General features: G+C 40.9%; 2 protein-coding genes across 14 annotated transcripts; one reads left to right on the top strand and one right to left on the bottom strand.

Moving 5' to 3' along the window:
• Positions 1-346: 346 nt before the first annotated feature.
• On the top strand, positions 347-90884 carry CYLD (CYLD lysine 63 deubiquitinase). Of its 12 annotated transcripts, XR_010834592.1 has the most exons (22): positions 347-500; positions 19891-20058; positions 40422-40608; positions 41695-41865; positions 48089-48174; positions 68300-68952; positions 69929-70231; positions 71079-71184; positions 72248-72346; positions 73021-73137; positions 74730-75109; positions 76692-76857; positions 77649-77790; positions 78393-78515; positions 79760-79851; positions 80909-80975; positions 82270-82402; positions 83013-83121; positions 83827-83945; positions 84592-84808; positions 85108-85187; positions 86520-86761. XR_010834592.1 is itself a non-coding variant. In XM_067004453.1 (21 exons), exons 6-21 carry the CDS (start codon positions 68446-68448, stop codon positions 86702-86704), a joined length of 2865 nt encoding a protein of 954 aa, XP_066860554.1. In that variant the 5' UTR covers positions 347-500; positions 19891-20058; positions 40422-40608; positions 41698-41865; positions 48089-48174; positions 68300-68445; the 3' UTR covers positions 86705-90884. The 12 variants fall into 12 exon arrangements, 11 of the variants coding, with proteins under 11 accessions (XP_066860554.1, XP_047931323.1, XP_066860553.1 ...); XM_067004453.1 differs by lacking the exon at positions 85108-85187 and having other exon boundaries at positions 41698-41865; positions 86520-90884; XM_048075366.2 differs by lacking the exon at positions 85108-85187 and having other exon boundaries at positions 69929-70096; positions 86520-90884.
• SNX20 (sorting nexin 20) lies at positions 51018-59023 on the bottom strand. 2 transcript variants are annotated; one of them, XM_048075374.2, is made up of 4 exons: positions 58609-59023; positions 56353-56531; positions 54592-54743; positions 51018-51998 (listed from the first exon to the last, which is right to left on the bottom strand). In XM_048075374.2, exons 2-4 carry the CDS (start codon positions 56516-56518, stop codon positions 51354-51356), a joined length of 963 nt encoding a protein of 320 aa, XP_047931331.1. In that variant the 5' UTR covers positions 56519-56531; positions 58609-59023; the 3' UTR covers positions 51018-51353. The 2 variants fall into 2 exon arrangements, with proteins under 2 accessions (XP_047931331.1, XP_013042304.1); XM_013186850.3 differs by having other exon boundaries at positions 51018-52022; positions 58609-59016.
• Positions 90885-121896: the final 31012 nt, after the last annotated feature.

Raw genomic sequence — 121896 nt, 5'->3', positions numbered from 1 at the left:
CTTGCTCCACACATCTCACAGGGTAGCACACAACATGACCCCAGGAGTCTGTTAAGTGCATCAGCTTTTATACCCCACACTAAGTGGAAATCCTCAGTGCACTGATAATTCAGGCGGATTTTCCTCACTCTGGAAGGGCCTGAGTGCCTTTCCAGAGGGAGGACATTCCAGAGGCATGCGGTCAGCCACTGTGCTGGCAGCAGGGATATCAGGAAGGCTTTTGATCCTTGCTCCAAATCGTGCTGACCTAAACCTACCCCAAGCTGAGGCACCGCCGTGGAACCTTCCGGAAGGCTCTATGGGGGCAGCCCTAGCGGGTTCCAGAAGGTTCCGTGTGGCCCTCAGGGCCCATTTCAGTGCAAATAAAAGTAATGGCTGCTGCCATCACAGCCTCTGGGATCATCCAGGGGAGCACCACCTCTGGCTCATCCCCACCATCACTGATGAGATGATAGCTGTGGAGAAACTACCATGGTTTGATGCCTCCCTCACCATGACAGGTATGGTTGCTGTCAGAATGATGATTTTTTGGCATTTTGGCCGAGTTTTGCTGCAGGGAAGGCATGGTGACAGGATGAGGAGTGCCATGTGGCTCTGGGGTTTGGCTCTGTGCAGTGGTGTTTTCCTGACGGGGATGAGGGCACACTGAGCCTCCTTTCCATAATTAAATGAACCAAAAAACAAAAAACTCCTGTGAGGTGAAAGAACAATTTGCCTCATCACTTTAAAACCATGTTTTACCCCTTTAAAACCACCTGGGCTGAAACTGACTATTTTAGGCAACCACCAAGGGCCCTGCCTTTAGTCACCCTTACTAGATGCAGCTTAGGTTAATTAATCAGGTAATTATGAGGCCTGACTCCAACAGCAACAGCCAGAGAGGCACCCTCCCACCAGCAGCCTAGAACAGCCCCAAGCCTGGTGGCTGTGGTGGCTGAGGGAGGCCCTCCCGGCTCCTCCCATCTTTCCAGGTACGCAATCCACTCACAAGCCCCAGCTGCAGCGGCAGAGGGTTAAATTCCAGGCCATCTTGCCTCTCCTATTTACAAATGTGCCCCAGCAGCAGGGAAAGGGCAGTAGGCAGTGATGTTGAAAAGAACAGCTGTATGCCATCAGACTAAAGATAGAAACATAAAGCATGCAGACTAATTAAGTTCCCAAGTGGCAGCGTACAAAGCGTACAGACCAAACAGAACAGTGCCTTCTGCTTGTTTTGATCAACTCTGTTTCTATCACTTTGATGAAAAGAACCAGTTGATTTGTCGTTCCCCGTAGCTGCCAGGGGATCCCTCGTACCTTTCTCTCATTGACGTCCTCTCTGTCAATACCACCCTTGTGGCAAATGCTGCAGCATGTTCAAGGCCAGCACGAACATGGAGCCATTTAAAGAGTGTGACATGACTACAACTTCTGTTGTCTGCAAGTTGGGCCAATCGGCAACCCTAAATGTCAAGTTAAAAAGCATGAAAAATGTTCAAAACTTCTGAATTTACTTTCCTGCATTATTGGCTGGCCAACTATATTAGACATTTTCACCCTAAATAGGGTGGTGTTAGCATGCTCTGACCAGCTCACCCTGCTAGCATGGGCCTTAGATTTTTATTTTTCCTTCACTGATGTCTTTCAGTCATTTCCTTTTTCCTTCAGGGGGGCCAGTTGACTCTGGTTAGGTCAGTGAGCTTGCTTCCTACCTGGTTTGTAGCTCTGATAATTTTGGAGGCAGACTGGATATGAATCCCTTTCTTCAGAGTTCTGAGTAGAAAATTACCGAAAGGATAAAAATAAAGAAAAAAATAACTGAAAATCATATTCCCCAAGGAAAATGAATTAATGATGTTTCAAAGTCTCTTAGGCTCTGAAAGGAGGCACAAGGGGTGCTTTGTGGCAGTAATTCCACAAACTGCTCTAGGACGTCCACTCAAGAGAGAAAGGTTTGGCTCAATCATAGTTCTGCAGCAGGTTTTAAGTTGTAAAGCTGAAGGGCTGTGACAGGTTTGAATTCTTCGCTTGTAATGATGCTCAGAGATTGAAAGATGAAAATGCTCAGTGTGAAGAGATGCTCTCTTTCCTTTAAGTGTAGCAGTCAGCTCTCTAAGTTTGCATTTCCAAACTGCTTCAATTAGAAGCATAGGGCTGATTTCTGATTTTCTTTCATTCCAGTACAGCTTCCAGTGAACTCTGGAATTTAAATTTAACTCTGTTTTAATTCCAGATTTAATCTCCCACCTGAAACCTTGAGTTTTCTGAAGGTAGTATCATTTATAGCTACTTCATGCCTCATCACCAGTAATTAACTTGATCATCTGATGATGAGATACACACTTTCTTTTTAATTGTGATTTCTTTCTAAAATGTTCCTGCTTCAATCACTTAACAGTCCCATTTTTCATTCTTTGGGATCTAAGTGCTCAGTCTGCACTTGTTTAACACTGCAATCCACAGTTATGGACTCTTTGAGGGAATTATGAATCAACAAAACTTCATCTTCATGCACAAGAGACCTGATGTCCCGTAAGATGTCAGGCCTCACTGTAGCATACAGAACATACTGTCAAGATGGCTGCTGTGCTGTTGATAAATAAAATAAAATGACAGCTATTCTTTACAGTAAGAGCTTAAATTGCTCATGTATTTTATCATGATTGCCATGAGTTTCATATCTCTAGTGATAGGGTGTTAGACCCAGTTAAGTCCTTAATCATTTTGTATGATATAGTATTAGTTCAATTAGCAGTAAGACTGTCAGCTGTAATTTGCTGATTGATTTGTAGATTGATTTTTTTCCCCTTCTTTTTTGCCACTTGCTGAAGGCATTTACACATCTAGTTCCTACTTCTGAGCTCTTCAGGTAAGGAGTCTTGTCTGTAGACATTGTTTTTAGATTGAGTGGTGTGATAGTTCAGCGTGATAGCACTTTCGTCTCTAATGATACGAGAACTCATTTTCTCCCTTAACTGCAACTATACCTGCAACTGGGGCAAGACAAATGTCAGTCTGATGTTACAGGGGTGCTACATACTACAGCTGTAGTGCCAAACAAAAAATGCAACATACTCCTTGTTTTCTGGAAAGTTCCAAAGATGTTGGAAAGATTTGATGGAAGTGGTTGGGTCACTGCTTTGTAATGCTTGTTTATCTGCCACTGAGGAGGGAACAGACCACTGTCCTTAACCAGGATTTCCAACTATATGAGATCAGCTAATTAAGCTAGTAATGAACGGGTTTATTTATGAAACTTCCAGAGATTGTGGTGCCTCACAAAGTCCCAAATCTGCACTAAGTAAATATTACCAAAATAGGCAATGCCAGCAGGTACTTTGGTGTAGAGTTCCAGTTTTGACAGGAGCCAGTGCTGCATGCCTTTAAAGGATGGAATAAAAACTTCAGCATTGAGAAGTTGCTTCCCAAAGCTCCTCAGCACTGTCAGAGCTTGTCTTAAGGCCTGCAGCAAATGGGTGATCCTGTCCTTTCCAAAACTCCCAGTCCATCATCCTGGGTGTCAGTCTGATGATGGCTCTTGCTATTTAATTCTGATTATTCTTGTTACCCTTATTGACTGTACCGTCTTTAGTCTTCTGCTTTTGTTCATGGCTGTATTGTGTTCTGGAAAGTCCTGGAGCTGGCTGACACCATGCCTGGAAGTGAGGCCCATTCAGACAGGGCAAGTCCCCTAGCCTGGACGCGTTGACACTGGAACAGCAGTGTACTGCTGTGGCAGCCGAAGGCATAGCTTGTGTTGGGATGTAGGCACCTTAAGTGGGTGTAACTGCTGCTGGAGAAACTAATCTGCTCCCTTTACCTTTCCATCTCTACTCTGCTGCTACACAGTTTTACAAAACTAGAAAGGGCTTCCTGCATCCGAGTTGGTACTGACAACTATTTCTTTAAGAATAGGGTAATGCCTAATGGGAATATTTATGGTGATTTGTGACTTGACCAGGGTTTATTTGGGGTTTAAGAAAAAAGGAGGATAAATATGGCTTTATAGATGGTGTGCTTTTGTGCTTTTCACTGTTTGGCCTGGAGACCAAAGGAAGCATGCAGCGCTTCACCTGGTTAGTCCTTGTGCCTCTATACAATTTTCCTCAAAAACATCTGATAGGCAGCCTGGAAAAGGTGCTGTAGTATGGTACTTGGGTGCTAGTGGGGCAGGGGGTGCTGCTGAACCACTATCAGTAACACACAGCAGAGCACTAAATTGTTGTGATATTTCTATTACTACCACATAAGTGATAAATAATGTTGTGACCATTTTTTGTGTTAAACGTTTTATATCTTGGCATTCTTAGCCAGCTAATAAATAATAGTGAGACCAGAAGGATTCATACATGTCTTAGAGATCATCAGACAGTCCTCTGAGGTACTGAGTCAGTGCTTTGACAAGGAGGGAATCTCACTGGGATAATGTTGAAAGCAGAGAGTAGAATAACAATGAGTGTCAGGAGCATTGAGTCTACAGAGGAGTTCAATGCAGAGGGCAACAGTGACAGAGACTGAACTCCAAAAGGCAGAAATAAAAAGGTTAAGTCACACACACAACTTCATACTGTCAGAAGGTGCTGCATAAATCTGCCAAATCTGTCAAAAAAAAATAAAAATAATAAAAAAAATTGTACTAACAATGGTATTTTTAGGCAATATAATTCTCCCCAAAATCACATTAATTCATGAGGTTTTTTTTTTTTTCTTTTTCCTGACACTCAAAATATCTGCTGGAACACCTCTTCTGTTATTCAGTAAGTGCCTGTCAGACAAGGGGAAAGGACTGACGGTCTGAGGCTTCCGTTTCCAAACCTGAAGTATTTCAAGAGCCACCTCTGAAAACTGTGCTCTTTGATCAGAGGCATCCATTTTATTTGATTGGGTATAGTAGTCCAGCAAGTAATTAAGTAAGTAGGTAATATTTCCTATTCAGTTGTTAAAAAGTCTAGACTACACTACAAAAAGATGCATTTTTAAACACATTGTCTCACTCTTTTTTTTTTAAACCAATATATATTGGTTTTGATTGTGTAGGTAGAAAGAACAAATAAACCATATGCTGAACCATCTTTTAACCTTGGTACCTACAAACTTGCTTGTTCTGCTTCTGGGCAGTGGTAGCAAAGCTAGAAACTGTAGCATAAAATGGATTCAGATGTTTGTGTTTTTGTTTTTGTTTTTTTTAACCACTTGAGAGACATAAACTACCTTTTAGATTTCTCCAGCGTTATGAGGTCTTTAGACAGTCTACAGGTTTGGATTATTGCAAGAAACTGGAAGGGGTCATTTGGATTGACCTGTGTGAGTAATTTGCTCTTTAATCTTGGTTCGTTTTTAGCTTGGTTTCTGAACCTTTCAAAGTAAGCTGCAAGCCATACCCATTAGTGGAGAAGGGCCTTCTCAAAAGCTAGGCCTAATAAAAGGTTTGTTTGGTGCAGGCTTAACTGGATAATGGTTGTTTGCTCTTTAAAGAATATAGGCTAACATGGATTTTCTCTTGTCTCCTGCAAACTCTGAGTCAGATGAGATAGTATGTTGTTAGCTAAGCAACTTTGGTTTCATACGCATGCAATCACATCTGTGAGTTTTTGAAGAGCCATCTTCAAAACCCCACTCTTTTGCTTATTTCAGAGGTGGACATCAACGTAGTTTCTGCCAAACTTAATTTTCTATGTCAGTCAGAACTTCACAGGTTAAAATAAAATAAAAGCAAGGTAGAGGAGGTTTAGCCATTAAACCTCCTGTACCAATGCCTCCTTGTCTGACAGAATTACAATCACCTGTCCTCCACTGGGTAATGAGGGCAGACCAACATGCATATACCTGCCACCTGGGTAACAGAGAAACCTGGGCATGCTCCTATGGTAGTGGAGGGCAGTTACAGGATGGGACACACAAACCACTGTCCAGATGCCCAAGAAATTCAAACAGCATCTTTACTTTGACTTTAACAGAAGCTGGATCAGGTCTCCCATGAATTGTAATGAGTAGTTACATTAATCCACTTCTATGTAGCTGTGAAAATCCTGCAGCCCCCTCTCTGGGATGACGATGCAAGGCTAAATCACCATGGATATTCGATTGCATTCTGGCTCATGTAGCCATAAGAGCATTACCAGGCAGCATTTTATCTCAGGCAAGTGCTCTCTACAGCACTCACAACAAATCTCAACTTATTGGAACTCCAGTGATTAAATGTTTTACAGACCCCTGCAACATCAGAAAACTCTGAAATAGGCATGGCTGCTTTCAATATGATCTCATAGGGATCTGATTACCATTTTGGCTCTCCTCTTGCAGTCATTCAAGTGGACCTTCAAGGAAATATAACCCTTTCACTTTCAGACTTCCTTGGTATGCAAAATACTTGCTCAAGGATAAAAATCTTGAGCGCAGAACCTGAAATGCTGGAGCCAAATGGTCAAACTGGTCATATCCGTGCTGGTCTTTAACCGTGATACAGCAAGAAAAGAGGTGAAGTAGCTATGCATCTTGTTTTGGAAAATTTCCGACCCTAAACTGAAAATAAAAGGTCTCTCTACAGCAGAAGGTTGGGGCTAAGCACATTCCTGCTGAATCTATTATGGTAAATGTTTGACATGAGTTCTTGTGTTGGCACCAATTATTGATAAAGTTCTGTTTGAAAGGAGTAGCTGACACTACAGTATGTGCCAAGTCCACTCACATCAAGTTGCTTAAAATGTAGTTCCTGCAGATTAACAGCGTGACCAAAGTTTATTCCCCTCCTTTCGGAGCAGGCACATTACAAACGCACATCAAAGAAAATGAGCTCTATTCTGACTTACAGTCTAAGCATGTTCCTGACAAACCACATCTGATGAAGAGTCTTAAAGAAATGGCACAAGCAACACTGCCGGCAGTGAAACAACAAAAGGGCTGGCCCCTTCCACCAGCAAACGGAGGCTGGTTAATCAAAGGATTTTATACCAGGGAGAGGAACTGTGCACTTTACATTGAAGCAGTGCAGCCGAATAATACATATGCAATGACCTAGCTAGGCAGCATTCTAACAAGTCACATTTAATTACCTATCTTTTCCTCTCGTGATATTCTTCTCAGTTCCACTGCAGTCTGGGAAATCAATAACAAATGTTCATTTTGAATGCCTCTATTCTCTAGCCTTGGACTAATTATGCACATTCCTACTGTCCTTATAAGGACAGGGCAGTTCTTCACTTCAAGCAATGAAACAAAGCTTGCAAAGAAAACTGCCCTGAATAGCATTCAAAACAACAGGAACACAACTAACGAAGCAAGTCAATCCGTTCCTATCGTGGTGCACAGCACCTTCAGGTAAGGATGACTGGCTGCCCCATGGGCTGCCAGCACTTTTTGTGGCTGTTAAGGTGCTGAGCACCACTGCTCTTTATTTCATGGCCAGAGCGAGCTGCCGAGTCGATACTCACATGGGAACCAGGAAAGCTTTGTCGTAGTGCTGGCTATTTGCTATCACGGCTGGCCCAAATAACTTCACTTGCTGCATGGTTTCCTCATCTACAGCACAGGAATAAGCAAGCGTTTCTAAATCCCTCTCGGTGACCTGTGAGTGAAAAACACAACACGTGCACTGTGATTATCAGTGTTGGTGTGGGGGGGTCATCACACCTGAGTGTGTAAAAGTCACAGGTGCAAAACAAATATGCTCTTACATAAAGTGTGCGTGTTCCTCCAAGCCACCATAGTTTGGGCACTGGGGCCTGTGTTTATTGGGCTGGAACAAGATGTAGCTTGTTTGTTTTTCTTACAGGGAACAAAACATTTATACAAGTTCAGTGAAAAAGGCAAAGATTTTCACATATGCAGGGGGAAAGTAGTAGTTTTTCTTTAAGGGAAAAAGAGCAAACTACAAGTTCCCCAGGTCTTGGCAAATCATGAGGCGTTTTTCATTTTGTAACATCAAAGTCAGCTCCTCTTCTTTGATGTCTTCGCATGCTGTTTAAGGTAAAGCATGAATGAAGAAATGTCAATCTGCAAGGTGTCCATGTAGTTTATGCTGAACACTGAAGAGGACTTGTAGATAAAAGGCAAACACAAGGTTTGATAATGAATGTCCAACAAGGAGGTGTGCATATCTAAAAGGAAACACTCAGCTGGAGAACAGCTCTGCAAACCTCAAAACTCTGCTTAGCCCAAGTTTAAGAGATTAAGAAAAAGTGGATTTTTTATTTTTTTTTAAAGAGTGGAACCAAGACAGGAATTCTGTAAAAATCCTTGTTGTTTTATAAGAAATGAGGGGTCTTTCAGTGGTTTTACTTAACAATCATAAATGTGCCACCCACTGCTCTTAGTTTGGTAATGTGCAATTTTCAGAAGGTACAGCGTTAACCAGGAAAAACAACTGAGGGGAAAGTACAAAAGAGCACAGTATAGTTTGGAAGTTTATAGTGGTTGCTTTGTGGTGTCTTGTGTCTCAACACTCGCAGAAGTTGCATTAAATAAAGAAAAGTGTCAATAATTTAACTCAGTTCTCCCCTAAGATCCAGAGGTATCATAACCTAGTAGTGATAACTAGGTTACCTGGTAGTAGGTAACACAGTGGTTGTCACTTGGGGAAGCTAAGCAGTTTGGGGATGAAGGGAGAGATACCTTCTGGACCCAAACCCCATATTTTTCAGTCCCAGAACGTCTCATGATATCACTAGAAACTTAGCTGTAGAAGGCTGTGTTACTGCTGTATTGTGCTGCTACTGGCACTGACTTTGTTTCTAGTTCATTGTTCCTGATGCTGGTGTAAAGGCTGGCTTGCTAAACCACGTGCACTTTGTTGGATTTACTCGCAGAGCAAGTGCACCCTGGAAAAGGAGCACCCGGGGGCTGTGACGGGAGCTGGGGCGCTGTGGCAGTCATCTTCTGTGCCAAGACAGTGCTGAAGGATTTGAGTCTGAAATGGATCAATGTCTTGATATTGCCATCTCTCCACTAGGCTGAGGCTGCAAAATAGTTCTTATTGATTAACAGGGCATAGAAACCCTGCTAGAGGTGCCTGTTGTGTTAGGTGTATCTAGCTAATGGCAAGTTCAGACATAGTCAGGCTCCCTTTGTGTGTGTTAACCTGTATGACACTGAAATGAGTCTTGCCCATTAGGATGAGAAATATTTGTGGGGAAATAGACATGACTGGATATTTGGTGTGTGATGGTTGAGGAATGGCTTTCCACAGGGATCCAGGGAAACAGGAGGGTTTTTTTTGTCTGTTTGTTTTTGACTTTCACCATCAACTTGTGGATCTCATGTACATTAAGAAATACCTTGGAAAATTCAAGGATGGGGAAGCTTCCCTGGGGATAATGTGCAGCTGCACTACACTTTGGAGAGCTCTTGGAAAAATTCCTACTAAAGACCACTGTGCACAGGTGGAGCCTCACTGAGCTCTCTACTCCTGAAGCTCCAGGACCTTGTTTTGGGGTTTGAACAAGTTGTGGGAGCAAGAACGGAAGAATCTTGTGCAGTCGTGAGCACAGGAGCAGAACTAAAATGGTTGTGTTTGGAACAGAAAGATAGAGGTTGGCTTCTTTACTCTTGCATGATGCTCTCCCAAAATTTGCTAATTAAATCTTGTGCTTTCAAGTTTACTTGAAGCCGCACAGAGGAAGAATTTTTTTTTTTTTTTAATAATCTGACTTGTTAGGAAGAACAGGCTATCCATAACAATAGGAGCAGCTGAAGTAATGTGTCTTGTGCTAAACTGGTACACAACATCTGAGATCTTCATGGACAAGGCCTCTTGTTGCCATTTAAAATTTAGGCTTAATTTGAAGTGCAATGGGATTGGGCAGTTCTAAAAAAAAGAAAACCAAAACATTTTCAAGGACTTCATTGTATTTCTGTTGCTGCGAGGGGATCCCACATACCCTCAAGCTGGCTTTACCTAGCTCTGGTTCTCGTGGCAGGGAAGCTGTTGCAGCGCAGAATTTAACACAGCCTGTAAAGCCCTGAGAATCTGAGCATACTCAGGTCATTGCTGTTGTAAAAACACTCAGCTGTACCCAGGCTGGCTGTATCCAGGATAACTTGGTAGTCTGAACACAGTCATCACACCTCTCATTGGCGTTGTAGGTATTTTCTTTGCTGCAAGCCATGATAAATTGCTGATGTACTGAATCCACTCTTCATCGTCACTGTGGCTCCAGCAGATGACTGCATCAACCTTAGTATTGCATTTACAACAGTGAATTTTTAATTTAGATTTTTTTGTGTGTTTTTTAAAAAAAATATCCAGTTAATATAACTCTGGGCTGAAACTGACAGCAGTTTTTCTCAAGTATATTTTCAGTCAAATTAAATCCTACTCTTCTACAGTCTTTAAACTTTGTGGTTGAGCTGTTACAAAGAGACATCCACATTTGCTTTATTTGTCTGGTAGATATCCAAATATTTGCTGGGAAATATAACTTTTGAGAAGAGAGATTAGCTTTCAAGCTCTGAGTCTTTTAAATGTCAGCTCTGTGAAAACTACTGACAGTCAGTAGGTGGAGAGTTAGTATTGTCTGACAAGGATATTCGTGGGGAGCAACTTCAAAATGCAACACAGAAGAAAAGAATTTCAGGACTCTCAAAAGACTTTGGAAGCAAGAAAGTTTTACCCCTCAGCACTTGTGCGGAAGGAACTGTGTTTGTTCTAGGAGGCTTAATCACCTCGTTTTGTTATGATCCTTTCTCAGTTCAGCTTTTCCAGACAGAGGGATTGAAATAGGACTGGCAGGGAAAGGGTGATCTTGGCATTTGTATCTTGAAAAGACAGAAGAACCACTAGATTAATTTGTTCAAGCTGTATTCTCTGTCTGTCTCTCTCAGGCTGTGGGACTGCAGTACTCTTCAACGGGGCACCACACTGCATCAGCTTCCAGTAGTGATGATGATGGTTTTTTGTATCATTTATGTTGTAGTTGGGCCTAAAAGCTCTATTCAGCCTCACTTGTGTGAGGACAGATCCATTACAGAATCACGGTCCTGTCGTGCTCCAGCTCTGAAGTTCAGGGCTGCCTTTCGCCCGTACCTTGTCACGGGGAGTCAGGTGTCTCTGTAATGGGGAGAAAGGGGGACTCTCAAAAGGGTCTTTCTTAAATTTTCTGATACATATGAGATGCTGAACACTAGAAAGTATGTGGCATGCAAAGCCTCAACTTTTCCACCCCCCACTGTTTTCCATCAGTTTAATCCCTTTATAGCAATTTTAATTTTTTAGCCTTAAGAGCTTTGATCTGTAGTGTCCCTCCCCCAGAGGATATCTCTGTTTTTTTTCTGTCCCTCCTCACGTTCTTTTTGTCTGCTTCACACCCTCCTGTCTTTCTGCCTCCTTCCTTGTTTAGCACAGCCTCATGCCTTGCTCCCTGCGTGCTCAAAAACTCCTGTTAGTTGAGTGCCCAAGCACTGTCCCCTTTGCCAGCTCCTTGAGAACCTGCCACAACCTCCAGTGCAGTCAGCTCCCGTGGAGCACTTTGAAGTGAGCCAGCTCCTGCTGCACGTTGCCTCCAAATGGTATGCTGCCCTGCTCGCGCTGTAAGGCTCCATGGGTCCACCTCTCCCCCCTATGGTGCTGAAAAATCTGACAGCACTTAACAAGCAATGACTGGTCCCAATAAGACGAGTCTTCAAAGCGTTACATTTACATGCAGAAAGACACAGGGACATTTATGTGTACCAGATGTTTACATAACACCCACCAAAGCAGGTGGATGTTGTAATGCAGATACGGCTTACTGCAATGCCAGAGGAGAGCGCACGTTGTTACTGGAGTAGCACTTCAGGGTCCTAACCCAGGCTGTGCTGTGACTCCTGTTTTACTGGCACTGGACAAATGTCTCATGCCAATCACTGTCATTAAGAGATCACAAGCTAAGCAGACAAGGTAAGTGCAGAGGGCAATGGATATGGGAAGAATTTCCAGGGCCCCACAGCCTGTCAGAGGCAGAGCTGGGACTCCAGCTCAAGACCTCTTAGTACTAAAGGAGCCTCTTAGTCCTTGCTGCTCTTGACCAAAAATTGGCTGGTTTATTTATTTATCCTGTGAGCAGCCTCTGGACCTCTCAATCCTCAGCCCCTTCTGGAAGCAATGGGACCACTAGGAGCCAGGCACCTTAATCTGTTAAAGGCTTTGTGTATTAGTTCTGGAGATCCTTGTCAGAGGGAAAAAAAAATAATAATCTTCAAGAGGGGCTGTTTTGGGGCAGCAGGGAAGGCACAAGGCTCTGGGTTTATATCGTATGGCTTGGTGGACCTGCAAAATTTTGACACCCTTTGCACCACTAAATGGACTGAACCCACTGAATGTCAGGGATTGTGCTACTCCATCTGGGTGCCTGTGTCTGAGCTTACTTCATTGGGATGTAAGTGAAATACAAAATGAACTCCAGAGGGAATCCAAAGATCAGCGAGCTCATTGAGAAGTGTGCTGTGCTGGGCATGGAGCTTCTGGAAGGGGAAATCCTGCCCCTAACCCCCTGCAGTTCAATGAGCTGTCCATACGCATGTGGATAAAGGAGATCCAGTGGACATCAAGGCTGGGATTTTCAAAAAGCTCTTTACAAGGTTTCACACAAAAGATTGTTGAAGAAATTGAGTTGCCATGAGATTGGCAGACAGATTATTTTAATGTCTGAAAACTGGTTAAAAGACAGGAGATAAAGGGCTGGATTTGAAGATTACATCTCTATTGCTGGAGACAGAAATCTGGCCTAGGTGCACCACAGGCCTAATCCAGCATTTCTTACATTCTTGAAGCAGCTGCAATCTTTTCCAGAATAAATTCATACAGGGGCCACGTGAATGTCTTCCATAGCGCCTAGAAGCAACTGGGAGCATTCTGCTCTCTGTGTTCACTCAGGAGTGATTTGCAAATGAGAGGTACCTACATTATGCAGGACCAGGAGGAGTCAGCTGTGGGCCATCTTTGTTAGCCTGATTTAGAAACTTCTGAAGGAAACCACAAGTTCCAGCCTTGTTGGATCTGGATGTTGCAGTCTTGATCTTGGAGCACCTGGCAGCTAACTTACTTGAGGAGAGACAGTTCATTTTCACTCGTTCTGAATTTTGGTTTAAAACTGCATTAGGCTGTGTAGCTTTTTACCCGAGTATTCATTGTATGCCTTACTGAAGAAATAATGGGCAAATGAGCTGTCGGAGACCAAAAGGGATGATTGTAATTTTCAGTTTATTATGAGGAGAAAATACATCTGGCGTGATCAAAGGCAAAAGCTTTGCCCTCCAGAGCAAAAGCAGCCCCTGTGACGAGCAGGCATATTGTGGCACACCTGGAGGTGAGCTGTGGGTCGGACGCCTGAGTCTGATTTTTTGAAAATTTCCATTTAGAGGAGGGGAGCGAAAATGAGAGCAGAACCAAGGGAGGGGCAGGAGCTGGAAGGAAATTGAGTAGTGATTAAAACAGACCAAAGGATTCCACCCCCAGCAGGAGCAGCTTTGCTGCTGGGTCTCTCATGCTGCCACAAGTTTTCAAAACCAACGACAACCTTGTCTCACCACAGAAGGAATAAAACAAACTTTAGCTCCTGCTCAGTCTCTCTCTTGGAACATGAATTTCCAGTGTCAGTCAGGCTGGTTTGTTTTGTTTTGTTTTGTTTTTTTTTGACAGAAGCAAGAAGATTTTTCCAGCATGTGATGGAAGAGAGGGGGAGTGATGTAGAATCAGCCTCCTTGTAATCTGAGGCACTGGGAACTGTATTTTTTAAGTATGTTTGCCTCCCAAAATGGGAGTCTGGGAGACGAGCAGAGCAGGAACACATGGTTCTGTGATACTCAGGCAGCTGGAACTGTAAGTAAAATGTATTACTTTAAGGAATTGTGAGTCCAAAGTTTGATATCACATGGTATCATGAATAAAGAGGAGAATCCTTCAAAGAACCCAATAGAAGAAGGGGCCATCTGGAGCTGTGACTAGAGGTCTCTGAAATTATAGGAGACAATTAAATAAACAAATTTAAGGTAAATTACGGAAAGTGTATGCTATCATGGAATGTCAGTGAAACAAAGACAAGGATCAGACAGCCTTATTTGTGAGAATCAGAGGTCTTCATGCTCTTGATGTGTTTAACAGTTCTCTGGTAAATTCAAGCAGAGGAGGTGCTCTGTCATCCTGTATGACAAAACCAGGATGATACTACATTTCCTGTGAAAAGAAGATGCATGTGAATGTCATTTAAGTTCCTTCAGGTTCAGCAGAGAAAAAGTTGCAAGAGAGGAGAAGCATGATGGAATTAGAAAATACCTGCTCAGAGCAATGGACTTTGACGAGAATTGTCTTTTGCAGAGGTTTCATTGCTCGGGGTGTGTACAAACCAGGCACCAGCGGTGTGCTCTGGGCTGTGACAGGGTACAAGTGCAGAAGGTGGACAGCTTTCTGTGGGCCTTGGGTCTCACCAAAAATGTGCTGCCTGGGAACTTGGGGTTAGCAGGATGGAGAGCAGTGCTGCAGGGACTCCATGCTGTATCGGCACATACCTAACTCCGATTTACCCTGCTCTGTTGCTCTGTGGAGGGTCGTTGGCTCAGGGTGGAAAGAGCCCTGGAGCAATCTGAGAAGATTAAAGAGGCTTAAGTAGACCTTGACTTGAAAACAATAGCTAAGCCTGACCACCCACTCCAGGTATTTCTGCAACGAGGAGGAGTGCTGAGAACTAAAAATCTGACAATGATAACAACTGGATTATTGCATAGTGGATACACCACATCCCACAAAGTTGATACTTATGTCTCATCAGTACTAACAGCGGTTCTGGCTCCCTGCACCATTTCTGATTTCCAGTGTCTGAAAGCAGGCTGACAAGAACCAAGCAGGTCAGTACTGGTGCTTTTAACCCTCTGATTGCTTCTCCTTTTATTCTGCAAATGTCATATCAAAGAAAAGGAAACAGATCCAACTCTAGGCTTGGAGACTGGGGGAGGCATTCAGTGAAGGTGTTATAATTTAAGTTCCAGGTTAAGCCACAGAATAAACCTAAAGTGAGGCCAGAGTGTTCAGAAAAAGCTTTAAAAAGTTTCTTTTTTTTTTTTCTTTAGATGTGTTGTAACTTGGTATTAGAGATGCTCCTAATTCTTCATGTACAGTGGATGCAGACTTCCAAATCATTCAGCTCTATTCATGCTGAATTATTGCCACATGGAGTGGAAGACAGTGAATAGCTCTCTTACCTTACTCTCCCCTTTTTAAGGTTTCCCATCCTCCTCCCATTGATGTAGGGAACATAACACTAAAGTTTCATCAGATCTAATGAAGTCTTGCCCTTTACAGATCCAAATTCCATTCTTTTTTTCCCCCCTTCTCTCTGAAGCAGTCCTTGGTAAAACAACTAAGCTGTATTAGGTTCTATTTTAAAATGGTCTGCTGCTGACAGCTTCAGCTCTACAAGCAGTTGAAAATGGCTGGCAAACCTTTATACAAACAGCATGCAAAACATCACACAAAGCCTAGGGAAGAAATGGCTTTAGATGTAGGGATTATAAAAGAGTGAATACAATTTTAAGATAAAATACAAGTGATTAAGTTAATGATGGATAATTTTACCAGTTTGAAAACTATAATTAATAGGAATTAATTGTATATTTAGGAGTTTAGCATAGCTCCACTAAAAATGCTACATCAAACATAATGATATTGGAAGCCTATATAATGAAGAAATGATCCAGATGTTCATAAAAGCTTATAAAGCATTAGAAAAAAAGGGGCTGCATGAAGAAGCTCTAATGATAAAAAGATGCCACTTGCTGTTCTGCTCTTCTTTTAAATACATCCTTTCTGAAATAATGATTATCGTTTGTACTTTCATCTTAAGTTAAATAGCATATGGCTTTGGCTGATTAAAGCCCCCTCCTGGTATTAATCAGCATCTTAGTATCATGTTTCTAATGGAGGCAGCAGTTGCCCTGCTGATATTGTAAGCTTTTTAACAACATCTAAGTCTGTGGATCACTGCTGCTGGCAAGAAATAGCTTTGAGCCTCGTATGTACGAGACTATTGCAAAGATGTCACTTACAGGTGCAGTTTATATGAACTTCTACAGCATACTGTGTTTTAAATGTTTGCTGAAACTTGAAGTTTAATAATAACCTTAAATAAATAGTTACCTGTTTTCAAAAGAAAACCAGAGAACTTTTGAGCATGCGAGTGTTTGAGAGAGAGAGGCATCCTGGAACCAGAGATGCTATGCTGCAGGGAGTTGTTTGTGTGCTTTAGAGCAGCTATCAGTCACGAAGTCCACCCGCACGGCACCAGCCCAGACTAAGCCCAGGCAGGCCAGCGGCATTGCTCACAAGCTGGCCTGGTGGCTGCGAGGTGGCTTCACGCAGCAATGGCCTCCTGCAGTGGCTGAGCTCGGTTTTGGGAGTGCTGTAGGTTTGTCACCGCATCACTGAGTGCCGAGGGAGAGCTGCAGCGGTGCCGTGGTGGCAGCTCGCACTGACGCCCACCGTGTGGCTGTTCCTTGTTAGCAGTGCGTGCTTGTACAGCGCCGGGCTGGATGGAGCCCGGTCAGACCGACTGCCTTTCGCCATCTCCTTTTCTATGCATGAAGCAATTCTGAATATCTGTTATCTTGTGCGTTGTAGTTAGAATTGAGTTTAGATTTAAGGATACTTTCCCAGAGCTGGTATTTGTGCCTTAGCACCTGGAAATATCATTGGATGTTGCTCCCATTTGCTGTTCGAGGTAGCTACCCTAAGGCTTTGTGGATGCACAAAATCCTACAGTTCTTCACTCCTTTTCTGCCTGGATTGCTGGTTTAGAAAGAGCAACTTGACAAATAAATTCCAGCAAGGCAACATGATCATAACTCTATAGTTGCCACCTTCTTCGTTAGCTCCCATCTTTCTTTTCTCACTTGTAAAAATAATCACAACTGTGTGGTTAATCTCTGCCATTTTGTAAATGGCTGTTATTAACCTAATGTTTTATCCCTCTCCTTCGATCACTGTCCACCACATCCATGTTGATTATTTAACACGGTTCACAAGAGCTTTGGATACTTTAGTTGTTGTGCTTCATTTATCTTGCACATTTTTCCTGTAATATATCCCAATGCTGCTCAGTCCCACAGATTATATTACATTTTGAATCTTTGGCACGCATGTTTCAACTTGAATTATTTCAATTCTAAAAACATGTGCAAAAATTTGACTTTCCTGCATTTTCGATTGTTACAGTAATTTTTAACTGATTTGTAATTTATGTTTCTACCACTCTCCATTTTTTTTTAGAATAAACTAATCACCAGGATCTATTTCTTTTTCTGGCTTCCTGGCTGTGTTTTCTAGAAGGGAAAATATCTTTACATCTTTAAAAATATTTGCCTTGTTGATAACCATTGACCATCTAAGCACTTTAAACTATTTCTCTTTTGAATGATAGGGCATAGGAATCATACTCCTGCTCTGAACACATAGAGTAAATTAGGCAAACCATTTCATTTCTTTTTCTTAGTCAGAATTGCTGGTATTAGGGCCAATTTACTCCTCAGAAGAGCTCCTCTTGGCAGCGTAATATCTTTTTATTTAGTTGTTTGCCATCTGTAACTTGTTTCTGCTCTATTTCTTTATTGGCTATTGATGAGGTCAAGATGGTGATTTGGCAGTTGCTGCCGACCACCTGTTTTTCGGCTCATCGGCCCACATGGTTGCCACATCACGTAGGTACTGCAGAACCTGTCTCCGTCCAGGGGTTTACTCATAATCGATTTCCTTACAAGCCACAGGGAAGTCCTTCTGCCACCGCCCTGTCTCCCTGCCAGCAGCGTGCTTGCGATCCCACAAAGCCGATGTTCCAAAATGACACTTTTCAAAGGCTGTGCAAATTTCCGCCAGCCTTTCCATAAGCAACAAAAGAATCCGCTTCCTGTTTAAAAAGAACCACTGACATTGTGTTTCAGTTAATAACCAACCACACATGCCTTTTGCAAAAAATCCTCTTTGATCAGTACAGTGCCTTCATTTTTCTTCCCCACTAATTTGCCATTACTCAGTTAAAAGAGTAGAACATGGAGTTACCACTGGCCGGGAAGTGAGTGGCAGCTCTTGCACTGTGGAGGGCATCTGCGTTTGAGAACTGGAAAATGGAGCATTTCTCACAGCTTTCTCAAAGAGAATTTTAGCAGTGGCATCACCACCACAGTTCTAGCAACTCTGCGTTTTCTAATAGTGAGAATTAGAGTCTGGAGACAGAAAACATCATTGTCTTACCTTTTGTTTTCCCTTCCCCCTCTTAATGAGAAAGTACTGTTCTCAGTGATTTTTTAGTGGCATCTACAAACTTACTCATGAAGCATTACCACACTGTGCTAAGTGCTATAAAATCATCAAGGTGCATTTCTTTCTGTGTCATGTCTTTGCTTACAGCACTGCTATTCAGCCACTGAATTTCACATAGAGCTGCTTTACGGAGGAAGCAGAGCTAAAACTCAAGCAGCATGGAAGTTCCTGCCGGATTACTTAGTAGCTTCTTTCTTTGGTGGATACATAGCAATCCATTTGTTTTGCTTGATATCAGGAATAAATTTGAGGAAGTAAATATGCCTAATATTTGAAGAAAGCATATTTGCAGAATATTTCAACTTTCCTCAGTCTTTATTTACTCTGGGGCTACGGACCACATGAACCTCTGAACATGTCAGCTGAAGCCTTCCTCCAGGAGCTCAAATGGCAGGAGAGACTGCACGTTTTCAGTAGTGCAATGGAGTGAGTTTACTTTAAGCCACGCAGTATGCATGCTACTAAGAATCTGCTCCTCAGCTTTCTTTTGGATTCCTTATAATTTCTTCAGATTCACAAATGTTCCACTAATAATATACACAATGGTCCTGCCAGTCTTCATGCAGAGTCTGCGTAGCTATAAATTGCATGACATGACAATTATTATGCAATTTGGGGGTTGTGGAAGCCGTAAACATCATAATAATCTGATTTAAATACTCAGTGCTCCAACAAATTAGGCATGATTATAGTGAGTTGAGTTCTGTCTTGAATGCAAATGCAATTTCATCCAACTCTAATAACAACTCCATAAAAGTACACAAAGAGAGTATGTGGCTCATGAAGTATTTTTGAAAATGAAAATGTTGTATATATTAACGAACACAAAATAAAACCTAGGGGGAAATATAAATATAGTTCGTGATGCTTATCTCAGGGATAATGGTTTAGATTTTTTACTTCTGGAACAGCTAGCATTTCAAAAACTAAATATTTGATTCATGCAGTTTGTTTTATTTATATTAAACATTCTCCACGTGTCCAAATTTATCCCTTTGCTGTAGACTTGCATTTCTTGCATTCTACTTGCATCCTTATCTTGTTGGATGAAGCTGCAGTGCTTCACAGGCCTTGCAGGGGCCTCTGCACAACCACCAATGCCACGTACCAGTACCAGGCAGGCGTTCGGTGTGCATACCTGTCTGTGCTTCTCTGGGCTGCTGCTTGTCACCTGGGGTACTACAGTGTGTAGGAACTCTAATTGTGGGCTAGTAACCCCAGATCTAATTCAAAAAAAGAACAAAAAGCCAGTCCATTTGCCAAAAGCTGCCATTTCTAAGACGAGAAAGCAGATGGATGGAGACAGGCAGGGAATAAAGAGAAGCAATGACAGTATTGATCTGTATGACTGTGCACTCCGCTGCATGTTGTATTTACTTGTCTCCTTCACAGTGTGTGAGGGCTATGGGGAGGGTATCTTTACACAGACTGGCTTAGCTTTGTGCTGGGACAGGCAGCTCAAAACTGAGGGTATATGAAGGACAAAATTCCCATTTGGGTTTAGGAGAGAATAGTGTCTGTAGGTAGCTAGTAGTGCTTGTCAAGAGATGAGGGAGAAGCACAGATGAAATGTTTTTAACATCCAAATTCTGCTTACTCAGCATTCTCAATTGTTATGTGTTGTGATCTTGCAGATGAATACAGAACCTGTCCTGCAGCACACTGCACTCACCACAGGGCTGTTTGGGAAATGCCAGGAAGAGCTTCGATCTGTGGCTGGCAGCTGAACCCTTGGAGCACAAGACACACAGCACACATTGTCATCCTGATCGAGGAAGGACATCACAATGAGCACTTTAAAGGTAAAAAAGAAACAGGGGAAAGCCCAGGGTACTACCTTAGAAAGAACAGAGTTGTCAACAGAAATTGGAGTAGCCCCTAAGCTAAGCATTTCTGTCCCACGTATATACACACTCTTGTCACTTTCTTCCCCTTTCACCATCTCCTTTAACATACACTAGCTATGATGGACAAAGCCTAGAGATGTGGCAATGTATTTCCTCTGACCATCTGCAGCCACAACAGCGAGAGGAGTAGTCACCAAGTGCTTCAGAGGTGATACCAATGACATGTGCTAGGTGGTCCGTCAGGGAGTGTTTCAGAACAACCCAGGCACCACTCCACTTCTGAGACATGGTGCATCACTTGTGCTGTGGCCTGTCTGAGCTAGGGAATTGTGTACCATTTTAGCTATTGCACTAAAAGACTGGTGGCAACAGAAGCTAAAGTGAGTTAAGTATCAGCCCACTGCATATCTCCTATAAGCAGAAACATTTGCAGTGAGCAGTCAGCGGTTTATTGGTTAAGATAAACAACTGAGATAACTACAAATAAGTGGCTTTGCAGCCTTTTCTTCTAGTATGTCTTTTGCAATCAGTATGAATTATTACAGTGGGTTTCAAGAGGTACATAGAAAGTTCAGCTAACAAGCAAATAGATAGAAAAGAAAAGGATAAAGGGAAAGCCAATGTTAATGGCTTTTCCTTACCAAAGACAGCTGGAGTTCATAACTGTATCACTATTAGTCTGCACAGTGTCATTGTCAGTCTGAAGACAAAAAAAATCAATGTGCATTTTCTTTGAAAACAGAAGAATGCAAGAACTAGATTAGGATAGATTAGTTCAAATATCTGGTCTGATGGCAAATAACATTGGGATCAGAGAAATGAAAATGCTGTATGAACTCTGGCCAGAAATTCCACATTTACTAGAAATCTAGTAGTGCTGTTGTTCTCCACAGAGATGATGTGAACCTCAGCACTGTCCTAACTGGTCAGTTCTTCCAGGACATGGAAAAGGTTTCAAAAGTGAAATTTTCCAGAGAGATGTACCCCCATTTTAGCCAGAACATTTTGTGCTGTGACTACAGATGCTTTCATTATTTAGAGTAAGTGTTCAAAGAGTCTTTAAGAAAGACCTTAGTTCTAAGCTAGTACTTGCTCTCAGCCAACGTCCCAGTGTGACCCCAGGAGGAACTCAGCTGGTGAAGGTGTGCTATGCTTTTGAATACGATGATCTCTATACTTTTTCTAAAGGTAGGGACCTCTTGATCAGATTTCAACATGGATAATATCATTGTTAAACCCCCCTTTGCTGACCTAGCCATTACTTGCTTCTATTGCTGCACAGAAAAGTTATAGAGTGTTGTTGTATCCCAGCTGATACGCATGATCTCTGCAGTTCCTGAAATGCAGCACTGCCAACTCTAGCAAATTAAATGCAAACCTCACAACATTTTGTTAATACTTCAGTTCTTTGACTCAAATGATTAGGTGAAAATCTTAGTTTTCATAAAAAAGTAAGCACCTCATTTTATAAAAATGGATATGGAGAAAAACTTGATTATATATACTTTTATAGGATTGGAAAGTATCAGGCACAAAATAAACTGAAATGTATTATATTTTTAGAATACTTCTGAGTTTTTAGACCTGACTGGCATGTTTTCAATTTTTGGTTTTACATAATCAAAGTGTAGGAATTTTGAAAATATTTGTACACTGTTTCATGAGGTATTGCTATTTGAATCAATTTTGCTTAATACTGGAAGCATTTGGTGGGCTAAAATTTCTAAAAGAAAAATAATTGTTTTATTATTTATTTATTGGATAGAGGATGTGATGGGAATACATCATGTTCCTTTTTCTGAAAGTTAATTAAGAAATGTCCCATTGTATGCAATGTAGAAAGTAGACTTTCAGTTCAGTATTAATGTACATACTTCTTCATGTCTTAAGATAACATATCTCCAAATATGAAAAGAAGAAAAAAAAACAACTTTCAGTATTATTCCCACATGTGATAAAAGAGCCTGTAATCTCTTGATAAGGTAGTAACTGACCGTGAAAGGGAAAGAAATGACAGGTCTAGTTCTGGGAATGCCTTAGAAGAAACCTTCCCATGACAGACTGTATGACTCTTAGCAGGTTTTTGTTGTCCTTCCCAGAGGTTTCTTAACAAGAACTTGGGACTGGCCATCACTCTCTGTTTGGATGCAACTTCGTCTTGGTTCTCAAGCTATATGTTATTCTGGTATCGAGTCTCTACAAATTTCCCCACCTCATCAACTAGCAGTGGAATCAGCACTGATCTTATTGTGTGTGCTATCACGCTTCTATTTAGGGATCAAAATTAAAAAAGAAAGAAAAACTTCTAAAACAACTACTGCCACCTAGTGTCGTAGCAAACTCAGAAAACCCCAGACAGGCAGCTCAAGCTCTTCCCACTGGAAAAATCCTTGGCGGTAAATCCAATTTCCATTGATTTCAATTGGCACTGACTTCCTCAGATGTTAATATTACAGCTTGTGTAGCAAAAGCTATATATTTTCCTTCACTATATCCAGGGAAATAGTTTTACACAGGATGCCTGAGAATCTGTGTGTGTGCGTTGACGTGATGACAGATAATTTAATTGTATTCTGCAGTTTTACACTAATGCAGATGGGGATACTACTTGGCAGACTGTGGTAGGGTGCGATAGTGGTGTCAAAAGTGAAGAAATGTGTCCACTGGCTCATCATGTGCCAGCTTCAGAAAGCTGTCTCTCAGCAAAACCTTTTAAGACGTATTTGCCATACTGAGATAAATATCACCATTCATTAACATACTTTAAGGGATTGTAATGAGTATTTTATACCTCGTTTTCTTACTGTAGAAAATCCTTAAACTAGATCTTAGCAGAAGGAATTTGTGTTGCACCGTTCTCTTCAGAATGATACAACTCCTAATGATCCTTTGTGTTGAATAAAAACTATTATGAGATGAGGCATACCAGAAGATATTAATTACACATCGTGATGCTTGTGGCAATAATTCTGATTTAAATGAATCACACCATTTATTTATGTGAGGCTTGATACACTGTGTGCTGTTAAGTATCCTTTCTACAAGACAAAAGCTCAGTCAGAACAGTGTTATCACCACTTACCTCTAATGGCTCGATGCTGAAAGCCAAGTAAGATTATCTCTGTCTGGTCTGAGGTTTTACCAGTAACGAAATCCACTGAGATTTCTGCAAATGCTTTGGACTCAATTTGTGCCTGTTCTCTGAGGTCCTCAGTGGTCTTAGAATTTAAGTAATCTTCCAAAAATTCCTGCATTAACTTGGTTCATATTATTGAATACACTTTGTAGACTGTTTAAGCAAGGTGGAAAAACACCTATGCTTGATTTTATCCGTGGGAACCATACTTTAAAGTATGTACATACTATGTTTCAGCGTTAGCTGTAGACCTGGGGCCCAGCATCCGAAAGTTTTGTCTGTATTTCCTGTTCTTGGATCAGCACACTGCTCAAATTCCTGTAGCAGGATTTAGAAAATGAAAGGAAACGGGTCACCAATAGTCAATACTGTGAAAAGAGTAGGAATTATTGAGAATCCTGACTGAATGCTTTATCTGTTCCTCAGAGGACTGGGAAGTAATAGCTGACATGGCACAGACACATTCTAGAGCAGTTCATGACCTCTTCATTTATGAAAAAGTCAAAGTAACTAAAATTGCAAAGGAACATCTTGTTGCATAGCTTAGTGATCAGCAGCAGATCTGGGAAAACTTAGAAGAGCAACCTGAGAACAGTCTATGAACTGAGAAGGGCATAAAAACTGGAAGAGCTCCTGATGCAGGAAAAATGGTGAGCAGCTGATGAATATTCCCTGAAGTTTAGCATGTGCTCAGTCTGTGCTGCATTGGCATACTAGCACTGAGAGATTAAAGGTCTATTTTCCACAAACCCTTAATTCCCACTGCTTTGAAAAAGTGAGGTGCATTTTCTCTTACACAGAGTATTAGTCCATGCTCCACATAATGTCCTGTTATTTTGGCGGTGTTGCTCATGAGGATGTGATAATCTGACCCTATGTATTAATCTTATACAGGCTAATATAGACAATTCTTTTGCAGTTGGAAGAGACACATGCAGCTGAGGTTAATGCTGAATTTATTGCCTCATCATCTTTCCAAGCCTACCAGTAAGGAGGGAGCAATGAAGACATATTTGTTCTGTTTTTCTTAACTAAAAATAACTCTTAATTTCTTTCTTTTCCTTTTTTTTTTTTTTTTTCATCCTAAGGGTAGAGTTTGAGACAGTCTTGAAGCATTTCAGAATATACTGAAGAAACATTTCCTTACTCTGCCATGCAAAACACCCACAGACGTTTTAACCCCTTACAGGTGTACCTTGATGTATCTTGGACTTGTCACATACAAAAACAGGAGGCTTAACAAATGGTCTCAATGTTTTCTGTGAAATATGTTCTAAGTAACATAATTACAATATTCATCGTTCAGGTTATTCTGATCTGTGGATATTCCCCAGCATATTAGACTTGAGAATGCTACTGAGCAGTTTGGACAAAAGTCTGCAAAGTCTGTAGGGGCAGTTTCAAGTCTTTTGGCTACAGGTGTTGATTAAAAAAAAAATAATCAAAAATCGGTGTACACAGGTGGAGCTAATCATGATATCTGCAAGGTATTTCCTGGCAGTCTGAAAAACAAAAACGTAATCACAGCATATTTTTACCATATTTTTGCATCAGAAAAGAAACTGAAAATGGATTCATCTACATTTGGGGCGTTTATTCTTCCTCAAAGTTACACAGACTGATTCTCACAGAGGCAAAATGCCCCAAATGTTTATTGATCTTGCTTTGTTGTCTTAACTTAGGCAACAATGAAGGCAAGTCTCTCTTTTAAGAACTGTATCACAAATACACCATGTTAAATTCAGAACTGTAAGGTGTCCTGAGGAAGTCTCTACATTCTTCCTAGGGTTCAGGACTATTTCCCAAAGTATGAGGGAAGATATAAAGACTTTAAGCCTTTCTTTTACTACCAACTACAATAAAAATCTTACAAACATAATCTGTGACATGTCTCAACATTAAACTTTCTAGATGGGCTAATGTTGCAGTTATTTACAGATGCTGACATTTTCAGGTGCAGTTTTTCTCCAGCTAAAGAATTTATCCAATAAATGAGTTTTCTGTGACAGCATTAGTGTTCTCTGCTCAGATGCAAACTTACAACCAAACTGAAAACTTGGTTATAACTTTTTTTAATGTCTATCTTGCTTGTTGTATGCAATGAAGTACATGAATATAATTTTTGTCTTGCATCACTATTGGTATACTACACGTGACACTTGAACAGGTGTCGTACACTCAGTCATAAGTCATAGCACATAATTAAATCTTGTATATGACACCAAAAGTCTCTGAGTGAATTTAAAGTTTCAATAAGCCTGAGCATTCAAAAATGGGTAGGCCACAGAAATCATGAGGTTTAAAATCAGGAGATCTAGAAAAGTCATATTAGATTTCCCATTACTTTCTTCTGGAGTTTATGTACTGCCTTGAAAGCAGGAGGCATATAAGTGAACAGTTTTCCTTTTTTTTTTTTTTAATTGAAAGCAGAGAGATAAGCAAGGAACTGAAGCTAAATAAAATATTATATGACTAGTAATGAACTATCTGGATACGGCAACACTAAGTCAAAGAAATTTGCTATTGTTCTGTACAGACATCTCTCTGTTTTTTGGAATTTATTTAAAAATCAGGGCCAGATTGGTTTTTTTGCAGATCCAGAACAGTATTGAATAGTAGGGAAAGATCCAGCAAATCCTTTCCATTCTTTTCTGTGGTCAGTGATACAAAGGGAGACCAAATGATATTATATGAGCGTCAAGTTTTTGCTTGCTCTGCACTGTTGTGGTGATTGGCATTCCACTGTTGAAGAGTGCCACAGTGGAGCCCTGAGGGTACCTGTTGTGTTTCAGTCTCTTTCTCTGCTTTCAGAGTACATTTCTCTTTCAAAAAGCGAAGACTTTAAAAGCCTCAAAACAGATGGGAGGTTTTTTGAAAGCAGACCTACATGTCTAGCTTCTAGTTTGGACAGCAGTGTGTTCAGTGCAGCCTGTGCCCTGGTGAACGTGTGCTTTTGGAAGAAGAAAGAATCATGCAAACACTTGGGAGATCCCTGCGTGGACAGAGATTTGGGACAGAGAAATCAATCCCATTATGATTTCTCTATAGTACTGCGTTTTGAATGAAGTCACTGCAGTAGCTTTACTGATGCTTTGGACAATTCAGCTCTGCACAAGAGCATTCTTCAAAAATGTTCTCTTTTTACTGTGTATGTCCTCATGTTTTGACCTGGCAAAAGAAATCAGACATGTTTCTACTTTTTCAGCAGGCACTCTCAGATTTCTGGCTAAAATCACACTCACACCATTCAGCTGCTGTACATCTATTTGGTTAGCAGGAGCAGAAGCCTTGAAGTTCTTAGAGCCCTGGTGTTATGGGCTCTGGGCAGACCATTAAAAATAAACAGCACCTCCTTGAAAGAACTTTTAATCTATAAAGACTAACACAAACGAAGATTACCCATTGTAATCTATGTGATTTTAAATGTGAGCTTTATAAGTACAGAAAGATGAGGGCAGAAGTCGTAAATGATGATCTCTCTCTCTTCCATGCAGTGTGGCAGCAGAAAGAACTTATGCTTCCTGTCTGCTTGGTTCAAATGAGACGCCTCAGAGCCACATTTCTCAAAAGGCCTGTGAAAGAAATGTGGATCTCCATGGCCATGGATTTTTGTACACAAAGGAACTGGGCCCTCCACAGTCTGTGACACCATTTGTAATCTTGAGTTGGACTTGCACATGGTTATTGAAACTTGGTAGGGGGTCTTCCCTCTCTGAGTAGTTTCCTGTGTTTATTCTGCTTCCCTGTGCCTTGTGTCTGCCTCCACGCTGATCTATTTTTCAAGTGGCTGTTCAGGCCTATTTGACTTGTTTTTTTTTTTTAACATCTTGTAGCAGTTGAATGATAAATTATCACACAAAGGTTTCTCCTCTTGTTATTTTATTGATTTCTATTCATTTATAGTAGAAGTTATTTGTGGCAACAGTATTCTAGATTTGTGGCAACAGTATTCTAGATTGATTCAGCAGAAAGCTATCAAATACCATCTAATGAAAAAATATAGAAAGTGTGGACCTGTCATTTCATCACTTAAAATTAATTTTAACTTTAAAGCATGAATAATCTCATGAGCTATCCATGGGAAGTACTTGAGTTAGGTGAGCTGGAAGTAGCAGTGGTTAAAATACTGTACCATTTAGCCAAAACATTAAGAGTGGCATTAAGGACGAAGGCTATAGGAGCCTTGTTCCAGAGACATTCAACTTTGTCATACATTTGTTAATTAGCAGACAACTACTGCATTACAAGCACTTTGTAGCCTGGAATGAAATCAGGGGACTTGATTCCAGTGGTCACAGGGAGAAATCCAGATCCTGTTGAAGTTGATTGGAATTTTGCCATTGATTAAGAGGGCCAGGATTTCACACATAATCTAAATACAAGTGCCTGGAAGAAGACAGGAAGCAGACATAAATTTAGTGATGGCACGAAATGTGACACAACGATATCCATAACGTCACCATCCAGCAAGATGCCTACCAGTAGTAAAACCCTAAGGCAAAATATCTTTTAAGAAGATATTGCTTTCTTAAAAGCAACTTAAGTTGATATGCCAGTTAAAAAAAAAAAAAAAAAAAGGAGTGTTATAGAAATGTGCCTTGGTCTTGCTAGTGCAGTAATATTAATTCATAACCAAGTAGTAGAGTATAGTAGAGTATAAAACTGAAGTTCTTGAGCTTAGCTGGAGAATAATGGGCTCTGCATTTCATAATCTATGCTGACAAACTATGGAAAAAGACATTTGGGCTAAATCATCATTCATACTGAAACTGTAAACTATGATTACTTACTTCTGCCTTTCTAAAATAGATGAACAGGGGAATTAATATAATTATCAAAATAGAAGAAAAATGGCTTCGTATTATCTGGGAAATCTTCTCCAAGTCACATAGACATTTGGGTGAAAATTGCTGTCTCAGAAGGCAGTTTTCCAGAGCTTAAAAGTCAACACAACGTTTCTGTCCAACAATAAACTTTATGTGAAACATGAAGATGATAAATAGGACTTCTGTACTTTTGCTAAGCGCAGACGTTTTCTAATATCTCATAATTGTTGAGTTAAGAAATGGAGGAATAATAATACTATTTGTATTTGGAGTCTGATTCTAAAGGTTTAACAACAATTTAACAGGCTTGTACTGACCTTTCCTTCTCTCAGTTCAGAAAAAAAACACCCTGCTTTTTAAAAATTAAAATATTAATTGACCTTGTGGGCTAGCAAGTGCTGTTCTAGTGGCTCACCTGAATCTCATCAAATGTTTCTTTTGTTCACTCAAAGAAAGAGCTGCAAACAATTCAATCAGTGGCTCTATGTCAATGTGCAGCAGCTGAGGATCTGGCTTGAAAAGAGGTCAACATCTTTTTTTCTCCATTTTGCTGAATTCCTGTGTGAGAAGATCTGCTTCTACAGAAAGCGTTTTCCCCAGCAAAGGAAGTCTGTGAGTGCTGTTCTGTAGCAAATATTATTCTAGTTTTATGGTACAAGCCACATCACTTTGTTGTACCCCCTACATATATATCCATTTGGGACCTAGGTAAAAAACTGATCAGTGAAGGAATGTGTTTCAGATATTCTCTCTCTCCGTTTTACAAAGACAAGGTTCTTCTTGTGGAGACTTTCAGTATCAGCTTTTTTTTTTTTTTTTTTTTTCCTGATAACTTAGCATATTTTGTTCCTGAGCTGTTGTTTCACACTTCTGTGAGGTGCCAAACAATGCTGGCTCAGGGAATTGCCACGTACTTTCTGGTACATAGCTATGACAATAAATAGATTTACCAGGTCAGTTCCAACCTCTAGCGGTGCTGGAAATGTGAGAGTCCTGCTTCTCTATGGAATGCAGAAGGCTTGCTTACAGGGGCACATTTTTAAACCCACAAGTCTGAGTGGGTTTGAAATGTGTGCAGCCGTGCTCTCTTGGTCCTAATGAAAACATGCATCTGGCAGCACTGAAATTCTTGCTTTAGAATAACCCCGCACTTTGGTGGGGGAAGGAGGAGGTGCTGACTTCATGGTCCCTTTTTCTCTCTCCTAGAGTGCCAGTTTTCCTATCACTATTGTTATTTGTCATCACAAAAAAACAGTGACAGATTGTATCCCATCTCTGGTTTATTTCTTGCTTCCTTTTTAGTCAGTTTTGAATGCTTAAGTTTAAGGCACTTCATAGAGTTTAGCCATCAACCTAACTTTAATGAACTATTTCAGCTCCAGCACCCTTTCCCTTACTAACAGATTATCCAGTCATTCAGCATGGCCCTTATCACAATTTCTGCGTATTCTACAGTCACTTATTTACTGCAAAGTATGTGCAAACAGGTGAATATTCTACTTCTGTTTGCATTCTTGCAGCACACAAGTGCGTGCTTTGTCATTGTACTTGTGGTCAAAGCTGTCAGCCAAGATACAATCATTTCCCATACTAAAAGGAAATATTGTCTTGTGTGACAGCAAGAATTATGGCCCTGAGCTCAAAGATAAAACATTACAGGGGTCCTAAGACTCACAGATGTAGTTCTACCCAGAATTTGATAAAAAATATTGATGATGATAATGTTATATCAGTGAAGTTCTCTTTCCACCACCTAGAAAAATATTCAGCTTCACCTGTAGCTTATTAACTTTTTCACTTAGCTTCTGGGGTTCATTTTTCATGGTTTAAAAGATCTGTAGTATTACCTACAAACTTGAAGCATTATTCCATTATTAGTAGGGATTAATATGTAATGTTACTTCCAAAAATACTTTTTAAAGGTCTGTTTTTTCCCATGGCCACTCCTGTGTATGCTCTAATTATAGTCATGGTTAATTTTAACAAGTTGGACAATATTAGTTCTGTATTGCTATGAAGTATCTTTTCCAGCTGATTTGGGGCTTTTAATGGTAATGGTTTAGGAGGATTGTTTAAAGATCTGAAACACAATTGCATTTGTGTGAAATTATATGTTCTTAAGTTTAAAATATTAGTGCATGCTGCTGGAGACAATTGGGAATAGACAGGTTAAAGAAAATATGTAGGGTTTCTTATTTATACTTAAAATGCCAATTTTGTATGAACTAATTTCTCCTCTAGTTCTTTGCAATTTGTTCTTTATTTAACTTTCTAGTTAAAACTGAAAAAAATCTCTTTTGCATATGCCTGTAGTTTGGCGTGCCTGAAGAATGCATTCTGTCCTGGGCCAGAATTTTGGATTTTCAAACTGTAAATGCTAAGGCTGGATCTTTGTACCTCTTGTACCTTTAGATGATTCAGCCCTGCCTTAGAGGGGAATAGAGCAGATATGCAAATGGTACCTCAACTTGCCATAGAAATGTCCTCCAGAGCACTGAGATGACAAGGCTGCAGAGCACAGGATGCTGCCATCGTGCCAGAAGCACCAGGTGATAAGCTGTAGTCCAAAAGAACTTAAAGTAGGGTGTGCTCTGGCTCGAGCTCTGCCCTGTACTGAGAGCACAGGAGTCCCTGGCCTGAACACCAAGTAGGATGCCCATCATGGCCTTCTGTGTGCAATGAACATAGTATTCTTTTGCTATATGGCATTTAATATCTTTTACCAGATATACCCATTGTGCTCTGAGATTCTTATGACATTTTCATATCTTCATCCTCTTCTGCCCCTTTGCTCCATGCCCCATTTTTCATAAGAGCAAATTCCTTCCCTCCTTCTCCAGTTCCTTTTTTCCATTTCATTTTTTATATCATTTGCTGCTTATATTTTCTTTACAGTACCTGCAGCAGCTGCTTTGCACGTCCCCCGCTGTGCAAATCGCCCCTCACAGAGGCAGATCTTCCTGTCAGTGACTGACGAGAGGTGCCAGGAGCAGGTTAGGAGACTTTTAAAACCCACGAGTTGGCAAATCAGCAGGTACCTGCATGTAGTTCTGGATCCGCCCCTAGCATTAGTTCCTATCTTGTATCAAAGGGTTTTTAGGATGATATGGCCCACAGGCAGAGTTTCAGGTTAAAAAGAGCACTCTCATAGTGTTTGGCTGCATCTAGCAACTCGTTTTTCTTGTTTTAAAAGTAATGACACCAGCAGTTTGCTCTTGGGGAGTGATGTGTGGGGTGTGTTGTTTTTTTTTTTTTTTAAGCAGGGTCTGTTTTCTGTTTGCAACAGCGTAAACAAGGAGAAAATACTCCTAGAACAAAATAGTTTTTTTTTTTTTTTTTTAAATCCGAAGAAATAAAGATGCCTTTCATATTTTCTGAGGCTGAAAATGTCGAAGAGACTAAGATTGAAGGGAAAGAGGAAGGGACATGCCGTAACCATCAGTTTCTGTAAGGGAAGATCAGGGATTTTTGGTTGTGCTAGGAATGCTATGGCAGTCCTTCTCTCCTTGACATGCAGGAGAAGACAAAGGCTTTGGAGGAGGCGGGAAGCTTCATTTAGTTCCAGGACTATCTTAAAGAGGTCTTAATCAGCCCTAAGTGAAAGCATGTTGAACAAGAAGGTGTAGCTTTCATGTAAAACACCACTTGAATTAAATGCAGAATAAATAGCATGAATAAAGGGCCCAGAATTTGGTCCACTGTGATCATTTGACCTGAGTGGCTTAACGCTTTGCATGCTTCATACTTGCAAACCAGCTGTAAAATGCAGGAAATACAAGTAGCTATGGTCTGACATTTACCCATCTGTTCCCAATATTTAATAATTTGCTGTCTTCTCAGAGCGTATTATGTTTATTTATAAATTTTAAAAATGTTTTATATAATGAGCTTAAAGCTATAATGGCCTTCTTGCTCCAAATTGCTCAGAGAGCACCTTCCTTTGCCAGATACAGGGAATTCATTTTTCTTGTGGAATTGGTGTCTAAGGTGTAGATGGACAAGAAGCAATTTTAGTACACCAGACTTTTGCCTTGCTGTTCTTCATGTCTTTCTCTTCTCTAGAGTTTCTGCACAGTAAGTTTGTGTTCTGAAGGCTAAAATTCCCGTGCCTTGCTATAAGGATGATGGAGAGTGAGAAGAAAACTCCGGTTCTCACAGGTGACAATGTTTTACTAACTGGAAGAAAAAACTTCCCTACAAAAAGCTTGCTGAGAACTGTCCCCACTGTTGGAATCAGTAAAAATTTTGCTGTGGAGCTGAACAGCACCAAGCACAACCAAGTGGCACTTCCGTTAAGAACAGCTTTTAAAAAGTTTTAGGGAAGGATTTTTTTCATATGAAATTATAAGTGCTATGGATAAGAAAAAGATACTGAATCTTAAATGTCCATGTACCCAAAAAAAGTAGCAGATTACAATCTCCTGGACTTGAGGTGATAGTACCCCATTTTAGCTAACTCTGTCCATGTGCATTCTGTGAGAGGTAGGTGGTTGTAGCTGCTCACCCCAGAAGAAAAGGAAATGTTAACCTAAATATCTTTGAGGCCTCCACGCTTCATAACTTTAGTTTCTGCAGCACAGTCCAAAATCTTTTTATTCTGTAATGATTATGATTTTGAAGATGTTAAAGGCTGGAATTTAAATATTTGAAGAAAAAAATAATACTGTAGGCTGCCTCCTGCACCTGCTTATACTTGCATAGAAGTCCAGTGAAGTGAATGAAAATGTCTATTTAAATGTAATCTAGTGAAGGGAATGTAAATATGCCTATTTACGTAAAGATTGAATCTGGTCCAGGATGGGTGCTTTTTCACATAAAGATAAGACTTAGTAAAGGCAAGTAAGTTTTTAATTTAATAATACTTTGTGTAATTACTTCAATAATGTTATTGTGTAATTACTTCATGTAGTGCATGGTTTGATTCACCATACTTTCTCAGCAAACTGAGGATAGAAATGGGGGCTGCTTAGATGGCTGGTAATAGACTGTAAAAATAAAAGAATTCCTTCTGGGCTTTCTTTTGGATTCAGTTGGACTCTGTCACAGTATCACAGATCAGTATCACAGATTTCTAGGTTGGAAGAGACCTCAAGATCATCGAGTCCAACCTCCGACCTAACACTAAGTATTCCACTAAACCATATCGCTAAGCTCTACATCTAAACGTCTTTTAAAGACCTCCAGGGATGGTGACTCCACCACCTCCCTGGGCAGCCCGTTCCAATGCTTAATAACCCTTTCAGTAAAGAAGTTCTTCCTAACATCCAACCTAAACCTCCCCTGTCGCAACTTTAGCCCATTCCCCCTCGTCCTGTCACCAGGCACGTGGGAGAATAGACCAACCCCCACCTCTCTACAGCCTCCTTTAAGGTAACTGTAGAGAGCGATGAGGTCTCCCCTGAGCCTCCTCTTCTCCAGGCTGAACAAGCCCAGCTCCTTCATCTGCTCCTCGTAAGACTTGTTCTCCAGACCCCTCACCAGCTTGGTCGCCCTTCTCTGGACTCGCTCGAGCACGTCCATGTCCTTCCTGTAGCGAGGGGCCCAAAACTGAACACAGTACTCAAGGTGTGGCCTCACCAGAGCCGAGTACAGGGGGACAATCACCTCCCTAGACCTGCTGGCCACACTGCTTCTTATACAGGCCAGGATGCTGTTGGCCTTCTTGGCCACCTGAGCACACTGCTGGCTCATATTCAGCCAGCTATCAACCAATACTCCCAGGTCCTTCTCTGCCAGGCAGCTTTCCAACCACTCATCTCCCAGCCTGTAGCACTGCTTGGGGTTGTTGCGCCCCAGGTGCAGGACCCGGCACTTGGCCTTGTTGAACTTCATACAGTTGACCTCAACCCATTGCTCCAGCCTATCCAGATCCTCCTGCAGAGCCTTCCTGCCCTCGAGCAGATCGACACACGCACTTAGCTTGGTGTCATCTGCAAACTTACTGAGGGTGCACTGGACTCCCTCATCCAGATCATCGATAAAGATATTAAAGAGGACCGGCCCCAGTACCGAGCCCTGGGGGACACCACTAGTGACCAGCCTCTGTCAAGACACTGTGATTTATAAATTGGTGAGAGGTTCTGGTGGTTATAAAATATTCTCATTTTTACCAAGATTCTTAACTCTTAAGAAGTGACCAGGCTCCCACATGAGCTGAAAAATTAGTGATGTAACTAATTCTTACGTTTCTAGTGATTGAGTCAAGCTGCTAAAATTGATAGCCAAATATTTCTTTAACAAAGTAATAGTAATGGTAAGAGTAACATCAGTGCCAATCAATGTGGAAAACCAGTCTTTTCAAACAAGCCTAACTTTAGTCTTTGAGCAAATGAAGTTTGGTTAATTAACCAAGTAAAGACTATATTGAGGCTTCTGTAAATCTTGTGACTATTACATAAGAACATTATACTTCATTGGTATAGAAAACATTAAGTAATAACTGAATTGATTTGTCTTACAATAGCTCTTAAAAAGTGTTTTTCATCAAAAACCAGTATTTCCAGGAATGTTGTATATCCATCTGAAGCCTGGCATTAATCAGCATTTCTCACTGTAGCATCACTGCCATGACACTGCTGATGGTTGAATGCCAACCGGGAGCAAACCTGTCCTTCCAGGTGACTTGGACTGCAAAGTAGGATTGGCACCAGAATGGAATAGTCTGTGATATAACCAAATGCAAAGTTTTCAGTCAAGTTACAGGGATCTGTGCCTGATGATTAAGAGTGGTATTGTGAACACAAGCACTGTGGAAGGGGTTTGGATAGCACAGGGGAGAAGCAACTGAATGTGTGATGTAAGTAGTCCAGTGGGGAAATGAAAGAAGGCTGTGGGGGTTGTACAGGATGGTAGCGTGCAGTTCTAGCATTTAGGTTTCTAAAATAGTATTCAAAATTGGCAAGTTGTAGAGGCTGAACAGAAAAGGAGACCTTATATAAGTTCAGTGGATCCACAAACAGATACAACTGATATTGTCCTGAAATATCCTGTGTCCATGGTGGCAGTTGTGATGTATATCCCTGTGTCTACAATGCAGCTGTAAACCGGATAATATTTTCTCTGATCTTCATTTTGGGGAGAGAAGGGATAAGGATTCTACCTTTCAGATCTTGAATTCTTGATTTTACAATAATTGAGCCTTACTCCTCAATGCCATGCAGCACTAAGAAAAACTATCACTTTACTTCATTACTTTAGGTCTCTCAAGGACAAGTCTTCATATAAATATTTAAAAATGAGTGAAACTGAAGTGTTGAAAATGCTAAGAACAGTGCAAGTCATCCCATTTGAATTATGTTGTTAAAAAATGGTGACTTCAGAAGTTGTGGTATCTCTCAGCCATATTCTGGATATCCCCAAACTGTAGTGCACAGTGGCATGTTAAACCCCTAAGTGTGTGTCTGTGTCAAGGCACTTGGGAACAGTAACTCACAACGTCAGTTCATTCAGATGAATTTTCCTGAGGTTTCCTGTTTATGAAAGCCTAAGTTTATTACAAGAGGCCTGGCTAACAGCCCTGAAATAGAACTTATCACAAGAATGATCATTTCTATGGCATTCTTGCTACAAGTCCTCACTAGTATTTCTATTTCCATGAACTCCTTGCATCTATATCCTGAAAACAACACACTTAAATCCCTAGTATTTTATGCAAACTGAAAAGCCTATTAAGTGAAAGAAGCACCAGAATAAATGGTCAAGCATAAAGAGGTGCTTTGGCCTAGATGTTTCCCGGAAGTAATACAGCAAAATTCAAACCAACTGATTCCCCTGGAAAAACACTAATAGATGTCACTGCAGCAATTCCTCAACGTGTTTTTGTTTAATGTAGTTTCTGGAATAGCTTTTTAGAATGGAAATTACTGAAGGAAGGAGCTGTTACCTGAATGAAGGATAACAAAAATATGCTAGGCAGATAGTACAGGCATGTAGGACCTAATTTCTGCCAGACTTGAAATGTGGCCATTCAGCTGCTTTTAGATTGCCCATGTGAAGATAACAGAAACAGCTTTCTCTCCCTATAAACTTTGAACAATTTCTGAGTAAACCTGTGAAATTTTGTTTTCTTTTGACAAAGGAAATTCAGTGGTGTTCTTAAAGTGTCTAAAATATTTGGACATAGACCCGCAGTACACTTTTAATTTCATTTTCAAGTAGAAAATCCTTGCAGCTTGTGGGGAGTAGGAAATTTCCAGTTAAATTTGTTTTTGAAGAAAAGTAAAATGAAAAGAATAATTTTCTTGCTGAAAATGAGCAAAGGTCAACATAACCTCTTTTGTTCACGGTGCGACTTTGAGAAAGCCATTCCAGGTTTCCATCTGGCATTCTAGAATAACTGAGATGACTGGATCTTAAGATATTCTCCTCCTTTATTTTCTTATTTTTCCCAACTTGTTTATTTTGGATATTTCTATAACTGCCGTCCTATTTTTCTTTTTTTCCCTTTGCACTTAATTTGATAAATTTCAATCCTATGTCAGCATTTTTTATTCTTCTAAATCCCTCCTCTCTTCCCTCATGATTTTAAACTGCTCTAGATTTGTTTGACTACTTTTCTTTTCTCTTGTCTTTATCCTCTCTTTCTTTCATTTCTTCTTTCATCTATTTTTGCATAAGCTCCTTTAAAAAAAAAAAATCTATTTCAGTTTCTCATATGCTTCCACCCAGTGGAAGGTGGATAGACGAGGTAGCCAGGAGACTGCTGCTCTCTTGGTAGTTGCACAGGGAAACTGCTCACTTGGGAAAGAGCTCTGATAGATGGGAACTGGAATACCAAAATGCAGGCTGCAGTTTAGCCAGCACAGAATAAAGCAGTGATCTCAGCTAACAGATATTGAAGGTTCTGTTTTTTCTTTTTTCAGAAATGAAGCTTTTTTTAAAAAAAAAAAAAACACGTATTTCTGAATATTGCAGCCTGTATCTAACGGAGCTGTTGAAATGTGGAGGAGGGAGGTGTAAGTTGGGGGGCAAACACAAATGTGGGCATCCGAAAGCACTTAGCTGTCTATCTGAGTGCTGAGGTAGCACTGCATTTCAGTAGCCTCCTCTCTTCATTCTCTGAAGAACGCTATTCCTGTTGCAACTTCCTTTCTCAGTTTGCGGTTTCTTTCCTCTCCGATGCATCTCTGACAGTCAGTTTTGCTGTGTAGGTACGGAAATTATACATACATTCTCATCAAACAATGTCAAGGCTCTCTTGATATGCCCTGGAAAGTTTTGACAAATGAAATAGAGCTAAATATCAAGTGAAAAATTGTATCTTCCTGAGGTGGCCCTAAAAGGGAATCTGTATTTTTTTTTCCACTATCTCAAAGATGGATTAAGAACTTTTTTTTTGTTTTTGTTTTCAGCAGTTTAGACCTTTCAGTTTCAGTCTCTGGAGGCTACAGACCTCAAAGTCATCACTAACTCATGTACAGGCAGTCACCTTTGGAATCTCTGAGAAATTTTGTTCTGGAGCACGACTGGTTGGTTGAATCAGCTTGTGTTGCTGAAATTATGTTGTGAGTTTCAAGCTCTTTTGGCAGATGCTAAATGTCCTCACCAATCTTTAACTTCGAGATTTGTAAAAATGGGTCAAAAATGTGGCCTGCTGCTCTGGAAACCGTACCGTTTCATTAGTAAATGCATGAAATGGGCAGTTCACATAGGAAAACACAAGATTCGTTGTTTTGAATATAAGAAGCACTGGTTTCATTGTAGGTATTCTGCGTGAAGGAAAGCTGCAAGGATAGCATTTGTGACCTTGAAATAGTGAGCACAGAACTGTGCATCTTCCAACAAATGATTCTTCCACTGAATGTGATCATGAGTGAATTTAATTCAAACGTCAGTTCATTCTGATGGTCACTAGTGCATTCTGACTCTTTCTCAGAAGATAACAGTAATCTGTATAGAATCAAAACCAAAAGCAACTTGTGTTTGTTTTTGTTTTTGTTTTTTTTTTTTTGTGATTAACCTTGTAGCTATATTTAAGTCACCAAAAATTGTACTATTTTACAAGAGGAACACAGCCTTAAGATCATGTGTGAGTGTGACTTTGAGGTATGGACCAAATTCAAGGCTGGTGTTAACTGGTGCTTATTTGGTTCAGCCCAGTGAAGGTAATGGCAACAGAAGCTGCCCTGGGGTGTCTCTGTTTATGCATCTCCACCCTCCCCTAGGCTACATCCCTGGCTTAATCCCTCCCCTATCCAGCCTAGAAACACATCTCTTTTTCTTATTTAAGATTCTGTAGGTCCTTCATATTTAATATTAGTATAAAGGAGGAAACGGAGCCCCAGGAGAAAGATCAGAGTTTCTGTTCTGTTGAGGCATCAGAGTCATTCTTCCCTTAATGAAGAGGAACAGCAGGATGGATAAAAATCAATGACTTAAAAATAAATTGGATTTTTAATTTAGGCTTAAAAAAAATCTTTCTTGAGTAAAACCATTTAAAATTAAGTTTTAAACCTATATTAAGTCCAATTTATTCTGATGTATTTAATCATTCAATGTTTAAAGGAAAAAAAAATCAAAAAATGTGGTTTGCTGTCAGTTTTCACATTGGACCAGTGAATCACTCTTCGTTAATGGTGCAGAGAAAATAGTTCTATAGTTTCCATTTATTAATTTCATTCAGTGACTAAAGTCAACAGAGAAAATCTGGAGCTGTTTGTCTTTACTGTGTACCCTTCAGTTATTTTCCTAAAAGACAAATATAAAAATTTTTCTTTGGAATAAAATATATCCATTTTGTCATATCTGGCACTCAGAGCACTAAAAAAAGCAGGTTGCCTGCTTTTCCTCTATCACCTCTGGTTAAAAATGAGGTGTAAGATAAGACCTAGCAGTTTTAAAACCTCGAATGACATGATAGCCAGAAACAACCATTGCAAGATGCTTTAATAAGCATTTCTTTACTGATTAAAATAATTAGTTTTAAATGCCAAATATATTTGGGTAACTTTACATTTTCCCCTTGAGAACACCTACAGTAATTTGTATTTATTCTAACTACTGATACACATTTCTGCAGTTTTTTTTACATTCTGTGATTGCTTTAATAAATGCTTATCCTTGGAAAACTACATATGCAGACAGAAGATGGCTATAGTTGCTCACAAATTAACATATTTTAATAGGTACCAGCCTGAGACAGTCATCTTCTCTTTAGGAAAATAACTGAAGTATCGATGTAAAACAAAGCAAAAATAAGTCAGAGTTTTCTGCTTGCTGACTTAAAGGTTGTAATTCTTTATCAGGCTGTGCTGTTCTGAGCCTTCAGAGAACCCAAATAAAACTCAACCCACAGGTCTAGCTCAACAGGGTTTAATATGCAATTGACTAAGCATATGTGATAGCACGGGTTATCCATGTGAAAAATCACAGTTCTACTGCCTTTTGGTATGTCCACATCAGCCTGAAAAAGAAGAGCATGTTCTTTAGAGGCCTGTCATGGAGGAGGTGGCAAAGGATGTGTGCGTGATACTGTTGGGAGGAGGCTATGCAAGGAATGAGCATACTTTTTGATTTGCACAGTTGTTTGGTTTTGCTGCTTAACTTAACAAACTGAGACTGCCTGTTCTACCTCAGCAAGATACTGAACTATTTGCACTTGACCATTATCTGGGTTGGAGGAAACACATATGAGCAGCCCCCACTGATGAGATACTGGTCTGCAAATCTGCAGAAGCAAACTAGAAACAGCAACTGGCAGAGAAATTCACCCAGGTTGAACAGCTCTTCATGGCGTGAATTAAAATCCTGCCGCTTGTTAGGGACTGGTTTTTGACACACACGTGCTGCACTTGATACATTGGGTTTATTCCAGTTGCTTTCAGTGTGAGGAAATGGAAACATATCCGTGGTTTTAGGGCCTGAGGATGTGCTAACCGTCCTCAGGTCTCACTAGAATTGAGGGTCTTTGCTCTAGCAAGCAAAATTCACTTTGAAGCTGAAGAGTTTTGTTCTGGCAGATCCTGAAAAAAGTAATGTAAACTGTCATTCAGCACTGAAGGGTAAAGGCCTAATCTGGGTTTGGATTCTGATTTTAACACCCATTATCTTTTCAGCATATGTGACATGGGGGACGGGTGGGAGCAAGCAAATAGTATTTCACAAAGCACTGAAGCTCCACATTTTCACATGCGGTTTAAGGATACAGTTGTTTCAGGATTTACCCCAATACAGGTTATTTGTGGGAGTAATATTTCTACTTACTCATCATCATCCTGTTTTGTTTCTTCTGTAAAAGGTTTTTTTCCCCTCCTCCCCCACTCCCATCCCCCTGTTGTCTTTGTGCCTAGTATTTTTCCACACTTTATTTCCTAAAAGACTAGCAGGTCTGATGATGCATTGTGATTTCTTTTCTACAGGGCTTTATGAAGGAAGCTGGAGGCAGTTCTCATTAGTCTCACTGACATCTTTTATCACTTATCAGAGGAACAAGCAAACGGAGAGCAATTCCTTTGATCATGGCAAAAGTAGAAAGAGTATTAAAAACCCTATGAAGATTCACTAAGTAGAAAGTGGAAAAGACAGTCTGTGGCATGTTTCAAAGAGGTAACGTGGTTTAAAGTTGCCAGATTTGCTTGTATATATTAAAGAATTGTTAATGATGCTACATTTTACATGCATCCTAGGTTTTTTGATTTGTTTTTTTCTTTTTAAAAGAAAACAGGCAAAGGAGTTCTTAGGTAGAATAGATGGGTTAGATCAATTAGAAAGTATCTCTAAAAGGTGAGCTATGTCAGAAAGGAATTCTGTGATTCAATGAAAATTGCTGAAAATAAAAATAAGGAGGTAACAGTGGAACAATAGATTGAAGGAAAAAAAAAAGGGAAAGAAAAAACCACCCTGCTCCCATGGGAGAATGTTGAAAAATCTTAAGAATTCCTTTTCTTTTGGAGGCATTCTGTAGTGAATCGATGTGTTTGTGAAGACTGCATATAGGAACTGCAATGCTTGCAATTATCCATGTACACCTGACTGCCTAACTCTGACCTCAGAATGCCATTACTTCTTCATTCTATGGAAAATAAGATTTTTCTCAGTGGTTCTGAGTATTGATTCACCTAGCGTGTTGCCCTCATCATGTCCCTTGCATTATTACCAACAGGGCAGGGAGAAAAGAGAATACTCTCCTACCCACAGCTATTGAGCGTTCTGTAGTCTAGGTCTACTAGTGCTTATCTGTATGGCTGGAGCTCAGTTATCCACTGCTTATAAATCCCTTTGTGATCAGCTCCTATCTCAAAGTATCAGATTTGAGTTGCACATGAAGGCCCTTGTCTTACACTGTAAAAACACAGAGACCACAATTATTTAGCCATTTTCTTCCAGCACAGACTCTGTGCTATCCTGTCCCTGCAGTGTTCTTTGCTACAATTGTTGATTTTTAACTGTGTTGAATTTGATTTGGGTACGATGCAATGTAGTACACTTCTATAGCACCTTCCATGCAAGCATCCCCAGAGCACTTTCTGATCAAGCTAAAATTAGCTCTGAACTACATACAAATTCCTAAAAGATTCATTTTAATAAATGGTAAATAGAAGGTAGAAATATATGCATTCAGTTCAAAGTTAAAGCAGGCAGAGGGACACCAGAGTAACAGAGAAGGATCTAATTCAGTATTTTCCTTTATAGCAGGCTTGGAGTGTGATGCTCCAGGTAGTGCAACATACTGTTGTAACAACACTGACCAGAACGAATTGTGTGGCTGCTGCAAATGACCTGGAGGTGGCAGGTGAAGTAATACATGGCTGGGTTATCAGAACCCCGTGTGTCTACACGTTGTTCTAATGTTTGCTGCTTCTGGTAAGTAAACAAGAAAGACACACAATTCCTCATGATATCTGGCCTCAGTCACAGTCATGCACTAGGAAGACAGGAGGAAGAATAAATAAGTAGATTTGAGGGACCTGAATTGTGGATTTTTATTTTTTTTTTTTTTGCAAGAGCAAGGGGCTTGGAGATGAAGCAAACGCTGGCTGGTTTCTCAGGATTAAAAAAGAAAAAAGACTGTTGCCAGAAGTTGTCAGGAGGGACAGGCTGATTCAGGGTGATGTGTTGAGGAAGGAGGCTAAAAAAATTAGGTCCTTCCTCAGATCTAGCGATCTTAATGGAAAAAAAACCAACACCCTAACAACAGACTAGCATATAGCCTTTTTCATTGTTATAAGACTTTCTTTTAATCCTTTTCTTCTAAATTAAAAAAAAAAAAAAAAAGACTTAGGTAGCAGTTTGATCACCACCATTTCTCCTCTATGGAAGTGAACTGTAGGGCCTGACAATGCATTAAGCTTGCTAAGGAAATTAGGAGAGGATGTTGCCTTAACCGGACCTTAGAGGTCTGAACTAGTCAGGAGGGAACTGAAGGTAGTTCAGTGCTCCTACTGATGGTTGTGCATGTGTGTAAGATCTGCTGGTACCAAAGTGGATAATCAGGCTGGTGGAAGTCCCAACCCCAGGGCTTGCCCCTGCTATTTCCAGAGCAGTGAGACAAAGCCCATCAGATATGTGGCAACCTTGAATCACAGCAGCCAGGGCAGATGGCTGAAGGTCATCTACATCAGGTAGGAAGGGCTTAAATAGCAGTGGACAAAAGGAAGAGAAATTTTATAACCACATGGTTAGGAAAGACAGCGCTTGAAGTCTGGCGTTTGTAACAACAACAACAAAATCTGGAGAGAAAAGTCAGATTTGTAAGTACAACTGTGCAAGGAAACATAAATGCCTGTAACTGTTGCTAATAGATTATGCAAGTAAAACGTGTTTTCTGTGGTTCTGCAGAGATGTGTCTTCTAACACTTAACATCCTCAGCGTGTAGCTGAAAATTTACTGTAGGGTGCTGTTCAGCTGTGCTGCAAGGACAGCAAGCATTGCACGTCTGAAAACTTGATCTTAGGCTGAGATTTTTAGCTCTCTAAGGCTACATGTGCTTTTCTGAAATTAAGAATTATACCAGACTATGAAGACAAAATGTGGAGAAGGGTGTACATTCAGGCTGCAGCGTTCCGTGAATAAATCCCATCTGTGTCTAAGGAAAGACCAACAATATTAGGAAGTTAAGGGCATCTCTGGAGCCTGTGCTGCTGCAGCTGATCCCTTACAGTGTTCTGAATTGATTTTCAGATGTAGCAACACAGAGGTGAGAGATGGTTTCTCAAGTGCTTTGTTTCCAATTTGGAGGCTCTTCCATAGCTAGTAAATCCAGACAAGGTTTTGTTTCAAATATAATTGCAGTGTGTGAGGCAGAGAGAAGGTCTATTAAGCCGTGTGGTGGTGATGTGAATGCGATGCAGAATAGCAGCTATAAATACATCTAGCAGAAAGATTGAACCTCTGGACTGACGTACAAGCAATCTGCTGAGCTCTTCCATGTGCTTCCTCTGGCAGTGGTTAGCTGTATAATTGTTCTTTGTCTCGGCATTCTACTTGTTTGGGTTTTTACTGTGTTTACTGCTCCCTCATCTTCTTTATTGTTAGTGTCAATGGCATGCTTACAGGGTGGGAGAAATAGGGAGAACATGCTGAGATCAGATAAAAGGGTCTCACTTGCACTGGCTTCATTATCTGCCTCTTAACTTAGGCATTGAAGGGTCTGGGGAGGCAGCAGCAGATGAAGGCTGTTTGAGAGCGCATCGTCTTCCCAAAGGGAAATGAATTACTTCCCTATACAAGAGATTTATATGGCAAATTAGGTCAGTTATCATTAAGCTACCTCACAGCAGGCAAATCATAATTTTAAATATATTTAAAATATAATATTTAAAATACATTCTGAAGATACAGTAAAAATGAAGCTTCTTACAGTTGCTATGTGGACCAGTCAGATGAACATATTAATCAAGGAACAATTCAGTAGGGTTTGCTACTGCTTGTAAAGTCTGTATAATTTACACCGTTGTTTGTTTACTTGTAACCAAGTAGCCTCACTGCTATCTCCTCAAGATAAAAAAGAAACGTAAGTGCATAAACCAAACCCCCTTCGTTTTCCTGTCACTCTCTCTGAAATAACGTTTTACCTTAAAAAATCGTCGTGATCCTTTGTTCTCCAGAGGAGATAAAAAGAAACTTATGCCCTTCCGTTCCCAGAGTTTGCCAACATCAGCCCTAAGAATGCAGCCATCTGTTATGCAACTGAGCTCTGCTGTCCTTGCCCACCCATTTGTTTGCTTCTTCCCAGATTTCTTTTTTCTCTTCATGATTCCCCAATAACACACTTTTCTTTCTTGCTGTGCCTTCTTTGAGCCTCCTCTTTTGATCATCACAATTTAGTTGCATGGCAGACTTCATAATCTCACGGGCACCAGACCCCTCTGCCAAGGTTTATGCAGATTTAAAGCTTGGATTAATCTGGCCTGGTATTTATAAAATGTTCTGAACATGGCAAGCACTATAAAAGCACTGTATATTATTACTGACCCCATGGAAGTCCCCTGCTGCTAACTCAGCACACATTAAGCTGCCGTTCTGGAGATGAGGTGAAGGGACAGAAACAACCAAATCCACGTCTCATCTTTGGAGATTGCATCTTTTTTCTCTTTCTTCTTGCCTCTTTCTTTCTTTCTCTCTTTCTTCTTTTCCTTCCACAATTTCTGGAAGAAACTGAATGGGAATTGGGGAGACCCCCTTCAAAGTTTTCACCTCCTGAGAGTATTCTTTCAAAGATTTTGGCATAGTCTTCCTTGCTTTTCACTGCTGCTGGACTGCCCAGTTCCCTCATGCTGTTTCCTAAGCACTTTTGAAAGCTGGCCGCCTCCACAGAAGCCTTTTGGAGGAAAAAAGTCTTGATGCAGGGGGAGACTGCTTTCAAACTCTGGTCTGCAGCTTGCATGCAGTGGGGGGAGAAGCTAGGTTCCAAATCCAGGCTATCCCAGCAAAATTATGAAAATTGAAAAAATTATGAACACAACTCAGGGAACTGTGGGCCTATGTTAGCTAGGCTTACTGTGTTTTTCAGGAGCTACTTCCCCAATATTTTTGTTACTTAAAGCATAGATGAAGAGATGACAGGTGACTGCAATCCAAGTTTAGTCATCGTGTCTTCCTTCACCTTCTGCGTTATCATCAAGGGGGCAAAGCTCAAAATGAAATAATGTCTGTATTCATAGTGTTCGGGAAATATTTATGCCTTTATGGTAATAAATTAATGGTGCTTTAAAATATTTGATAGTAGTCAGATGAAAATGTGATCAGCTCTCATTTTCCCAGTGGGAGTGCAGCTATCTAAAATGGAGTCAAACTTTCCCCGGTACTGTTCAGAGGGCATTATGGGTTCATTTATTTTTACTTCCCTCCCCCCATTATTTGATAGTTCTTTTAAGAGTTGCAAGTTTTACTTAGTTCCTTTTGATCAGAAGGAAAAGGTACTGTAGGAACTGAGGCGCTGCAGTGGCTCTGCCTTTGAACTCACCAGGTCTAAAAGCCTGCAAGAACATTTTCTCTTTCAGCTTTCTAGCCAGCTCATAGGGCTGGCTGATAAAGGGGTATGTTAAATTGTCTTGAAGGACAGCTAGAAAGCTAGGTGCTACAGTCTGAACTCACAATGGAATTCTCACACACACACACACACATATATATATATATTTAGTTTAATCGTATTGAAATTTAAATGTTAGACTTCAGAATATTTTTTTTAAAATTTCAAATAGTTCAATCCTTTTTGCTTAAAACTAAACGTTTATTTTCTATTCTCTTAAGCTTGAGGAGGTCCTGAGCTCCTGCAAATGCTGCAGCTCCATCTAGTGACACTGCAGCCAGTTGTCAGGGAGGAGGCAAATCTTTCAGAGATTCTGAAAATGAAGAAAAACGTTAGGATTTAAATTTTGCATTTTCAGTAAAATTATTTAGGATTTCCTTTCAGGTGTCATGGTTTGAGTCTACTCTAACAGTGTCCAGAATGAAAAAATAATATTTAGATGACACTAGTTCAGAGAGATTAGTTGGTAGAGAGATGACGTTTCGTCCATCAGTCTATTTTTCATTATTTTTTTCCTTGCCTGAATAGTCACAGATTTACAGACGCATTACTAATAAAAGAAGGTAGTATATTTAAAGCTACATATGTATATATAACCACACAGTCCTTGTGAAAGTAGCTTTTATATAAGTTTCTTGAAACATTTGGAAAGTATTAAGCATCAAAACACCCAAATCTATTTGCTCCATTCACTCATTGATTCATCTGTCTATCCATCATGTACACGGATTGTGCACGTTTATACAGACATTAGACCTTATTCTGCTCTGAATTATATTATAACTTAATTTTAGTGTAGTTACTCTCAACTCTCACTGCTCTGACATGAAATTAGTGCCTTGTGTATCTGTATATACAGCAAATATATGCTCACAAAGTGTGATGAACATGTGTTGTAACGTGATCTTAATGCAAACAGGTTGGTTCTTTGGGATTCTCACCTCATCCAGATGGGAGATGACATTCAGTATTTTACACCATTACAACTGTGTTTAGGTTTTCAACACATCTTGCTCCTGCCTTTGATCTGATCAGAAAATAAACGTTCTTGATTTGACTTGCTCAGCTGCTGTCTGAGCACAAAACCTTTCTAGATTGTGTCCTGAACTGGACTCCCATGCTGCTTGTATATATCTGTTGAATTCAATAATATATTTAGCCTTATTAAGATTCAGGAAAGCAAATATTATCCTCCAGTGATGCAGCAGATAACAGCAGTTAATAACAAGTATGTGATAAAGATCACAGGATTCCCTGTAAACAAGATGCTGCATTGCACAGAGAGCATCTTGTCTGCATATGTTTCATAAGTAACTAGGCATCCTCATGGGCTTCTTTAGTTATTTTAGAAAGTTGTGTAAACAGCATTATCTACTTAATGTCCCAAATGATATAATAATTGATATGGAAATGGGGCAAAGCTCAATAGATTGTAGTACAACTCTCTATAGACTCTTGGAGATGATCTGCCCAGATTTTATTTAAATTTTCTTCTAGCTTGTGTGTATGCAGCCTGTGGTTTGTTAAACATGCTAGGCAGATGTTGGTTGGACAACATTTTCTTTTTTCTTGACCTTTTCTTTTGGAAAAAAAAATAAAAATGTAAATTTATACTTGGATTGTTATCTTCTGTATGCTTCAGAGCTAAGTGTCAACAAGAAGAGTAAGATCGTATGGGAAAGCTCGGATGTATTGTGTGCTGTTTGTGTATACTGAATGTTGAGGAAAGTGGATAATATTGGATTGTTAGTATCTATGGTACTCTGTAGTGCTTGTCTGGTTCTTCTAGCTTAGAGTACAGGAGCAGGGGAAAGAAATAATGCAGTTCTAAGAATTGCTTAAAACTGGAAAATGTATTTGAAAATATTTTTCTGTTCCTTCTCATGAAAAATGATATTGAAGCCTAGAGATTTTTAATATATTCTAAAAGCCTCTTACACAAGGCTTTCTCTCTTGGTATTTTCAGGAAATAGCAGATCAAATATTTTCTGTATTCATTTATTACTTCTTCAAATGTATGTGACAGATTTATTCAAGTATTTTTCCTTACACAGACATCGTGCGTAATTGTCTGATGTATCTGATATCAGGCAAAAATAAAGCTTTGTTGTGGTTGACCATGTAAGATGAACTTAATAACATAGAACTGTGACGTGTCTCTGTTTTGCAAAGCTGTAAAGCCAGTGATGCTTAACTATCTCTCCAAACAATCCAGACCACTGTATGAGACTGAGAAATTCACTTTTCTCATTTGTATCAGCATTTCCCAAGCTGTAAAATGGTAATGATGATATATTGGAATATACTGATAAAATAGAGCTGAAACATAGCTTTATAGAAGAGGGCACCTGCTTACCTGGCTACATGTTTTTAATTGTGGAAGACTGTCACGTGTATCTGCAGAGGGAACAGGGTCCTTTCAGGCTGTCATTCCAAGTAGAAGATAGAAGGGTCACTATGAGAACAGAGGTGCCATTACCATTACTTAAGTGAAAAAAAATGGAGAATTTGACTTTTTGAAATGTGAGTAAATGAAAGCTGAATTCTTTTGGCAGGCCTGACCAGTTTGAGTGTACACAGCTCTGAAATCAAAACCGGACGATTCCCTGAGGACCTGATGAGGCAGCATCTCCTCACTGTGGTAAATAGAGGCTTTTGTACCTTCTCTAATGTATAAGGAAAGTAATGTCTGATTCTAAAATAAGATAGCATTAGTAAGAAACTATGTAATCAACAATAATTATCTAGGTTTGACAATTTACTGCCTCTTGAGTTCTCTTCCGTTCCAAGAATATCTTCAAGAAATGAAATGGCTTGTATAAATCAAAATTGCCTCCATCTTAATGCATGTTCCTAAGTTAAACATTAGTCTTAACTTATTTGGTCAAGTTTCACAGCTTCTTTGTTCAGTGACTACTGAAAACCTGGTTGAGGAAACATTAGCAGGGAAGTACTGAATGAGGAAATAGAGGTTAAGTTACTTGAGCAAAGTTCAAATGAAGCCTGGGGAATCCAGGCCCCTTGGGTCCCTGTTCGCTGCCATCACCATATTAGCTTTCCTTTTTGAGGATTTTCAATATCATCTCTGAAGTGATAAACCAGAAGGTCGTAGGCTCTGTATTGGTAGGAAGGGGACATGTACATGGTTTGGGGGAGGTTGAATTGCTGGGGAAGATTTTTGTTTTGTTGTATGAAATCACAAACTGATGTTACAGATGCTACGCTTGACCCTTTGCTAACATGCTGTAGGCTCTGTGGGTTCATACATGGAGCTGCTTTCCTGGAAGTCTCAGTGCAGGTGAAATTGCAATCAGGCCCTTAAGCAAGGCGTGTTCTTCTTGCATTGCTCTGAAGGTGGACTCTGAGGAACGATAAAAAGCTGACTGCGGCTAAGGGGTTGCCCCAGATGCACTGAAAAGGCTCTGCAATAAAAAAGTTCAGTATGGGGAAATTATACAACAGGCACATTGCTCTTTCTTTGCACCATTCCTGCATTTTTTGTTCATTATCCCTACAATACAAAGAGGAGAACAACATCTGTCTTCAGATGGATAGGGACAAAGTGACGTGTTCTAGGAGCATTTTGCTGATATAACTTTGCTAATATATTATATGGAAAAGCATTCTCAGAAAGGAATTTGGCTTATACCGACAAAATAGTATTTTTTTGGCAAAGTTTATTTTAGTGCCTTTTAGATGATGTAAAATTTTCTCTTTGCCAAATTGCACCACCTCATATTCTTAATGTGCACTGCCATGCCAACAAAAATTGGTCAGCTTTGGATCACTTAATCCTTCAGAGACGGAAAGTTACAGCATCACCACAAGTAAAGGTTAAGGAAGATCTCTCTGGGCTGCTTTCCTGGTACTTGTCTTTGCCAGACAGCATGTACTTATGGACCCACTAATCTTGTAGTCAACTGTAGGACAAGGGTCTGCGGACACAATTAGCTATTCACACGCAGCCCCACAGGAACCTGAGGAGAATCCAAGGCAGCTGTGCCTGGGATGCTGCACACAATGAGGGGAGGGAACAAAAGGGGGGAAATTGTTTCCCTATTGTTCTGGTCTTTCACCACAAACTACTGTGGAGGTGGAGCAGCATCATGGCCATGCTTCCTTTCTGCCTTAACTCCAAGCTGCCTGAGCATGGTGCAGGCTGCAGGCATGCTTCTTTTGTCACTGTTTTGTCACTGACTGAGACGTGATCCTAGAAGAAAGTGTTACCGTTGGTCCATTTTGACTGTCCTGCAATATGGTATGTTGTGGGAAGATTAGTCCTTAAGTCTCTTAAACACTCTTAATTCTCTTACTTTTAATATAACTATAAAAAAATAAAATTATATGTCAAATATTATAATCCACATATTTTGAGTTTAATGCCTAGCTGGTAATACCTACTTAAAATATTAACTTTCCACCCTAGACCCATCTATTATTCTGTATTTTTTCCAAGCCGTTCACCTTGTAACAATGCACAGTAATGTTTTCCAGGTTGAATGCGTTTTCAAATGGCTGATTCTTTTATATGTCTGGGAGGCAACTTAATACAGCTATTCCTAATTCATAAACAATGCAGCTGTGGTGCATGTAGTATTTGTAGCTGGAGCACAGGCCTAGAAATACTCAGCGGACTACATTCTGCAGAAAATAATGACCCATGCTAGCATGACCTGTTAATTACAATATTTCTAACAATTAATTTACCAGATTATTACCAGTGTGTGGGAAAAGTGTCGAGAATGACAGAAGCAGGTAAACACAGGCTTTTCCATTTGTTAGGGAGCTTTCACAAGAGTGTTAGGGCCAAGCTAAGTGTGGTATTCATATATGTGGATTGGGTCCATCAAAGAATTAGATACGATATTGTAGAGCCACCAAAATGATAGTTGTATGGTGTACCAGGCTGTAAAACTAAGGCAAAGTCCAATTTACATAAACCTCTGAAAGACAACAGAGAAGCATGTGCTTAGGATAGACTGCTCATTAATCACGTGTCTCACAGCTTGATAATCAGAATTAAATGCTACCATTATATTAGCCAGATGTTCTCCTCAGCAGCACCCTTCAGTGGTTCCTTTCTGCTATCTGTACGTGGCATGTGGTATGAATTTTTTACTCAGGTCAGAGCTATTCTTAAAAATTGCCTCAAACAAGAATATGCCTTCAATGCAAGTCATAAAACTGTGTCAGCTACAAAAGGGAAATGAAGCGCGTTCTCTCACCTCTGATAGCATGACCATCACTTGTATTTTTTACTCCTACCAAAGTTGATTGCAAACCTTCCCCCAGATCCTCCCCCCAAAGAAGGTGACTTCAGTATGAACAGGACCAACCTCAGCATTCTCAGAAATGGCAAAATGTTGTTTGACTGGGCTTCAGCTGGAAGAGTAAAAAACAACATTTGGTGTCTGCAAATGTGTCCTTTAGATATTTTCCTTCTTGAAAGGAAGTAATTTCCCCAAGAGCAAGCAATGCCTCTGATTCTGCAGATTCTTAAGTGCTTTATTCATTGTATTTTCCTATTCTAGCTATCCATACATATAAAGTGGGCTATGTTCAAAATACTGTCAAAATAAGCAAATTATAAACGACTTTTAGTTACAAATGTCTTTCCAGAAGTCTTAAGCTTAGGCGCTTCTCAAATCTGTAGAGTAAATATAACATTTTCAAACATATGCTAATGTTGACATATATTTGTTCTACTAGTTTAAAGTTATGTTACCCTAACAGGTAATTTCTAGTTATTACTCTTTCAAGTTACTGTGTTCAGGAAAAGGAGCAGGCAACTTTGCTATTCAATTAAATTATTTCTTGTATTCATTGTACATACTCCCGAACTGCAAGTTCTTTCAGGGAAAAAACCCGTACGGGATCTTTTTTTGCCTTCCATTCTTCCAGTTTCTCTTGCAAAGACAGAAAATCCTTGCCAAGTTCATATGCCAAAGTTATCATTGCTTCTAACAGGGGAATATAATACCTGTGACTGTTATGCACCCGAAGGCGTGATAGAGCTTTTTCTCCATATTCAAAGGCACTTGCTGGGTTGTCCAGGTCCTTGTGGCACACCACGATAGCACAGAGAGTAGGGACAATTGAGACAGGGTTGCCTCTCGTCAGCCTCTCCTGCAGACCAATGACTTCTAAAAGGATTTCCAAAGCTTTGGTGTAGTGGCCACCTCGCAGGCAGCTGTATGCTTCCTGAAGCTCTGGCTTTGTTAAAAAGTCAATAAATTTTTTTGATCTTCGGATATATTTCATAGAATATAGACGCCTCAGGTAGTCCTTAAAAGCTAATTTTCTCTCATTGATTATTTCTTCTGTGAAGTTCCCTGTTAGGGCTTTTTTGGGAAAGCTCACATCTTCCAATTCTTCACTGAAGTCCTCCAGAAGATTTCTGTGCAGTTTCTCAAAATCCGAATAACGCCGTTCAATTACAGACTTGTTGCTGTCAAAGCTTCCTGTCTGCAAAATTATGATTTTATACATCTAAACACAACAAAACAGAAAAACAAAAATGAAAAGGACCATCCTAGCCCCAGTGCAGCCACATTTTGGGTCTGTTACTGCTTTGAAAAGATTGTATACTCCGCCAACTGAAACCTTCCTGCACCAATTTCATGCATATAATCCTGTATACTCCTCGGGATTGTTGTGCAGCTTCTAAATTAGTCACTGGCTAGGATTATAGAGTATGCTCGGTGTAGGGCTGATCTTTGAGATCTGTAGCCATCAAAGTAATAATTCCCACTTCCAGCTGTTTTGGACCTTGGCACTATACTTTGCCTTTTGCATGTACATGAGTTGTAGATAAACAAAGTACTAATGGATCCCATCCTGCAAAGTGCTGAGAATGGCGAACTAGCAGACTGAAGCACATAAAACCACTTACAGAGCCTTACAGAGCATTTCTGTAGCTATACTTGCTTGTGATAGCCATGGCTGCTGCAATCAATCTTCGTCAGTGGACTGAATGGATATCCCAGACTTAATATTGAACTTTACATTGTATTTTACATTGGTGGTAATACACAGAAATTGTTCGTATCAGACATTTCTAGGATTTGGGGGCATTATTAATGCTGTGAAAGAAAAGGGAATATTTGGCAGTAATATTTGGTGTATGCAAAAATAAGATGGAGCAAATCCAAAGTCTCTTTTCCCCTCTAAATGATTGTCCTGTTGGTCAAACTTATTTGGCATATAAATAATGCAAAAAAGTGACATTTCTACAAAAATCTGTTTGTTAGCCAAAATCCTTCACTAACAGCAACGCTGTCCCACATTAACAGTACTCAAGAGTCCATCTTCCTCAGCTCTTTTCTGGCCTCAAAAAGAAAATGACTATAATAAATGTGATATTAGCAAAATAGCTGCAAAATAAAATTGAGAGTTGTGTTGTACAGATACAGTCTCCTTTGGGCCTGATCCAAGCACAATAATGTTGAAGAAGGGCCAAATACCTAATATGCGTAAACCAGTGGAGCTCCACTGAGGCCAGCTTCGCTGTGTCATTGTGCACCAGCTAAGGGCATGGACTGTTGACCTTGCTGGCTTTTGGATGTTCACATTCAACTTCCCCCTGTTCCCACTGAATTATACAAGAGCTGGAGCAGTTTTACACACACCAATTGTTTTCTGTGCTGGAAAAGAAGGGTGCAAACTAGTACTAGCACTAGTGTCATTCTGATCCTCTTCCTTGATTTTCCTTAAAGGGAAATTCTCTGTATTAATCTTCATAAATGATCTTTACAGGCACTTCTTGAAAGGTTTCTAAATTTGAGCTGACTCCTCTGATCTCTTTTCATTTGTAAGCACTGTGACATTTTGCTATATTTTGCCCTGTTCCCTGCTGAAAAGTGTATATACTCTTGATGCATATCCAAAGCAATCATAAGTTATCATTTTATCAAGGGCAGCTAAGTGAATAATTTACATGTACTTTTTTTGTGTGTGTGGAGTGTGCATGAGAAAGGGAAGAAATACCATTTAATTAAACTGTCATTCAAATTGGCTCAATTTTGTTGTAATGTAAATCATTTTGCCTAGGCTTGTGACTTAACGGCTAGGTTTAACTACTTGCAGGTACACCAACTGATAACCTTGTCCTCATACAGCTGTACTAAAATATTCTTTAATTGTTCAATAACCTATATACTCTTGAGGATGTGTAAGACAGTAGCATCGAAGTAGGTGTGTATAGCGTGCAACAAAATATTCGGACAATCTCTAGAACCTGCTTTAAATTCTACCGAGCTGCATCACCCAGCATCACCCAGTATCAGTGTCACCAGTATGATTGTTAGCACTTTTCATCTGCAGATCTCAGAGATTGTTGCAAATGAGGAAAACAACCCTATCTGAATTTCACTGACGAGTACTGAAGAAGACTTGCTCTAGATCAGTCCTCCAGAAGTCCGAGAGCAAAATCAGAAATAATGATAATAATAATAATAAAAACTAAGTCTCAGTGCTGTGAGAAAAGGTATGAAAATCCAACCTGTTCTCTTGTTCCTGTCCCTCATACTCATGCTTCACCTTAAAACTGTGACAGAAATATTCCATCTAATAGAGCCCTAGGTAGGGAAGGGGAACAATCCTGGAAGAGATCTAGCTGGAGGATGTCTTACACTTTGTCTACATCAAAGAATTTTGCACTTGTGCTAACATAAATCTCTGATGTGGAGGTTATATAAATACAATGCAGCTGCTACAGCAGTCTAGCTCAGTGCAAGCGTAACTGCATTGATATTTTTGTACTTGTGTGAATTTCTTTAATGTTGACAAGCCTCTGGGTGTAAAGGATACTCAAGCTACTAATTGACTTGATACTGCTTTCCCACTGCTGCAGGTTTTATGAACTGATTATCAGAGGTTTTTTTTTAGGGGCAGATACCACCAGCTATGCCCTTATGAACAGTGAGAACAGGCTCTACTCAGTATGATCACAGCTTGCAGAACTTGGCCATCGGAGCGGCCTTCATGCTGTGTGCTGTGCAGACCCATGTAGAGTGAATAAAAATTAATGATCTTCTTACATATTAATTTTTTCACTTACCACATATTTAGATAAGTGGTGCTCTACAATTCTGGTTGATGGGATTTCAAAAAGGAGTTTGACCTGTATGCACTGGCTTTTTTCATTCCTCCAGTATTCCTGAAGCTCCTTAGTGGTCATTGAAGAGTTGGGACTTAGGGATGCACTAGAATCTAAAACCAATATATTTAATATTTCAGATTATAACCTTTGCATTTGAAAAGAAAACTTATACACATTTATTGTGAAAGCAAAGCTTAGAATTTCTGTTGCCATAACAGCAAAACTTACAGAATGATCCCACTGCTAATAAAGACTGCTCCAGATTCTCTAAGGAAAGCTGTTGCGCTCTGAAATTTGAAAGACGCTACGTTGGCTGCAGAATATAAATTTAACTTATGGAAAAATATTGACAAGAAGTATTGTATGTCTAGGTTGTAGCCTCAGGTGCAGTCCAAGCAGGAGGTAGGCCTCAGCATCCTAGCTGAGGCCCAGTAGGCCTAAAACCCTCCGACTCAGTCTTTTGAATCAGATGCTTCTCCAGCCTTCTTCCTTGCTAAGAGGATGAGATAATACAATGCAGCTGCAAATTTAGACGCATATTGAAATACTGACCATATTCAAATATCGGGACTGTGCAGTAACAGGTGAAAGCTGAGAAACATGAATGCCCTAAAGAAGAAACTCAGATAACCAGCTTAGCTGAGGGAGGAATTGTCACATCCTCTTTTCTTTTGTAGCTGAAGTGATGCCACAGTGATATTTATTTGTGCACCTCCCTTCCTTCCTCCATGCACAAACAGTCACATACACACAAAATCCCCATAGTACATACATATGTAAAAATGAAGCTTGGCTGGTTGAAATGTTTGTTTACAGGGGAATTTGATGAAGCTTTTCAAAAGGGTGATTTCTCTGTCTTTGAAATATAGCGACAACAGTTTTCATCAAGTGGCATACAGCCTAACAAAATGGATAAAAGAAATGGAATAGTGGGCACAGCGGTCTCAATTTCCTATCAGTAATGTCTCTGTCAACACAGTCAGCTGAAGTCAGCCTGCAACATGCAGACAATGGAAATGAATGACCACAAGTGAATGGGAGGATAACTGCTTGATGCAGAAACAGGAATGTAAAGGCACTGTAGTACTCCATCAGTAGCCCCACTTTTACATGTTGTTAATCGTTTGGTCATACAGTTCTAATTATCAAGGCCTATACTGATTGGCTCAATCTCTGTAAAATGTTATTTCTTGAGAGAGAGGTGCTGTTTATGACAGCTTTGTAGGCTGAAAATCTTGATGAAATTATATATATTATGAGTTATATTTAACATTTTATTTAATAACGTGACAGTAATCTTAGGGATAGTAGAAGTCCAATGCTGTTTCTTCATTAGGCATGTGAGAAACTACTGCTTGAGATTAGTTTCAATCAAGTTCTTAGTGTCCTTGATGATACTGCCAAGAAATTCAGATTTTGTGATGTACAGAAAGAGCACTCCCGAGACAGGCCATCTGATGAGCACTGTTTTGGTCCCGGGTGTATAAATTGATTCTGGAATAAATTTCAGGTACAAGAGATTTAGAAGGAAAACTGTACGTGTGTGTATCAAGAAGTGCATCTGTTTTGCTATTGCTACAGTATTACTACAAGTTTAATCAAGGGTTACTTTCAGTGGAGTAGGCAATGTAAATTTGGACTATTGTAGTAAATAAAGTGAAGTTTTTATACAAGTGGTCAATAACTACATGAGAAATAAAATGAAAGGATAGCATCAACCTTGGAGGCCATCTTTTTCCGGGTTTTCTTTGCTCACTTGACAAGAAATTTCAGCTTTAGGTTGATTTTGTTCTTCATCAGGAGAAGCAGTGGTAGAAAACATAGTAATCCTGCTCACAGCTTCCAACAGCCCCCTTTCTGCTGTGCAGTGTGCGCCTTCTTCCATTGCAAAGCTGTCACTGAAAGATTACAAAAAATAGGATATTTCTTGGTAGCATGCCTTTAGAGGATCCAGTCTGGTTATCTTTTTCGTTGGCTTGCTCATTGCTTTCTGTGAACATGTATGAGGGCACCGGTAGTTTCATGAAAACTAAAGTAATAAATTGAAACATCTACGTAGTTACCAATGAAGAACTATTCTTATTAATATTACCACTGAAAGCGTTTGGATATTTTTTGGCAGAGTAAAATCAAACATGAAAACCACGGTAAGTTATGTTAGATAGGATTAGGTGCATAACTCCATGGTTACCTATGAGAATTTTGCCATAAACTTCAGTGGGAGCTGATTTTTTCTCCTGAAATCTGATTTATTTATTTATTTTTTTTTTTGCCCCACACCTCACAAGTATTAGTTCATGTGGACTCAAATCTTGGAGATTATTAGTATAACTAGCAGCCTGGCTCTCTTATACTGCTGGAAATTACCGTTCTCAAGACTCCAGAACTTGCCATCTGTTCTTAATCACTACGTTGGCCTATAAGGCAAAATAAGGCGCTATCTGAAACAGCATAATATTTTTGTTTTATTTCACAGTTTCAAGTTCTCTCCAGAGAGACTTGTCACTGTACTGTGAGAGAATAACAACTGAGTTTGACAATGGCTAGGTGGAAGGCAAACCGAGGTTTCTAACTATTATGCACAAGCAGTCCACAAGCAGTCTTTCTTTACTTCTTTTAGCCCATATACTGTGCTTGTAGTAGATTTGTAAGTCTGTTCTGCTAGGACTGATATTTTGCCATGTGCTTATAAAATGCTTAAAACAATCTACTACTCCATAGACTGGATTGGCTATTCTGCCACATAAATGTCTCCTTAAGATTTACGTTTTATTAAAAAAAAAAAAAAAGTACTTCTAACATCATTGCATTCTACCAGCAGTTTAGAAAGTTTTAAGAACATCCTAACAACTTTGCCAGGGTGCTGTGTTCAGTTAGTTACCATGAGAAGTGTTGCTTACAGTTTATCCAATGGGTGAAAATCAAATAACATGAAAACCTACTCTAAAAAAGTGCAAGTCTCCCTGCTCTAAATGTAGAAATAATGCCCAAGGAGAGGTTATTAAGTAATGAGGGGGTTTAGGACAGAGGTGTTACTACATATCATTTTGTCACCGCTTGTCTACCACACAGTTACGCAATGCCAGTTACAGAGGTGAGGAAACTCCTTCAGCAGAGCTATTGATTTCTGGCAAACTACAAGGCTGTAAAAAGAAAAGCAATTACTTTCCACGCTGGAAATAATGGAAGTGCTTTCCTCTAACAGCAGCCTTTCCTTTGCCTGGCTTGGATAAACAAGAACATACACATCATCATCCTCATTATGAAGAGCATCATAGAAGCCCTTAGTTTTGAACTTTGGACTAAGAGGTGAAAGTTCTCACTGTTCTTCTATTACTTTCCAAGATGTCCTTTTTGAACAGTAAGAGTAGCCGATTATTTCGATCTGCTTATTCCTTTTGATATTTGTGACAGTTTATCCCAAGACTGTAAACTTTCAAATATTTTTTTGAATGTAATTTTAAAATATCAGATTAAATGAGGCATCTGAAAACGGCCAAATTTAAATAAGGACATTTTTCTTGGTTGTGAGTTGGCATAACCTAATAAGCAAAATTGCATTTATATTCAAGAAATATATCTTTATATATCTATAAACTTTATATACATAAATATCTGTGTGTATACATATATAAATATCACTTTAAAACATGATTTATCTGAGCAATACAACATACTTGCAGATAGAGTGATGCAGAAGTGAATGGTGTAATATACAAGTCTTCACGTATCTGCATTGAAAACCATCTATGCTTCATAACACTTTTACTTTCCCAACTAAAAGTCACTGTAAACTTTTTTAACTAAGTGACTATTTATTTTTGCATATAAAAAAAGTCCAGAACAACATAAGGAAACCTGCAATAAATGACAACAATTTTACGTTGGCCAGACACTGCTGTTCTGTATCAGAGTAAATGTCACTCAGACTGAATTACAAGTATCAGCAGAAGCCAAAGTGCACAGAAAACTCACCTGGGAACTGCCAAGGAGATTTTAGTTGTGGTGCGTGGGTAGTCTGTACGAAGTCATGAGAGGCCTGCTTTGCATTTTCAAAATGCAGAAAAATATGTCTGTGTGTGCTGCTAGCAGGCACATTCTGTGTTTTACAAAAAGGAAGGAAGAAGTCTTGATTAAATCAGACTTCCTCATCCAATTGGCTCACTGCTTCGGTGCTGACTGATTACACATGTAATTTCCTATCTGCTTCGAACAGCCTGGCTGCTGTCTGCAGACAAGATGCAGCGATGCAGCTCCAGCCACAAGGGCAGGTTTGCAAACCCAAATGTCAGTATTACACACGCAAACACAAAGCAGGCAGAGGAAAGAGCTCAACAGTAAATGCAATTACAAAATCAATGAAAACTTGCCCACGTGGATTTCTGACCACCCTCCCTCCCCCCCAAAAAAACACCCCAGAAAAAAACCCACCCACCCACCCACCCAAGAAAAAAACAAACCCACACTTATCAAATAAGAGATGAGGAAAAAAAGAGTCAAATATGTAAATGCACTTATGTGGGAAAACATGCCCTGTAAGACATCTTTAAAATACAAACATAGCATCCAATTCAGGAAAGAAAATGCAGATGGTACCACAATAAATAGCCTCGTTCTATGTAAAATTGCCCTTCTGACAGAAATCCTGATTCTGCACAGTGCTTAAACATGTGATAAATTTCAAATATCTGCTTAATTGAAGTTCAAAAAGGAGCATTATCATATTTGACATGACGACTAAACTTGAAATGGGCTTATGTATGTGCCTAAAATTAATCCTGTACTTAAATTCTTTGTTGAGCTGAGGACAGAGTGAAGAAGAATGATGCATTAATCCACACGTCCATTAGCCCAGACGCTTCCTTTTGTAGTTCACTTCACTTTGGAAATTTGCTTTAAAACACCGGGATAGCTATTTCTGGGGTAAATAGTATGGACGCTCTTTTTTAGTAATGTAATTTTCCTGGTTGCCAAAGCTCACTCACTGAAAAAAAACAGGACATTTTAATGCAGCACCAATGTGGGAGGCGAACGTCCAAAGGACCACATGGATCCTGCCCCACACATTCCTTTAGAACAACAATTTCAAATAATATAAAACCAGGGCCATAAACTGGCAATGCCTCTCCTCTGCTTTATTCTCAATGTAGAACAATGCCAACTTTAACTTGGACTCTGTCTAAATGTAGAAGTTTTGCCAAAATAGCTGTCAGAATGATGAAAAATCACTCCCATGCAGCTACAGCCATACTGGCAAGACCCCTAGCATAGATGCTGTTATATTGGCAGAGTCCTTTAGCCCATTTAGCATGTTCCATGTGGAAAGTGATTTAAGTTACACCAGAAAAGAAATCTCTGCTTGCCAATACAGCTCTAAGGTGTAGCTGTATCAGCCAACTCTTTCAAGTGTAGACAAGGCATGGGTTCCTGGCTCAAGTCTTATTCCTTTAAAGTTAGATTTATGGGTTTGGTTACAATTGTGAACAAAAACCAAGGGGGATTTCAGTGCATTTCACCCCTGCTGACAGTTCACAGATGTATTTGAGCTTTGAATTCTGAATCCACTAATTTATGTTGCCAAAAAGCAATGTATTATTTTGTGATGCTTAGTGCTATTGTCCTGCTCTTGATAAAGCTGAAGGAAAAGAGGAAAGTGTATTTTCAGTATATGAAGAATGACCTCTGTGTTCAATTATTTCAGACCTTCTAGTCAAATTAACCTGGATGATTAAAAAAAAAAAAAAAGTGAAATCTATTATGAACATGGCTGACCGATACGAAACAGTTTACAAATCGAGGGTGTTCTGCAGGAATTCTGTCTACCTCAGCAGAGCCAGCTGTGGCAGGTACAGGCAGTTCCTGAACCAGTGGTAAGGGAACATACCCAGGGCTACTGCGGGCCTCACGCTTGGGAGCTGTGATAGCCGTTGCAGGCCTCCCTGGCTGCTCCTCCTCATCCTGCTCCCATCTACTCAGGTTTTGTCCAGACATCCCCGGCCCTTCACCGGGACCAACTGTTGTTAGTCTGGCAGTATTTTACTTTTCTGAATGTCTACTTGATTAGCACATATTAAAAAAACCCTACAATATACAGTGGTGTTTGCTAGGAGAATGCATAACGAATATCTTTCTCTTCATAGTTTTAGTTTCACTTCCAGCAGTCAAATACTGACTAAAGGGTTAAGCAGCAGAAAAGGGGATTTTTCACAATGGCAGCATACTGTTCTGAGATGAGAAAGTGCACTTACACCATCAATTTATTTAACTATTCATAAAATGATGGTAAATGTTTATGAAAAAGCGTATTCTGTCACATTCAGTGATGGAAAAGGGGTTTTCATGCAGTGGCTTACTCAGAGTTTGTATTCTATGCAGGCACTGACTTTGTCTGGCATACATAAAGAGCACAGCATTAAGACACATTTACCGAGGGATATGGAAAAAGAATGCTCTGCAGTAACACAGGAGCTAGGCAAGGTTAAAATTGTAACACTGCAATGCATAAAAGTGATTGTCATAGGAGTTATATCCTCCATACATATCTAAGATGGAAGGTCCCATTTTAGGAAGAGTTCCCTGGAAGCTTATGTCTAAAACTTGCTAATTAGCCACCAGATGAGCAAGCCTTGTGGTGCCACATTAAGGATGCCTGTATCCAAAGACCAGCATTCATGCTTTTGATGGTTTAAGAACTAGAAGGGATGTCTACAACAGTGTAAAACATCCTGCCTTGATTTGGGCAGTTAACGTTTTCCCAATGTGATAGACTACACAAACCCAGACAGAAAAAACATTCAATCATAGAACACATAGCTGGTATCAGCTTGGAAAATAATGCGATAAACCAAAGTTATGCACAAGCTGCAGTTTACTGCCAGGTTTGTCCTGTTGTAATGGGCATAACAAGCTCCTGTTCTAGTAAAAGAATGTGGTTGTAGTATTTCTGTTACAAAATCCTCTTCAGCTTCAGCCCTACGAAATGCAGCTTCAGGCTCCCTCCTAGGGCCTGTATGGCTTTTCCCTCTCGGGCTCCAACCTATTTAACTAATTCTTATTTCTTTTACCAAATCATTCATTACAATTGTTGGTAATAAAACAAAAACAAAAAACAAAACAACACAAAACAACAACAACAAAAAAAAAAAAAAAAAAACAACCACAAGGGGAGGCAGAAATACCTAACATATTTACCCAAGTACTCTTTTATCACACAACTAATATTTTGAAAGTGCTGTAATTTTCTTTGATGCTTCTACAATCATTTTTCCTTTTTTTTTTTTTTTTAATGCAACTGCATAAGTAACTTCTGTTTCCATGTTTGAAGTAGGAGAAATACTTAGCTGTTCTGTACGAATATTCTGCGCTTTTGGGGTACCATGATAAATGAATAGCATCCTGGCATAGCACAAAATACCATTCCATGTTATTCATATAATGTTTAATTGTATGATACTGTGTCTTTTGAAAGTGGAATTTGTTTACCATACTTATATATTACAAAACATGTTTCTTTTATCAAGAGTGCAGTTTAAAAAAAAACAACAACCTTGCCATTTAATGGCAAGTATCTTGTTCTGGTATTACAGACAGGGTTTTTAACATGAAAGAAATGCAACAGGCCCATTTTACACTGCCAAAGCCCTGTTACCACTTTACAACTCCTTTATTACTTCTAAAGGAGTACGAAGGAGCTTTAGAGTAAATAACAGTCTTGGTCTGTCTTTCATCTGCAGTCTGTCAGAGAGACAGAGCTGTAATGCAAGCCCAATGGGTCAATAGGATATTAACTCGGGTTAAATTTCACAAGCGCTATTCTGTCTGTAGAATGACAGACTTTCTAAATGGTGTATGTTGGTCATTTTCCGTGCTGAAGTAAGAGAGTTAAGTACATAATTACTTGGACTAGAGAAATATTTTTAAATATTTGTTGTTGAGTTACTAGGTATACCATATATAGTTATTCCTATCTAATATTTTGATATTTTATTCTTATAATGTCTGTCAGCTTTTCTTATTGTATGTGATTATAGTATAGTTAATACTTATAGTCATGTTCCACATGTAATTTATTTATACTCAAAATGTAAATATCACAAAACTTGGGATAATAGGATTTATAGCAGACGTACTGATGCATTTTGTAGTAGTATAAAAGGTGACTCAACAAATGGAGGAAAATGCAGCCGGTGTGTAGAGATAGCCACCCTGAGGATAATCAGAGCATAGCTAGGTTTTACTGACTGTCCTGCACAGTGGAGGAAAATAATGCATAAATCTTAATATTTTTCCACCACTACTTATTCTTTGCAAATTAAGTATGACTTTAAACGGGAATTCTACTGTTAAGCATCTAAATAAATGATTAGTGGGAGCTTTCACTCCTTAACGCATTGAAACTCGAGGGGTTTCCTCAGTCAGACCCATACCGCCCTGCTGGTGTCTGACACGCAGACCCTACCCCTTTGCACTTCGCACACAGCCCAAGCCTTGCTGTCACCCTGCTGAAGGCTGTGGCAGGGGCACACACCAGCTCGGTGCTGCTGGGCCAGACGCGGGTGTCCTGGGCCAGAAGCGGGTGTCCCAGCCCTGCTGCGGGGCCGTGCCGGAGCCGCTCGCTGCCTGCTCCCCACCAGGCTCCAGAGACCTACAGGGCGCAGGGTTACCCAGAGCAGCCTTTACTTCGGTCAGTGCTGAATGGCGTGCATTAACACGCTACGCAAAAGTACGTGTTAAAGGGATGCTGGAGGTGCTAAGAAACTAGGAAAGCCTTTATTTACTGTGTTCAGTACTGGGCCCCTCACTACAAGGACATCAAGGCCCTGGAGCGTGTCCAGAGAAGGGCCATGAGGCTGGTGAAGGGCCTGGAACACAAGTCCTGTGAGGAGTGGCTGAGGGAGCTGGGGTTGTTTGGTCTGGAGAAGAGAAGGCTCAGGGCAGACCTTATTGCTCTCTACAACTGCCTGACAGGAAGCTGTGGGGAGCTGGGGTTCAGCCTCTTCTCGCAGATAAGCAGTGATAGGACCAGAGGGAACGGCCTCAAGTTCTGCCAGGGGAGGCTCAGGTTGGAAATGAGGAGACATTTCCGCTCAGAAAGAGCGGTCAGGTGTTGGGACGGGTTGCCCAGGGAGGTGGTGGTGGCACCGTCCCTGGGGGTGTCCAAGGAAAGGTTGGGCCTAGCGCTCAGGGACATGGTTTGGTGGTGACATTGGTGGTGCGGGGTGGTTGGGCCAGGTGATCCCCGAGGGCTTCTCCAACCCTAACGGCTCAGTGATTCTGTTCACACGTCAGCATTATAACCCCTCGGCACGTGACTGTGTTGTTTTCTCCAGAGCAGCACGAATTTCAGAAGAGTGGTTTTGAAATGCGACGTTTAGTGCCTGGAGTACGACGCAGTTCAGCGCGTTCTTGTCCAGCCCCCACCGCCGACCCGTGCCGATGTGGCCGGGCCCCTCCCGCACCTGTGCCTCCCCCAAGCCCCTCACAGCCGCCGCCCGCAGGCCGGGCCGCGCCGTGTCCCTCCGCCCGCCCGGCCCCGGGCCCGGGCCGCCCGCGCAGCCAATGGGCGGGCAGCGACGCTCTGCGTCACCCAACCACTCCTCCCTCCCGCCCTCGTCCTCTCGGCGGCCAATCAGCGCCCTCCATGGGAAACGCTCCGCCAACCGCCTCTTCCCGACCTCCTCGCCCGCCTCTCCCCTCTGCCGCTCACACAACCTCGATGGGCTGGAAAGCCCCGCATCGCCCCGTCACCTGGCGGCGCTCTCGGCCAATAACACCCCGAAGCGCTGGCTGTCGCGCTCTGTGATTGGCTGCGGGGACAGGTGGGGGCGGGCTCGGCGGGGAGCAGCAGGCTGCGTTTCACCGGCCGAGAGCGGTGAGCTACGGCGGCTGGGATCGGGGCGCGGGGCCGTGAGGCGGGGCCGGGGCAGGTGAGCGGCGGCGGCCGGGCGGCGCCCTCAGGCCGGGGGTCGGGTTCCGAGGTCGTGGGTTCGGGTCCCGCCTGGCGGTCGCGGGGTGGCGAGGCCGCGGCCCGCAGCGCTCCTCGCGGGGCCCGGGCGGGCCGCGGGGAGCCGCCGCCGCTTCTCCGGCGTTATTTCCGAAGGCAAACGGGCAACTCGGGCGTTGTTGGGAGGGCCTAGGCGGCGAGGGGCCCGCAGGGCGGTGCTGGCGGGGGCTGCCTGCCAGAGCCGGCAGGGCCGGGAGGTGCGGCTGGGCGGCGGGGGGTGTCTGTGCCTCCTCTGGAGCCGAACAAATTACCGCGTCTGGTAAAAGCAGCCATGAGATTGCATTTCCTTCTGTGAATCACAATCTCGTTTACATTGGGGCGTATCTGGTGTTTTGAAGAAGCAGCGTCTGATTTCACTCGTGGCTTATGTTGCGTTCATGTGTATGCCGAGCTGCAAGTAAATTTACGTGCTGGCAATTCTGCTCTCATGTCCCTGGAGACGTTTCCTGGCCTGCTGAAGGACACAGCTTCGCACACCAGCTGTTTAAAACTTGGTATTCAAAGTGAAAGTTTGGTGAGAAGCTGAGCGCTTTGTTCCGTGTGCTGAGGCAGAGCCGTGGGCCTGCGCCCTGCCAAAACCTGTGGCATCTCCGTGCGTCGCGTGGGGCCGGTGCGGGTTGGGAACTGCCCGCACGTTGCAGAGCAACATCACTTGTGTGATGAGGTGACGTGGTGGCGGCAGCCCTGGCTCAGGGCTGGGCAAAGAAGGAAGTCAGGGAAGCCCTGAAGTTGGGCAGCTTGTTACGGCCTGCCTCTGACGCTTCTCTCCCCCAAAGCGCATGTTATTGCAGTCATAACTGTTTTGTCTGTTGCTTCCCAAAGCCCTTGGAGTGTGGAAATAATGTGGGTGGGAGGTGGTAGCAGCGCATAAACAACCGTGCTGGTGGTCAGGCACGGTCTGGTATGCACCAAGCATCCTGGTCCCTGCGCACTGCGGTCACGGCTTGTTGCTGAGCCTAACTGGCCTAGGTCTGAGTTAATTCCCTCTGGGGGCTGGTAGTGATGGCTGGGCTGATGTAGGTATTGGGATTCAGTGAGTGTGCTTTACTGCAGTGTAATCAACTCCGTTGGAAACATCTGTAAGAGGTACTGTAAAGTAAGTGCTTTGTGTACGAGCTTCTGATGTATTGCTGGAAGCAACCATCCTTTTCAGCAAGTTGTTCTTTGCTGTTAAGTGCTAATTTATCACTTACAAAAGAAGGGGATAGCTTTTAGAACTGTGTATTTTCTTTGGTGTGGGAATGTGGTGAATAAGTTTCTTTGAAGGTGTTTTGTATAGTGATAACGAACTTTGTCATAATGGAAAACTTCCTGGTACTTTATTTAGTAGCTTCATGCAGTTTCTAGAGATGACAGGACTTTGGAAGACTGACCACATGTAGTGTAAAGTTATCGTTATGTAATCTAATCGCAGCTGTTAACATGTTTTCCCACTGAATTCTCTACTCCTAAACATGTTAAGATTATGTAACGCTGCAGCAGTGGACCTGCCAGCAGAGTAGAATTAAGTTTTTTTTGGATAGCTGCAAACAAAGCTTTACTTGATGTATTCTTCATTTCTTTTTTTAAGCTCTTCAACAGACCTTTGTTAATGTGTTGTTTCTGTGTGTACTTATTCATATTAAAATCGTTTCTAAAAGTGAAAAGGAAAGGACTGTGATGTCAGAGATGCTTGTTTGCAGTGTTTTGAGTGTCAATTCTATGTGGAATGGCTTGTAAAAAGGAGAGTTCAGTGCATCAGCCTTTGAAAGATCAGAGCATAAAGTGGAGCTGTACAGAATAGGACGGTATGTATAGTTTCCTCAGTGTCTGGTAGAAGCAAAGGGAGGTGGCGACTAGACAGATCTTGGATAGAACTTGATTTTGATATCTGAGTAGACTTCTAAAAATTCATGGTCATTTGGGTGTGTTTCCTATAGGAAAAAAAACAAAACATATCCTGTTGTATTCTTAATGAGTTCCCTTATATAATGGTACTGTTTCAGTTTAATGTTGGACTTTTTTTTTGTTAAATGGGCTTTATTCTTTGTTGATGTTCATGTGTATCAAATAAAAGCTGAAGAAAAATATTTTTTAAACTTGAAAACAAATTGACAGTCTTTGTTTCATTACCAGACTTTGTTTCAGTGAGGTTCTCTCCCTCAGTTGTGAATTATTTTGAAAATGGAAACACTTTAAAACACGATTTTTACAGGCTGCTGTGGTAGTGGTGTCAAAGTGTGATACTGACATTGATGATGAAATGCCCTATACTGAGGGGTGGAATGGCTGTGTTGCACAGGAGCCTTTCTAGGAGGGCTGGGAAGTCAACATAGAAATGTGTGAACTCCTAGTGACTGGAAGATGCTACTTTGCTTAAACTTAAAAGTATGTGGGTGCTGTTATTTTTCTTCAGGTGAAACAGTTTTAAGCACCCTTCTTTAAAAAAAAAGGTTGAAAACAATTACAGTGCTACTAGGTTGCTTCCTGATAGCCTCTAAAGCTGGGATTGAGCTGAGTAGGGAAGTGGCAATAGATTTAGTGGTACTTGAATACTATTGGAGTAAAGGTATGGAGGAAGTGGGTAGCAAGAAGAGGTGCAAGGACAAAGTATTTGTTTTATTATTTACTGAAGTTAAGTCCATAAGTAGTCACTGAGCTTCTCCTTTAACTGCATGCAAGCTAGCTGTGACATCACGGATTAGCAACAGGGGAATTTAAGTGAGAACCTATTCTTAATTTTTATAGCACCCTTTTCTCTCTCCATTGGAAGAACAAATCCTGTTATGATATTGCAGATTTTCCTTCACATATTCAATATGCTCTTAACTGTGAACATATATACACGTATATAGCAAGTAACATACATACACATATATGTATCTGCTACCCTAAGCAGTGAAGTATTTTTAGATGTTTTTTGTTTAAGTATATTGATTGTGAGCTACAATGCCTAGGATGATATTTAACTAAGGCATTTTCTTCCAGGGGACTTTATTAACTGATATTTTTCTCACTTAATTGAGATGAATTACCTTTCTGAAATGATAAAAAGAAAAGCCTCCAGATTTTTCTTGAGAATCTAATGTTGCAGTGCTGACACAACGTGGTTTTCATATGGTGTTTGATGCTTACTGGAGCTGCCCATTTCTATTACATAAAGAAATAGCTATAACAAACTGGTAAATCTTCCATTTTCTGTTCATCTGTTACATTCACACAATTCTCTGCTTCACTAAATCAAAATGTTATATGAGATGACAGCTGTAGTACACTGTCAAAAATAGGTAGTCACTAAGCACAAGAAAAGGTCTTTACAGCAGGAAGCTTCCGAGAAATATTGTTTGTGAGCTGGAGCAGGATATTTATTACAGTTCATCTGAAACTAAGATTTCTTTTTCTTTCACTTGTGTGGTTCTTGTGTTTCAGTATGCTTTTTCCATAGTCCATTGCTTCAGGGAACCAGAGAAGGAAAGGAAATACACAGCATTAACAAGCAGAAATGTGTGTGTGGTCAACAGTACTGTGGCTGTTTAGAGACTTGTATTCACTGTCTTGGATTTTCCTGAACTATTTTTACTCTGTAGGAGGAGTGGTTGTGGTCACAGATTTAAATGATTTTTTGTTCTTCAGGCTAGCGGCAGTTCCCCAACTTAAATTTACTTTTTTTTTGGTTTGTCCTAGGTCTTCTGCTCTGGATCTGGTTCTCTACAGAATGAATACTGAATTGTGAACCTTCCAGTAGAGAAGATCAGCGTGTATATTTATATATCAACATCTTATTTTCTTTTTCCTGAAAGCTACTGCTCAGCATCTGAAGTTTAATCACAATGAATTCAGGCTTATGGAGTCAAGAAAAAGCAAGTTCATCATATTGGGAAGAGCGCATCTTTTACTTGCTTCTCCAAGAATGCAGTGTCATAGACAAGCAGACTCAAAAGCTCTTGAAAGTGCCCAAAGGTAGCATTGGGCAGTTTTTTCAAGACCGTTCTTCTGTGGGACACTCCAGAAATATTCCTTGTAAAGGCAAGAAATTACAGATTGGATTAAAGATTTTGGAACAACCTCATGCAGTCCTGTTTGTGGATGAGAAGGATGTTATCGAAATCAATGAAAAGCTAGCTGAGTTGCTTTTGGCCATTACTAACTGTGAGGAGAGATATAGCTTGTTTAAAAGCAAAAGCAGGTTAACTAAAGGCATTCAAATAGATATTGGCTCACCTGTTAGAGTACAGCTTCGGTCAGGAGATGATAAATTTCCTGGAGTTGTTCGCTTCAGAGGACCCTTGTTGCAAGAAAGGTCCCTAACAGGAATATACTTTGGAGTAGAGCTGCTGGTAAGTTTCTTGATGGCGGGAAGCATCATATATATTTTGTAAGATGAATTGAAAATCTTTTTTTAAAGAAGCAGTCATAACAAAATCTAGAAGCATTGTTAAATTGTACAATCTTCAGTCTTCTCATAAATAGTATTATTGAATATCTGTGATCTTGCCATATCACTTTAGCCTTGTATTCTGCACATCCAGTGAAGATACAGGGGCTGTGTGACTCTTCCAGTGTAGAAAGAATTGCTTAAATTTGTATCATGGCAAACATCTGACTCAGATTTCTGTTGAGTGCTTTAGTTTTCCTTGTTTATGATAGCAGTGCTAAGATACAGCCCATAAACTTAGAGCTGCTGTTCACTAGAGCACCAAAATTCAAATGGCAACTAGGTAAGGTAGAGAATGTTGCTGTTTTGTGCTCCCAACAGGTATTTCTGCAAGCATAATGTCTAGCACGAGCTTTTGAAGGGTCATATTGAGGAGAGTGCTACTCTTGTGCCAGGAGAGTATTTTTCAAAGTTGTTAAACTTTTTCCACATTGTTTGCAATTCCCAGTAAGAACCTCAGGGGGTATCTGGGCCTGAGCACTTCTGTAAATCAGCTCTCTTTATTTGGCATCTAAGTGAAATTTTGAAATGCTTAGTGTTCACGTCTACTATGAGGTAGTCTTACCTTGATCTGGCAAAAATTTGATGATAGAAGCAAAATCTGCACCTGAAGAAAATACGCTTTTCTGCGTTAAGAGTCTTCTGCCTGCAGCTGCTCTCTAATCTAATGACATCTTAACGTTTATTCCCATAAGATAGTGTGTATATTTGCCACAAATTCTGCCTTTTTTTCCCAGTATAATGGTAGTTCATCAGACTAATTCATACTGTGATTTCTCCAGGTCAGTGGATTATATTGCTGTTTTTGTAGTAGCCTGATCCTGCACAAAATACACTACTCTTTTTTTTTCTGTTCTTCTTTCCCCGCTGACACTTAGGAAGAAGGTCGTGGCCAGGGCTTTACTGATGGACAGTACCAAGGCAAGCAGCTTTTCAGATGTGATGAGGATTGTGGGGTTTTTGTTGCTTTGGACAAACTGGAGCTGGTGGAAGACGATGACAATGAACTGGAAAGTGACTATGCAGCTCCAGTTGATGCAATGCAGGTAGAACTTCCTCCTCTGGAGATCAACTCCAGGGTTTCTCTGAAGATAGGAGAGAGTATAGAGTATGGGACAGTTATATTCTGTGATGTCTTACCAGGAAACGAAAGTTTAGGATACGTTGTTGGAGTGGACATGGTAAGAAAATAATCTGACTTTAATAACTTTTGCATGTGTGTTAGCTAGTAAATGACATGCGATATAGAAGAAGAAGCATTATCCACAAGGTGCTTCAGTGGAGGCTGACCTAAAATGGGAAATAAACACTTGTGTCCAAAATGCCACTTGGTAATAATTGTTCTGGCATTAGGTAAATTAGATCCTATTTGATGCGAATGGTTTAGGAGAAATACTGTGGTTACTCTGAGGAGCCTCCACTGAGCTACTTGCAGTGGTGGATGTCAGTCTTCAAGTAACAAGTTTTGTTTGTCTTGTGAGACTGGCTTTGTTCTGCCTTTTAAAAAAAAAAAAAGTCTGGATGTCTTTTTTCTTTTTTATGTAACTTTGGTTTGTTTGACTTCGTGTTGTATCTTAAATGTTGAGTTTTAAGTACAAAAGTTGATGTTTCAAGAAAACATGAAGTTGGTCAATAAAACTTCATAAACTGGAATTTCTTAAAATGAGCTACTTCCAACTTTTTTGGTAGTTCAAGGGTTTTTGTAGATCAGGTACTTCCATTTTCTTGATTATAGTAGCTGTTAGCTAATGGTACTGAAACTGCTTTAACTTGTGCATAAATAATAGATTTTAGTGGAGGAATGCTTGTTAAAGTAGGAAATATTTCAAAAAACAGAAATGTTTGTCTTTAAAGACTAATGTCTGATTTAGTTCTAAATGAAAGTTTGTACAGAAAAAATAGTTGCTGTCAAACCTTTCATTTTCCTTTTTACCATTAATGGTTAAGCATGTTCCTAAAGACATTTGTGTATTCTGTATGATGTGAGTCAATTCTCGGGGTACATGTAACGTGCTTTTCTATTTCTAGGATAATCCTATTGGAAACTGGGATGGAAGATACAATGGAATACAGCTGTGCAGTTTTGCAAGTGTTGAAAGTACACTCCTTTTGCATATCAATGATGTTATACCAGGTATGCTGTGCTTTCTTAATCAGAAAGCAGACTTTGATAACAACTTAGGCACAGTAACACGATTCAAACAATACTGCAGAATTATTGTATCCTGATTTTTCTTGAAATAGTTTCACCTTCTGTTATACTTCTTTTCAGTTACCTCCCCCTTTTGGTTACAATCTCACTAGTGGAAACTGGAAACCATTTTAATATTAAGCAGTATTCATGTCATTGTATAGTATTCACAAATCAGATATGCAAGTATATGAGTGTCTACAGCAGAAATCTTATTCTTGGAATGTTTTTCAACTTAATCAAGGAATTCAAATACCTTGGTCAGAAAGCTGTTCTTCCTTTGGTTGGAGTATATTGATAGCATTATTTATGCATTCTGTGAGTAAACACTTGAAAATTCTCGGAAAAATTCATCATAAGACTGTGTGCAAATATTCACTATTCACTGAATGGTGTTAACTTGTAACCACCACGATCCCATGATTCCCTTTCTAAAGAAAGAAAAATGTCATGTTATTTATTAGTGCTCTATCTGAAATCAGGTGCTAATGAGAGTGCAGTCTTGTACTGCATGTAGTCTGTAACTGCTTCCCCTCTCTCTTCAATCCAGCCAACTTTTCTTAAGTTCACCTACTGCTTGGTTTAGTTGAGATGCATGTTTTTGGGCCCTCTTTTCTCTGGAGAACTGGCAGGGACTCTTATTTATTTATTTATTTTTGCGAAAAGAGCATTTGCTGTAGTTCTGTTGGTGGGGGGAGGGGGAGTTGAGATTTCATGCTTTTGTTTCCCATAATGGAAGCATGAAATACACATTGAAGAACCTGAAGTCAGACTGGGGTGTTCAAGAAATAAAGGTAGACTTTAGAGTAAGTAATGGTTGATGTGATAGAAGCAAATCTTATAAACAAACAGAATTATTATGTACCAAACAGGATTTTGCTCCACTCAGTTTTAAGATTTAGGATGCCAGACCTTGATTCATTTACATTTCAAGTTGATTTTTTCTGTGATGTAGTAAAAATATAGAAAAGGAAAACTAATACCGTGTTCATATATTGCATCTTAGAGACTGTGTCACAGGACAGGAGGCCTCCCAAGCTTGCCTATACCTCAAGAGGTGGTGGTGACAAAAGCTTGTTCAATCATAGTAAGCCAAAGGCAACAGGTATGTATGAGAAGTCTTTTTTTTTTTTTTTTTAAATAAGATTATGAATTTACCTATTTTTGGGAAAAATGTTGCCTTATATTTCATTTATTATTGCAGTCACATACAAATAACTTTCTTTGAAGTAGTGAAAGCACAGAATGTTTATTTTCCATAATAAAGATGGTAGACTGTTTTCTGACTAGTGTTTTTGTTAAAATGCAGGCAACAGTTGAGATTGCTTTCACGAAAGCTAGTTTGAGCTTTAACAGAAATTCAAGAGTATGTTATCTGCTAGCCCAGTTCTTAGCTACATTCTCCTTCTCTGAAAGTGTTTTGTTTTTTTCTATAAAAACAAAGGAAAAAAATGCTTACTGTAAACTATCTCAAACTGCTTTCGTTTATCCATAGTTCACAATAACGAAAAGTTAGCACCTTTGGGGTGTTTTTTGTCTTCTTTTCGGGTTCCTGACTTTGAATTTCAGCTTGGAAGATTATTTAGTTATGGAATAAACTACTGCCTTATTGCAAGCTTAGGACTGTCTTAGCCTTGATGCAGGAGTTTGCTCCTTTGTGGAAAGGCAGTTCTGTTGTCTTGAAAGTATAGTAACAAATTTATACTATAAGAAGAGAGCACAGCTAACAAACTGTAAATGACGATGAATCTCTTCAGTACAGCATGCATTCTCTTCCAGGGTCTACCTCTGAACCTGGAAGTAGAAACAGATCTGAAGTCTTCTACACATTAAATGGCTCATCAATTGATTCTCAACCTCAAACAAAACCAAAACCTCCATGGTATATTGATGAAGGTAATGAGAGATGGTAGTCTTTAATGTTAGCATATCTTTTTCTAAAAAAAAAAAAGTGCATGTACTTTAAATAAAAACAAGTATAAGTTTTAATTTAAACAGTTGGAATACGTTGCTTTAGAGGAAGATATACTATATCTTAAAGTATCTCAGAACCCCAATGTAAATATACAGTCTTAATTGACAGACCTCTTTATTCTGCATGTAGGAAGTTACATCTTGGAAATGTACGTGCAGCACTGTGGGAATGTGTATGTCTTGTAGGCAAAATAAAAGCTGAGGCATACAGCTTGGACGGAAGACGTGAAGATACTCCTAGTAGCCAAGTATATATAGTAATTCTATTTTGCCTCTTTGTTCTTAATGTTACAGATTTAAGGGAACTGCAGTATTCTGCCATCCTAACTGATCAGTATGGAAGTAGGAAAAATTTGATTAATCATACGTGTGTGTGTATAGATTTTTGAGTATTTTAAGTTATTTTTGTAAATCTATCTGAATTCTCCCAAGTCTGTGTATGTGTATTCAGAGCATAAATGGATCTTGATTTGCATCCAGATCTAATGCAATTTTTCTTTTCTTGGCTAATTCTTCCTGAAGTGTGGCTGGCTCAAGGGATAGATACTAAACCAATAATGTTAATGTATAGTGGATACTTATAGCAGTAGTAGGCCCTGTATTCTGGGAACCATGAAAAAAATAGGTTAAAATTGTTCTTGGTTGCCTAACAGATTTTAAGCATGGAAATATGTTTAAAAATCAGTTATCATATTTTAAATAAGCTAAGTACCCTATCTAAAAAGAGTATAGAAGTAAAGGATTAATTTCTTTCTACTTTTTTTTGGATGTTAACTTCTATTAATAAAACCATGTGGGTAGAAGAAGTGAGGAGGCTTTTGCTCTGTTAATACCAATTTTGTAGTAGAGACCACATAGAGAGATGACAGAAGATGCAAAACATCTGTGTTACTACATCTAGTTGTGATCTCATTAATCAAGCACTGTGTTAGTCATGACTTATTTAAATCCTTTATTCTCTATGGACACTGATAGATTCCCTGTGCTAGAACCAAAGTATGTTGTGATGCAGCCAGGGGAATAAACACTTACCCAGTTACAAATAATGCCTGCAAGCAATTACTCATCTGTGTGCAAGCTATAATCCCAGTTCTTTCCTTGGCTGTACGATGAGTTCCTACTAGTTTTATCCACTACAGGAATAATCCTTGTGGCTGTTAACTTGTGTTCAAACACCAGTTCTAACCTGGGATTGATGTCGGGAGGAATCAGTCTAAGCCTTCCTATAATTCCTGGCTAACATCTCTTTGTGCTGCTTGTTTCCATTGGTTGTGGTAAAAGTGGTACGGCTACAGTGATGTCTCCTCAACCACTTCTGTGTCTCCATTGCTAAGGGACAAACATCTTCCTGCACATCCCCAGCTGTTAATGCTTCCTATGCAGGACACTCATTAACTCCAATGTAGTTGCAGACACATTTAGTGGTTTGACAGCGAAGTCTCTTCTTTTTTTTCCTCCCCTCTAACCAAACCAAACAAAATCTGAGTTAACGTCTTGTTTTTGATTCTTAACAGTTGCTGAAGATCCTGCAAAATCACTTACTGATTCATCTTCTGGATTTGGGCATTCTTCACCGCCACTGCAGCCACCTTTGACAAACTCTGTGTCTACAGAAAACAGATTCCACTCCCTCCCCTTTAGCTTGACAAAAGCATCAAGTACTAATGGTACTATCGGACATAGTCCCCTGTCTTTATCTGTTCAGTCTGTCATTGGTGATGTAAATACTACGGCTAACCAGGAGAGTCCATCAACAGCAGGCCCCATTGGTAACTCTCATGGTCTTGAAGCAGGCTCCTTGGCGGAAGTTAAAGAAAATCCTCCTTTCTATGGAGTAATCCGCTGGATTGGCCAGCCCCCTGGGGTGAATGAAGTATTAGCTGGACTGGAACTGGTAAATATCTGATAAATTGTAGTTTGTTTTAATATTAATTACCTGTTACTAGTTTTGTTTTTTAGATTTCGTCTCTGTATACTTTGCAGAAGTAGTCAGTCTGGAGGAATTTGTCTAAATGGGTTGCTATGTGATTTTGTAACATAGCTGAAGGCTTAGATGGGCTCTGACTTTTGTGGCTGCCCTAGGCCTTACTCTGTTAATAGGCTTTAAGATGGCTTTGTGTTACTAAGGGTAATTGAATTAAAAGGACTGTAGGTGACTAGTTTGCTTTGTAGGTCGCTTATGTGCTTTAAAGGGAGTGTCCTTTGCTCACCTTACTGAGATCCTCATGGCGGGGAGGGTGGGGAACAGCTGTTTAATGGCTCTGAAATGTAGATCTACTTAAAACCTCCCAGGCGGAAGAGGGGAGATGATGATGCATGCCAGCAAACAGGCAGTGTCTATCAGTAGAGTCGTAATACTGATTTCGGTAATTGATGGTAGTGATGTTCTGTTACAGTAGCCGCATGCTTCATGTTTCTACCATCCCTTGATGAACGCACAGTTGCTGCAAAAGTAATTGCTCTTATGTACTAACAGTTACTCTCTAGTTGCTGCTGCTGTGGTGGTGAATGGCTATCAGTGATTAATGTGTATGTGATTAGAGTCACAGAATCAATCATCAAGGCTGGAAAAGACCTTCAAGGTCATTAAGTCCAACCATCAACCTGACCTATTGAGTCTCATCACTAAACCATTAGGTACATGGAGTTCTTTACTTTGGCATAACTTTTCATAATTGTACGCTGCTTTATCTGACTTTTTCATAAACAGAAAATATTTTTAGCCAAGTAGGTGAGATTGTGACTGGCATTCCAGCTGTTGGAAAAATCCTGATACTTCTGGCTTCTTTGGGTAGAGCTCAAGCTCTAGTTAGCCACAGGGTTAGACTGCACCTTAGGATAGCTTGTGTTAAACTGGCATCATGGATCTCTCTGCCATGTGCTTCTGCACTAGAACCTAGCAGTTGTTGGTAAGCAGGTAATATACTTTCATCATGTTGTCAGAGATAATTACTGATGATGATTTTTATCCTTCAGACAGAGCTTGTGTTGTATTTCCTTGACATACACATTGTGTTTTGAAGCAGGTAGTTTTCCTGTGCAGTTCACAATCACACTGGAAGTATTCACACTTCCCAGTGCTTAGCAATTTTAATTGAGTACTGAAAGATGCTCACTAGTCCGTGTGCGTCCGTTCTACCTACTAAGGGAATCTAGGGTAAGTGGCTAGCTTAGTTGAGTTCCTAAAGTTGACTAGGTTTTATTCTCAATCTTCTTCCACATCCTTCAAGTTTTTTTGATGGAATTTTTATTTTATTTTGGATGGAGTGAAAGGTTAAGTGTGAAGAAAAAGTATAGCTTTTAATTTTCTCAACAAATCCAGTTAAAGAACACCTCAACTGATGTTTTATACCAAAATGTGGGAATGTTGTATATTAAGCTTCAGAGGACCTAAAGGGTGATTTATGGATATGTATTTTCTCATTACAGAATTGTAGAAATATGAGAAAACAGTGAATTCTCACTTTAATTTTCAGGAAGATGAATGTGCAGGTTGTACAGATGGAACATTTAAAGGAACTCGATACTTCACTTGTGCTCCAAAGAAAGCTCTTTTTGTTAAACTCAAAAGCTGCAGGCCAGATTCCAGGTTTGCATCGCTGCAGCCTGTCTCCAACCAGATTGAGCGCTGCAACTCTCTAGGTACCAAGCTTCTGCTTATTAAATTATCAGCTGGGAACTGACATGGGTTTTGGTTTTGTTTATTCCTGCAGTATGTACTGTGTATTGAACACTTGGAAATCTGTACTACAGCTATTACTTAAATGAGAATCATGAATCTGTACAAAACATAAGTTCTCTGACTTGCTTTTTTATACTTTTAAAACAAGACAATCTTCATTTATTTAAGGAAATGCCATAAGACTTAAGGATTTCTTGTTGTGCTATATGTTTTCTTTACTTTAGAAATTGTAAAGTAGTCTTGCTGAAAATGATATCTGCAAGCCCAGCAATATGAGACTGCAATATCAGAACTAAGTTATTTTGTCAAATAATTTCTTTTTCTAAACACTAAGAGAAAGTGTGCTTTTATGATGAAAATTAGTGGTCGGGTAAAAAAAATGGCTTTAGATATCTTAGCTTTCTTGGGTCCATGTCATTGTGCCTGCAACAACCCCAAAGGATGGGTGTCTTGATATTTGTAAGATGGTGTGAACAGGGCATTTAAACTGAGAAGAGAACTTCATTCCTACAGGATAAAATTAATTGAGTGCTGTAGGCTTTCTGAAGCACTCTGGTGTGCATTGTGTGTGGAATGCAAGGCCTTGTTCACTTTGTGGACGAGATTGTGTATCAGTTATAGTAAAATGCTATTCTAGTCCAGAAAAGGAAAGTTTACACTAAGGCAGTAGCTTAGCTATAAAACATTAATAGGAAAATCTGAAGAGGGATAAAATTGGAGGCTTTAAAGTGTCTTTTGAAAAAAATTTCAGCCTTTGGAGGTTACTTAAGTGAAGTGGTAGAAGAAAACACTCCTCCAAAAATGGAAAAAGAAGGTTTAGAGACAATGATTGGAAAGAAGAAAGGTATCCAGGGTCATTACAACTCCTGTTACTTAGACTCCACCTTATTCTGGTAAGTTCATAATTTGTATCATGGCATCCCAAGGCATATGGGACATATGCTAGAAATGCAGAACACGCAATCTTTGTTGCAGTGATTGTCTGCTTTTTTTATTACTGTGCAAATAACAAGCTTACAAAGTCATGCAGTACAGTCTTTGACGCATTACTGTGTTCTTTAAATTTGAACAAGTTCTGCGGGATTTGCTGCTTAACTTGAAATACTAATCGGTCTTCCCTATGTCCAAATTGCACTGGCCTTAGATATCTATACACTTCCTGACTGAAGTCTGTGGACTGTTGAAGGATGAAAGAGTACTTGGGGCAGGGCAGAGTCCGGGGAACAATCTCTTGTTTGCAGAATCCTGTCACGGCAACTGTTCTTGTATTCTGCTGGAGTGAGGATACTGGTTTAGAGTGGACCTTTTACTCTTCAGTATGGCTGTGTTGTCTTGTGTCTGTAATTATCTGATTTTGAACTTGTTTAGTTCTTGAATTCTTCCTATGGCTTTGCTTGGCTTGTTTTATGTTGCTGAGGCATCTGAATAGTTCTATCTTCCAGAATCAAAACAACCTTTGTTTTTTTCTTCTTTTTTTTTTTTATCTCCTTTATAGCCTGTTTTCCTTTAGCTCTGTTTTGGACACTGTGTTACTCAGACCTAAAGAAAAGAATGATGTAGAGTATTACAGTGAGACTCAAGAGCTGTTGCGGACAGAGATCGTGAATCCTCTTAGAATGTAAGTAAAGACATAAACTAGTCTCTGGTCTAATATAAACTTTATAATAAATCCTGCTGTCTGTGCATTCCTGTTGCAAATCTGAAAAGTTTATAGCTGCTGCTGCCAGTTTGACTTTTTAAAAATATTTGTACTTCATTGTAAATTTCATCGGTGCGAACTATGAATAACTATTTCTAGTTTAGTTATAAAATGCTTACATTTGTAGTCTCTATTTGGAATTAAAATCAGCATGAAGCTACTGTAAAACTTATGGAAATGAGTACAAAAGAATTGATAAATATGGATATTGTGAATTGATGTAACTTATGTCTTTAATGTTTCTGTTCTTGATAAGAAAACTATTCGGGTTATCTTACGGAGTTTCACAATTTCATAGACTCTGAGGGGCTTTTAAAGTTACAATGATTCTTTCGTGTGGTCTGCAAGTGGCCAAAACTCTCATAGAACTTTATAATTTCTTGGGTACAATGAACAAAGGGGAAATGGCAAAAATTATCATAAATTATTTGGCTTCATCCTAATTTTGTTAAATCTGCAAATAACAGTTCCGAAATTCTGTGGGCTGTCTCTGAACAATTCATTAGGAAGTTTTCTTCACATTCACAGAATATATAAGGAAGGGTTCAGAACCCATCATCTTAAAGTGTGTAGTCTGGATGGTTTATTCAAGGGTTCTCTGGTAGGAGCAATAGCATACACAGTAGCAGAAATCTCAAGTGGCTGAGAGGACAAAGTGTTACTTCTCTTGCCTTTCTGCCAGGTTTAAAACTTTCTCTCTACTCTGTAAAGATAGAGGAAAAGATGGAATGCTCAAAACACCAACTTCTTGGGTCAGGGATACAGTTCTGTATCTTTCTCAAATACTGTTTTTTTTTTTTTATTAATGACTTCCACAGTGCTGTTGCATGACATTCTGAAAATGATGCATTAAGTGGTGCAAATCAGTGTGAAAACAAATCAAAAGTAGTTACTTGACTAATCAGAAACACTTATCTTTTTGGTAAGTTAACGTTTAAAAAAAATGTTCTTAATGTTTTGCAAGAACATTGAGCACGGCACTGCATTTGTAATGCATTTAGAAAACTGGGAGTCATATGAGTATGAGGAGCCAATACGTAGCTTTGAAGAAATACTGTACACAGTAATAAAAAGTGAGCCTCTGTTTCAACGTTTAAGAGTGTTTTCTGCTCCTCTGACTTGACTGCAAAGTAGCTAATAGCTTATTAACCCATTTATCTTAGATATGGATATGTATGTGCTACAAAAATAATGAAACTGAGGAAAATACTTGAAAAAGTTGAAGCTGCATCAGGATTCACATCAGAGGAAAAAGGTAACTGGGAGGTATTCTTTTCTTTAACTTTTGGAAGAAATGTCCTACAAAGGAACTTAAAAGCCTATATTGGTATACCAAAGTAAAACACACACATCTTTCTGTAGCAGCAGTATATGTACCAGAGATTTGAGTGACCACTGGTGGTAGAAAGGTTCTTTTCTACTTCCTTGGGTCCGTAAGGAATCCCTTGTCTTTCTCTGACTGGATCTTTTTTCTTTGCTGTTGCTTTTCTGTGCCTGTGTCTATGTGAAGAGAGAACTCCCTTCTAGTAGTTAGGGGAGATCTCAGAAGTGAGACTGTGATAAGGTTGTGGTCTGTCCTCTTTCAAAATGTCACTTTGCTCCCTTTGATCTTTCCACCACAACATTTCATCATCACAGTGGTTATGCATTATTTCAAGAAATAAAATACATGTTATATTAGAAAACATGTTTTAATCTTTTGATCTTCTGCTGCATGTTGTGATGAATGCTTTATTATGTGGCTGGTGTGGTTTTACCTGAAGAAACATTAAGTGCTTTGAAAATCAGTATTTATTGCAGTTGGTAGCAGGAAGAGAAATATACTAGAAAACTGTATGTCAGGGGAGCATAGACCTCTTGGGAAGCTTGTTCTGGCTGCATTCTTGATTAGAGAACTCAGTCTCTAGGATAGATGAACTTTGTACTGCTGTGTGTTTTCATACAAGTGTTACTGTCACTCCACCTCCCCTTTCCTATGTGCTTTCACTGTTGTATTTTGAAAGCTTTTATTTCTCCCGGGGAAAAAAAAACATGGTGCCAAATGATTCTTCTAAAATACAGAGTATGTTTTCAATCTGTACTGGAAAGCCTTGTTGCCCTGTTGAGCCTGCCTTTTTTTAGGGCCATTTGACACCAAAAGTGTAAATAGAGGTTAGGGTCATAAAAATGTTCATAGCTTGTCATAATCTTACTGTGTAAAAAAAAAAAAAAAAAAAGCTTTGCATTTTTCCTATAAAAATTTTGAAACTTTCACATCAGTCTTGAATACTGTACCTATTTTTACATAGTAACAATTCATTTTTTTTTCCTAGATCCAGAAGAATTTTTGAATATTTTATTTCACCATATTCTAAGAGTTGAGCCACTATTGAAAATAAGGTGAATCTCTTTTTTATGTTGAACTTGTCTATCTGTAGAGTCTGTTGCTTTTCACATTGAGTCAACTTGTAAGACACTTTTGACTTGTGTTTATTACTGCTAATAAAATTAAATGTAATGAAGTTATATTCACAAACCCAACAGTGTATTTTGCCCTATTCATCTTTTAGTTTTAAAAACTCAACAAACAGTCTCATGAGAAGTGGATGAAGATTCCCTGTCCTAGGGATGTGTCTGTGGGAGCTTTAGTGCCTTCCTATGCTAGGGAAGGGCTAGTGTAAGAGGACCTTATTAATGTGGCCTATAGCTTATAGCTGCTTATTTTTGGAACAAGCTGCAGAGATTCCTGATTCAGTGTTTAAGCCATGGAATCTGACTTGCATGTCAGAAGGTGTTAGCCTTCCTTGTTAGGGCTAATGCAAAAGTTTCAGTGGCTTGTCTTGATCAAGTTTTGCTTCTCTTTTCCAAAGTAACAGGTACTGGCGTTTATATCTGCCTTTGCTTTGACAGTAGCACTACGAGGATTCAGTTGTCATAACTGCAATGAACAGAGGCAGGGGGTTGTTGCCCATTGCTGTCATTCTGCTAGCTGGCCCCTGACACTCCAAGGTTCCTTGCTGTATTCCATGGCAGCAGCAATGTTGCATTTTATATAGTTTTTCAGTCTTTTCCTCACCACGGGAGTTGTAACTGAGAACTGGGCAGCTCCCCAAGTTTGGATTACCCTTTTGAAGAGTTGTGTTGGCTGTGTAGGAAGTCTAACAAGACTCGCCATTTCTGAAATTTCTACTGAAGGTGAATATAGTTAAGTAGTGTAAATGTCTTCTTGATTAAAGTGAAATACTTCATTAAACCCAGTCAGATTTTTTTAACTCCTTTTTGGGAATATTGTGAAGGCACAGAAGAGAATTACTGTTGTTCCTTTTGATGCTTTATTACTGAAACTCTTTTCTTGTCTCTCCAATGAAAGCTGCTTTAGTGTGTTGGAGTTTTCACTGTACATGCTTAGGAAGTATTTTTGAGTTGGTAGTTTAGTAATGCATAGGCACATGCTTTTAAAGCACACTGCTTTTGTTTCCTAAATAAGTCTTTCTACAATGAGTCCACATTTAATACTTGATTGCCTATTGTTTAATGCCTTTTGTTGCTGGTGTTGGTTTTTTTTAAAAGTACAACATATTTCAAAGTAGAATGTTGGATATAATATTTTATAGAAGTTAATATGTTCTTAGGAAAATACAGCTGCTGTTACAGTAGATCTGATTTTTTTTTCTCTCCTATAATCTGTTTTTAGATCAGCAGGTCAGAAAGTACAAGACTGTTATTTCTATCAAATTTTTATGGACAAAAATGAGAAAGTGGGAGTCCCAACAATTCAGCAGTTACTGGAGTGGTCATTCATCAACAGCAACTTGAAGTTTGCAGAGGTTGGTGACCATGGTTGCTTTGTTAGAAATGATACCTAAGTGTTTACCCATTCAGCAATAGGACAAAAGTGGGATTTTCTTTGAAAAGAAAATGCCAACATGTTGGAGTTGGGAGAACTAGGTCAGTGGTACAGGTTGCCTATGTTACACAAATATTTTATGGTTGACTTAATAATGTATATTCTTTGGCTAAACAGACCAAAGTAATTTAGGTAAAGAATTACTGAAAGAAAGCTTTTTGATTACTGCCAGTAATTTGTCTTAAGGACTAATATTTTGAGATGCCTGTGTTTGTAAAAAGCTTTATGAAGGGAAGCCTTAAGTCATGTTTTATCTTTAGTTTTGCAAGGGGAGGAAGTACAGTATTTAATACTGTGCTTGACCATAACTGGAACTTAAGACATTTGACAATTAGATGCTAGATGCCTATTTTGTAGCTGTAGTTTTTTTAGTTTTAATTTTGTTTTGCTTTACTCTCTTGTTAAATTTGAAGACAATGGGCTGCAAGTGTAAATAACGCAAATATGTTCATAGTATTAGAAATATCTCTCTACATTTAGATTGTTACCTATTTGAAACTCATTGCATTGTTTTCTGTCATTTTACCTAGGCACCCTCTTGCCTGATTATTCAGATGCCTCGATTTGGAAAAGACTTCAAAATGTTCAACAAAATTTTTCCATCCTTGGAGTTAAACATAACAGACTTACTTGAAGACAGTAAGTATATAGTATTGTGTTGTACAATGAGAATGAGTTTTTGAAAGTGGCTAACACAATGTAAGTAATTATATCGGGCAGTTTTCAAGAGTGTGTGTATGTTCAGAACTGAGTAGCGTGTAACCTGTAGCATGTCAGTGATGGTGCATGTTCCGCTTTAAGTCTCCCAGTTTTTCAGTTAGGCAGTCCTAAATTTATACTTGTCATCCACTGAGTTTATCATCCCATTACCTATGGGAAGACATCTAGTTCTAAATATTCTAATCAACTTTAACAGTTCCATTAATTCTTGCGTTAATCTCTGTTCTGAAACTGTCATTACCTTTTCTTTTATTGTCATGGCCATCAGCTTATGTCACATATTTCTTTGATGCTGACAGATGCAGAGGCTAAGACCAATATGATGTTTTTATTTTTAAAAACCTGTTTTTACTTTTCATCCAGTTGGTCGACCTTAAATTTTATCATTCTCTGTTTGCAACTTAGCATTGTTTAAACCTTTTTCTCTTCTTCCACATTATATCATAGGGAAGAAATTAAATACAGTGGTATGTTTCTGCTTTGATCAGCAGTATGGCTTAAGCTTTTTTAATATAATTTTTCTCCATGTAAAGTAATAAGCTTCCTTCCTTTCCATACCTGTCATCTTAGAAAACTAAAAAAGCCCCCCCAAGTGGGAGACTAATATCTTGTTTAAAAATGCAGCTCCCAGGCAATGCCGTATATGTGGAGGGCTTGCTATGTATGAGTGCAGAGAATGTTATGAAGATACTGATATTTCTGCTGGAAAAATCAAGCAGTTCTGCAAAACCTGTAACACACAAGTAAGCTGTCTTGTCTTTTCTCCATGTGTTTACCCCAAATGGTATTCGCTGCAATAATAAGAGTGTGGTGAACCTTTCTCATCAACAGTAGTGTAACTGCCATGCCAGGTAGTGTAGCCTTCAGTGGCAAATTGGAAGCTCCACTTGACCCTGAAACATATTTATCAAGAATTTCATAATAAAAATGTGGCAAATACTAAGTCTGCTACTGAATGCATTGGAAAAGTGGTAATTGCAGGCAGCTTGGAATCTATTCCCATGTGGCTTGCTTTAAGTCATAATTTTACATACCTGCTACCTTGTTTGAATTGATAAATTCATGGCACAGAACCATTTAATGTTTAGAGCTGTTTGGTAACTTGCATAAAGCTGTCAAAGTCATGGTTTGTTTTCAATTCTAAGTATAGTAGAAATTATTGCATTAAACCTGCCCCCCCTTCTATCCTTAGATTTGACTTTTCTGGGAAGTATTGAACTAACTGTTGGGAAAAAAGAGAAGAAATGTTTACTCTGCTACCTTTATTGCAGTTCCTTCTCTGATGCCATTAATCTTCAGTTCAGCAGTACTGTTCTCTTTAGCTTAGTCTGCCACAGAAACAAATAATCTTGTGTTTTTTTCTCTTCTGAAATATTACTTCAATTGTAGGTTCATCTTCATCCCAAGAGACAGAGCCATAAATTCAATCCGTTGTCACTCCCTAAAGACCTGCCAGACTGGGATTGGCGACATGGCTGCATCCCATACCAGAAGATGGAGTTGTTTGCTGTTCTCTGCATAGAAACGAGCCACTATGTAGCTTTTGTTAAGTATGGGAGGGATGACTCCGCCTGGCTTTTCTTTGACAGCATGGCAGATCGGGATGGTACATCTTCTTCAATTTATTATCTTATTCATTTTTTTACTTGTATTACTGTTCTAAATTGTAGTGCCAATTTCATTATTCCATTACATCTGTGGATACTAGTATCATCTAACTTGAGGTATTTAATGCTGAGACATGAATTGACTCAGCTTTTCCTCAGCACACTGGTTTCATAGCAGCCTGAATGTACGGTCTGAATTTCACCTAAATTGGATGTTTTAGTAGTAAGTAGATGCTACCAAAATAATTGCAGAAGCTTTCCAGCAAGGCTCTTCACGGCTTTTTCTATATTTTGCAAGTTTGGCAGAGGGAACGTCTTTAAAATACCGAGCTGCAGGAATGTGTTCATTCAATTTAAGTGGATGTACACGATTATCAGGTAGTATTTCAAATATCATTTTTACTGGTTTTGCTTAAATGAGTTAGTATAATTTTCTTTGGGATAACAAATAATGTTGCAAAATCTATGCCACTTCTCTGAATCTCTTTAGAATCAGTGAAAAACTTACCCTGTAATAATACAAGTATCATTAATCAGGTGGTCTCTTAGATACTGCTGCATTAAGTAGTGTTTAAATAAAGGACTGTGTTTAGTTCTGATGCCTGCAAAAAAACAGTAATAGGTACAGTGTCGGACTCTTTCTATCAGTTCTGTGCCTGCAGAGGTCTTGAGTCCCTATATGTTATGGTGTGATTTTTTTTTTTTTTGGAGTGCGAAGAAGAATCATGCTTCCTGCTGAAAATGAGAAACTGCTACAAGGCTTAAGGTCTCTTTCTTAACACCTGCAAGGCAATCTAGCTTTGTTTTGAAGTGCTCAAAATGTGTATGACTTAAGTCTGTTAAGAAACACCATATTTCAGGAAATATAGTTCACATGAGATGCTGCTGATCTTAGTTGTTTTTTTATATCACAAATATTTTTCTTCAGCTTGTATTATAAACTAAAGTGTCTCCTGGAGAGCAGTGTCATGGATGGCTGTAGTTATGTTTCAATTTACTGGTTTTTGCATTGAAAATGGCCATGAGCAAACTCTGCCTTAGTTATATAAGTCAGGTACAGACACTCATGGCTTATAAATTCATCAACTGTTATTAGGTGTCATTTTATTAACAAATTCAGTAGCATGTGAGATGGAGTTTATATGCAAGTCACTCTTGTGAGGTTGTACACAACTTTTAGTGTTAATGAATACCCAGTGTTCTTTCTGGTGGGGTTCATGTGTGGTGGTTGTGTGGGTTTTTGTTTGTTTGGTGATAGAGCAATCAAACTTGGGAAGCAAATCTTCTGAGTAAGACGATAAATACCTTGCCATTTTTTCTTACACAGACGAGTATTTCAAATATATAAAAGATGCTCTGTTAGAAAAGCAAATACTTGTGCTTGATGTTACTTTTTCATGATGCTTTGAAGTCCTTGTGCAGAAGGAATTATGCAGTAATTCTTTAAAGACTAAATCTAATGTCAATTGGTTGAGTTGAGATTTTTTTGGACACTACAGATATTCTGATCAGTCGTAATTTTTCTTGGACACCTATGCTTTTTGTGTGTGTACCCTGAGGTAGTCCAGAATGAAACATTTACTTTCTTTAGAAGGCCTTTCCAAGAATTGTTGATGCTGTCGTAATTAAAGTAAATTATAAAGAATAAATATATATCCTAATAGATGTAGATGGTATCCTAATCTTTCTTTCTTTCCTTATACGTAATAGGAGGTCAGAATGGCTTTAACATTCCACAGGTTACACCATGTCCAGAAGTTGGTGAATACCTGAAGATGTCTCTAGAAGAACTACATTCACTGGATTCCAGAAAAATTCAAGGTTGTGCGCGAAGACTGCTTTGTGATGCTTACATGTGCATGTATCAAAGTCCAACGATGAGTTTATACAAATGAACAATGTCCTCTGGAAAACTGAAGAAACAGTAAAGAGATTTCTACTGTTGCATTTGCTGCATTTGTTGGTTAGTTTTAATGCAACCGTTGCTGGCAATGGATGCGATGACAAGGAAGAAGTGGACTCTGAGAACAAAAGGATTACTGTTCCAAAAACTACATGTGGAGTTCTGTAATTGAAGTATTTAAGCATTTTGCACTCTAGGAAGTGTGCTTGTGTGTGTTTGTTTTATAAACAAAGTCTAAATGAAGTTACTAAAACTTAAAGCTTTAAGTGCATTGATAATATACAGACTTTTAAAAAAAAATCTTTGGAGTTTTATCAGGAGAAGCTTCCTTAGTCCATTGAGAATGTAAAGATGCAGTGCTATTGTGCAGTGTATTTCTATGGACCAAGGATGATGAGTCTCATATTTTTTTCTCCTCTCCCACCCTCCCCAGCACTGCTCCTCACCCTTGATCTTTTCAGCACCGTAGATTCTCTCTTCAAGAGAGAACTTCAGTTTTAAGAACACAAATTTTAAACTGTTCATTGTAATTAATTCTGTCTTGTTAGCTGTTCATTACTGCATTCTCTTCAGTTCATGTATTTACATCTCTGAAAAATTCACATCCATTTAAATATCTGAATTCCTGTCTTGTGAAAATCAAGCACACTGATTTGCTGTTTGATAAGTTGGGATTTTTGGAGAGAGAAAAAGGAGAAAGAGAAGAAGGTTTTGACGGGAAGTGTAATTGCTGAAACAAAACTACCAATGCTTTTCCTAACTGTATTTTTAAAGGAAGCAGACTGGAACAACATCAACTGTGTACAAATGGTTGGAGGACAAAACAATAAAATGGAGAATTGCCTCAGGGAATGTTACAGAAGTGGACTCTGGTTCTTGGTGAAACAACACCTGACGTTTATACAGTACATTAAGCTACTGCCTGGGAGTATGTTACACATCTGACTCTTCATTTCAGGATTATTAAGGACTATTAAAAATCTCTGGAAAGATGAAACCAGAAATAAAAGTAGATAAGAGTATTACTGTATGCCAAGTACCTAATGAAAACTAACTCAAAGCTGCAAAACCTGTATTGGTGTAAAATATTATTGGTTAGAACCAGGTTTATTGGTTCTTGTTTGTAATGAAATACTGTTGTTTTAGCTGCTTTTTTTAGCTACTGCTGTCTATTCTGACTAGCAAACATTATATATATATATATATACACACACAGTAAAATCTGGTTGTACAAACATGATAAATTGCGTATAGAGAGCGCTGTACATTTTCAAATTTTAGGAAGCTTTCCATACGAAGCATCTTATGTGGGATTGAGTCTGTAGAAGGAAAGGTCACAAAATCTAAGAGGGAAAGTCACGTGCTTCATTCTTGTAAAGACAAGGGAGAGTGATCCTATATTGTAGAAAGTGTTACTTTGTGCTTCTTGGGAGAAGAAAAACAAACAAACAAACACCTAAAATGTGTATTTGGCACATGCTGTACCACAGTGTTGTACTAGAGCAAGATATGAAAATTACGCTTGAAGTACCTAGCTGTCAGCAATAAGAAATGTAGGTATGTTGAGAGAGTTGATCTGTTCTGTTGGCTGCGGCTGAAGTGTGTTTTAACTTTTCACTGTGAAGAGCAAGGAAAGTTCTTTAAGTGTCACTGATGCTTTTGCCTCTAATTGTCTGGATTCCACCATCCCTTGCCTTACTTACCTAGTCTGTGCTCTTTGGCAAAACTCTGATTCTCTAGTGTCAGTAGTACTTTGCGCTCTTGAACTGTTTCTCTCCTGAAAAATTCCAGTAAAGCTTTAGGTGATGGATTCTGTACGTAAACAGCTGTCACTAGAAGGGGTTATTGTCCATGGGCTCTTAGGCTGTGTACCAGCCTGCTCTGGAAAAGCAGCTGCATGCACTTACATGTCTTGACAAAGATGCCACAGAAGCATTGCAAGGGAATACAAGCTGTGTGGTCTTTTTTTTAACCTTCTGTTTATTAATGTAATGTGAGCATGAGGTATGATCATCCTTCCTTTTGGCTGCGTATTGAAGATATGCAAGATCATGCCCCTTTGTGACTGAACCTGAAAGTACTTGCAAGTAGTACTTTAAGGTACTTCCATACAAGAAGCAAACATAAAGGCTTTACAGATGGACAAACACAAGCCCACATAAAAGTGCGACCAGTCTGAATGTCTGGATTTCTTCTCCCTAGATTTACTTTTCACTTTTCCCTATGCATTATACTTCATATGGCATAACAGCAGCCTTCTGCTCTTGAATCAGCTGCTTCTCCTGCCTCCATCTCCCTGCCTTCATCTGTACTGAAAGCTACTAAAGTTGTAGGTAAGCCTTACCTCTTCCTGCCGTAATTCAGAGACCCTTGGAATGGCTGTGGCTGGAGGGGAGACTTGGGCCTGGCAACCACATTAAATTTTTCTAGATGAATAATCCTGTAGCAAAGTATAATCAACTGTTTTTCACAAATGCAACTATCCAATGATCCTTTTTTTTTTTTCAGAATGCATATTTTATTAGCAGAAGTATATTAAAATAGATATGTGTACATATCACTCTTGGCTTCTTGACTCTAATCTTCTGGGCTTAGACTGGAAATGTAAAAGTGTGAACTTTTACTGGGGTATGTGCAGAACACACAAAAACCAGTTTAAATGCATTACTGTGCATGCTTCTTGGTGACAAATAGTGCATTTTGAAATGCAGACAATGTTTTACAGCCTGCATTTTGTACAACTTCATTTTGTACAACTTCATTTTGCAAAACCGCAACTAGTTTTGCAAACGGTGTGTGACTACATGGTTAGTTTATTGCTCATGAGCTAAGAGGGCAGGAATGTATTCTATGGAATTAAAAAAAAAAGTTTTTGATAAGTGAGTCTTTTTCCTTTTAATCTAAAAATCTTCTAAGTATTACTTTACTTCAGATCCAATGCAATACTTAAAGTATTAATCTGGCAATGTAAATGAAATGGAAACGTAATGAAAATGGAAACTAACCCTAATTTTGGCTTTCTTTCTCAGAAAAGGCTTATGCAGGAGAAAAAAAAGTCACTGTGAAAGGAAACTTGTAAAATAAGTCATACAATAGGGTGATAAACTGTTTTTAGCCTTCAGCATTATATTGATGGGGAATTGAATAAGATAGTTTGAAGAAAGCGCCTGTATTTTAACACATCCACTGCTGGTAAATGTAATGCCCAAAGGTTCCGGTGACTAAGCACCCACCTTTTATGTATTTAATGCATTTGGAACCTCCCTTTCAGTTGTCCTTTTTTTTTTTTTAAATATGGTGGACATACCCATAAATTGACAGCAGTTAGATGATTGCTTCATGGGTTTGCCTCTTAAGCATTGCTAACAATGGTCTTATACTTAGCAAAACACATACAAACTGTGGCTCCTAACAGCATGTAAAAAAAAAAAAAAAAACAGAAGCATCTTTTCTTACTTGGGAGAAAAAAATGCACTCCTGGACAACTCTCAGCCTCTAATCTGCTTTTTTTTTTTTTTTTGAAATGGCTTCACATTTCACATCAGTGGAAAATTGAACAAATCGCTGCAGTACTTAATGCTTATTTTGAACCTATGCGATAGAAAGAAAAGGTATTACTTAAAGGTGATACCTTACACATTGCTGTAAAACAAAGGCAAACAAACAAAAAAACACCACCAAAACCAAAGCACCATAGGCTACATCAGAATGTTGGTATCTTTTGCTGTGGGAGGCAACTGGAGGAAAAAAAAAAATTACAAAAGTACCTGTTCAGTATAGGTTTTTCTAATATTTGTGATACTGACTGTGTGCTCTTGAAAATGTAGTACTGTGTTTTACTAAATAGCTTGAGCAATTTCTATTTTAAGCAAGTACCATGTGTAACAGACGTTACTCATAATCATAACTGGTTGGTTCATTTCAATGCACTTATTTTTCTTGTGCACTTTATACGCCACTTAGATGAACTTGGTCACCATGATCCCTAATGACAGCCTGTTTAATACAAAGCTAAGGCATGACTTGCTGCAAATTGGAATTTTATGGTTTCAGAACTGTGATAGTATAAAAAGCAGCTTGAAAACATTGTGTATTTTTACCACTGTAACAAAGCATGTTTTTTCTCTGTTCGTGAGGTTTTGCTAATAAACATCTCATGTTTTGTGCACAAAGAGTCTCTTAAACTTACGAGCGCTGTCTGCAAGAATGAGTTTGGGAAACAAACCATTGTATCAGGTTGGCCTGTACTAGCCTTAACCCCCCCCCCCCCCCCCCCCCCAATGGTAGAAAGGAATTAGCTGCTGCTGGAAAGGAATGTACCATGTGCTCTTTCTGTATTGATATTAATTAAAAGTATTATTCTTATGGTGCTCTCTACTTCTTTTGGGGGGGGGGGGCTTAAGAGTTTTGTGGGTGTAACAAGCAACAATGAACAGAGTGTTGAACTAGCTTGTGTACTTATAGAGGGTTTTCTTTTATGTATTTTTGTTAGTGGCTTTTAATTGCAACTTTTCTAGAAAACTTAGGACCTGCTGTAGCTGACTGTAGTTTGCCTATGGGAAAAAAAAAATTTTAAATGCTTACTATATGAACGTACTGAACATAGATGCTCAACTCCTTCTTGGGTCATGCTGTTGTTTCAGCACTGCATCCATTATTTGTACACAAATTTGCATTCTCTAAGAAAATATTACTAACCATTATTTTTAGTTTTCTTTTTCTTTTTCTTTTTTTTTTTTTTTAAATTCCTTGAGTATAATAGCAATGATTAATGATGAGATCTACCTCGGACTGTAAAAGAAATGCTGTCAATTTACGTACTCTTAAAACCTCCATCTTACTGCAAATACTTAAATACTTGTAAAAATAGTTGTAATATATATATTTTTAGGGAGTGTATTAGGTAATTCTATAAAGATTTTTTTCCCTACTCTTAGTACTCGATTTTTCATTTGAAATAAGATTATTATTTCACATTTAAAAGCTAAGACCTGTGCATCACTGTGGGAAAGGTGCTCAGAACATCTCACCTTTTTATAGCACTAGCATCAATGTTTTCTTCACTACAGCTGGAGGTCTGACTATTTTGAGTATTCAGTCACAAGAGGGCACTGCCTGTACCAGCTGAAAACTGCCTATTTCTAAACCCTTGATTATAAAAAGTGAAGATTTATATTCATATTTGGCTATGCAGATACTGTAATCCCATCTGTCTACTGCTACTGTTAAAACTACCTTTGAGCTAATGAAATTAGGTACGTATGCAACTTTCTCAGGTGTGTAACCTTCAAGCAGAGTAAATGTCACACTACAGGCTTCAGGTCTGAACGGCAGATGTGTCACTCGCCCAGCGGTCGAGTCCACGGGGGTGAACAGGCACGTGCTGCAGCCGAGCTTGTGTCCCTGCTGAGCAGGACAGCCCCCCCCCCCCCCCCCCCCACCCGCCCCGAGGGATTGGTGTTGGGGCCAGCTGGGCAGGCTGCCTTCGCCTAGCAGTGCTTCCCAAAGGCCCAAGGGCCCTGCAGCACTGTGCAACGCGCCAGAGAGGGAAAATTGGATCCGAATGAAGTTGCTGTTTCAGTGACCAAAGCCGCTCTCTACAGGGAGATATAAAATACCTACAAGATCCTGAGGGATTAGAGCTTAGTAGAAGCTAATAAAGACTGTAAACAATTTGAAAGCAGTAGCAGTTTTCAAACAACTATGCATGCAAAACAAAATGTGGTAGAAAGAAAAATGCATGAGGTGAGTCGAGGTCTTCAGCACAAGGTGCAGACCCAGCCATGGCTGCTGAGCCCAGTGGTATGGCTGCAGCCAATGGCAGACCTCCCGCTTGTCCCCAGACGTTTCCTCAGTGATCTGCTCCAGGCTAGCTCAGGAAATAGGACCTGGCTGAGGCCCACCTCCCCCATCAACAGTACAGGAATTAAAAGTTTTGGAGGGCAACAGGTTGCCAGGGCAACCTGAGAGCACCTTGCTCTTCAGGCAATTTTTGGTGGGATGGAGCCACACTGCTCTAGGGGCACTGAGGCTGCCAGGCGGAGGCAGGGCTGGCACTGCAGCTCTTCAGGCCCCCCAGGACCCCCCATTGATGCCGCTTTTTGTGCTGCAGGGACCCTATGCCAGTGTGTGGCTGCCAGGTCCAGGCTGGGCCTGAAAAACAGCAACACTGAGGTGCTGCTCAGGGCATGATGGAGCTGCCTACTGTGAGCAACTGCAGAAAGGGACACTACGGAAAAACAAAAACAGGGTGGTGCCGGGTTTGGAATCAACCCAGCTGCACAGTGAGGGCCTGAGGTGCTGGGGCAGCAGCACGTAGGCTTGTCTGGGAGCAGCGAGGGAAGCCCTCCGGCTGTCATTCCTGCCTCAGCCCACATGCAGCTCTGCAGGTGCTCATGAGCTGTGACAAAGACATTTGATGTGTTTTATAACTCAGCTAGTAGTACAATTAAAACATATACAAAAAGCCAGGGGGAGAGGGGAGCATCTTCTGGCCCTGATAGTCAACTTTTGCATCCACTTTAATGGTGGCTACAGTAATTTGATAACAGATATTGGCATTTATGTATGTTTACAAATGTGAAGTAAACTCCGTGTGTGTGGGCATGCAACTGTTCTCTATAGGTTATTGTTGATGCTGTCTTTGTTGACATCCATTAAGCCACAGATCTTCCCCAGCCAGATGCTGCCTTCACTGAATTAATGTGGTGACAATGGCTGAGGTTACAACATTACTGATCTGTGGGGGGATGCAGCATGGCAGGAACAAGGATGTGTGCAAGGGCCCTCCTACTGGAACCTAGAGGCATCTACTCCTACTGGAACCTAGAGACAATGCAATGGGGAGTTCAGGGAGGCCTTTAGAGAGCCCTGAGAGGCTTCCAGGGGATGCAAGAGCACACTTGAGAGCCTTATGATTTCTCAAGGTTGTGTTAGAGCACAGTGGGGCTCTAGAGTCATACTGGAGGCCTCCCAGGGCCCTCCAGTGCATTCTCAGGTTCCCTAGGAGCCTCCTATTGGCCCCTAGAAGCATCCCAGGGACACTTACTGTAATGTAATGCCCCCCTGGAAGCCTCGCAGGGCACTCCAGTGTGCTCTAGGGCACACTTGACGCCTTACTGGGCCCCACTGTGTCCTCTGGCACCAGTTAGAGGCCTCCTACCGTTCTGTGCTGTCCTACGGTGCTGTAAATGCCTCACAGTACACCCTAGAGGCCTGCAACAGCCCTCCACTTGACTCCAGAATCTCCGAATGTATACCAGGTCCCCCCAGTGCACTCTAGCTCCCACTGAAAGCCTCCCAGTGCCCCCCACTATCCTCTAGGATTCCCTAAGTGCGTCCCAGTGCAGCCTTGAGGTATTCCATGGCCCTCCAGTGTACTCTAGTGACATTTCTAGGCCTTGCAAGGCCTGTTGGTGTACTCTAGCGCTACTTGAAGGCCTTGCAGGACACTCAAGTACTCTCTAGAGTCACCTACTGGCATCCCAGTGCCCCCGAGTGTGCTCTACTGCCCCTGAGTGGCTCCCCAACACTCCTGATTCACTGGAGTGTCCCCCGGATGCCTCCCAGTGCCTCCCAGCGTGCTCTACTGCCAATTAGATGCCTTGTCCACCTCTCCACTATCTTCCAGGTTGACCTGAAGCAATCCCAGTGCAAACTAAAGGCCTCTCGTTGCCATTCTCTCTGCTCTAAAGGCTCTACAAGTTTACTTAGCTCCTGCAAGGCTTCAAGTGGTGCTAGAGTACACTGGGAGGCCCTGCGAGGCCTAGAAATGTCTCACCAATCCCAATCACTTGGGGCCCCAAGGGGTGTCTAGTGTGTCTTAGAGTGCACTGGAGAGCCCTGCTGTGTCTCCACAAGGTGCTTAGAGCACACTTGGGGACACTGGGAGTCTTTTAGAGTGTGCTGGACTCCACTGGAAGGCCCTGGATGACTCTTGGGTACACTGGGAGGCCTCTAGTGCTCTCTAGAATGCGGTGGGGGTTCTAGAAAGCCTGCTGGGGATACTAGAGGGCACTGGGGACCATGGAAGGCCTCTAGAGTGCCCTGGAAAGATTCAAGAGGGTGCAAGAGCTCACCAAAGAGCTCTGTAAGGTCTCCCAGGGACATCAGATTACACTGGGAGGCCCAGGAAGACTCGGGTGCATGGAGAGGCCTCTAGTCCTCCCTTGAGTGCACTGAGGTCCCTGGGACATCTCTAGCACATTCTAGAACAAACTGGGAGGGGTTAGGAGGCATTTGGAAGTGGTAGAAATCACTGTGAGGCCCTGGGAGGCATACAGGGGACACTAGAGTGTGTGGCTCTCCAGTGTGCTCTAGTGACATTTCTAGGCCTCGCAGGGCCTCCCAGTGTACTCTTGCACCACTCGAAGCCTTGCAGGACTCTCCAGGGATCTCTAGAGTTGCTACTGGCATCCCAGTGCCAGTATTGTTATGACCCTAACTCAACACCAACCCCAGCTAAGTCTCCCATGAAATAGCGCTCACAACAGAAGCCTTTTGGTAGCCCTCCACTTCCTTTGGCAGCCTTTATACAACCCCACTCAGAACAGGACTCTGCGCCGAGCCACTTGCCCACACTGCACTCCTGGACCCTGGGCATGAGGACAGTGACACTCAGCATCTCACCGAGGGTACAGGATGCAGAAATGCATTTTGTGACACCCCCACATCCTCTGTGGCAAGGCAGTGAAAGCCAGGGACACCTGAAGGCAGCAGCTATGTAAATAGACTTTTTGTAAATGTGAAAAGTACGCTGACAGTCAGCCCCTACTTACCCAAATGCTTTGCAAACTTTGTATGTTTATGTTTCCAATTTTTGAGTCCTCTTTTCTTCCCATCCTAGTTATCACTCATTTTCAGCAGACGCCCAGTTTCATGAAGAAATGAGACACCTGGGAATTTAAGTATAAATTGCATATAAGTTCCACAGTCGTTTCTTTTGCAACAGTGTTGAAATTGCTTGGATTCACCTTCCCTTTCCAATGAGACCGGTTCCTATGCTAGTGCTCACGCATTAAGATGCTACCAGCTAGGTAGTACCTCAAGTGCCACGCTGTTTTTTTTTTTTTTTAACCACGCAGATTTCCCACCTATCCAAGTAATTTGCAAAGGTAATTTTCTTTCTACTCATCTATTACAATAAATCAATGAATAAATAAATGATAATGCAGCAATTAAATGTGTAATGAGATGGGTAAGAACTATTAATAAATGCAGAGCTAGTTGCCCAAAGGTGAACAGACTTACCCTCTCTTCTTACAAGCCAAGTAATGAACTTTCTATGATGGAGAAACAAGCAGCTGCTAAACATGTAAATGAAACCAAGGTATATACAAGTTCACACTACAATGCTGTTCTTCAGCCTCATTATTATTGCCACATTATCAGTTCTCCTGTGACTTTTTCTCTGAATATTTAAAGATAGGGTGGGGGGGGATATGCAATTATTTTTAAACACCCTTCTGCCAAATGACTGTCTGAATCAACCCAACGGTGCTGCTGAGGTGTTGGCTCACTTTGGGACCCTATGCCGTGCAGTGCAACGGAGTTTTATCTGAGCAAAGCTACTCCAGAACCAGTGTTGTTCTGCAGGAAAAAGCCAAAAGAAAATGCAGAAATTCTGAAATTCCATGAGATCAGAAGTACTTTTTTTCTTTTTAAAACGAAATCCAGCATTATTTAGTATCAAAGCTGAACAAATCAACACAGGGAGGGTAGATACTAATGTTTCTTCTCAGTTTATAAATTATAATATTACTACCCTGTACACAGTCGTTTGGTACTGCCAAAATGAAAAAGCAGAATGCTCTTAATACTTTTTTGCCTCAGAGTTCTTGCCACTTAAGTAGGAACACTCTGGGATACTTCACGCTTCTTCATTTTGTGTCTGTCTTCAATGTTTTTTTCCGTTCAACATTACATGACAAAGGGTTACCCTTTCATACAAAACTCCCTTACTGCTTACTTCAATAACCACAACAGGTTGCCATTTCACCCCCACTCTTTACTGAAAGTGTGCTCTCTGCCTGTTCCATGTTTGCATGTGTTCAGCTGCATATATGCTTCACTGTACAAGATCACATTATTCAGAAAATTTGTTTTCAAAGGAATGATGCATTTATTCTTTTTGTCCCAGTCCAAGATGATTGATGCATTTATTCTTTTTGTCCCAGTCCGAGTTGATAATGGCAGGATTAATCCATTAACACAGGAGTGAGAAGATACAGCATTACCCAGAATGTCAACTTGTTTATCTAAAACTTTCATATACTTAGAAGAAAAAGGGTTGCCCCTCTACCCCCTTGCATACTGTTTGAGAATTTCAAGGGCAGCTCCTTAGTTAGCAGAGACTTCAGTGAAGCTACAGTGCTTGATTTATTATAATACATGTCAGGTAACAGAATTATCTTAGCAAATTAGTTTGGCTGGTGGGAAAGCTGGCCAGCAGATAAGGTGCAGTGCTGACGTTTGACCTGATGTGCAAATGCTTCTGCTGGAGTCTGGCAGCTTCACAGTTGAGGATGAGTCGCAGCACACAGAAAGTGCTCAGGAAAGAAGAAACAAACCAGCCATGAAGGTGGCCAGGAACTGCATGCAGCATGCTACCAGGGAACATTGTCCCTGAGACTGTCTGGCTGCTGAGCCTTTTTTTTTTTTTTTTTAACAATTCAAACACTCAGCAGAAGGCCACTTCACAGAGGAAACTGGACAAGTTTTTTTTTTTTTTTTTTTTCCCTCCCAAATCTCTTACTGCAGTCATGGAAATTTAATTGCATTTATCAACTGTAATGAAGCAATTTCTTTGGCTTTCCGTGGCTGCACCTGTCTGGGTCTTTAAAACACAGCAAAAGCTGGTATGATGGGATCCTGCAGTAGGCAGTTGACCTATGGAGCTTTGAATAGGGACTCTTATTAAAAAAAAAAAAAAAAAGTTATATGCAGGATCTTTTATCCAGTAAATCCAAAAGCATCTAACTCTCCCCCAGCACTTCACTGACTGCTACTACTTCACCTGTCTACATGGGAAAAAAAACAAAAAGAAATACCAAAGCCTTTAATGACGTTGAAGAATATGTTATATAGCACTGAATGCACCTGTCTCTGTAGTAGTGCGCAGAAGCTGTTTAAAAACAGGCAGAAAAAAAGAAAAAAAAAGATACAAGCAGATATGAAAAACTCAGGTTTGAAAGGACTTTAGTTTGGGAATTGTCATTAAATGCATTTGGGTTTGCGTGTGTGCACCCAGGTGGTTGCAGAAAAGGCACAGTAGTGACACAACGAAGCAGGATTTTGCCCTGCCACACTGCAATTTTTCTTGCCGTTGCTACCTGGAGTGCAGTGGCCAGGGTGGGGACTGTAAGACAAGCGCCTTCAGGTGACATTGTTGGCTCACTGTTGTATGCGGTGCTCAGAAGACACTGAAATGAATTTACCGTTTCCCAAACAGGCCTTTTTAAGAGCCGCTATTAGATGCAACTTGATTTTGGGTCGCTGAGGATGGCATGAAGAATCTTTCATTACGAACTTTGCCAGCAGACCCCGCCCCCCCCCCCATATGACTGCTAGTTTTAATATCCTTCACTCCTTAGAAGCGATTACCTCTCAAGCCCCAGGACACCCACGGTTTGGTCAGGGATGCTGACTCTGATGCACAGCCCAAAATTTTGGAGCTTAGCGGAGGACTAGATTTTTCTGCACTAGTCAGGCGCCACGTAAGCTCACAACTGCTGACTTGTGGAAGACCCCATCATAAGAACAGACCAAGAAGCGAGCATGGAAGTCCTGATCCCCACAGCTAATGGTCTCAGTGGCTGGTTGAAGCTTTGCCAGTTGTGGCATGCCTGGATCAACACGCGTGTCAGCAGGGTGTGAAATGATTGAATAATAGGAGTTTTGCACCTTGCTTGGTAGCACTCGTCCTCTATTCACAGAGGGCAGGAAATGTGCTAGACCTTCTACAGCCAGAACCAATGGCCACCTCCTTCAGTTCTTACAACAAGTGTGGGGAAACGGAATGATAAACAGAGAGAGCAATGAAATGGTAAACGGGGAGAGAGGAGAGGAAAAAGGATCCCTTTTTGCCAGGTAAGAACTCAGTGATAAATAGGTCTGTGCATGTTCCCCGTCTCATTCCTCACTTGCCAAGTCTGATGCTATTTTCATTAGGTCATGTTACCGTACATGTCATCTTATACAAAGGTGCAGTATAACACAACTGGAGGTTGAGGTGCTTGTAGTGAACACAAATGAGCTTGTAATGGTCCATCTGCTTTGATTTTATTTAGTGATCCCTCAAGGGCTGGGAGCTAGAGTGAGAATAACAATGCTTCAACCCATCTGCTATTGTAGTACCAGCTCCAGTTGAATTATCACATGTTCTGAGTGGCTGGCATATGCTGTGACATAAAGCTACAAGAAAGTGTTGCTCTCCAGCTGTTGTGTTGACAAATACTTTTCAGCCAGTCATTAAGTTCAGCTCAATAACCAGGAAGCAGCTAAAAGTTGGTTATTATTTGATTTTATTTTAAGCATTAGAAATCACTAGCATGATATATTTTATTTAAAAATGTGTCACTAAGGGCACACATTGTATATGAGCTCCAACAATAAAAATTTCTTTGTGACGGCCATAAATTTTTGTGTTATAGGATCGGATGGGCATCTCCGTAACGGACAGTGTAAATCTTAGTAATGAAACTATGGCTAACCGTGTTTTAGAAGCAGCACATCTGAAGCAGTGTGCGTATAAACTTGTTGGCTTCGTGGTGCTATGGGCCATAAGCATGCTTGACTACAGAAAGGAAGACTCAGAAGGAGACTGTGATCTGAGGCCACACGCAGTGCCAGACAGCAGGACTGTCTCTAAACTGAAGAAGAGGAAGGCAGGAAGGGATGCGAGTAGAGACATTCATCTGCTGGATGCAGCAGGTTCCCGGGGCTCATCTGGCCTTGCACCTCATCTGCAAGGTGCAGTTGCTAAAAGCGGCCACAAATTCTGCCTTTATGCCCCCTTCCCTGTTGGTGGCCTGCGGAAGAGCTCAGAGTGAAGACACTCTGGAGGCACCCTGATTTCACAGAATCACAGAATCATTTAGGTTGGAAGAGACGCTCATCCAACCTCTGACCTAACAGTAACAAGTCCTCCACTAAACCATATCACTAAGCTCAACATCTAAACGTCTTTTAAAGACCTCCAAGGATGTTGACTCAACCACTTCCCTGGGCAGCCCATTCCAATACCTAATGAAACTTTCAGTAAAGAAGTTCTTCCTAATATCCAACCTAAACCTCCCCTGGCACAACTTTAGCCCATTCCCCCTTGTCCAATCACCGGGCACGTGGGAGAATAGACCAACCCCCACTTCGCTACAGCCTCCTTTAAGGTACCTATAGAGAGCGATAAGGTCACCTGTGAGCCTCTTCTTCTCCAGGCTGAACAACCCCAGCTCCCTCAGCCGCTCTTCGTAAGACTTGTTCTCCAGACCCCTCACCAGCTTCGTTGCCCTTCTCTGGACTTGCTCGAGCACCTCGATGTCCTTGTAGTGAGGGGCCAAAACTGAACACAGTACTCGAGGTGCAGCCTCACCAGAGCCGAGTACAGGGGGACAATCACTTCCCTAGCCCTGTTGGCCACACTGCTTCTTATACAGGCCAGGATGCTGTTGGCATTGTTGACCACCTGAGCACGCTGCTGGCTCATATTCAGCCGACTATCAACCAGTACTCCCAGGTCCTTCTCTGCCAGGCAGCTTTCTAGCCACTCATCTCCCAGCCTGTAGCACTGCTTGGGATTGTTGTGCCCCAGGTGCAGGACCCAGCACTTGGCCTTGTTGAACTTCATGCAGTTGCCCTCAGTCCATTGGTCCAGCCTATCCAGATCATCCTGCAGAGCCTTCCTACCCTTGAGCAGTTCAACACACACACCTAACTTGGTGTCGTCTGCAAACCTACTGAGGGTGCACTCGATCCCCTCATCCAGATCATCGATAAAGATATTAAAGAGAACTGGCCCCAGTACTGAGCCCTGGGGGACTCCACTAGTGACCGGCCTCCAACTGACTGGATTTAACTCCATTCACCACAACTCCTTGGGCCCGGCTACCCAGCCAGTTTTTAACACAACAAAGCGTACGCCAGTCCAAGCCACGAACAGCCAGTTTCTTGAGGAGAATGCTGTGGGAAACGTTGTCAAAAGCCTTACTGAAGTCAAGGTAGGCCACATTCACAGCCTTTCCCTCATCCACTTTAAAAAAAAAAAAAAAAAGCACGTCACTTGGTCATAGAAGGAGATCAGGTTCGTCAAGCAGGACCTGCCTTTCATAAACCCATGCTGACTGGGCCTGATCGCCTGGTTGCCCTGCAAGCGCCGCATGATGACACTCAAGATAATTTACTCCATGAGCTTCCTTGGCACCAAAGTCAGACTGACAGACCTAAAGTTTCCTGGGTCCACCCTCTGGCTCTTCTTGTAGATGGGCCTCATGTTTGCTAGCTGCCAAAGATTTGCTGCCAGATTTGTACCCATATGTAACACTTGCTTCAGAGACAGCCTGCTGCTAAGGGTAGGGGTCGAAGGGACTGGTAAGGAGGCACAACCAGCCTCTAAATGATGTCACTGAACCCTCAGCGCTGCCGCTAACCCGGCAAGGCAGTGCATGCTCTCTGGAGCATGGCTCTTGTGCGTTTCTGTTAACCATTGCATTAAGGGCTCAGTTCTTAAATACGACTTATGCTTGTATTTTTTCTCACAAGAAGAATAGGCCCTGTTCACACTGCAGCATTTCATTTCTCGAGGCTTGTATTTCCTATTGTATCCAAAGACCTGTGGGTGCCAGCTGTCGCGGGTGCTGCCGTTGTATTATGATCCCCTGGCTAGTGCAGGAATTGTTGATTACGTTGCCTTTTGAATCAGTTGATTACCGTGAATAATAGGCCAAAAAGGCTGTCAGCATTTTGACTTTAACTATAACTGTTACAATTAATTATGGGCTTAATTAGCGTATATGCCTAGCAGTAGAGCATATCATACTTCATGGCTAACAGATGATCCTGCAGCTGTAACAGAAAGCGTGATACAGGTTGGGATACAGATAGTTATTAATAAATGGGTTCTATTGTTTGAGGTCCTTATTTACCCAAATTAGCAAGCATGACATAATCAACCCAAACTGTATAATTTATAATAATTGATTTCATTTTGACTGACCACCAGTCGGGCCTACTACATGCCCTCGGAAGAAAAATAGCCCTATTAGGATAAGTTTAATCCTAAACATAGCTAATGAATCCTATTACTTTAAGGTCATATTTGAAGCTTTTGTTAATTGTCAGAACCATTTTAAATTGATTAGAGTTAAATTAAATCAATGTAATGTTTAGAAAAACAATATTTCTAATGGATGAGGCCAAGCTGACCTCGAATAAACATATTTATCAACCGATTTCAGTGAATGAGAAGGCTAGCATCTGGGCTCATAATTCACGATTGTCTATAATATGGGAAATGTCACTATCTAGGCAATTAATTATGTCAGGTAATAAATCTGTTGCTCACAGTTGAGCGTTTGCCTGTTGGGGTGACGATTCCCTCAGCAAGTTTATGATGTTTAGAGACACTCTCTCCCCCCCCCAAACCCACACTTTACAGGAGCAGAAAAACTATAGACAACATCAGGGAGAAAGAATGTGGAATATTTTCCTAGCTGTCAACACTTAGCCTTTCCTAGCCTGACAACATGCCAAACTGCAATAACTTGGTATGGAAACATGGTCATTTGGAGTACACGGACACCCTACGACGAAGAAGTTTTGCTGAACTGTCCAGCAACATTTCCCAGGCTGGAGAGGTCAGGAGGTGTTAACATTTCCTTACGGACCACCATGGTTAAGTGATTGGTTTGTGGTAAATCACTGAGAGGCAAAATGCATAATGACTAAAGAAATATATGCCTTGTACAAGCTTGAGAGTTTCAGAAATTCAGAACAGATAACTTGAGCTAGGTAGGCTACAAGCTATTTCACAGCTAACGATGGGTACAGTTCAATACAACAGGGCGTAGGAAAAATGATACACAAGTAGGATCAAATTAACATTAACCTGCATTCAGCAGCTTAGGAAAAATTCTGGCATTATTGTGACTGAATGCTCTCTGTTCAGTGGTTTGTCAAAAAAAAAAACAAAACAAAACAGGCAAACTAAATATTCATAAAGAAAGTGAAGGAAGTGTAAGAAAGCTGTATAAAAAATGGTGCAGCAGTAGTCAAGAGATGGGTAAATTCAATCTGAATAGTATCACGTGTGCAGCACAAGCTCTCTTACATTGAACAACTCGCAATGGAACCAATAAGGCTGAGTATAAATGACAAAACATTTCTATCGGAAAGATGTATGAAAATTGAGGAAAAGTTGAACAAATTGAAAAGAACCTGTAGAAGTTCAAAAAACAAAGAGAAACAGAAGTCATCAGGCAGAATTAGATCCTTGCGTGAAGCACCAAGCACCCTATGGACAGGGTGTCCTGATCTCCGCTGCTTCCCTCACAGAGGCTACAAGCCAGAAAAGGCCCCGCTCCCACATTCCCTTTCCCACCAAGGGATAGGTTTCAGTTCACACAGTTCAGCTTCCCTCATGCTTTGCCATGACTCAACTTTATTGACTGGATTGCCTGTGTTGACACGGTGAAAAGCAGCTGCCCTGCCACCACTTCTGTTCAGGTTTAGCACAACTCATCACAACGGGTGAAATACAGCTCCTTGTATTTGGACAAAACTCTTACATCCCACTATTTGCATTACTGAGAATAAGACATCGAGCTATAGTAAAAGAGTGTGCGCATCCTTAGCGTGCACAGACTTCATTTAGTGTGGGCTGAAGCTGCCACTTCAACTCCTTGGCAGATACTTTGCAGATACTACGTGCAATTAAGCATGTAAATAGCAATCGGTTACATTTGTATAGAATTTATCAGCAGGTTTGGAAGAATATGAGGAAATCAAACCCTCGGCTGTGAAACACTACGCTGGAGGGCTGCTTTAGGATATTAAGAGAATTTTCTGTGTTTCTGTGTACGTGTGTGAGAGAATGAGAGGCTCTGTGTGTGAGTGTGTATATAATTACTATTTCATTTCTTGGGTAAAGTTCCCCCTCCTATCCTTTACGACAAGGAAAATTGCTCTTCAAACCTGTCTTCAAAATGTAATAACTTTACTTGCAACCAACCACTGCGGACCCTGACTGGACTCTGAATTATTACTGTGAGATGAAACATTTCTTTAACAAAACTGAGTCCTTTAATATCCCCCATCTCTGTTATTAGATGGACAAATGAATTTTACTTTGAACATAACATGTGGCATTGTCTGAAAATTGCTGGTATGAACTGAAGTTGGCAGGTATTTTCTTGCTCCCCTCGTCAGTGATTGCCATTTATTATATGTTGCACCTTTATCTGTCAAATACTGCAGAGCGCTATATTGATTTGTGTCTGCTGCAAAGCAAAGGTCACTTTGATCAACATACTACAAAACCAGAAAAAGTAGGGTTCTGACATTTCATTACCTGGGAAAAAAAGGACTAAAATAAATAAGAATATGTTTGAGAACAGAGCTCTTCAATATCACAGTGTGCAGTAACTGTAATTAACAAAAGAACCGCTCTATGGAGGTTAAGGAGAAAAAAGAGAAGGCAGGTTTTCTTGCAGGGACTATTCTTTACATGACTGATTCTGTAACGTTACAGCTGTGATCTCACTGAAGTGTTACATTCATTACAAATCAAATACATTGGCTTCTCAGATTCAGACTTTTAATGAGCAATAAAGCTCAGCAAGTCTTGAGGAAACTGGGGAAGATTTGATCAAACTTTCAATTTTGTCTTAGAAACCCTGAAGGCACTTCCTGTGCTATCTCCAGAGGAAGAGATGGTCCCTACATTAGGAATTTACAGGCTCAAGAGACAAGAGAAAGCATGGGAGAATGAGCGGGATCCACATGCAGTTTGCCCAAGATTAACCGCGAGCAGAAAGCAGAGCCAAAAATTAAGCCCAGACCTCATTTTCCCAGTCTAGTTCCCAACAGCTTAGTTGTCTTTCAGAACTGGCACACAATTTACAATTTACTCAAATAATTTTAAGGGAAATGGTGTCCCAGGTGAGCTGGTGTTTTTTTTTTTTTTTTTTTTTTTTTTTTTTCCCTTCTTCTTCATGCCTGGTGTTTATGTATTGCTTAACTTTTTGTCAGGCACCTAGATGCTCTTGCTCACAAGCTGAGTTACTAGACAGGGCTTTTCCTGGAGCAGGTTCTGGTAGATCATGTCTCTCTTGCCCTGGAACTTGGTCATTCTACACAGAAAAATGAATCTGTGATCTAGCCACTATTACTGCTCTACCTGAACGTAGGAAACAGAATGGCCAAACTGCTTTCCCATCATTACTGCTCGGAAGTGTCTTTTTTTTTTTTTTCTTTTTTTTTTCATTTTACATATAGTATTTCGTTCTTCACAGGAAACACCACGTTTGCACTGAAATACAGCAAGCAGTTATACCTAAGGTCTTTTGTTACACCTAGGATGACTAGGGTGCACATCACAGCTTGCATGGCATATGGCAGTGCTTATCACGTCAATAGCAAAGTCTGAATAATGCAATGCTTGGTTGTAATTATCTTTTATTATTATCAAGGGTCATTCCTGGGCTCTTCATCCTTTCATCATCTCGTGTGGAATTTTGGTCTTCCTTATTAATTAAATAGCCAGTGTGACTGAGTTAGCCAATTAGCTCTGCCTGAAGGGATGAGCATTGATCCAAATAAAGGGCCCGAGTCCACAAACTTGTTGCTTCGAGGGGGAGTCTTGCAGGGAGCGGGCTGGCAAGAGGGGACCTGTGGGACTTGGCAAGCTATTGTTTGTCTATCCCAAATCATTTGTGCTTATTAGACAAGGCCAAGGTTTTTTTACTTGAATAGTTTCCTGTTTGGAAAACACTGCTTAACAAACATGAAACCTTTCACTAGGGGCATGATTGATTTTATTGAAAATAATGGCTTTCATTAAATGAAAATTAGACATTAAATCAAAATCAGGGATTGACATATTGTGTTCTGATGTTACTTTTTTTTTTTTTTTTTCCGAGTGACTTTAAGTTTGTCATTGAAATTTTGTAAAGTTTAAAGTGATAATCAGTACAATACCTTTCAACGTTAGGAGTGCTGACTCCCTCGTTATTGAAACAGTTTTTATGTAAAATGGTGTGTGACAGAAGACACTCCAATAAACATAAAAAAATCAGCTCTGTCTTCAGCAGTTAGCCCAGCAAGATAATGTATGTTCCCTAATGGTATAGCACCGACTAAAATCCCCCACACCACCAGGTCTGGGCGTGTTTCCACCACCAGTGCCCGCAGGCACACTGGGTATGTATGCAAATATCGCTCATCCCTCATGCGCCCCCCTTTGCCCTCCCTCTATCTGGTCATGGCTACGACTTCTTCGGTCAGTCCCTGAGGCGATTGGCGCCGGGGTGGGCGCTGCAGCGAGTTGGGGGTCGCGGCCCGGAGGGTCCCGCCTTGGGGCACCCCCAGGGGCCAGGAGGGCTCTGGGCAGGGCCATGGGCGGCCGCTCCTCTTCGTAATCAGGCAGTGTCAGCCAGGGAGGGCCCGGCACCCCGCCAGCTCCGTCAGGAAGCTTGGCAGCCCCCAAGGGTTGCAGCCTCCCTGGGCGAGCTCCGGGGACAGCCCGCTGCCACCCAGCTGTCCGGCCGCAGGCTGTGTCCCGCTCGTAGGCCAGTTCAGGACGGCTGGAGCGAGCCCACCGTGTGAGGTGTGCCCGGTGGAGGCAATGCTTCAGGAGGCCAGGGCTCCGGGGAAAGGTGAAAGCTGAATCTGGGATTCGGACAGGGAGATAGGCTCCTGGAGCTGCTCCCTACCGTCCCTGAGACAGGCCCAGCAGGCAGCAGGGATGCTCAGTTCTGAGGGGTTTCCCTATCCTCGGCTCCCGACTGAAAGCACTGACCTAGAGGATAAAGGGCAGTGGCAACAAGACCATGTCTAGTAGGGAAAACCCCTCAGGGACTTCACAACCTTCCCAGATACCCAAATGGAATAGGTACGAAGCTTTGCAGGTTGATCTGAACAATATTGAGCAACACAGTACATCTTGGAAGTGACGCCTAGGAAAGGGCATACCAGCCTGCGTCCCGAATTAAAACAGCTCCCACCAAGAAAAAAAGAAGGGTTGTTGTGGGAGACTCCCTTCTGAAGGGAACAGAAGGCCCAATATGCAAATGGACCCACTTCATGGGGAGGTCTGCTACCTCCATGGGGACTGGATTAGGGATATTAAGAGCCCTTCCAACCTTGTTTCAGCCCTCAGAATATTACCCATTACTGTTTTTTCAACTAGGCAGTGATGATGCTTCAAGATGAAGTCTGAGGGCAATCAAAAGAGACTTCAGGGCCTTGGGGCAACAAGTTAAGGGGTCAGAGCACAGGTGGCGTTTTCCTCTATCCCTCCAGTTGCAGGGATCGATGAGGAAAGGAACAGAAGAGCCACCAAATGAGTATCTGACTCCGAGCCTGGCGTCACCAGCAGAACTTTGGGTTCAACCAATACCTAGGGGTATTGGTTGATAGCTGGCTGAACATGAGCCAGCAGTGTGCTCAGGTAGCCAACAATGCCAACAGCATCCTGGCTTGTATAAGAAACAGTGTGGCCAGCAGGACTAGGGAAGTGATTGTCCCCCTGAACTTACTCTGTTGAGGCCACACAACAAATATTGTGTTCAGTTTTGGGCCCCTCACTACAAGAAGGACATCAAGCTGCTAGAGCATGTCCAAAGAAGGACAACAAAGCTGGTGAGGGGTCTGGAACACATGCTGAAAGCCATTAATTAAAGTCTAGAATCCATGATCGCAATGTGAGATCAATGGGTTATGACATTTTGATGTCAGGCTGATGGATCTGACTTTCTAAATGAAGAATGATTGATTATGACTCTTCAAAAATACGGCTCATTATCAGCATATTGAGGCAACTGTTGACACCGAGCATATATAACACCCATTATGGCATGTCAAAAGTTATCGCTTTGGATGGGTGGCCACGATATCTGAGAAAATTAATTGCTCTGATTACTGCAAGATGTTATAGTATATTGCATAAAAGAAAAATAGTGCATAGCAGCTACAAGGAAAGTGCTATACAGGCAAAGGCAAGACAGTGATTTTTTAGCCCAGAGTGCATGTTGTACGTAACAGATGGTCCACACAGCCTGTAAGAAGCCTTTCTTTCTGATGGTAGTAGGAAAATTATATAAAGCACAATGTGGGTTTCATTTGCTGCATTTTATATAAAGCCTACAAATTTGTCTTCCAAACCCAAAATCACAGAGACCCATAAGAAAGCGTATTTCTTGATTTCAAAGAAAGCAGATTTCGTACTAACTGGTTTTGAAAATCTCCTGCTATGCAGCACCCTATACTTTAATTTAAAAAAAAAAAAAAAGTGTTTATAGTACATTACAGTCCATTGTGCAAGGGCTGTACAGCAGATGATATAGAAACTGTCATGGAGAGTACATTAAATGCAGAACTGAACAATATTCATGGTAATAAAACAATGCATGAGTAGCCCAGCCCCATACACCATTCTGTAATGAGCACTACTATCAAAAGAAGTTGATATTACAAAAGAAAATACTAAATACAATCCAAAAATGTCATGTTAAATGCGGTCCGCGCACCAATACACTATGGTTTTCTATACCCTTCAGAGTTCTTGGAAAGGCTCCAGGCCACCGAAGAAAACAGCAGAAACCGTCACAGCAGATTTTTTTTTTTTGCCACAAAACGTGACAGAGTGAAAACAGAAAACAGCCAGGAAGAGACAGATTCTTCTCAGGAGATGAAGTCCCTGAGTACCCTCAGCTACTACCTTCTGAAGCTCCGGATGTAGGTTATACAGGATTTCAGACAGGCGGTTCAAACAGTTTCAAACCACCACATTTAACATTATATTAATTTGGCTTGGGGGACATCATATTGTATTGACTTTCCATCTAGAAAACGAAGACATTAGACAATTACAAGTCAAATAATATCACTAATTCTGCCAAGTCTTGCCAATTATTATGTCTCCCCAAGGATAAAGAATACAGAAAAGCTTCCAGCTGAGAAAATTGCCTTTTTACAAAATATTAAAGGAAACGCTCTTGTGAAGAAATGTCCTTTTATACCAAGGAAGGATCTGTGGAAAGAATGTTTTTTTCTTCTCCTGAAAAAAAAATAATATTAAAATGGTGTCCAGCTGAAATGAGGTGGCAGTCTTTCAGGTGGGGCTTTACTTTAGGGGGCTTCTAGTAGGAGTTGGACTTAACTTGTGGATCACTTTTGAAAAAGTCAAGCCTTGAAAATAGCTTCTCAGTAACAATAATTACCAAAGCAATCATTTTGCAAATTCCTCTCTGTTTTGGAAGATCAGTAAATTCTTAAGTAAATTGTGATTTAGGTATACCCTTTCCTTTTTGCAGCTGGAGAACATCAGAATGGCTCTTGAGAAGCAGCAGTTTCCAATACACCTGCTGAACTTCTGTTTCAGAGAGAAATAGGATGTCCCTGTTCGTTAGCTTTCATGCATTTCTATTCACACATGTGGAAGTGACTGAGACTTACATGGGACACAATTTGCCACTGTTCTGAACCAGGGCTGAGTGCATGTAGAGAGTTCTGCTCCAATTTCATCTTTTCTTACTTTACATGTATACTGACTGGGGCAAGTGATTATGCAAATCAGAGGACAGTGGAAATCTATGAACATCACCTGCCAGCAGCATCTGGAGTTTAGGTATTTAATAGTTATGAATTAGATTTTTCAGGAGAATAAGTGTTAGGGGATTTTGCAAGATCTGAAGAAATTTTACTAACATTACAACACTGTATCATTGCAGAGAAATCCTAATAAGGCCTAAATTCAGTGTCACAGCACTGGAAGTGTGGTTTTTTTTTTTTAAATTTATTTTTAATTTTATTTTATTACTAGATGCTTCTCTGTGAGATTAAAAAAAAAAAAAAAAAGAGTTGTACGTTTAACCTACCCAAACAGATTGGTTTGATGGGATGTGGTTATAGAACAGCTCATAGTCTACCAGCTGAACCCTTGTAAGCAGTTCATCAGTCATTGAATTTAAGCCAAAATTTTCTTCATCCTTAATGGAGAAGTCTGTCACAATGCAATAGGAATGCTGCAGAGTATTAATAGTGGGTTTATAGAAATTGCTGTGAACATCTAGAGAATCCACTCAACTCCATGTTGCCCAGCTGTGCCAGTTTGAACACTTTATAAAAGAGAACACAGTTCTCCATCATTTTTAAAAACATTAAGAAACTGAATTGGTTTACTGGAGCTCCAGCACTTGGGCTGCTGGAGAGCTGTATTACCTCAGGTGGGTTTGCAGGCTCCTCCAGCACCTTTTCCTGGAGTAGCTGTTTGCTTCTCTGGCCACTAAACTCCCTACTCATGAACCCTGGGAGACCTCTAGTGTGCAGTACAGTGCACTAGAGAGCCCTGACAGGTCTTCAGGCGATTTTAGTGCACATCTGGGGGCCATGGGGGACTTTCAGGGTGTGCCAGACTCCACTGGGGGGGGGCTGGAAGACTCTAGGGTGCACTGGGAGGCCTCTAGTGCTTTGTAGCACTAGAGACCTGCAGGCCCTAGAGGGGCCTAGGGACTGTGCGAGGCCTCTAGAGTGCCGTACAATTATTCTAGGGGGTGCTAGAGCTCAATAGAGAGCCCTGCAAAGTCTCCCGGAGGCACTAGATTATACTGGCAGGCCCTGGGAGTCTCTAAGGTGTACTGGGTGGCTTCTTGTGCTCTTTAGAGTGCGGTAGGGTCCCTGGTAGGCCTCCTAGAGTATCCTAAAGCATCCTAAAGCAAACTGAGGCTGGGCGGTGAGAGTGGGGGAGGGAGGAGGGAGGCATTTGGAAGTGGTAGAGGGCGCTGGAAAACTTTCAGGGGGAGGTAGAGTGCACAGGCTCTAGAGCGGAGTGAATTCATGGAAGCTGTGTAGTGAGCACTGGAAGGCCTTTAGTGCACCCTAGAGGACACTGGAGAGACTTACAAGGCCCCTGCATGGCCCAGAGAGACATTGAGTGTACTCTAGAGCACACTAGAGAGGCTAGCAAGGCCTCTAGGAGGCACCAGTTTACAGTGTGTGTCCCTAGGAGGCCCGTAGGGTGCAGGAGAAGGCTGCTAGGGTACCCTAGAATGCACTGGAGGGCCTTGAGGCCTCTAGAGTGCAGTGGGAGGCCTTGTAGGGTGCACTGGGAGGCCCCTAGGTCTCCAAAGTTCAGTGGGAAGCACTGGGAGGTGTCTAGGCTGCACTTTGAGGCCCCTAGTGTGCCTGAGAGTGCACTGGGGAGCTCTGGGCAGCCTCTAGAGAGCCCTGGGAGGCTTCTAGGGGATGCTGGAGCATATTATGTGGTACCTTCTGAAGGCATGGCAGGGCCTTGCAGGCTTCTAGGTCAGGCTAAAGCACACTGGAGAGCACTGCAAGGTCTCCGAAGGGCATTAGAAAGCACCAGAAAGCCCTGGGAGCCTTCTGGGAGGTGCTAGACTACACTGAGAGGCCCTCAAAGCCTCTAGGACACACTGGGAGGCCTCTAGTGCTCTCTAGAATGCTGTGGGGGGTCCTGGGAGGCCAAACAGACATCCTAGAGCTACCTGTGGGGGTGCCTGGGAAGCATTGGTGAAGTGATAGTGCACATTTGCAGGCCCTGTGAGGCATCCAGGGAACACTAGAACTCACCGGGAGTGTTAGGAGGCCTCAGGAGGTCACTAGAGCAAAACCGGGGTACAGGGATGCCTGTAAGGTACTGTAGATAGCAACAGAGAGTCCAGCAAGGCCTTCAGGTGGTGCTAGAGGACAGTGCAAGTCCCTCTGAGGCCTTCAGAAGGTTCTAGATAGCACTGGAGCACCACAGGAGGCCTGGGAGGATACTAGGGCATCCTAAAGGACAAACTGAGGGGCACTGGGAGGTATTTGGGGGGAGCTAGAGTGCACTTGGTGGTCCCGGTGGATCTTCAGAGGATCTAGAGTGGAGCAGAAGGCCACTGAAGGCCTCTCGTGAAATGTGAGGCATTTACAGCACCCTAGAGGACAGCAGAGAGCCCTGTGAGGCCTCTAGCTGGTGCTAGAGCTCTTCAGGGGGCCCCAAGGGGTGTCTAGTGTGTCTTAGAGTGCACTGGAGAGCCCTGCTGTGTCTCCACAAGGTGCTTAGAGCACACTTGGGGACACTGGGAGTCTTTTAGAGTGTGCTGGACTCCACTGGAAGGCCCTGGATGACTCTTGGGTACACTGGGAGGCCTCTAGTGCTCTCTAGAATGCGGTGGGGGTTCTAGAAAGCCTGCTGGGGATACTAGAGGGCACTGGGGACCATGGAAGGCCTCTAGAGTGCCCTGGAAAGATTCAAGAGGGTGCAAGAGCTCACCAAAGAGCTCTGTAAGGTCTCCCAGGGACATTAGATTACACTGGGAGGCCCAGGAAGACTCGGGTGCATGGAGAGGCCTCTAGTCCTCCCTTGAGTGCACTGAGGTCCCTGGGACATCTCTAGCACATTCTAGAACAAACTGGGAAGGGTTAGGAGGCATTTGGAAGTGGTAGAAATCACTGTGAGGCCCTGGGAGGCATACAGGGGACACTAGAGTGTGTGGCTCTCCAGTGTGCTCTAGTGACATTTCTAGGCCTCGCAGGGCCTCCCAGTGTACTCTTGCACCACTCGAAGCCTTGCAGGACTCTCCAGGGATCTCTAGAGTTGCTACTGGCATCCCAGTGCCAGTATTGTTATGACCCTAACTCAACACCAACCACAGCTAAGTCTCCCATGAAATAGCGCTCACAACAGAAGCCTTTTGGTAGCCCTCCACTTCCTTTGGCAGCCTTTATACAACCCCACTCAGAACAGGACTCTGCGCCGAGCCACTTGCCCACACTGCACTCCTGGACCCTGGGCATGAGGACAGTGACACTCAGCATCTCACCGAGGGTACAGGATGCAGAAATGCATTTTGTGACACCCCCACATCGTCTGTGGCAAGGCAGTGAAAGCCAGGGACACCTGAAGGCAGCAGCTATGTAAATAGACTTTTTGTAAATGTGAAAAGTACGCTGACAGTCAGCCCCTACTTACCCAAATGCTTTGCAAACTTTGTATGTTTATGTTTCCAATTTTTGAGTCCTCTTTTCTTCCCATCCTAGTTATCACTCATTTTCAGCAGACGCCCAGTTTCATGAAGAAATGAGACACCTGGGAATTTAAGCATAAATTGCATATAAGTTCCACAGTCGTTTCTTTTGCAACAGTATTGAAATTGCTTGGATTCACCTTCCCTTTTCAATGAGACCGGTTCCTATGCTAGTGCTCACGCATTAAGATGCTACCAGCTAGGTAGTACCTCAAGTGCCACGCTGTTTTTTTTTTTTTTTTTTAACCACGCAGATTTCCCACCTATCCAAGTAATTTGCAAAGGTAATTTTCTTTCTACTCATCTATTACAATAAATCAATGAATAAATAAATGATAATGCAGCAATTAAATGTGTAATGAGATGGGTAAGAACTATTAATAAATGCAGAGCTAGTTGCCCAAAGGTGAACAGACTTACCCTCTCTTCTTACAAGCCAAGTAATGAACTTTCTATGATGGAGAAACAAGCAGCTGCTAAACATGTAAATGAAACCAAGGTATATACAAGTTCACACTACAATGCTGTTCTTCAGCCTCATTATTATTGCCACATTATCAGTTCTCCTGTGACTTTTTCTCTGAATATTTAAAGATAGGGTGGGGGGGGATATGCAATTATTTTTAAACACCCTTCTGCCAAATGACTGTCTGAATCAACCCAACGGTGCTGCTGAGGTGTTGGCTCACTTTGGGACCCTATGCCGTGCAGTGCAACGGAGTTTTATCTGAGCGAAGCTACTCCAGAACCAGTGTTGTTCTGCAGGAAAAAGCCAAAAGAAAATGCAGAAATTCTGAAATTCCATGAGATCAGAAGTACTTTTTTTCTTTTTAAAACGAAATCCAGCATTATTTAGTATCAAAGCTGAACAAATCAACACAGGGAGGGTAGATACTAATGTTTCTTCTCAGTTTATAAATTATAATATTACTACCCTGTACACAGTCGTTTGGTACTGCCAAAATGAAAAAGCAGAATGCTCTTAATACTTTTTTGCCTCAGAGTTCTTGCCACTTAAGTAGGAATGCTCTGGGATACTTCACGCTTCTTCATTTTGTGTCTGTCTTCAATGTTTTTTTCCGTTCAACATTACATGACAAAGGGTTACCCTTTCATACAAAACTCCCTTACTGCTTACTTCAATAACCACAACAGGTTGCCATTTCACCCCCACTCTTTACTGAAAGTGTGCTCTCTGCCTGTTCCATATTTGCATGTGTTCAGCTGCATATATGCTTCACTGTACAAGATCACATTATTCAGAAAATTTGTTTTCAAAGGAATGATTGGTGCATTTATTCTTTTTGTCCCAGTCCGAGTTGATAATGGCAGGATTAATCCATTAACACAGGAGTGAGGAGATACAGCATTACCCAGAATGTCAACTTGTTTATCTAAAACTTTCATATACTTAGAAGAAAAAGGGTTGCCCCTCTACCCCCTTGCATACTGTTTGAGAATTTCAAGGGCAGCTCCTTAGTTAGCAGAGACTTCAGTGAAGCTACAGTGCTTGATTTATTATAATACATGTCAGGTAACAGAATTATCTTAGCAAATTAGTTTGGCTGGTGGGAAAGCTGGCCAGCAGATAAGGTGCAGTGCTGACGTTTGACCTGATGTGCAAATGCTTCTGCTGGAGTCTGGCAGCTTCACAGTTGAGGATGAGTCGCAGCACACAGAAAGTGCTCAGGAAAGAAGAAACAAACCAGCCATGAAGGTGGCCAGGAACTGCACGCAGCATGCTACCTGGGAACATTGTCCCTGAGACTGTCTGGCTGCTGAGACTTTTTTTTTTTTTTTTTTTTTTTTTTTACAATTCAAACACTCAGCAGAAGGCCACTTCACAGAGGAAACTGGACAATCCTCCCCAATCTCTTACTGCAGTCATGGAAATTTAATTGCATTTATCAACTGTAATGAAGCAATTTCTTTGGCTTTCCGTGGCTGCACCTGTCTGGGTCTTTAAAACACAGCAAAAGCTGGTATGATGGGATCCTGCAGTAGGCAGTTGACCTATGGAGCTTTGAATAGGGACTCTTGTTAAAAAAAAAAAAAAAGTTATATGCAGGATCTTTTTTCCAGTAAATCCAAAAGCATCTAACTCTCCCCCAGCACTTCACTGACTGCTACTACTTCACCTGTCTACATGGGAAAAAAAAAAAAAAAGAAATACCAAAGCCTTTAATGACGTTGAAGAATATGTTATATAGCACTGAATGCACCTGTCTCTGTAGTAGTGCGCAGAAGCTGTTTAAAAACAGGCAGAAAAAAAGAAAAAAAAAGATACAAGCAGATATGAAAAACTCAGGTTTGAAAGGACTTTAGTTTGGGAATTGTCATTAAATGCATTTGGGTTTGCGTGTGTGCACCCAGGTGGTTGCAGAAAAGGCACAGTAGTGACACAACAAAGCAGGATTTTGCCCTGCGATTACCTCTCAAGCCCCAGGACACCCACGGTTTGGTCAGGGATGCTGACTCTGATGCACAGCCCAAAATTTTGGAGCTTAGCGGAGGACTAGATTTTTCTGCACTAGTCAGGCGCCACGTAAGCTCACAACTGCTGACTTGTGGAAGACCCCATCATAAGAACAGACCAAGAAACGAGCATGGAAGTCCTGATCCCCACAGCTAATGGTCTCAGTGGCTGGTTGAAGCTTTGCCACTTGTGGCATGCCTGGATCAACACACGTGTCAGCAGGGTGTGAAATGATTGAATAATAGGAGTTTTGCACCTTGCTTGGTAGCACTCGTCCTGTATTCACAGAGGACAGGAAATGTGCTAGACCTTCTACAGCCAGAACCAATGGCCACCTCCTTCAGTTCTTACAACAAGTGTGGGGAAATGGAATGATAAACAGAGAGAGCAATGAAATGGTAAACGGGGAGAGAGGAGAGGGAAAAGGATCCCTTTTTGCCAGGTAAGAACTCAGTGATAAATAGGTCTGTGCATGTTCCCCGTCTCATTCCTCACTTGCCAAGTCTGATGCTATTTTCATTAGGTCATGTTACCATACATGTCATCTTATACAAAGGTGCAGTATAACACAACTGGAGGTTGAGGTGCTTGTAGTGAACACAAATGAGCTTGTAATGGTCCATCTGCTTTGATTTTATTTAGTGATCCCTCAAGGGCTGGGAGCTAGAGTGAGAATAACAATGCTTCAACCCATCTGCTATTGTAGTACCAGCTCCAGTTGAATTATCACATGTTCTGAGTGGCTGGCATATGCTGTGACATAAAGCTACAAGAAAGTGTTGCTCTCCAGCTGTTGTGTTGACAAATACTTTTCAGCCAGTCATTAAGTTCAGCTCAATAACCAGGAAGCAGCTAAAAGTTGGTTATTATTTGATTTTATTTTAAGCATTAGAAATCACTAGCATGATATATTTTATTTAAAAATGTGTCACTAAGGGCACACATTGTATATGAGCTCCAACAATAAAAATTTCTTTGTGACGGCCATAAATTTTTGTGTTATAGGATCGGATGGGCATCTCCGTAACGGACAGTGTAAATCTTAGTAATGAAACTATGGCTAACCTTGTTTTAGAAGCAGCACATCTGAAGCAGTGTGCGTATAAACTTGTTGGCTTCGTGGTGCTATGGGCCATAAGCATGCTTGACTACAGAAAGGAAGACTCAGAAGGAGACTGTGATCTGAGGCCACACGCAGTGCCAGACAGCAGAACTGTCTCTAAACTGAAGAAGAGGAAGGCAGAAAGGGATGCGAGTAGAGACATTCATCTGCTGGATGCAGCAGGTTCCCAGGGCTCATCTGGCCTTGCACCTCATCTGCAAGGTGCAGTTGCTAAAAGCGGCCACAAATTCTGCCTTTATGCCCCCTTCCCTGTTGGTGGCCTGCGGAAGAGCTCAGAGTGAAGACGCTCTGGAGGCACCCTGATTTCACAGAATCACAGAATCATTTAGGTTGGAAGAGACGCTCATCCAACCTCTGACCTAACAGTAACAAGTCCTCCACTGAACCATATCACTAAGCTCTACATCTAAACGTCTTTTAAAGACCTCCAAGGATGCTGACTCAACCACTTCCCTGGGCAGCCCATTCCAATACTTAATGAAACTTTCAGTAAAGAAGTTCTTCCTAATATCCAACCTAAACCTCCCCTGGCACAACTTTAGCCCATTCCCCCTTGTCCAGTCACTGGGCACGTGGGAGAATAGACCAACCCCCACTTCGCTACAGCCTCCTTTAAGGTACCTGTAGAGAGCGATAAGGTCACCTGTGAGCCTCTTCTTCTCCAGGCTGAACAATCCCAGCTCCCTCAGCCACTCCTCGTAAGACTTGTTCTCCAGACCCCTCACCAGCTTCGTTGCCCTTCTCTGGACTTGCTCGAGCACCTCGATGTCCTTGTAGTGAGGGGCCAAAATTGAACACAGTACTCGAGGTGCAGCCTCACCAGAGCCGAATACAGGGGGACAATCACTTCCCTAGCCCTGCTGGCCACACTGCTTCTTATACAGGCCAGGATGCTGTTGGCATTGTTGACCACCTGAGCACGCTGCTGGCTCATATTCAGCCGACTATCAACCAGTACTCCCAGGTCCTTCTCTGCCAGGCAGCTTTCTAACCACTCATCTCCCAGCCTGTAGCACTGCTTGGAATTGTTGTGCCCCAGGTGCAGGACCCGGCACTTGGCCTTGTTGAACTTCATGCAGTTGACCTCAGTCCCATTGGTCCAGCCTATCCAGATCATCCTGCAGAACCTTCCTACCCTTGAGCAGTTCAACACACACACCTAACTTGGTGTCGTCTGCAAACTTACTGAGGGTGCAATTGATCCACTCATCCAGATCATCGATAAAGATATTAAAGAGAACTGGCCCCAGTACTGAGCCCTGGGGGACTCCACTAGTGACCGGCCTCCAACTGACTGGATTTAACTCCATTCACCACAACTCCTTGGGCCCGGCTACCCAGCCAGTTTTTAACACAACAAAGTGTACGCCAGTCCAAGCCATGAACAGCCAGTTTCTTCAGGAGAATGCTGTGGGAAACGGTGTCAAAAGCCTTACTGAAGTCAAGGTAGGCCACATTCACAGCCTTTCCCTCATCCACTTTAAAAAAAAAAAAAAAAAAAGCACGTCACTTTGTCATAGAAGGAGATCAGGTTCGTCAAGCAGGACCTGCCTTTCATAAACCCATGCTGACTGGGCCTGATCGCCTGGTTGCCCTTCAAGCGCCGCATGATGACACTCAAGATAATTTACTCCATGAGCTTCCTTGGCACCAAAGTCAGACTGACAGACCTAAAGTTTCCTGGGTCCACCCTCTGGCTCTTCTTGTAGATGGGCCTCATGTTTGCTAGCTGCCAAAGATTTGCTGCCAGATTTGTATCCATATGTAACACTTGCTTCAGAGACAGCCTGCTGCTAAGGGTAGGGGTCGAAGGGACTGGTAAGGAGGCACAACCAGCCTCTAAATGATGTCACTGAACCCTCAGCGCTGCCGCTAACCCGGCAAGGCAGTGCATGCTCTCTGGAGCATGGCTCTTGTGCGTTTCTGTTAACCATTGCATTAAGGGCTCAGTTCTTAAATACGACTTATGCTTGTATTTTTTCTCACAAGAAGAATAGGCCCTGTTCACACTGCAGCATTTCATTTCTCGAGGCTTGTATTTCCTATTGTATCCAAAGACCTGTGGGTGCCAGCTGTCGCGGGTGCTGCCGTTGTATTACGATCCCCTGGCTAGTGCAGGAATTGTTGATTACGTTGCCTTTTGAATCAGTTGATTACCGTGAATAATAGGCCAAAAAGGCTGTCAGCATTTTGACTTTAACTATAACTGTTACAATTAATTATGGGCTTAATTAGCATATATGCCTAGCAGTAGAGCATATCATACTTCATGGCTAACAGATGATCCTGCAGCTGTAACAGAAAGCGTGATACAGGTTGGGATACAGATAGTTATTAATAAATGGGTTCTATTGTTTGAGGTCCTTATTTACCCAAATTAGCAAGCATGACATAATCAACCCAAACTGTATAATTTATAATAATTGATTTCATTTTGACTGACCACCAGTCGGGCCTACTACATGCCCTCGGAAGAAAAATAGCCCTATTAGGATAAGTTTAATCCTAAACATAGCTAATGAATCCTATTACTTTAAGGTCATATTTGAAGCTTTTGTTAATTGTCAGAACCATTTTAAATTGATTAGAGTTAAATTAAATCAATGTAATGTTTAGAAAAACAATATTTCTAATGGATGAGGCCAAGCTGACCTCGAATAAACATATTTATCAACCGATTTCAGTGAATGAGAAGGCTAGCATCTGGGCTCATAATTCACGATTGTCTATAATATGGGAAATGTCACTATCTAGGCAATTAATTATGTCAGGTAATAAATCTGTTGCTCACAGTTGAGCGTTTGCCTGTTGGGGTGACGATTCCCTCAGCAAGTTTATGATGTTTAGAGACACTCTCTCCCCCCCCAAACCCACACTTTACAGGAGCAGAAAAACTATAGACAACATCAGGGAGAAAGAATGTGGAATATTTTCCTAACTGTCAACACTTAGCCTTTCCTAGCCTGACAACATGCCAAACTGCAATAACTTGCTATGGAAACATGGTCATTTGGAGTACACGGACACCCTACGATGAAGAAGTTTTGCTGAACTGTCCAGCAACATTTCCCAGGCTGGAGAGGTCAGGAGGTGTTAACATTTCCTTACGGACCACCATGGTTAAGTGATTGGTTTGTGGTAAATCACTGAGAGGCAAAATGCGTAATGACTAAAGAAATATATGCCTTGTACAAGCTTGAGAGTTTCAGAAATTCAGAACAGATAACTTGAGCTAGGTAGGCTACAAGCTATTTCACAGCTAACGATGGGTACAGTTCAATACAACAGGGCGTAGGAAAAATGATACACAAGTAGGATCAAATTAACATTAACCTGCATTCAGCAGCTTAGGAAAAATTCTGGCATTATTGTGACTGAATGCTCTCTGTTCAGTGGTTTGTCAAAAAAACAAAACAAAACAAAACAGGTAAACTAAATATTCATAAAGAAAGTGAAGGAAGTGTAAGAAAGCTGTATAAAAAATGGTGCAACAGTAGTCAAGAGACGGGTAAATTCAATCTGAATAGTATCACGTGTGCAGCACAAGCTCTCTTACATTGAACAACTCGCAATGGAACCAATAAGGCTGAGTATAAATGACAAAACATTTCTATCGGAAAGATGTATGAAAATTGAGGAAAAGTTGAACAAATTGAAAAGAACCTGTAGAAGTTCAAAAAACAAAGAGAAACAGAAGTCATCAGGCAGAATTAGATCCTTGCGTGAAGCACCAAGCACCCTATGGACAGGGTGTCCTGATCTCCGCTGCTTCCCTCACAGAGGCTACAAGCCAGAAAAGGCCCCGCTCCCACATTCCCTTTCCCACCAAGGGATAGGTTTCAGTTCACACAGTTCAGCTTCCCTCATGCTTTGCCATGACTCAACTTTATTGACTGGATTGCCTGTGTTGACACGGTGAAAAGCAGCTGCCCTGCCACCACTTCTGTTCAGGTTTAGCACAACTCATCACAACGGGTGAAATACAGCTCCTTGTATTTGGACAAAACTCTTACATCCCACTATTTGCATTACTGAGAATAAGACATCGAGCTATAGTAAAAGAGTGTGCGCATCCTTAGCGTGCACAGACTTCATTTAGTGTGGGCTGAAGCTGCCACTTCAACTCCTTGGCAGATACTTTGCAGATACTACGTGCAATTAAGCATGTAAATAGCAATCGGTTACATTTGTATAGAATTTATCAGCAGGTTTGGAAGAATATGAGGAAATCAAACCCTCGGCTGTGAAACACTACGCTGGAGGGCTGCTTTAGGATATTAAGAGAATTTTCTGTGTTTCTGTGTACGTGTGTGAGAGAATGAGAGGCTCTGTGTGTGAGTGTGTATATAATTACTATTTCATTTCTTGGGTAAAGTTCCCCCTCCTATCCTTTACGACAAGGAAAATTGCTCTTCAAACCTGTCTTCAAAATGTAATAACTTTACTTGCAACCAACCACTGCGGACCCTGACTGGACTCTGAATTATTACTGTGAGATGAAACATTTCTTTAACAAAACTGAGTCCTTTAATATCCCCCATCTCTGTTATTAGATGGACAAATGAATTTTACTTTGAACATAACATGTGGCATTGTCTGAAAATTGCTGGTATGAACTGAAGTTGGCAGGTATTTTCTTGCTCCCCTCGTCAGTGATTGCCATTTATTATATGTTGCACCTTTATCTGTCAAATACTGCAGAGCGCTATATTGATTTGTGTCTGCTGCAAAGCAAAGGTCACTTTGATCAACATACTACAAAACCAGAAAAAGTAGGGTTCTGACATTTCATTACCTGGGAAAAAAAAGGACTAAAATAAATAAGAATATGTTTGAGAACAGAGCTCTTCAATATCACAGTGTGCAGTAACTGTAATTAACAAAAGAACCGCTCTATGGAGGTTAAGGAGAAAAAAGACAAGGCAGGTTTTCTTGCAGGGACTATTCTTTACATGACTGATTCTGTAACGTTACAGCTGTGATCTCACTGAAGTGTTACATTCATTACAAATCAAATACATTGGCTTCTCAGATTCAGACTTTTAATGAGCAATAAAGCTCAGCAAGTCTTGAGGAAACTGGGGAAGATTTGATCAAACTTTCAATTTTGTCTTAGAAACCCTGAAGGCACTTCCTGTGCTATCTCCAGAGGAAGAGATGGTCCCTACATTAGGAATTTACAGGCTCAAGAGACAAGAGAAAGCATGGGAGAATGAGCGGGATCCACATGCAGTTTGCCCAAGATTAACCGCGAGCAGAAAGCAGAGCCAAAAATTAAGCCCAGACCTCATTTTCCCAGTCTAGTTCCCAACAGCTTAGTTGTCTTTCAGAACTGGCACACAATTTACAAT

The sequence above is a fragment of the Anser cygnoides genome, chromosome 12, assembly GCF_040182565.1.
Source record: "Anser cygnoides isolate HZ-2024a breed goose chromosome 12, Taihu_goose_T2T_genome, whole genome shotgun sequence".
NCBI classification, from domain to species: Eukaryota; Metazoa; Chordata; class Aves; order Anseriformes; family Anatidae; genus Anser; species Anser cygnoides.
The sequence above is the reverse complement of the archived record's forward strand: the minus strand, read 5'-3'. Positions and strand labels throughout refer to the sequence as shown.

Excerpts from the sequence above, each read along its gene's own strand:
- CYLD (XM_067004453.1), top strand. The coding sequence starts at position 68,446 with ATGAATTCAGGCTTATGGAGTCAAGAAAAAGCAAGTTCATCATATTGG. Across the intron at positions 68,953-69,928 it reads ACTTTGGAGTAGAGCTGCTG|GAAGAAGGTCGTGGCCAGGG; the intron begins GTAAGTTTCTTG and ends GCTGACACTTAG. Across the intron at positions 72,347-73,020 it reads TAGTAAGCCAAAGGCAACAG|GGTCTACCTCTGAACCTGGA; the intron begins GTATGTATGAGA and ends ATTCTCTTCCAG.
- SNX20 (XM_013186850.3), bottom strand. The coding sequence starts at position 56,518 with ATGGAAGAAGGCGCACACTGCACAGCAGAAAGGGGGCTGTTGGAAGCT. Across the intron at positions 54,744-56,352 it reads GGAAAAAGATGGCCTCCAAG|ATTCTAGTGCATCCCTAAGT; the intron begins GTTGATGCTATC and ends TATTGGTTTTAG. Across the intron at positions 52,023-54,591 it reads ACCACTTATCTAAATATGTG|ATGTATAAAATCATAATTTT; the intron begins GTAAGTGAAAAA and ends TGTTGTGTTTAG.